This window comes from Pseudopodoces humilis, chromosome 3 (genome assembly GCF_049639895.1).
Source record: "Pseudopodoces humilis isolate 2021_Gansu_Grassland_sample_001 chromosome 3, ASM4963989v1, whole genome shotgun sequence".
NCBI lineage: Eukaryota > Metazoa > Chordata > Aves > Passeriformes > Paridae > Pseudopodoces > Pseudopodoces humilis.
In genome coordinates this window covers 71,240,894-71,364,221 of record NC_142202.1, presented here as the reverse complement: position 1 = coordinate 71,364,221, position 123,328 = coordinate 71,240,894, and the positions used below count along the sequence as shown (strand labels likewise).

The 123,328-nt window shown below is 40.4% G+C and overlaps 1 protein-coding gene and 1 long non-coding RNA gene across 3 annotated transcripts; one reads left to right on the top strand and one right to left on the bottom strand.

Moving 5' to 3' along the window:
• The first annotated feature begins 22,935 nt into the window (after nucleotides 1-22,935).
• LIN28B (lin-28 RNA binding posttranscriptional regulator B) lies at nucleotides 22,936-120,158 on the top strand. The gene is made up of 5 exons (XM_088052549.1): nucleotides 22,936-23,046; nucleotides 32,993-33,041; nucleotides 40,549-40,736; nucleotides 80,329-80,513; nucleotides 117,249-120,158. The coding sequence occupies exons 2-5, from the start codon at nucleotides 33,008-33,010 to the stop codon at nucleotides 117,616-117,618; spliced, it is 777 nt and encodes a 258-aa protein (XP_087908675.1). The 5' UTR covers nucleotides 22,936-23,046; nucleotides 32,993-33,007; the 3' UTR covers nucleotides 117,619-120,158.
• Nucleotides 64,477-67,218, bottom strand: LOC148184675 (uncharacterized). Of its 2 annotated transcripts, none has more exons than XR_015772209.1 (2): nucleotides 67,162-67,218; nucleotides 64,477-66,510 (listed from the first exon to the last, which is right to left on the bottom strand). It is a non-coding gene; the product is annotated as an uncharacterized LOC148184675 (long non-coding RNA). The 2 variants fall into 2 exon arrangements; XR_015772208.1 differs by lacking the exon at nucleotides 67,162-67,218 and adding an exon at nucleotides 66,743-66,943.
• Nucleotides 120,159-123,328: the final 3,170 nt, after the last annotated feature.

Sequence of the window (123,328 nt, the reverse complement as noted above, 5' to 3'; positions counted from 1 at the left end):
TTGATGACTCGTGTTCTGCTGAGATCTGTTCTGAGATTTTTAAAATGAATGGGCTATAGTAGGATGTTTCAAAATTTAGGAGGGAAAATGTTTGGGGATGTTAAAGGTTTTTCCTTATGCATAATTTATTATAACAGTATCCTTTACTTATAATAATCCTTCGCAAATATTAAAAGTAAGAAGGTAAAGGATGAAAACCTGTTTTTTTTTTCTTGTTTCTCTCAACTTCTGTCTGTAATTTGCCTGGAATCTTGTTTGGTTTTTGGTACATAATCGGATCATTACTGTGTACTTTCTGTTCTGGAAAGCAACTAGACATATTGGCCACTAACACAGTCACAAGGGATGCAGAATCATAGACTCAGGAGATAACTTGCATTGATTTAGTGCTCATCAATTATTTTATAATGAGTACCACTGGAGCGATGCAAAATGTCAACATGACAATGAAATTCCAGAACTTATCTAAAAATATATCCAACATAGATAATTTCTGCAGAAAGTCCAATGCTTCCAACAGAAAATAATCAATTTTCAGATCAGTCAGATAACAATATTTATATTTTTTCAACACCTATAAACACAATCTATTAGAATTTTCCATTTAAAGATCTTGTTCAAGTCACAAGACTAAGTAGTGTAGCACCCCAGCTCTTACACTAGAAGCTCATGAAGCACTTGGTTTCATAGGTATCCTTATATTAGTCAGTACAACCCAAGCTCAAGTTTCATTGAAGACAGCTAATAGAGTTACTGTATTCCATTAAAAGAGTTTTCTTTCCTTGCCTGATGCTTAATCGCTTCTTAAATGTTATCCTCTTGTTCTCAGTATGTGCTTTTCTAGTTTTACAGTTTTAAGACAAAGTTATTGTGCTGGTTCCAACTGGGGCAGAGTTAATTTTTTTCACTGTGGCTCTTATGGGGCTGTGTTTTGGATTTGTGCTAAACACAGAACAATACAGAAATGTTCCTGTAATTGCTGAGCAGGGCTTGCACAGAGCCAAGACATTTTCTGCTTTCCATACTGCCACGCTAGAAAGGAAGTTGGGGATGCATGGGAGACTGGGAGGAGACACAGCCAGGACAGGTGACCCAAAGGCAGACCATACTGACATCATGCTTAGTATACTAAAGTGGAAGGAAGAAGGAGGAAGGGGAAATTTGAAGTGATGGCATTTGTCTTCCCAAGTCACTGTTAGGTGAGATGGGGCCCTGTTCTTCTGGAAATGGCTGAACATACCTGCCCATGGGAAGCAGTAAATTAGTTCTTTGTTTTTCTTTGCTTGTGTGCTTGCCTTTTGCTTTCCCTATTAAATTTTCTTTATCTCAACCCATGAGTTCTCTGGCTTTCACCCTTCAATTTCTCTCCCTGATCTCTCTGGTGGGGGAGTGAGCAAGTGCCTGTGTGGGGCTTGATTGCTGGCTGGGGTTAAACCATGTCTGTCATGCAAATCATTTTGGCACCCAATGCGGGGTTCAAAGAGTTTGAGATAATGATAGATTTGATTTGGATGTGGCAGACTGAATTTACATCTGATAGCGCTGTTTAGCAGTAATGGGCAGTCTTCTTTGCTTCCATGGGGCTTGTCTGCTTGACTGTATTGTGCTCATTATTGGCTGCTTTTCATTTGTGCTGCTGCTGTACTGCTTATCACCTCACTCTGTTGTGCCTGGGAACATTTTGATAACAGCCATGGCGATGCGCCTGGGCTGGCGGGTGGCCAGGCATTGCTGCTGTGTTCTGTGCTGCTGTACTGGGCAGGCTAGAACTCCAGTGTGAACTTGAGTTGAAGGGTCTGTGATGGGTGAGTGAGTCCGCAAGAGAGCGGGGATACACAAGTAGTCCATGGAGGACCCCATGCTGGAGCAGGTGGATGGATGCCTGTAGGAGGATGTGACGAGACCCTGTGAGAAGCCCATGCTGTAGCAGGTTTGCTGGTGGGACTTGTGACCCCACCGAGGACCAGGGGTTGAGATTGTAATGTGATGTGCCTTTAAACTATTGTAAACTATGATTTGAGCTGTGTGTTTCAGGAATTACTGTAACTGGAACCACCCAACCTAAGCCCTACAAGGGAAGAAGGAGGAGAAGCCTTACAAGGAGAAGCCTTACAAGAGGCAGTTGCAGTGCAGCAGTGACCTGACCTGAGTTGGCTTTGGTGCCCACTAACTCCCCACATACACCACCTCTCCTATCCTGAGTGACCATAACAGATGGAGCCCAAAGTCATGGACTACATAAATTCAACAGATGTTTTGTGGACATTGTGTGGACAGGGGTAGTCCATAGGCTAAGGGAACAATATCTTTATGTTATATAAAAGACTCAGAAGGGGAGTGGTGGTTAATGAGGTTGTATTGAATAGTGTGGGACTTGAGCATGATGTAAATGGTATGGAATATGCTGGTTTCAGCACCAGTAGAGTTAAATTTCTTCATAGTGGCTGGTATGGGGCTGTGTTTTGGATTTCTGCTGAACACAGGTTTATAATATAGATGTTTTTGTTATTGCTGGGCATGGTTTGAATAGAACCAAGGCCTTTTCTGCTTTTCATGCTGCCACACTGGAAAGGAAGTTGTGGGGTGTATTGAAGACTGGGAGCAGACACAGCCAGGACAGGTGACCATAGCTGACCAAAGGGATATTCCAGACCCTATGACATCATGATCAATACATAAAGTGTAAGGAAGAAAGGGGAAGTGAGGGAGGACGTTTGGCATGGTGGCATTTTTATATTCGTAAGTCACCGTTACACATGATGGGGCCTTGTTCTTCTGGAAATCTGCCTGCCCATGAGTAGCAATTAATTAGTTCCTTGCTTTTCTTCGTATGCTTGGCTTTTGCTTTCCCTATTAAACTGTCTTCATCTCAACCCACGAGTTCTCTGGCTTTCACCCTTCCAATTCTCTTCCCAGTCACACAGGTGGGGGAGTGAGCAAGCGGCTGCGTGAGGCTTGATTGCTGACTGGGGTTACACCACGACAGTCATAGATTGATGTTTCTTTCAACATCAGTTTTAACCATTGACAGTGATGATGATAGATGATATATACCTTTCCCCATGGAAAGACACAAATTCACAATGCATTTCCTGCCCTGCATTCCTAAGATTGCCCATCACATCCCCTATCATCTATTCTGCCACTTTTATTTTAAAAACTTGCCCACCCATAACCACTACCGTCATCCACCTACTCTGCGTCAGCTTCAACTATCTCTTGGGACCTCCCAAACACACACACGCAGGAAACAAACCAACGCAGACCTGATGAGTATTACCAATCTTCTGTCTCATTTTTCTCATTGCAGTAGAGCATTTTCCAGAGGGCAGGATGGGGCTAGGGAGCATGCCTGAAGAGCCAGAAAAGCAAATGGGAATGTTGTATACGTTAAGATAAGGTGTCTTTTTAAAATCTTGTGGCAAGGGTACGGAAGGATAGGATTGAGGGTGTTATCCTGGGTTTAGCTTCCAAAAAAAATATTAAAAAGATGATTTTCCAGATTTCTTTTTTGTGCGTGTGTTTTCCTGTACTCCATGAAACTCGTATTTGGATTTTGAAATTTTCATACGTCTCAGCATCTTTGCTGCTCACCTTTTTTCCTCCTGAATTTGGACATATGGCAAGGTTCCTGTGCAACAAGGGACCTGCTGAGGGGCAAAACTATAGCTGAGGAGTCTGTTTTACAGCACGTACCTCTGGGTGCTCCTGAACCTTGTGGCCTCCCATGTCCTCCCTGCTGCATGGAACTGATCACTTGGGTTTGCAGCTGCACCTGGCCTGAGGGATTCTGGATCCAGAAAACAGATGCAGTTTAGTTTGGGAATGTATCTTGTAGGTAGCCCTTTGTTTGGTACCATGGCTTGGGAACATGGGCCAGGAGATAGTTAAACAAACGTCAGTTCTGAAGGGTGATTTGACATATGAACATTTGTGAGAGAAATGTGCATATGTCAAATATGCACATTTCCTGCTCTGTTACTTTCAAAACACCTGACAAACTCTGAGCACACTAGAACACAAGTATATAGTGATAATAAATAACAACACTATTACTTTTTCTTATAATAGTATTTTTTTCTTTCTTATAATATTTATTATTTTTCACAAAGTTTGTCATTGGTTTGTGCCTGTTGCCAAAGAATTCAGCTCTATAATTGAGAGCAATTTTGTAAGTGAAGAGTTAATAATCTAAAGAAAATATACAGTTGGGAAAAATAACTGCACAGAATACCCAGCCTTGTCACACTTGCTTATATCATCATCTGCATAATTTCCTTGGAGCAAGAAGGGGGTGTGAAGCCTGGGATATGCAGGACAAGAAGCAGAATGGTTTACATCACTCTGAGCTATTATCTTAGGCTGTTACTCACTTCCCTCCCTGAGCTCTTTGGGGCCACCCCAAAGAAATAAGTGAGATGAATTGTCTGTTTTGTATGCTTTGGACAAACCCTCCATAATTATAGCTCAGCTTTTCTGAAGACAATGTATGAATAAAAACATTAACTTATGGAAAATGAAGCCATGATAAAAACAGCTATTACAAAGTGTTAGAAAAAATAGCCATATGTGGCACGCAGCCACTGACTGTTGGGTGAAGTTTACTCGTACGTTGGTTCTTTGTAACTTGAGTTACAGAAGGGAGGAAAGTGACACCCTCCAGCACTCTGATGCCTGTAACATGCCTGGGGTGCCAGAGAGGGCAACTGTCAGCACAGAGCAAAGGCACCATACTCATGGTGTTGGTGGCCATGTGGGACAAGCAGACAGAAATGCACAGGCAACAGCAGCAGCAGAAGGCTGCAGGGAGATGGGTACTACAGAGGAGTTTCATTTATTGCCAGCATCTTCCAGGGGCTGGAATGAGTTTCCCATGAACAAGACTCAACTAGCAGAGCCCCATGTTCAGGCTGCCCATCCTGGATTAATTGTAGGGCTGCATGGAGCACCAAGATGATGCACTGTGGAGCTCACCCAGGTATACAAAGCAGAAACCTAGAGTTTTAAAATTTTTGTGTTTATATGCAAGGTTGTTTAGGCCATGAGGTCAAGAGACTTCTGAGCTGTCACAAAGAAGTTGTTAAGACAGCCTAGCACCCACAGACTGTGCTTGGCTTCTATCTCCCTTGGCAAGTTTCACAGCTGACACAACTTAAATTAGGGTGTTCTAGAATAAGACATGCCAGATCTCACATTAACGATATACTCTATTACCTACACATAAAAATATAGAATATGACAGACCACTGGGATGTTTCCAGTTCTTGCAATGACCTAGTTTCTGAATCTTCACAAAAGCAGACAATAGCTATTTTAACCTGAAACTTTGATTTTTGTACTGTATCTAAATAATTAATCAAGGAACAAAATCATTATCTAAACATATTAATCTACAAAATTACACTCAGCTATATATATATACAAGAGAAATATAATATTTTTATCTCTGTCTTTTAAAAAAATATCATCAAAAAGACTGGAACAGGGGTTGAATAACATTTTTGGCCAGTTTTCTATATATAGATAGGGCATCAGATTCTCTGTGAATATGAGAATCAAAATCCAACCATAAAGGAATTAATATTGATCTACTTACATACTAATTATACCCTTATGTAATATTTAAATAAAGTTTTGGGGAGTTATCTATCCCCATGCAAGGCCTGATTTATATATGTGTATGTATGTTAAAAATTATTTAACCTGTTATTAAGCAAATCAGTTTCTGGATATGCTAACTCTGCAGAACTTGTGTTCTCCAAAGGTTTAATGTCCGTATCTAATCCTGATTATTCCTAATCTTAAATAAGAGAAAATCCTCTATTCCCCTCTGCAACACCTGATCTCGATTCCTGGATTATGTTATAAATACTTAATTGCTTATTAACATGAATCATCTCCTTTTTTAAATGCATATTTTACATAAGTAGGACCTCAGCACTGCTCATTCTTAAGCATCACTCTCTTACGCTGTTATGTCTCTTAAGTATTCTAGGTATAGTGCAGAAGAAAAGAGCTGGACTCATCTAATTTTTGAATGCTTTTCTTCTGCTCCAAATACAGCACAAATGCACGGGGAAGCAACGTCAGAGATTTGAGAGGACTTGCACCCACTCAGCACGTACACCACAGTGCTGATCCTATCCACCCCGTGCTTCTCTCTCTACAAGTGAACCTGTGCCTAGGACTGCGGTTGGACTGTTGTTGTGCCTAGGACTGGAACTGAAGTGTCTGTTCTGCTAAATTGTTAAAGGAGTCCCTGGAAAAGTCTCACCCAGGCATATCTCTCCCAAGCAATTCCTAGTCATAGCTAAGGAGCTGTCTGAGGCCAGGAACCATTTCCAATAGGGCATGCATATGACCACTCTCATTTAGAAACAAGGGCCATTACTGGCTGTTGTGTCAGTTTACTAGTTTGTTAATTAATTGACTCATAAGCCAATTCCTTAATGGATTAAATGTGAGTTCATTTTATTTTGAAGAGCTGGTGATGGCTCCTAGCAGATGTTCCATGCTAGGTATGGTAGCAGGAATGTCAAGCCTCCCACAGGGTGTTATCTCCATGCAGGCATCATCTCTTTCATGGTATTCACACAGAAGAATGATCCATCTTTCTTGGTAAATCAGTGGAGGAGAAAGAACAAATAGAAAATGCCATTGCACCACTGAATACTGTAGGCAGTTCTTTCTCCTCACCCAGCCCAGAAAAAGTGAAAAAGTATGTCAGAGAAAGTCAAAGTTATGAAACTACTCCTGAGGAGTTTCTAAACATCCAAAGACCGAGCTGGGAGTGAAGAAGATTGTATAATAGATCTCTGCAAAGTCAGGGATAGCACAGAAAAGGTGCACACCAAGTGATTAGAAGCATCAGTGAAATTTTCAATATGAACAAAAGGAAGGATTACTACAGACAGCATAAAGGAAATCAGAATCAGAGACACAGCACACTGTAGTATCCCAAAGTATAAATGAGTTAGAAGAGCAGCTTAACAAGTTCCTAGGAAAAAAAGTTCACCAAAGGCTGTTAAACACCAAGTCCTGGATACAACTTTGTCTCTAAAATGCCAGTAGACCAGGAGAATATACCATGTGTCACTCTATGTTTTACATTTGCTTTTGCAAATCACATTGATCATTGCTTGAGACTGGGATGCTGGGCTTTGCATTCAAATTACTAAAATCTTTCTTATTTTTGTCCAGTCTATAATATAATCATCCTAGTAAATTAGTGTTCATTAACTAGAGTTTAAGCATTTATGAAAACCCAAACTGGTCGTATCTAAAAAAACACTTTGGTTTGTATCTTTGACCTATTTAAAGTGAAATAACTTTGAGGAAGAATGATAACCACTGCTCAGATACTGGCCTGCCAGGTATCCAAGATGTGCAATTGAACATGTGCTTAAGGATAGTTTTAAAAGAACGTTTCCATACCTGTTGTTAAACGGATATAATATCATTACTGTAGCTCAGAGCCGGATTAACTTTAGATATACAAGAATAGCTTCAGCAGCTATGCAAGGTGAGTTTTGACTCTGGAGATTAGTGTCTCACAGGAAGAAGAGGTACACTAATAAATTCTCTACTCACAACCATGTCTCAGAAATTAATGAAGTCAGGCCAACTAAGCTCATGATTCTCTTCAGCAGCAACACTGAAAAAGGTTGACATTATGTAGCTCTGGACCAAATTTCTGCTAAATGAGACCCTTAATAAGTGAATTATGGAAAAATGGGCATCAATATAGCAAGTTCTAGCTACATGAAGTCACACAAATTTTACTTAATATCCTGACAGATTTTTAAGCTGAGCTGTGAGGAAATAAAATTGCCTGTTTTGTTCCATCTGTTCATCATCTTCTTTTTTCTTCATATTTTTCCTTCCCTCCTTCAAATTCTGCCAAAGTAGATATGTTTTTGGGCCTGACCAAAAAAAAACACTACACAATGAATAGCTATACATGTGAAAGGTGTGATTTTAGCTTCTTAACCTCCTAAGAATATGGCAAATGAGCTTGTGCAGATCTGTATTTTTTACATATCTTTGTAGGATATAAGTTTAAATTAATATTGCTGTCAGCACAACCTTAGACTTAGTTAAAGGTCTACACCAGCTCTTGGCCAGCTAGGATTTATGGCTTCAACTTTCTTTTGAAAAAATAAGTACAATTACTGATCCCTCAGCCCACAATGGGGCATCCTGGTATACTGCATTAGAATGTATACTAGTAAAAGATACCTTGATGGAAAAAGTAATCTTGTTAAAGGGAAAAAGAGCATCTCAAGTATACTCCTATGAAATTTTGATTTCCAAATATCACGTTAAACCTGTCCTTAGAAGGCTGGAAGCTAGTCCTGCAGTTTATTCCATCCTTGAGCTCATTTATATATTTATACCTTAAATAATCATATTAGAAATTTATGTGTGTGCCAAATTATGTGTGTGCTGATGCTGAGGACAATGCAATTTACCATCAGTGAGATGGGAATGCTGGCTGATTCAGAGATCAGTGGAAAACAATGCAACAGTATTCACTGCCTGAGAGGAAAACTAAGAGAGATCCAAAAGGGCAGCAAGATGAGCACTGTCTTGCAAATGTGCAGACTTCTGAGCATATTGCCTTGACATCCTAAAAACCTTGAATTTTCTGTTTCTTTGCATCTCCCCTGAGCACATGCTGTTTCCTCCTCCATTCATCATAAATCAGTAGCCATCACTACAGGCTTGTGATGAACTCAACAACACAGCTGAATCCTCCCAAACATACAGTCAGGAAACAGCTGTCTTTGAATAGTTTTTCATGTTCTTTTTGTACCTCAAAGACCGAGGTAAGAAGCTTTCCAAGTGGTGCCTTGTAGATATATGAGTTTATTGGAGGGGGATTGAGGTGAGACACAATTCAGCTGAGGAGGAAAACACATCCTATTCTTGGTATATAAGACGTGTTTTTCATCATTTCCCTATGTAAGTCCAGCTAATTGATAGGTTTAAGTACAGAGATAATAACACGGGTCAATTTATTTTTTTTTGTCTGATCTTTTTTAACTTGCTTTTCATCCAGTTCCATTAACAAAAGTTTAACTGACCTACTTCACAAGCCTAGTTTCTGATGCAATGCAGGGAAAGATGCAAGCAAAAAAACTAGAAGTTTTAATGGTGTGAATTTGAAAGTGACATTCCACACCAAATGAAAAAAAATTAATAAATTTCACCAAATCTCCAACCTTCTCTTCTAAAGTTCAAAAAAAATTAGGGGAGGGTTTTTTTTTGGTTTTTTATGCTTTTTATGAAGGGGAGCTGATGACCAGTTCCAAGAGTATGCAAAAATGTTGTGCTGTAGAAAGGACAAGAAAGCAATTTCACAGTTAGGAAACAGATTGTGTATCACCAATTCCTTTCCTGTTGACGTTGACAATTTGGTAGTTGTAAAACCTAATTCTTGTAGTATTTTATGGAAAGGTGAAACAGTTATTAGGCAACAGCAGGACCAAAAAATTCTTTAACACCCCTTTTGAAGAAAAAATCATTTAAGTTCACTTTGATCAGTGTAATAAATGGAATGTGGTCTTTAGAGAGAAGGGCTGATGGCATTTTATACTCCCAATCATCCTCTTTTCTGGATGCCTGCTCTGTCTCTGTCTTTCTTTGACAGAGAAAGTGGAGTCCCCAGCCCTTCCTTAGTTCAGCCAGAGTGCTGAGTTGTCCAAGGGTTGAGCTCTAGTGGTACTCTAAAGGTCAGGACATAATCTGCAATGTAGGTCACATTCGCCACATGAAGTCAGCAGAGCTTTGCTCCATGAAAGTTTGCCTCTAACTACTTTGTTGTCTTTCATGCACACAGTAAAGATGTATGTCCCAAGTTTCATTTACTTCATGCTTTATTACAATTTTGTTTGAGGTTGCAAAAGGTCAGAAGGATTTGTCTGCTGCTAGATCTCTCCTGCTTAGATAAAATTTTTTTTGGACGGAATTAATTTATTAGTAGCCTCTATGTAGTTTGCATATTGCATAGTGGCCTGATGGTTTTTCAAAGAACAGACTTATTTGCTTATTACCAGTGAAAGTTGGTAGGAGTGTCCAAGTTCATTTAAAACAAAATATAAGTAGGAAAGGGATAAAAGAGTATTTAATTTCTTCAAAGTATATTGAAGGATGGCTCGTCACTTGCCTTGCTGAGTCCTGAGGCAGACATATTGGAATGTGGAGAGAATAGCAGCATTGTTCAATGGAGTCTCTCAAGAGAAGGGACAATGAGCTTTATACAAAATTTGGATGATGTCAGGAGTGCCTTGGAATGGGGGAGCAAAGGGAAACTAAAGAGCAGCTTCATTTACAGGAATTTTATTTGCTACCAGTCTACTTTCTTCTGTGTCAACAGGGATTCAGCAGGAGCATTCATGCAGGAGACAGCAGGTGACAGGACAGCCAGCTCTGGGAGGGGGCAATGCTGCCACATCTCTGACTGACATTCCACATACCGCTTCCCTGAACTCAATTTGTGGTGATGAAGTCATTTGTTAGCAAGATGTCAGTTCCTGTCTCACATCGGTCTATTTGTTAAAATCATTAAAACGAAACCAAACCACAACTTTGTGATTCTTCCTGTGCTGTTCCTTGCACTTATTAAAAGCTCTCAACTGCCAGGGTATTTCATTATCCTTTTTCTAGTAGGTTCTTTATATTTCTTCCATAATGCCTGCAGAAAATATGACAACAGTTAGATTACTGGTATGCTGTAGCTACTGTTAAGTCATTGACCTGTGATACTTTATCAATCTTCATTCTTATTTTGAATTGCAAGCTCTTTACTGAAGACTTTTTTCCTCTATATTTGCATAAATCCTTAAAAAAAAATACATGTCAGGTAAGGAAAAATGCAAGAAAGAAGAAGAATTCACCCCACATGATCTAATTCACCTATTCTCTGCTTGCTTTGCTCACTTTTTAAATTCTAGGTCCCTTTCAATAAACAAAAGTTGTATACTTGCAGGGCTAAGGGTCAGCTTTCACAGACAGAATCTAGAGGGTGAATCAGTGCACGATGACGCAGGTTCAGTTGAAATTCCCTTCTGTTTTTAACAGTCTCTTTTTTTTCTGACCATAGAGATAATGAAGGGGTAAATGCCTTATCTCCTCCTTTCCTCATTCTTGCTATTTACCCTCTCAAAGTTGCTGACTGATTATTTAAACAAAAATATTTTTAAAAAAAAAAAAAAAAAGAAGAAACTTTTTTACTTCACACTTCCAGCTGTGTTAGCATATCACTTTATTTACATGTTCCCAGGTCTGGATAAGCACAATAGGATGGTTCCACAGAGCTGAGTGAGGCTTGTCTCCCCTTATTAAGTGTCAGTTTATAGTTGAATGGCACAGGGATTTTCAAGGAGAATTAGTTATCCAAACCCAGAAAAGGCTATAATGAAGGCTATAAGGAAGTGTTCTGAATCTATATGTATACTTATATCTATATCTGTATCTATAATAAAGAGTTACAGAAAACTCCGTGTTGCAGTTTGATTTCCATTTAACTCTCCTCTGAGGGTTCCACTATTAACTTTTAAGTAACATATGTAACACGTCACTAAACTGAAGTGCATGAACCTCATGGCATACTGAAGGAAACAGTTGTGTAGGCTTTCTGACTCTTCCTCAGACTAGTAGTTATTTTTTTTTAGAAAGGCAGCGAGAGTTGTGGTTAATAAATTTTGTGAAAAATTCTTTTCTCTACAGTCTTTAATTAAGAGATATTTTCATTCTTGTGCTGTAAAAAGGGAAAGTGAGAGAATCTTATTCCCATCAGAGAAAGAATTTTTAGCAAGCAGATTAGATTTCCCAAATTCCTTTGTACAATTTAGTCTTAATTTCAGTATCCTTAGAGTGAGGTTAAGATATTTTTAAGTACCAAAAATAACTCAGTGGAAGTATGCTAAGTGACAAGTAGCACTGATACATTGTGTAACGTGTACAATTAGGAGAGCACTGATTTTACCTGATTATAATCTTCGACCAGAAACCAATAAATAGAAAAAAACTTCGAAGCCATCAAAAGATTTTTCAGTCATTCAAAGACTCTTGAATTATTGTCATGAAACACTCCAAATGAACACTTATTTGAGATGAACTTAGGGTAATGAATGTACTTAATTTTAGTAAGAATTATATATAACTAAGTATATATAATTAGTATTTTAGTAGTATTATATTACACCTAATCTATAACTTTGGAATACCTTCCTTTTTTCAAACATTTTACTTCAAAACTGGTTGAATATTTGCCCAAATTTCCTTCATGTAGGATATTTATTTCATGTAACTATGGTGGTGTTCATTCCTGTTCTAGTAAGATATTTTGTGTTTGATATATTTAAGCTTAGTGCATTGTAAATTTTACAATCCTTTTAAATTTATATTGTGCTGTTAGGGGGATTTACCTCAAATCAGATTATAATCTGAGAATATCTCAAATAGCTATTGTATGTTGATGTAGTAAATCAGTGGCGTAGAAGTTACAACAAAATATGTAAACATATGTACACTTTTTTTTTTTTTAACTGAAATGTGATGAAAGCTGCAGAAACTTGTGCTTATTTTTTCAGGTCATATCTGTGATTCCCTTTGACTTAATGCAAAGCTGAACACTTCTTTAAATGTAAAATTCTACACATGACATTCTCAGACGTTTTCTCAGAGAAGCTTTCAAAGTTGATGTTTTATTTACTCAGATCTCTATGATCTATAGTAAATCTTTAAAAGTTCAGTTGTTTCAGCTTCACTGATGGCCTAATTAACCTCTGTGTTTGTATAATCTAATTCAATTTACTTAAATTTTTAAGGTTTTACTTTATAAGAAAAATAATCTAATGAATAGGCTACTAAGCTGAAATTGAAGTGATAGAAGCTCGCTTTTCAACTCAATCATATAGCCATCAGCAATAACAAGGAAATAAATTATTTTAGTCTAAGTCGCCTATCTGTAAAATTAGGAGAACGCTTCTATTTCTTTCATGGTTGTCATAAGAAATAAAATGGCTATGAGGCTTTCAGATACTGGGAGGAAAAACGTACAGATGCACATACAGTAGTAAACTAAACAGTGACAGAAGATGAGTCTGAACACAGGAATTTACTTATCCGCATAAACACTGAACCAATAAGGTTCTTTTCTCAGCAATGTAAGGCACAACTCACAAGTTAGAAAGAGAAGGCACCATTTCCAATTATGAGGTTGTACCTGGCCACTATTTATAATTTAGAGAGTGTAATAATACAGACCTTGGCTACCCCAACTCAACTGGCCAAGAGGCAGAGAAAGACATGGAGCCAATTAGTCCTTAGATGCACTTTCTCTGTGCCCTTTGCTGATGAGTACATTTCCTGGTGATAAAATCAGATCTGCATGCCCCAATATACAGTTCATTACTGTTTTATGTGAGCAGATTTGAGGAAAGAAACATTTCCCATTTCACAACAATCACTTTTTGGAAACTCTCTGGTCTGCACATTGCAGATGCTCAGAAAACAAAGGGTTTTCCAATTTTGCTTTATTTTTTTAACTGAGAGACAGAGAACAAGATGACACACTAGTTGCATCTGCTTCCAAAAATACATTTAAGAGACCTGTCTGAAACCATTGTCTGGATTCAGCAGGCAATTCATTTTTAGTTGAGCAGCTCCACTTTGCACAATGCAATTATCATATCATATTGCACTGTAGCAAACTCTGCTTGGAATTACCCAAGTATTTGACCAGTTGAGTTTGTGTCCTAAGTTAAAAGTTAGAGTTTTTTTGATTTCCTTAATTTTGACATGGTCTTACCTGAGCACTGATCTTGCAAGCTGCTCCATACAAGTGAGCCCATGCAGCTCTGTACAGCTCCAGGTGAATTGAAGATACAGGTTTCACCTAGGTTAGCATTTTTTACCATAACTAATGTGATATCTTTTACATGGCTTGCCTTATTTCATAGGTCACAGAATCAAAGAGTCATTGAGAAAGAAACCTCTGGAGATCATCTAATCCTGCTTTGCTCAAAATAAGGTCACCTACAGCAGGGTGTTCAAGGCTGGTTCCTAAAAATTTAGTCAAAGTTTAATTATCTTTAAGCATGGAACTTCCACAACCTCTCTGGAAAACCAATGTGAGCATTTCATCATCTTCAAAGTGTATTTAAATGGGATTTCCAGTATTTCTGCTTGTGTTCATTGCCTCTTGTGTTTTTGCTTAGCATCATGAAGAGAACTTGGCTCTGTCTTCTCTCCTTCTCCCCATTAGATATTTGTTATACTCATAGATCAGGTTCCCCCTGAGCCTTCTTCAGGCTAAACAGTTCCAGCTCTCTCAGCCTCTTCTCACATGGCAGATGCTCTAAGATGCTCCTTTAGTCATCTATGTGGCCCATTGCAGGACTCACTGCAGCATATCTTTCCTGTTCAGTTTGATGACAACCAGAACCTCCATCTCATGTACTGCCATGATGCTTTCCAGCTAGGCAGCCTCCAACTTTTGCTGGTGCATGGAGTTATTCTTTCCTAGGTGCAAAACTTGTTTCTTCTCCTGGATGAACTTAGAGGATGTCTCTCAATCCATTGCTCCAGTCCATCCAGGTCCCACTGAAGGGCACCGTGACTATGTGATCTATCGATCACTCCTTTTGCACTTGAGTAGAAAAAACACTTTTATAACTCATTTATGAAATTCACCTTTAAAAAGCCTCTTATTTCTCTAAGACACTTGTTAGTCTTTGTGCAGGTTCTTTCTGGGTTTTGTCTCATAGAAAGTGTGGACCAACTCAACTCTCTCCCTGCAAAGATCCACATCAAAGCTACTGTGACTTTTAAAGAGAAAAGGGATATTTTTGTTGGGTTTTTTCCTTATGTCTGTCCTTTTTTGTAGAATTCATCTCAAGTTTACAATTCATGTCAGTCCTATAACATGCTCCAAGAATGGACTGTTCTTCAAACAAGATTGTTGCAAGCAATAAATCTGCCTCCAAGGGTCTTTCATTGCCCAGGAAAGCTAACTGATGCAAGGAAATAAGATCTTTGTCTTAGTAAATCCCCTTTCAAAAGTAAAGCTGAATCTTTATTTAAAGTCCTGCAGGTTCAAAGGAACTTGGAAGAGACCAATACTTTGGAAGAGGTATTTGCAGTTTTTTTTTTAGTTTTTTTCTAGAAACAATCGGTATTTGAAAAGAAGCTAGAAAAGGCAAAATCCTTAATTTCTATATATGGTAGGTTCTGAAGCAATGAAGGACATAGTATGTTTGCAAGGGTAAGAAGGGCACTGCAAGCTCTAAACCAGGTCACATATTTTAAATATGCAGTTAGACCAGAAGAGTGTCACTTAATTTCAGAGGATTGTCTGTTTATAATCTTTCATAAACCAAAACAAGTACAAACCATGTGTATGCCAGCAAATATCTTCTGCTTTTTCCAAGAATGTCTTACCTTGCTTGCTTTGTATGCTGCCACTGAAGAGTGTTTCTCTCTCATGAATGCTTTACCCCTTTACTTTTTTTCAGGCTTGTTTGTTAGCTTTTCCTCTTTCTTCTGACGAAAGCAAGCTTGATAGGTTTTGCTAATGATCATGCCCTCTACTATATGCCCACTAACTATAAAACATGTATAATTAACGATGGAAGCAAAAGGTTAAGCAAACGAAAGGTCATGACAATTGAGGCTGATTTCATTAGACAGCATTGGTATGTTATTGTTCCCAATGCAGAAAACTAGGTTTAAAGATAATGCATTCATTAAACTGGGCCACAGGAAATGATCATTCTTCTATTTCTGTTGGGTCACCTGCAACTCTTCCTTTAATTAGGGTCACAAGAAGACACTGCTAACAAATAACCTGAAAATTATATATGAATGTGCTTTCATCAAAATGACTCACATTTTGATTTGTCCGCATTTACTCAATGGGTAAAATTTCCCAGTATGAAAAATCAATTGTATATGTAAGGGTGGAAAATTCTCCCCACTGATTTGTGTTGCTTCCATATTTATCTCTTTGTAATAAGACAGGAACGGTACACTTGGGTCAATGTGTTTTGAAGAAATTACTAGGATTAGGAAAGGGATACTTTATCACATGAAAACTGAAGCATGGTACTTAAAGAAACACACAAAAATGGCAACTTTCAACTCCCTACACTAAGGCTATGTTGCTGAAGTATAGATAAACTACTTGGGAAAAGGATAGTATTTAAAACTAAAGATACATGCTTGGCAAGTTAATTACATATTGGTCTATAAATTGTAGCACTGGAGGTCCAGAATAATTTCTTTGATACCTCCAGTGCCTGCGGTGGAGTTTTTCTACCAATGGATTTAGCCAATATCACTGAGCCTAATAACTTCAGAGTCTCAGTCAGCTTATGCCAGTGTTTTATTCCTGAGAGAGAAAAATGTCAGACACCTATACGTTTTTAATATATTCACAGTTCATCACTGAAGTTTTCAGCTGCTGAGTGTCATTCCTGCCTTCCTTCCTCCCTCATGTCCACCTCGCTCTGGCATGGAGTCTTCTGTTCAGTGGCTTCATTAACCAGCCAAATATTACTGCTACTCACATAGTTAGTCCTTCAGTGACTGTCAAATTTTTGACGCTCCAGTTTCTCTGCCCTCCTTTTCATCATCAGTATTTCTTCCTTGATTGCATGGAGAATCTTTGCCTCTGCCACCATTCTGCAGCTAACCAATTTATTCCCTTTATTTTGAGCCTCAGACATGCCTTTGTTATTTATACTGGAGAATCTGTTGGGAAAAGCTGTGAAATCTTTCTATTTCCACAGAAAGCTGATTCTCCACTTCCTAGCTCAGCTTTTACTTTGGCCAAGGAGCCCTTCTTTTCCCCTTTCATTCTGAAATTTTTATTTTTGTCTGTTATCTATCACCTTTTTTTTTTTTTTCCATGTCTTGCTTTTCTACAAGAATTAATAAATAGGATTTGTGAGGATCTCCCTTCAATGCTTCCTTCCTCACTCACATTTTAACTTAGACTCTGCCTAACTGAAATTTTCCAGATTTCATCTGAGAGCAAGTACAATGGGACTTAAATTATACTGACTTTTAGTCAGAAAAATACCTCAAAATCCATTAAAAATCCATGCTTTTATTTCCATTGTATTTATTTATTTATTTTAAAGGGTATGGGAAATATGAAGGAAGAGTCTTCTGTATCAAAGCAGTCTCCATTTGAATCAGCGTCACTTTCAATCAGTTCACCCTTTAGCAATGTGGTTTATTTCTGCAATTAACCTATGGGTGAATTCTGATTGACTGAAACTGAAGTGGCAGAGGTAAGCCAGGAGTGAAACAAAATCTTTTGAGACAATATTTTTGAGCAGTTTAAGCCTTGCTTTTCAATTAATGTTTCATTCTTAAAATTCACGAGTAACAATAAGAGTGATGCTGCAAATGAAGGCTTGGACATTATTATTCTAGTTGCATATTATTCTAGTCCAGTGGAAATGCAGAGAAGCTCTTTCTAAATCACGTTAACTTCTCTGCTTGGTTTTTCAATATTCAATAGAATAGGGAAATGCTGACCTAACTGACTGTAATTAGTTCTTGTGATTGGAGCAATGTTAGAAGAAGAAACAAAGTAAATGTATAAGCCAACTGTGGCTTTCCACCCACAGATGCATGAGGCAGGCACTTTCTCACTCTACGCCCCCAACTCCAAGTAATCATTTCCTTTCTTCACCACTGTACACTTTGAAAAATGTCCTGTAATTTTTTTCTACCAGCTAACAATTCAATTTTTTGAGCCTGCAGTTCCCAAAGGAAACTAGTTCAAACCCGTTAAATCAAGCTGCTATAAGGAGTCAGACAGTTTCAGCTGATGAAAACCACATCCAGTGTAATGCAATAAAACCCACAGACCAGTCTCAGTCATAACGTAAAATTTATTCCTAATGTTAAGCTAACATTTTCTTATGGTCGTTACTCTTAAAGGCTACACATATTGATTTAAAAAGCATTAAATATTAATGGTTAACCAAGAGCATGTCCCTGAATTCCTAAAACAGTATTTGAACATGACCGTCATCATTTTGAAGCAATTGTTTATGTGCGAAGATCTTGTGCACTAATTCAGCTTCACCATAAATCCCTCCTCCTGCCTCAGACTCTTTGCTGCTGCTGTTGATGAGCACTATATGAAAAGCTCCATATTACTTCTCCTTTTTAAAAAGTGCTATAACCTCCACTCTGTTAATTTTTCTGAAGAGGAGCATGCTGAAACCTTTCTATTTGAACTGAACCTGAATCCTGGGATCAGAAACAGAACAAACATTTAAAAACTACCACTTTGGGTAAGCAGCTGGACACAAGGAGACCCGAGTCCTTATTTACTCCCTATTAACGTTTTCTTTAATGGTGGTATAATGAAAAATCTGTAAAATACAGAAGAAATTCAGAGCAGAAACCACTCAATTATTAGTCTCATTTTTAAAGCTGGCTCTTAAAAAGGGAGGCCTCACAGTGAACACTCCCCTGCTCCCCTCCTTCTCCACTTCCCCTCCCCCCACCAAACCCATTGTGGGGTCAAGGCCATGTCTCTACCAACGAATAAAAAAGTCCAGGGCTCATTTTCTACTACCCTGTGGGTAACTAGCCTGGTGCATCTCACAACCATACAAGAGTTTTAACCAGTTTCTCCTAAAACAGGCCAATAGGAATCTGAACATTAGCTCAGATTGAATTTCTCCTATGCTAGTTCCTCAGCCACAGCCTGTCACCTTTTGTTTGGGTGAAGCATGGCTGGCAGTAAACCACTTAATGGACTATGCACAACCAGTGCTCTGGCATTTGCCCTGCCCCTGTTCATTTTGCGAATTCAGATGTGGCCAGAGAGTTTCCATATTCTTGAGCAAGCAAACCACAGCGAGGACCTGGGCACAGGATTTTCCATCTGTGAAAAAAAACATGATAGGGGGAACAGATAAACTGAGAACAGTAGTCCCTTATACTTGGTTTGGCAGGGGCAAAGTATTTGTCTCATTCCTTGATATAAAACCAATACCTATGTGACACATGCATGACACACTCTTTTTTAGGCCTTGGCCAAAAAAGCAGAAAGCAGAATCTGCATTCACTGCGGGGGTTTGCAGCTTCCTCTTTGGTCTTCCTGTTGATTCGGTCTCCAGCTGATGACATGGCAAGTTTCTGGGTGAACACAGCTTAATTTCTGTACCAGTTTAAACAAGAAGCATAACATTAGCTTTCAAATTAGTGTATCTGAGGCCCTGAACATGGACAGAAATTATTGAACATTTGAAGAAGGCCTTCAAATGCTCAATCAAATTCAAATCTACTGGCTTGGAATTAAGTGCAGACTTGTAAAGGTGGTAAATACCAGCTTAGAAAAGGTGTGGAGAAGTAACAGTTAAGGCTTGGCTTGGCAGCGCACTCTGGGTGTGCATGTGTCATAAACTGACTTTACTGCAACTAAATAAATGCCTAAAAAGCCATTTTTGATAAAATAATTTTCTCTGATTACCATATTGAATGTTCATGTGCTTAGATATCTGCCTAGGTTTGCAAATGGAACATTCTTGAGAATCTCACATTAAAATTTAAAGCTTCATAAAATGCTGCATAATTTTCACAAGGCCACAAAATAAAGCAGAACAGCATATTTTGGAACAGCTTTTTCAAACAAACTTCTAAAGAAATCACTTCCTTTCTTTGGCCCCACTGGCAAATGCAAATAAAATAGGAGACAGACACATGGAAAATAGGAAACTCCTCTGTTAGTAACATTTTCATTGGATCATGAAAAAAATTAAAACAAACCTGAAGGCAAAGATGGAGACTGATGGCTAAAAAGAGGAGACAGATAGTTCTGTAACTGCAATCAGTTATCGACAGCTAAGAAACAATTTGGACCATGAGCATTTTCGGGGGGAAAGAAAAGAAGACCCTCACCAACGTCCTTCTATAGCACATTTCATACCATTTTTACTGCCAGCATGCAGGGAACGTTTAGCTTTAAAGCTGCAGTAATTTCTTTTGGTTGTGTTTTATAGTAGACTTCATGTTGTTTTAAAAAATAGATCTGTTAGTCACACAGGGAAAAGACAAATGCAAGACCAGAATGAGAAAAAAAAACATAGATTAAAAAAGAGTCTTCTGTGATCAGAGCTGTTCCAAGGGGCAAAAAACTAAGACTGGAAACTGGGGAGCAGAGGCAGAAACTCACTGCCAAGAGCATTGTAGTCATATCAGTGTGTCCATTGGCCAGCATATCTTAGTCCACAATACATGAAAATGAGTAAATGAAGATTAGCACTACTGTTGGCTGGAAGAGCTGTCATACATGTCTTCAGGAAGCAGCAGCATCTCTCCTATTAGTTGTGAGGGGCAAGGACAGGAGAGGCTGATTAGAAAACCATGAGGAAAGCATGGGAAGTTAGTGGGAAAATAGGATAGGCTAAAAGAAGGAAAAGGGTCTAGGAATGCAGTGGAGGAGGAAAAAAAATATTTAGAAGCATGTCTGAAAATGTGGATTGGGATGGCAATTAACAGGTCACCTTAGGAAGAAATGCCATGGCTCATGAAAATGCTTAGGACTGCTTAATTTGCATAGGAAGAAACAAATTTTTCATCAAGTTCTCAGGGGAAACTCTATGAACAAGACCAGTGGAAAAAAACTGAAAAAAAGAGAAAGTAATAGGAAAAAAAAAAAAAAGTGCAGTGTTTTCACAGCCTGTTTGCTGTAATTTATGGAAAGAGTTCAATTCTGTTTATGTTCCATATATAATTTGTTTTATAAAAACTTGCTATAAAATTAGGTTACATCATATTCCGAGGGCACAGCAAAACAAAGCATGTGGAGAAGTTTCTTTTTCTGTAAAAACAAGTACCTCAGCAGAAATAGTGGGTACCAGGAAGGAACTCTTCCCCATCTATAAGAAATAAATAAAAAATAAGTGAAAAACCAACTTCTTACCATGATTTGGTTTTGTTTATTTGTTTTTCAGAAGAGATCACGTAATCTCAAACTATTAGCTAAATACAACTAAAGTTGTGTTAAGGTAATATAGCTCTGTGCTGGGCTAGGTTTATATATATACACACAGAGTGTGCACAAAATTTTAGGTAATAGAGTCAAATATAAGGACTCTAGATAAAAGCAGGTACTTAAAATCTCATCTGTGAAACATGAAGCAGCTTTCTATGGCTGTGCCTAGAAAAGTCAAAGTGAAACAGTTTGGTCATTTGGTCACTGGAAGACTCCTTCCTGAGCCTTGGAAATACCTCTCTGTTCCATGCAAAACCTTTCTGAGCTATGTAAGGCACAGTATTTGAAGGCTAGAGATGTTCCACAGCTGCTTTAATCACAGGCTAAGATCACAGAGCAAAATTCTGTGTAAAGCTTTTTCTGTTGAAAGGAAGTTATAAAGCCATGTACGATAAGTATTTATTTTTATTTAGCTGACTTTGTGCTTACTTACACCAAAAAATGCTAATAAATTCTTAAAAGCCTTACTGTACCCTTAAAAAATTAAATCTACAAGGGAAAGTCCAAGAGTGGGAAGTTCAAGGCAAGCATACTAAATGCTTAATGATGGAAAATACATGTGAACTGGGCTGACTACAGACTGTGTTTTTATCTTGTTCTCTTAAGGAAATGGAATTGCATTTACTATCCATCTCTTTGTTCTCGGGCAAATTTTGAACACTTTTTGCAGTTTCAGCTCAATTCAACATAAAGGACCCATAAATACTACGTGTCATGACGAAAACCAGCAGTCAGGAAAATGAGACTGCTAATGGGTATCCTCTCCAGATGATAGACGGTCATATAGATAGATATGATAGAAGTCACTGCTGTGACTTCACCAGTTGCCTACAGTTTGACTCACCAGTTGGCTAACCCTCAGCACATGTGCCTGGTTAGGAACCACACCGCTGAGAACCATCTCCATTTTAGTAGTGCATGTGGAAAGTGGTGACTGCTGGAGCCTTCGTAGAGTGGATTGGTAGGAAAAGGATGTGCAGCATTGGTCCATAGGCAGCCAAACTTTGTTAACCTTTCTATTTTTACAACAATGAACAACATACCCTTGGGTAAAGTTGATGCTGGCCGTATGACAGCATGTAAACTACCATTGAGGTATTCCACGAGTAAGTCAGGAGAAACTAGAAAAACAAAACTTTGGCATTTATAGAGTCTCACATGCTAGTAAAGGAAACCAATCATAGTGCAAGACTACTGGGAACGGACAAGTTCCAGAGAAGCCAGTTGTACAGTGGGAATCCTGCCTGCTATGTGGATGTGGACCAGCAGACCCCTCACCTGCAGGTCGTGGCTGTAGCTGTTCAAAGCGCTGTTAAGACGTTCAAGATCGTCTACACAGGAGCGATGCTCCACACGTGCCAGCGGCAGATTTGGGGGAGAGCAGCAGTACAGGAGGACACCGCAGTTGGAGAGTCCAGTCCTCGGGGCGACGGTGGACGCAACCACAGGTGCCAAATGGCCTCCATGATGTGCTGCAAAGGAGGCGCCCGGGAGAGAGGGTCGTTGTCTGGATGGGGCGAGCGGGGCCCTCCAGGCCGGCCCCGAGAGAAAGAGGCCCTGGACCTCGGCGAGTGTGGGCTCCGGCGGGGCCGTCGGGCGGCTCCCGGGGGCGCGGGCGGGCCCGCCCCCCCCCCCGGCTCCCCCTGCCCTGGAGCGCCCCCGCGCGCAGCCGCCGGTGCCGCCCGTCCGCCCGCGGGGAGGGCGGCGGGGCAGGTGCGCGGCGGCTGCGGCGGCGTGAGCCAGCGCCGGGGCCGTGTCCGCCCGCCGCCCCCGCCCCCCCTCGCTGGCTGCTACTGCCGCCGCCTTCCCGCCGGGAGCACCGGTTCCCTCTGCCGCCGCAGCTCGCTTTCTCCTCCTCCTCCTCCGTTCCGTCCTCCCAGTGGCTCGGGAAGGCAAAGCCCCCCGCCGGGGGCGTCCGTCGGTGGGTGCGTGCCCCCCAGCCCCCGCGCTCGCCTCGCCACCGCGGCAGCCGCCGGCACAGCCCCGCTCAGCCCGGCCACCATGGCGTGCGGGAGGTAAGCGAGCTCCCTTCACCTCTCCCTTCGCGGGTCTCGCCCTCCCGCCGGGGCGCTGGTGGGCGGCCGCGGGGAGGGGACGGCCGGCGGGGTTCTCCAGTGCCGGAGGAAAAAGTTGCGCTGGGCGGGGGCGGAGCGGCGCCGCATTGTTGTGTGTGCGGGCGCGGGTGTTCCCTGCGGGCGGCGGCGGGGCGGGTGTACTTCCGGGTTCGCACCTTTCTCCCTTCGCCGCCGCGCCCCCTCCTCCGCCGGCCGCCGCTGCCCCCGAGCCCGCCCGCTCCGGCCCCGGCTGTCCGCGCCCGAGCCGCCGGGACGGGGAAAGGGGGTGCCGGGCCGCGCCGCCCGTCAAACGCCAACGACGACGACAGCCGCGGTAGAGGAAAGGGTGAAGGGACGAAGCCGCCCCCCGAGCCGAACGGGGCGCGGGGCGCAGCGCCCCGCCGAGAGCCGGCGGCGGCCGGGGCCGAGGGACCGGCCGCGGGGGCGGGGCGGCGGGCCGACGCCAGGGGGCGGCCCGCGCCCCGCCGACAGCCGCCGCCGGATGGCGGTGCCCGCCCGGCGAGCGGCCGCGGCCGGGCGGGGCGGGGCGGGCAAGGACCGGCGTGGGGCGCCCGCGGCCCGGCGGAAGGGAAGGCCAGGGGAGGAGAGCGGATTGGCGGCGGGGCGGGCCCCGCCGGGGGACGCCCCCGCCCCGAGGCGGCCGGGGAGCGGAGGATGGGGCGGAGGCGGCGCGCCCCGAAGGGCGCGGGGCTCGGCCGCCCTGCGGTAACCACCGGCGGGGCGGGCGGGGACCGCGTGTCACGCGCGGCGCCGTGTGCGCGGTGCGGGGGGTTTAACGCGAGTGGCGGCGGGGCCGCCATCTTGGATAGCTCCCGCCGCGGCGCGGGGTCGCGGCCGGGCGCTGCACGCCCCCGGGGGGCTGCGGGGACAGCGCCGGGCCCGCGGCGCGCCCGGGCCCGGAGCGCGCCCCCCCCGGAGAGGGGACGGGCGAGCTCTCCAGGGCACCGTGACTCGTAGCCCCGCGGCTGGCTCTGAGGTGCCAGCCGGGCGCGGTGCGGGACGCGGTGCGGGGGAGAACAAATAAAGTGCCGAAATGCCTCCAACGCGACTCGCTCCTCCTTGTCCGGTTGCGCGCCCGCGGGCAGCGGCGGCGGGTCCGCGTGGCCGCTGGCTCCGCGGTGAGGGTACGGCCGCGGCATCTCCGAGCTCCGCGGGCAGCGACCGTGTGTGAGCGCCGGCAGCTCCACTCGGCTGTTGTGTTATTGTAGCACACCATACAGCGGGTCAGATAGCCAGCTATCGAATGAGAACGTTAGTCTAGAAATAAATAAACAGCAGCAATACATGCATCTTATCCACGCTATAATAAAATATGCAGTTGGCGTATCTAAATAAACTTGAAAACTCTAAGTTAATTTTAAGTGTATTTTAGCTTTAACGTGAGGGAATTACCCATTTTAATGTGCTAAACATTTTACCTAAGGAGATTTGATTCATTTACTTGTTTCTCTCTTACCAGTCGTTAGCTTGTTGGTGATGGTGAGTAAATGATGTACGATGGTCTTGCAGTGATGGGACAAAACAGTAGTGCACACTACACCTATTTGTTTACAGACTTGACTCCTTTTCCTTATGTAACTGGTCTTGCTGTTCTTTTTCAATAGGCCGTGTACAGGGCTGTGGGTTTTTTCCCACCTGTTTTGGAATTTCCCATCTTGCATAGAAATTGCAAGTATGCAGAAGTGTGCTGTCATGGACAAGTCATCAGATACTAAGAAAATAGTTACAGCTAAATTTGGACAATGTTAATTTTAATGTAGTTGTGTATACTTTTTTGTGGTATCTGGATATAACATTGTACAATAGTGTATGTTTATTCTTAGATTGATACCTGTATACTTTGCTTTGTAAAACTACAAGTCATTTATTTTTTAAAACACACTACTGAAAAACAAAACCAAGAAAACCCTCCAAAAAACTCCCTTAAAGCTTCAGAGGAGATAATAGTGACAAACTTGTTTGGAAAATTATTTGTAAGATGTGCAACTAAGTCATAATTCTACAAAGGATGATTTCTTTTCTCCTTTGCATCAGAGTAGTAAGAATCAATGTTGAATTAAATTATGACCTAAATTATTAATACATCAGGAAGTCAAGTTTCCTTTGCTGTAGTCAAATGAATCATGTGTGTAATGGCAAAGGTAGTGATTGTATCTGATGTTTGTCCCTTGCAGGAGTTACAAAAATGCAGCTGTACTAAAAACTCTGGCTGTGTGTGTATGGCAAAAGTAACTATCTTCTATTCTGATCATTTTAAAATATATTTTGTAAAGGACATGTGCTGTCTCACTTTTATTGAAACTTTTTTTTTTTTTTTAATTTTAATTAATCTGAAAAATATATTAGCTGGCATGTACTGAGAATTTCATGAGAGGGAAGACTGTGATGCGTAAATGAAGAAGGAAACCCCACATGCTCTCCCTCCTAGGCCTGAACAGCTGCAGTCTAGGCCGTGTGTAGGATGCAGTGGTAGGTCACACGCAGTGTTTCATATTGCATCACCTAGCACAGAAGTGAATTTTAAAGCCCAAGCGGTTTAAGCCATTGGTTCCTCCTCTTTTTCTGCTTTGTAGCCCCTTGGCAGCGTTTTGTTTGAGCGGCAGCTGAAGCCCGCGGCGCGCAGCGCGATCCTCGGGCGGAGAGACGAGGCACCGCGCGTCGCTCCGAGCAGGTCTCTGGGCCGGCAGGCGCCTTCCGAAGGAGCCGCTTTCCCCTGGGCGGGGAGCCGCGCATCCCCCGTGGCCGGCGGCCCGGCCGTGCCGCCCTGGGGCGGCGGGGCAGCAGCGCGGTGACCCGGCGGGCGCGCCCGGGGCCGGCGGCGGGCGCGGCCCCTCCTCCGTGGGCGCGGCGCTGTCCGCGGTGCTGAAGCTCGCGGCCATGTTCTTGCCTCCCGTCCCGTCCCGGGCCGGGCAGAGCCGCGGGCGAGCCGCCCCGTGCGCCTCTGGGGCGCTTCAGCGCAGGGGTCACGGCACGGGAGTGCTCTCACCCACGGCCTTTATGTAATACACTGTATCGCGCCGGTGTCTGATGCTGACAGCAAAATCAGTGGCAAATACTACAGCGCTTTCTCCTTCGGAACAAGAGCTCTGTCAGCAACGCAGATTTTTTTTGTAGCCAGATTGGGAAGCTTAACGTTACCTGTATGAAATGGAAGCGTGAGGATGAAACCAGCAAGTAAACAAGAACTTGGTATTCGCTATTTTTAACCACAGGTTCAGTTTATGAAAGGGCATTCTAAAAGTGAATATCGAAACAGTGTGTCGTAAGTGAGAACAAAATAACCGCTCATGGCACAGGAAAGGTTCAGGAAAAGCAGGTATCCATTAGCAGCAATGCAAACACAGCCACGGGGCTTTCTCCTTTTTACCTCTATTTTAAAAAGACAAATTTAGAAAGGTGTGCTGTCTAGCAGATCGTTTTTCCAAATTCACTTTAATGTGCTGAGACATCTCTACTACATGAAAAAAATTAGAAGCTTTTTTTCATTGCAGAGACAAGCATTCATTTTCTGTAATTGCACATTGGTACAAATACAGTTGCACAATAAAAAGCAAATACGCTCCTCTGGTGTGATATGTAGAGGCTGAAAAACAAAAAAGACAAAACTATCATGATGTGTTTCATATGGGAAGATAATTTATAAAATATACATTCTGCTTCTAAAAATAGAATTAATTGATATGCAGAATGAATTGACCTTCAAATTAAAGGTCAGGGGTGACAAACCAGGACAAAGGTCATGCAGCTCATTTTCAAGCAATCAGTTTCTATTTTTTTCATAGTTGAACAAAAGCTTAATTATACAGAAGAGTAAGGACTGTAATATTTAACCACTCAATTCTAAGAGAGAAACATATGTAGTTTTACACATTTCCCTGGTTCTTTATGAATGTTTTTCTATTAGGGAATTGTTTGTGCTGTTACTAATGCATATATGAGTCTGTCTTAAATTAAAATATTTAAATAATTTTTTTAAGTTAACATTTAATAATTCACCATCTGTTTTAGAGATAAGAGGGTTGTGTAGCCATTTTCTGCTTTTTCAGTAATTTTAGAAAAAAAAAAATCCTGCTCATGCTATTGTTTCAGTAAGGTTAGATTGCAGGTCCATTAATTTAGGCATTCATGCACAAAATTATTGTGCATGATTTTTAGCAAACCACTTCCCCAGAATACTACTTCCAGTCTACAGCATTCTGTATGTCCATATGTCCAATCAGACAGTCCTAACCCCTGACTGTTTAGCTAGTATGTGTATGTGATTATCCTTTTATTATATGCACTAAGATTCAGTGTTCTAACAAATTGAAGGTATTGGTTCAGTGTTTATATCAATAATAATGTATTTAGACTAAACTAAGCTTTCATAAATATTCTGAAGGTATTTAATAAATATTCCATAGGCTGACCATATATAGTAATGCAACTCCTAACGATAACTACTAGAAATTCAACTGTTAAAATTTGTACACTAATAATTTTGTATCACATATTAGGTGGTTGCTTTTCTTACAGATACTTTATGCCCTGTACCTACTTCAGCTACTGATATATACATTGTTTTTAAAGTTTCAATCTTTTCTTTCAGAGATTGTGACTTTTTTAGTTATATATCACTGATGTTCTTGTTTACTGGTTTGGGGGGTTTTTTCCTGGTTTGAATTAATGACCTATCTCTATTTAAGTTTATAAAAAGTGACCATTGCATTACTTTATTTGTTCAGTTGTTTTAAACAATAACTCATTCAGAAGCCATTGACATACAGAACTGATGCCCACGTCGCTTGAAATGGGAATGATGTGCCCTGTACTAGCTAGTTCTTCTAGGAAAGTGAATATTTGTGTTTAAAATACAGACACTCATCTGTTCTTTAACTTCTACAATGTTTGATTATTTTAATGGACAATATACATATCAGTATTTCATAAGCATGTTACAAAATACAAATTACGATAAAATCCATCATTAGTAGTGCTCTCAAGTAATAATACAGTGATTTTAAAAAATCAACAAAAATGAAGAAAGAAGATTCTGTGGTTTGTAAATAAATAGCTCATGCAAATAAGACAAAAGTTCTGTGTAAAGGAAAAGATATATGAAGGGTGTGTAAATTCCATCAAAACAAGTGTTAATGTAGAACATCTCAGAAAGGAGGTCTGAAGAAACCATAAAAACATTGTTATAAAAAAAAATATTAGTTTTTAAAAATAAAACTTGTAGTGCCATCACTTTTGATGGGATGATATTAAAATCCTACTTGACTGCAGTATTTTTATAACCTAAGTGAAAGTTGTAAGTAATGCAAATACTGAATTCAGTTTGACATAATATTCATTCTTAATTTGACCTTTACCAGGTATTTTTTTCAGTACTTCATTTGGCATTGTTTTGTTTGCAAATAGTTATCAAGTGGGAAAATGAAATCTTACTCCCTATATGGAATTTCTCACAGAAATAAGTAAATAAATCAGTTATCAAGCTCTGAAAAATGTTACCTACATATGATTTGAGCATTAGGGCTTTTAAAGTTATTTTCCTTACAAAGTGCTGATATGAAGTAATTTAGGAACTACAAAGAAAAATCCATCTGAAAACATATCATGAAGATCACAGGCTAGTTTTCTCGTTGTTTCATTTGCTGTATAGCAAATCCATGTGTGGCAATTACAAATGCCCTTGTTAACAGTAAACTGGGAACAAAATAATTCAAATATGTAGGAAGTAGAACAGTAGTGAACCAATTTTAAATTGTGTTTAAAAAAAATCATCTTAGAGTCACAAAATATTGTTTGAAATGTACCTGGTTTACATTGCTTTTTAATTAAATAATTATGGTCATTGTTTAGTATGTATATTCAAATGCAGACCATAAGAAACTACGGATCTTACTAAATCAAATACACTACATATGAGAATTGTATACAAGTAGTTTCAATCCTTTAAACAAAAATGACCTTGTTCAGCATATTCCTTTGTTATGTATTATTTATGTTTTAAACTAAAAAAAAGTGCTAAATAGTTTTTGTTGCTAAAACAATTGTCAGTACAGTAGTAGCATTTAATTTTGAGGAGAAATTCTGATGCTAGAGTTGTCAGGCTTTCCTTGGCTCCTATTCTGATATTGTGGAGTTCATTACCCTTTTTATTGCCCAAAAGAATTGTTTTCCTGACAATGATGGAATCACATTTTACCTTTCTTTGTTCCAGTTCTCACTGAAGTCAAATGGCATTCTTACACATAATTAAAAGGTGTATAACTGGATGTTTGATCTTCAAAAACTTCATTTCCTAAAAACTGAGATGTACTTAACCTCTTTTATATCAGGAAAAAAGCATATCTGGGCTATTGCCCAGCTGTGTTATTTACGTGAAGCTGTAGTTACCCTCCTTCAGATCAGTGACAAAAGTGAGTGAAATTAGCAAAGAAATACTAAGTTTTAATTTCCTAGTTGTTCAGTTAATTTTCTTAAATCTGCATTGTAAAAATATTTTTAAATATCTCACACATGCTTGCTTTCATCTTCACATGCTGGAAAAATGCTGTAGTGGTGTATAAACAGAAATATGGAAGAACAGCAAAGAAAATTATGGTTAAATAAAAAATAAAATTGTGAGAGCTTTCAACTTTATCCATCTTGTAATTACATAAGGATATTAACACTTGAGTTTACCTTTTCAGGAAATCTTAATTTTTCTTATTTATGCATTTCAAAGTAACTATATCAAACTGAATTAAATGAAAATGAAAAAAAAAAAAAGTTTAAACAATGAGAACATCTCAGGAGGAAATCCATTATTTAGAACTGTGAATTGAGGTATCTGTGTAAAACAAGTAAATTCAGAGTGTCAGACAACACTCATTTGTGATGTTTGAAATCAAAATACTGTGTGCATAATGCTTCTATCAGCAGTCAAGAACAGTAAATAAGATTAATTTTTACTGACTGGTTCAAGTGACAGCAAAGTTTGTTAATATATCTGACTGGTGTGTGTGTGTTTGTGTATATAGGTATATTTTAAAAGCTCATGTTTTATGCTCTTACTATGCTTGAGTTCTGTCCACAGAGTTAAAATTTTGTGTATACTTTGCAGCATTCATCCACTTAAGTCTTCACTCCTGATGAGTTAACTAAAAGAAGATCCTTTCAACACTGGAATGTGTTCCCCTATTCCTTTGCATCACTATTTTCTTTGTTTGTTATAAAAATAAAGGATTGGTGGGTTTTGTTTTCTAGTTCTTCTACTCTCTAATCATACTTACAGTACCCAGCATTCTTCAAAAAAATACTGCTGGCATTACTCCGTAAGAAAGCAGTCCCCTGGCTACCACTGTGAAAGAAACAGGTTTAACATATTAATTTTTCTTTTCAACTTACTTCTGGAGGAAAGGTATAGCTTACTTGAGTGAAGTAACTATTTATGTCTGCTTTACTTTCTTCCAAACAAATTATGTTTCTAAATCCTTTGGCAACAAACCTGCTTAAGGTAATAAATTCAAAACAATCCATATCTCAGAGAATTCCTTTTAAAAATATATAAATTTGCTATTATTTTTTACTGATTGATAAGTTGTCAAGAAAATAGACTACATAGACTGTTAAGTCAGTTGAATTACAGAATGTGCTACTTGTAAGGAAAAGTGGATTACCTTTGTTGGGTGTCTGTCAGTGTGCCTACTGCACTTTTCATTGTATTTTTTATCCAGCAGTAATTCCAGATGGTGCTCTCTTGCATTATTTTTCATGCTTGCTGTTACAGTATCCTTTCACATGCTGTGAATGCTTAGTTAAAATAAGGATTGCTTTCAAAGCTAGTGACATTTTCTCTGAAAACATCTTGCTGTCTAGTACACAATTCCTCAACAACATTTATTTACTTACCTGCAGTTACAAAGTTCATGTAAATACCAAGATAGTTTCAGAAGTAAAATACCAAAATACTTTTTTGGTTTGTACAGCATAAGCAGGCACAGGAGAGTTCACCATGAGCCATTTCAGAGCCCAAACCTGCTTCCATTTAAATCAAGAGATTTTGTATGTCTTTCAATAGGATACAGTAAAATACATGCCATTTAAACTGTATAAATGAGTTCATAGAATTGGAGTGCCCAGGCTCTTCTATAATAATACATCTCATACCAAGCTTTAGGTATTAGAAAGCTTTTTGTAATAACTATAAAAAAATTAGATATCCATTTTTCTGCTCAATAATCTATTATGTGACTCTCTACAATATTTGATGCTTAAAAATGTGTTACAAAATGACAGTACTGGAAACAAGAACTTGTGCTGTTTTCTGCTACAGTTTTTAAGAACTGTACTTTCCTCCTTTGAATCCCAACACCACTCCCCCAAACAGTTATTTTTAATCCCTTCATAAACTGAAGCAGGCTACGTTCCAAAGTCAAGAACGGATCCTTTACTCTATGCTTGCATATTTCATTATGTTGCATAAATAATGCAAGTAAATCTGAAAGACACAAAAGCCTCATAGCCACAGGTTGGCAGAACAAAGAAGCAGATAAAAGAGATAGGACTTCAGTGCTTGAAGGTGTAAAAGCAGAGTTAGGTTTAATCGTAGACAAAAGTCCATACAATTCCAGTGGAAAACTTAGTTACTACAAAAGAAGAGGAACTGAATCAGCTTGCCAGTGTTGTTGCGCTGAAAAGAAAGATTGTACCACCCCCTTTACCAATTTCTGGCGTTGGAAAGGGAAAAGAATTTAGAGAAAATTGGTTCTCGTTTGTCTTTGTTCATTCTTCTTCTGACTTTGCTCACTCCTAGTAGGAGATCCAATTTTTTTATTTTTTTATTTTTTTTAGTAAGAGAGCAGGATAGCTGTCCAGATGTTCTCATAAATTGGAAAAAAAGACAAAACTCGAATTTCTGTAAAACAGAACTAGGCTTATATCTAAACAGGTAGATACTGCAATTCCTTTTTTCCTTTTGATGGGTATTAGTTAACGTAGATTATTCAAAAAGACAGTAGAGGGTGACAAGAGGACAGGCTTGTGGCAGGTGAGTTTGTGCATGCTCCTATCTATTCATCCTTCATTTGTTAAGCAAACTGGACAACCTAAATAACAAGAATACTCCAAAACCAAGATATTTTCCTTACGCCATCTGCAGCGTTTTTTTTTCTGTGTGATATTTTTGTTGGCATTCTACAAAACAAGCCAGGCCTTTTTCAACTAGAGCAAAATTACATGTTTCATGAAGTTTCAGTCAATACACATCTGTATTTGTGTGACTGATGAATTTTGTTAAGACTGAGACCTAGAATTTAATATCACCATATATTATGCTCTGGCATAACTTAAACAGTCACAACTAAACAGTCATAACTAAAAGCATTTTTCTGATGATATCCATAAGTTGTCATTAAGTTACTATTTTGACCATAAAAGAATCGTGGAGAATTATTTTTATCGGCTTTTCTTAAATCATACACAAGGTATGACTTGATTGTTTAATAAGTACAATTTAAGCATAGTAAAAACAACTCACTAGTTCTTAGGTTACCTCCTGCAATTAAATATTGATAAAGGAAAAAACCACCTTCCAGTATTCTGCAAATCTGTGTATTTTCCCTCTGTTGTCATCAACTGTGTAGCTTTCATAAGAGACTAATGAAAGGGGCAATGCTTTTACTGGTGCTGGGGAGCAGGGAGAAAGCAGCACTTCATTTTTTCTCTTGTGCTTTGTTTATCTCGTTGTTCTGATGAGCTAGGTAAGTCTCAAACAGTAGGTTTACAGGTCACTTCATAGAGTCAGTGCCCTGGCATTTTATGGCCTCCTAATGAGCCGTTAAACTGGAGATGAGGTAATTAAATACGGTACTCTGGGACAGTGTACTCGGTACTGACTCCAGCTCTCTGATTTTAGGTTCCTCAGAAGACGATGAGGTCATTCAAGAAGGTCTCCTCAGGCTCAGGTCAGTCTTCTCTACAGCGTCTTACGTGGCTGTGTATCTGTAAAACTGAGGTACTTCAGCACTTCTGTCCCGCTGACTCATGAACGTAATCATGGGGTTGGATGGGGAAAGATCGCTAATTTTGTGCACAGGCTTCAGAGTTCCTGTTGGATGCAGTCTTGAGTGTTCTGCTTCTGTAAAAAAATAAACAATTACATAAGGAAAGTTTATTCACAATAACCCCATGTCACACACCTGTCGCAAAGGGTGGGAGCCCACGGGTTTGTATGAGCGCTGCGGGACCGCCAGCCCGGCAGACGCGCAGGTGGACGAACATTCCTCTATCGCTAAAATGTATACTCGTGGAGTTATTTCCGTGCCGCTGTCACGCTACCGCCACGCACCTCCTCCGATCGCGACACCTCAGCAGTGCCGTCTGTCCAGTCCCCAAGCCCGCCAGTCCAGCTCCCGCCTGCCCGTCCGGCCCCTCTGTCCGCCCGCCCGTCCAGCCTCCATGTTCAGCCGTCTTGCCCCTCAGCCCGCCCGTCCTGCCTCTCTGTCCGCCCGTCCAGCCCCCCAGTCCAGCCCCTCAGCCCGCCCGTCCTGCCTCTCTGTCCGCCCGTCCAGCCCCCCAGTCCAGCCCCTCAGCCCGCCGGGCCGGGCCCGCGCATGCGCGGTTCGGGGCGCGGAGCTCCCCGCGGAGCGGCGCTGCGCCCCCGAGGGGGGGGCGCGCGTCCCGGGGACACCCGTGAGCCGGCCGCACCGCGGGACGCGCTCCCTGCAGCGGTGGACGGCCTGGGGCGGGCGATGGCGGCCGCCGGGTGTTGCCTGTGTGCTGGGCCGGGAGGAGCTGTCCGTGTCACTGCCGGGCTGCCGCAGGCCAGAGCGCCTGGGCACTTGCCCGTCGGGGAGGATGCGCTCCCCGCTGGGACACGCGCATAAGCCGCGGTGCGGCTGTCCCGCCTGAGGAGACGGAGCGAGAGCGCCCGAGGCGCGGACCCGCCCGTTCATCGTCCTGCGGGTGCCGAGCGGGAGGCGAAGCGGGGGTGCCGAGCGGGAGGCGAAGCGGTGACACCGGGCAGTGCGGCCGGTCCCTCCGCGAGGGCCGGTCTTCCCCGCCGGGCGTTAGCCACACGGTCTCCCGCGACGGCTTCCAGATCCTCCTTAAATCCCTCGGGGAAGCGGCCGCTATCGGTTGCAAATCCGCAGCTGAGAGACGGTTAATGTACGTGAGACCACATCCTGCATCCGAGCTCTCCGGGTGCCTCCCGCGTCCTCCTGCCCGCGGATCCCACGGGGGATCACAATAATTGACAGCACTTTTAGGAGCCCCCCGCAAGCCGCCGGCACGGCCAACAGATGCACGGACGGCAGGGCGGGCCCGCGCCGCACCCACGGCCGCCGCTTCTCTTTTCAACAGAAAGTGTTCCTAAAGCTCACGCTTGAAACCGCTCTCCGGTCCCAGTCAGAGCAGCGGCGCCTACGAACTTCGCCGAGGGTTGCCCCGTCCCCATGAGGGACAGACAAGGGGCGGGCTCCGGCCATCCGAGAGCGCCCGCCTTGGGTGTGACGGCTGAGGAACGCCCGGGAAGCTAAAAAGCGGAGCTCCCGCGGCGGGCGGGAGTGAAGGGAGAGAGGCGTTTTCTGCGCCCTGAAGCTGCATTTCCCGATAAGAGCCGCGGTGCGGGACGGGAGCGGTGCGAGGCGCCTTTATAAAGCCTGTAACTTCATACCCTGCAGTCGCACGTCGGGCAAATCCAGTCCCTGCTCAACCCGAGCCGTGGCAACGCACAGTTGGGCCGGCGTTGTGTTTTGTTTAAAAAACAAAAATTACAAATTGCCTATTTTCTACTATTAATGCGACTAATTAATGCTCGCCATCTGAAGCGAGGGTAATAAGCCCGGCTAGGAGAGCTGGCGGTGTCCGGAGCGCGTCCGACCCTGCCATCCCAAAGGCGCGGGAAGGCACGCCGCCACGTCCCCATTGGGAAGGAGCCGCATTTTCTGGGAAGAGTTAAAGAAAAGCCCGGGGGCAAAGCCCGGCTTTAGGGCAGGGTTGCGGAAACTGCCCCACCGCCTCCCGGGCCCTGACGGAGCGCGGCCCCTGGACGCCCGGCTCTCACCCTGCCCTGCTGCCGCGCAGCGCTGGGAGCGGGGCCCGCCGGGCCCGTGGCCACCCTCGCCCTCGACCCGTGCGCTGCGCGGCGGCGAAAAGGGAAAGAGGCTTTGGCGCCCAAAATGTAGGTGAGAGGGTTTTGGCGGGAACAGCTCCGCACCGGCACAGGCTCCCGGCCGTAGGAGCGGCGGGAAAGGCCCCCCTCGGACCACACATCTAGGAAGAGCCCGTTTCGGTAGAGACCGTGTAGAAAAAAACCACGACGGGCATCTCATTCGGTGCAACATGAGCGGGGCGGCGCCGAGCAGCCCAGCCCGGGCAGAGAAGGAGAGGGGGCAGGGGCGCCGCGGCGCCGTCCCTGCCCCTCCTGCCTGCCCGTCGGCGAGGAGCGCTGGCTGTGCTTTGAAATGGGAAGTGGTAGCAGCACCCCGAGCTCTGCTTTCAAGTGTAAAACACGCGTTTTGTTTCAAATGCAGGCGGCTCCCTCGTTTGTTTGGATTTTTGTGGTTTGCTGGGTTGTCTTTTTTTCTCCATTTTCTTTTGGGTTAGGAGGCTTTTTTCTTTTTTTTTTGAGGTGGGGGTCTTTTTTGAGAGGGAGAGTAGTGTATTTGGGGGGGGGGGGGTGTGCGGTTTTTGTCTTGTTTTGGTTTTGTTTAGGGAAATAGAAGAACCGAAGTTAAAACTTTAAAAGCTTTAGGAAGGTGGCAAATAGGAAATCCAACACCACTGGTTTTGGTTACATAGTTTCAAGCGAGCTCTTGCTGTGAATGTGTGAAGATAATGATTCCAGCTTCCTATAATTGTCTTTACCAATATTAGCATCTGTTTAGCGAAATAAGGATAGAAATAGATTTTTTTTTTTTAATATGTAAATTGTTACCATTAAACTAGTTTTTCCGCGAACTGGCTTGTTCGGTAGGGTGTTTTTACCTCTTCCCCTCTCCTATCAGAATGAATTTTGTAAGGGTGTTGGTTGGGGTTCCTTTTTTTTTTTTAATTTTTAATTTTTTTTTTTCTTTTACCCGGAGAGTTCCCAGCTGGCAACAGCTCTCTACCTTCCACAAAACTTGAAAGGCTGATGTCCCTTGCAGGAAATGAATGAGTCGATAACATCTGACACCAGTGACCAGTCCAGTGACCCCAACCTTAATTCCACTAATACTGGAGGCCTGAAAATCTCAGTAAAGACACACTGCAAATCCTACCCCCCTCCATTTTACAAAATCTGGACTTATTTTGCAACCTAAAAAACCCTTTGCAACCAATATATATACATTCATTTATTTACGTGGTTTTGTAGTCTTTTATTTATTCATCGAAGAACATATAGTGAATTTTCACTGAAATTTGCTAACAAGACATTCTGTCCATTTAATGAACTCAATCAGCTCGTTTGTGTCTGTTTAGCCAATATTCTAGCCTCTAAGGATTTTTTTAATATATATATACCGAATATCGGTAAAATAAATCAATCTTTTAAAGTAAAGATTTTCAAAACTTGATTTAAAGGGTATTTTCTGTCTTTTCGAGGGGAGGGGCAGAGGGATCTTGTACTTTTATTAATGTGCCATTCTGCGGCAAGATATCTAGTCTTGGGCAGTTCAAGTAAGAGGTGTGAGGATTGTTTTCTTCCGGTAACCTTAATTTCTTTTTCATAACTGAGGTTTCACGTGTATTAAAATCTTGTACATTTATTAGTTATTATATATCTTCCGGGTCATAAGATCCAGGCATATAACATTACTGGAGATTTAATATTGTAAAATAATCGCTATTGTAAGGGAGAAAAGGAGGTTACGAGCCAATAGCAGTGGTATGTTGCACGAATGCGTAAGGCAGGTCAGTGTAGGAAGTCGACCTCACTGTTGAAATAACCTATAGGAAATTTACGGTTGAAGACTGCAAAGGAATTTCAGGATTTAAAGCTTCTGCTCCACTTGCCAGGGTGCTTGTATTTGTACACTCTTGCCCACCCTCGCCTCTCTCTTGCAAACGCTCACACAGAGCCTCCACCTTGGTGTTTCACACAGAAATGAGGCGCTAGCAGGGGAATTGACGCTTTCCTGAAAGGCAACAAAAGGAGTAAACAGGCCCATGGGGGCAAAGGCGTTCCCCTTAATTGGGCAGACTGATCGACGCCACTTCCCAAACAACAGCAAGTGCTTTGCAAATGCATAAGCCCCGTGCATTCAGGTTCTGCACGGATCAGTTTGTTGCCTTGGCTTTTGTTTGTGTGTCCTTGGGATAAGAGAGGATGCTGGGGGGAGGAGGGGGGAGGAGGGGGGAGGTTAAAAAGAAAGTCAGAGTCCAGGTTTTTACAAGGTATCGGCAACGTTTAAAGTGCGGACGCACACACACACACACACACACACACACACACACATATATATGTATATATATATACACATACGTACACTGCAAGGAAAGACAGGTTAATGCGAGTAGGTGGTGTTGAGGACAGAATACTTTCATCTGTACCTTTACACTAAAGGATATGGGCAGATGGAAAATAAAACTAATTCTCCCCTAATTGTTTGTTTTTCACGTCTATAAAATATTATTTTAAAAGCGTTTGGCCGTACAGCAGCGGGAAGGGCTGGAGGGCAGGGCCATAGCTGTGTACCTGTGAGCGCGGAAGGGGAGTGCCTTTCCAAAGGGGCTGTTACCGAGCCCGTTACACACCACACATTTCTTCTCCGAATTGGATCCCCTCCTCCCGCTGGCAGTGAAGACTTAAAACAGCACTCCCCGGTCACTGTTATTTCTCCCCTCTTTGTCCTCTTCCCCCGAGGCTTTTTTTTTTTTTTCTTTTTCTTTTTCTCTTTTTTTTTATTTTTTTTTTTTATTATTTTTTCCGCCCTCATCTCCAGTAAATCCCTCTCTCTGTCAGTCCTCTCCCAACTGCTGATTGAGGTTCACTCCAATTCTCGGCTTGAAAACTGGGCTCTTATTTAGGAAGTCATTAATCACATCCCCTCCCCCGGAAAGAGATGGCGGAGAAACCTGTGAAGTACAATTCCTCGCCCCATCCCCCCTCCAGAAATGTTGTGAAACGCTAGATCTCCGCACATTCTGGGGCATATTAAGGTGATACCGCGTTTCCGGCGCGCTTTTAATTTGAATGCGAAATTAGTAACGATCCAGTAGCGCATCTGCCCGCATTGTGCGCGGAGGGTGCCACAGATGCCTCCCGGCGCTCGCCGTCCGCGTCTGCACACACGTGTGTGCCCTGTCTGTGTCTGCACACACACGTGTGTCCCCTGTCCGTGTGTCCGTGTCTGCACACACACGTGTGTCCCCTGTCCGTGTGTCCGTGTCTGCACACACACGTGTGTGCCCTGTCTGTGTCTGCACACACACGTGTGTCCCCTGTCCGTGTGTCCGTGTCTGCACACACACGTGTGTGCCCTGTCCGTGTCTGCACACACACGTGTGTCCCCTGTCCGTGTGTCCGTGTCTGCACACACACGTGTGTGCCCTGTCCGTGTGTCCGTGTCCGCACACACACGTGTGTGCCCTGTCCGTGTCCGCACACACACGTGTGTGCCCTGTCCGTGTCTGCACACACACGTGTCCCCTGTCCGTGTGTCCGTGTCTGCACACACACGTGTGTGCCCTGTCCGTGTGTCCGTGTCTGCACACACACGTGTGTGCCCTGTCCGTGTCTGCACACACGTGTGCCCTGTCCCTTTCTGCACACACACGTGTGTGCCCTGTCCGTGTGTCCGTGTCCGCACACACACGTGTGTGCCCTGTCCGTGTGTCCGTGTCCGCACACACACGTGTGTGCCCTGTCCGTGTGTCCGTGTCCGCACACACACGTGTGTCCCCTGTCCAGGCGCATGTCGCCTTCGTGCGCGTACGCGGAGCCCGCCTGTGGTGGGCATAGATAGCCCCATAATCTCCTCCGCACGGCCGCCCCTGCGTGCAGCTGTTGTTCAGTGGGCTGTATCTAGAAACACACGGATGTTCCGACGGATTTCTGCATGCACGGGAGGGCAGAAACCCCAGAATAATACGTCATCTCGATTTCCCGTAAAGAAGCGTGCAGATTAGCTGTCCGAAAAGGAAAGGGGGGGGGGGGAAGCGCTGTGTTGGAAATTTCTTGTTCATTCATAAATTATTTTGGTGTGTCAGGCTACTTGAAATGGCGATTGGCTGCTCCTGCCTCCTGCCAACCCCTTAAGGATCCGATGCGAAATTAGTAGCGAGAAAGCATGTAATTGACCGAGTCACGTGTGCGCAGGGGGCCAGAAACGGAGCGAGAGAGACGGGGAAAAATCAAAAGAGGGAAAGCACATTAGACCATGCGAGCTAAATTTGCGATCGTTCAAAATCAGGATGTTAGATTAATGCAGAAGACCACTTCGATCCACAGGGAAAGTTTTCATCTCACGAGTTTGGAGCAGAGGGCCCGTGGGGCAACATGGCCGAAGGTTAATTTTCTTTTTCTATTGTTTTACTATGATTATCGCTCGCTCGCTCGCTCTCTCCCCCCTCTCCCCCCTCCCCCCACCCCTTTTTAACCCAACTATGCATTACCCTTCTTTAGCAGCTCGCGCAAGGGGGCTTTCTCCAAACCCATTGTTACCCAGCTCAGAAACTGTTCCGTACCGCCCACACCGATTCACAACTTGAAAAGCTTTCAGGGGGCTATTGTTTGAATTGTTCCTGTTTGATTAAGCACAGTTGCAGTGGTGGGATGAGAAAACGGCCGTACACCTGTCCCAACTTTAATCGAAAGTTTATTCCAAGGAGGGATGGATACACGTTGGAAAATAGTGGTTTCGGCGCTGCATGTGCAATAACCAGTTGTGCAATCTACCCAATTTTGCTTATTCTCTCTCCTCCACCCCTCCTCGGTCGGCCTCCCCCCTCGCCCCCCCGGTCCTGCGCCTTGTGAGGAGAGACTAATTGGGCTGAGAATTTCTGTTGAGAAATGGGATCGGTCTTAAACCAGCAATATTCAAGTAAAGTATCGCGTTCTGTGCTGTAATGTGGCTGAAAGATGGAGTTAAATGGAAAAATACACGTATGTACAGAAACGTGGGCTGCCCTGGGCTCAGAGAGAGGGAGAGCCTCCGTGCGCAGTGTTTCCTCTCTGTAACCTCCGGTGATTTTATTTTTTTACGTATTTTTGGGAGAAGACTGTTTATTTTAGGATTTAGGAAAAATACGCACTTTTCACTGTTTGCTTTTTGATTTTGTTTTGTTCGCCCCTTTTTTTTTTTTTCTTTTTTTTTTTTTTTTTTTTTCTTTTCCCCTGTTCCGTTTGTAGTAACTCCTTTATACAGCGGCAAAAGGATGATACCAGAATTTAACTCTGCTTTGCATCTTGTCCCTCTCTTCCTTCTTTTTCTCCCCCCTTCCCCCCCACACCCCCCACACCCCCCGCCTTTCCCTCTTCCTCAGCAGGGGCGAGTAAAGGTGGAGACGAACCCGGGAAGTTGCCGGAGCAGGAAGAAGAAGAGGAATCCCAGGTTTTGCACGGAACCGGCCATTGCAAATGGTTCAATGTGAGAATGGGATTCGGGTTCATCTCCATGAGCAACCGAGAGGGAAGCCCCTTGGAGTCTCCAGTTGATGTCTTTGTACACCAAGTAAGACCCGTTTTTGTCTTCCATCTCAGCCTGCCACATTTGGTTGAGCTCAGTGGGACTCCGGTTTTATGTGAAGAGAAGTAACCTATTTTTTCTAGGTATTTAAGTACATCTGTACTTAAAGAGTTGCCTTAGGTAGTGGTTTTGTTGGCAGTGTACAATTTGAGTAAATAAGGTCGTTAGATTGTGCTTAGTCTCTGTGGCTGGTGATTTGTGCAAAGGTATAATGTCTCTTCGTGTCTTCCTCCTTGCTTAGAAAAGTCTCCTGTGGTTTTTATTTATTTTCAAATGTCACACATTTTAACAAGGTTTATCATTTGTCACCAGACTGATCAGGAGCAGATATGCCTCTCCTTGAAGACTGTTTAAAATTAAGCTGGGAAAAGGATAAATAAATGTCCGGCTTCATTCAGATAGCATTTGAGTACAGTTCTAAACAGTTTACTTGTAAACCTCGAATTACTTTTTAAAAGCTCATCTGAGATTAGTTAGTGAAATTAAGACATAATTATAGTGTTATTTTGCAGTAATTTAGACCTGAGAGTGTCCCTGTGGTGATACTCTGAAGTGTGTATGTGGTTTGGTTGGTTGATTTTTAATTATTCCTTTCTAGGGAGGAAAAAAAAAAAACCAAAAAGGCAATGATTAAGTATTCAGACCAAAAGCAGTGTCTCTGTAAGGCTGTTGGGGAGACAAGGGGTATATGGTCCATGGTTTTAATTTTAAGCACAGCAGCATGGATGGTTTTGTGTTTTGAACATGAAAACGGGTATGAATGCCTTCATGTAAAAGAGTTACAGATGCAAAATAGGTACAAAATAATACGGGAACTTTTTTTGAGATCTGTACTGTGGTTTGTGAAGAAGACCTTCCTGGTCCTTCTGTAAGTCTCCAATCACAACAATGCTATTTTGAATTTCACCCATCTCCTCTGATGAGATCTTCCTCAGAGAAGAAAAAGAAGAGAGGTATCAATCAGGTAAAGAGACCATTTTGGGGTTGGTTAGGTCCATGTTAGGGAGGCAAAAAGCATCTTTTTTACGTGCTTGTCCGTTTTCTATGACGTTTGCAATGACGGTGAAGGGGGTGTTCCATGATCATATAGTGACTCCCTTTTAATGTTGCGTTTGGTGGCCCGGCTTTATTCTTGCAGTAACTTTATCAGGCTTTTTTAAGGCATACACCTTTGATTAGGTCAGTAAAAAGGTGGCTGAAACTTCTAAAGAAACTGCTGCTGTGGCCTGTGCTTTGCAGTGCAGGGTGGGGTGGATTTCTGGTCTGGCTGCCTTACATGTGCCCTTGCACCTAAGGGCCTGCATTTCAGTATAGCTGCTTGCATTTGAAATTATGTACAAAGAGTATAAGCCAGTAGTGAACTCACTAAATTCCTACACTTCCTGCTTTGTGCTGGCATATAAGCTGCCCCCTCTTTGCTGCTGCTTTTTTCTCATTAGAATTGAATGAATGAAACACTTATCAAAGAAGGAGCAGTCTTCCTCCTTTTCCCATTTTCTTCCCTTCTTTGTATCTTAAGTCACAAAGTTGGTCTTTACAGTTTTATTTACTTTACTTTACTTTACAGTTTAATTTACTTTAAAGATAAAACCCCCTCTTTCTTAATGTAATTTTGTGTTAATGCATGTAATTTTTTTGCTTCTTGAATAGTAGAAGACAAATATTTGAAACGTAGCAGTGCTGTAATAAAAAACACATTTGGAAACAAAGATATTCTTAGAGCTGTGGAAATAGAGAAGTATTGAACTGCATGATAACCTGATACATTTTAGTAATACTAGACAAGGTTTTCAGTTTCATAATGGAAAGTAGTCATAGAAAATAATAAAGTAGTAGTAAATTTGGGGGTCTCTATTGGGTTGTGTCCCCTAAAGGAGAGGAAGAGAAGGAAATGTTAGACAAGTTTGTTTATTACATTTTAATAATCTACAACTTATCCATACCCTTGGGTTTCTAAGACAATCACAATGTAAAATGCAGTGAAAAATACCATGTTTCATTGCATGGTAACTGTGTGCCTCAGTTATTTTGAGTTTACTTTGAGAAACATCTTATTTAGTGAAGTTGTTGGTATTCTGCAATGAATTGCTCTTGCAGCAAAGAAAGTATGTTTTTCATAATTTTCATTCTGATGAAATCTAAGGTGTATGTATATAAATTTCACGGTGACGTGAATCTTCTTTCCATCGGTTTCTGTGTAACAGGGAGAACTACTAACTATTGTGTTTCAGAGTACATTTTAGATAATTGATATTTCTATATACAAAACTTTGTTAGCTAACTAGGTGACCAGTACTAGCAGTAGCAGCCAGAGCATAAAAATGTCTTTAAATCTTTAAATGTTATTTAACACTGCTGCTTGTACAACAGAGTCTGTTGCGTGAGCGGTGATTGGACCCTATTCCTATTAGTTTCATTAATTTGAAAAAAAATGTCACGTGAAGGGTCCTTTTCAAGGCAAAGATGTTTATTAATCTGTTGAAACAAAATACTACTGTTCAAAACTGGTTTGAGAACACTTTGTCATTTAAGTGTGTCCAGGTAGTGTTGCATGCTCATTCTGCAGTGTTTGTAACTACTAGTATAATTTTATAGAATTAGACAGTCTGATCAGGGGAGAGAAGCTTCTAGTTTACTTAGTCAAAGTCCAGTCAAAATTAGCTTGAGCCCCGCAACAGTATTTTTACTTTCTTTTCTTACCCTTTTTTGGTGAGGCTATGCCCAGTTTATGAGATCTTGCTATGAGCAAAAATTTACTGTATGTCAAGACAAAATTCCTGTAATAGTTTAAGCTCATTATAGCTGGACTTTTGAGCTTGCAGTAAAAAATTTTGCTTTCTTCTTGGAGTTCCCCCTTAGCTATGTGTGGATTATAGTTACATTTTACTAAAGTCAGTGCTTTGCTAATTGTATATATTGATATATTTTTAGAGGACCGTGCTTTTGTTTGGACTTTTCTTCCCCTTCACCCAATGGAAGTCCTGTTCACAAAACAGCTGCAGTATTGAGTTTTTAACCCTGCCTTTTAAGTCCCTCCTTTGGTGTTAATCATTTTGATTGATCTTCTCTGAACTACCTTCAGACTGTTGTTACCCTTCTAGTAATGAGGTACCTAGAGCTGGATGCATTATTTAAGGTAGAAACACGTCAGCCATTATATATGTGCATCTGTGTGTCGACAGTGTAATTTGGTACACTTACACACGTCCACAGTCTTCTCCTTTTTTGCTCTATTCTGATATAGCTTATATCTTTAAGTCATGTGTTTGAGTCATTCAGGGTCATATAAAAATTATGGGTCCTAAAAACAGTTTGATTTTTTTGAACAGAAGCCATGCTCAGTGCAACAATGTACCAAGTCAATGCTTGTTTCTTCTGGAAAAAAAAATAAAAATGGAAGAGTAGCAATGATAGTACTTTGTAACATTTTTAAATCCAAGGAATGTGCACCTTACTGAATTTAGCTCAATATTGTCATATGTACTCTTTATAAGTTACCATGGAATGAGTAATACAGCTTGTTTCTCTTTTGTGATGTGAATTCTGGACCTAGTTATGTGTGAGTGGCTCTTATTAAATTTTAGAGAAGATCTACTTGTCAAAGGGTAAAGCAGACTGGAGAGGTGAAGTGAGGGAAACCTTTTGTGGTACACATGAATAAAGGTCTTTAGTGCAAAGAACTCAGAAGAACTGAAGTTCTCATAGAATCAGAGAAGGATGATTTTTGTTAAAGGATTTTTGCACATTCAGAATTAGACACAACTTCAATATGTACTGCTTCTTTTGGATGCTGACAGTAAGGCAAAAATTCTGTATATTCTTTTTCGCACACACTTTTGTACAGACTAGGAACAAGTCTATTTTCCTTTGCTTAGTGTGAAGAGCAGATGTTAAAGATGATAATGAGCTATAGGGTGCTGAATGTAAACAGATGCAATTAAATGTGTGTTTGTGAGTATGGAGGATTAAAAATTTATGTCTGTTTCTCAATAACGTGTTTTTTCAGGATGGGATGGATTGTTCAGTTTAGATGGAGTTTGTTGGAACCTTGTTGGCTCTGTAATCCAAAATTCTTACCACAATAAGGGATTGATAAAAGATTTCTGAACTGGGACCTTGAACACAATCACTCTTTGGGATCCTCTTTTATGAGAGGGGGAGAGGAAGGAAGGGAGGAGCAGCATGTAGGAGCTGGTGTATTTTGTCTTCTCATTAAAAGGAGTATAGTTGGCTTGAAATTTTTCGCTTTCATCTGAACTTTCTTACTGTAACTACAAAGTTTGATAAAAATGGAAAACACCCTTTTTTCTTGCATTGAGTCCTTTTGCACTGCACTATCATTTGTGTATTATAAAGATTGTTCTTACTGTTTTAAGTACCTATAACAAAAGAAGGAGGAAAAATTACTGAAACTATTTTGACTGCAAACAGAAGAATAAATGGAAAATGAGACATACAGGCAGCATCTGAACAGTCTTTTCCCTTAATGTGACCAATTGTCCTTTTCAGTGATGAATCAGATGCCTGTTCTTTGAATTCCTAGTTTTTAGGCACAGTTGAACTACATTTCTGTGACAAAGTAGGGCATGGCATGATACACTCAATGCAGACTGTCATACTGTGAGGACACATTATCCTGTGCTTTTTCAAGGATGCATTCATTCTTTCACCTAGCATACCTTTTTCATTTTTGTTTTATTGGGAGCCTTTAAAAATGACTTAATTGCTCAGGATAACTGGAAGTCCTGGGCAAGCAAATGGGATCAGTATTTCATTGTTCCTTATGTTTAATATGACATAGGAATGCCTTTTTGGAGTACAGAAGTCCCCGTGCAGAGAATGCTGTTACAGACTTGTCGTTTTTGACTTCTGCTGGGGGCCAGGCAAACCCAGTCCTAATCAAAACAAAAGTGGCTAGCAGGATTTAGGGAGGGAGGCTGAGGAAGGAAGCCAACAGGGAGTAAATGTGTGTCTGCAGTGAGCATGTGTGTGGAAGATCCGGCAGGGATCAGACTCGGGTGTCAAAGTCTGCTCAGCAACCTCGGCGCGTGTAGCATCCGTAATGGGCTGGAGCGGCCGGAGACCCGGAGCCAAGCTTTGGCACTCACCAGCTGTGCTGCAGCATGCAGAGAAATGATGGGGACCACTGATTGTGGTGTGGAGTGCTACAGCATTGGGTTTTTTTTTTTGTTGTTTTTTTTTGCTTTTTTATTTTACTTTAAAAAAATTTGTTTTCACTACTAATTAGTGTATTAAGTTAGCATAGTGTATGGACACATAGATAGCAAAATACTTCACTGACAGCTTGATGGTTTAAGATGGTTGTCTGACTTGTAATTTGGTTATTTGCATTATGCAGCCACCATCTTCTTAACCTTCCATATTTCATGTATTCATATGTAACACCAGTGCTGTAGTAAATTCTTACTAGTAAACCTATATAGTATTTAAGTGAATGGTAGCACCATTAAGCTTACGTGGTGTTTGCTCAGATCAGACTTCACTGAAGAGTTTTAAACCTTGCATGTTGACGAGTAGAAATCACAAGTGGCCCAAAGGCAGAGGGCTTGCACTGGGACAGCTTTGTCTTAAGAGGTACTTCTCTCTTTGGCAGAGCAGTAAGTGCACCCTTTCCCAAGCATGCTATCCTCCTTTTCTCCAAGACTGAGGAAGTTGTGCACAGGGGTTGGGATACTGGAAGGAAGAGGATATTTTGTCTGGGGCACAAACATAAGATATCAAAGCAGATATATGAACCAAAGCTAAAAGGAAATGAATTGTCAAATTGGGAAAAATGTTGTTATTGTTGCTTGTTCTGGTTTGTAACTACATTTCCGAGGTAGTAGGTACATTTAGAACCAATCCAGAGTTTTGTTTCACGAAGTATACTCCGGTGTAAATACTGTTTAATTCATCTTCCTTAAGTAACCCATTGCAGTAAAGGACTGCCATATTTCCCTGCTAATTATCAACAGAAGCAAAATTAGGCCCACCAGTTTCTACAAAGGTGTGTGAAAGTGACTGTAGAAGTGTCATTTAAGAATGAAACTAGAAACTAGAGAGTAAAGAACTAAATTTATGATGCTTTTAAAAACCAACACAAATAAATAAGGACATACTGGTTAAATTTTTAATTTCCTATACGTAGGAGTGCTTTTTTTGGCTTTTTTAAAATCAGCTGAAGGTAACCAGGACTGCTAGAGAGGTATTATGTGATGCTTGGATCTTTTTAAAGGACAGCTCTTCAGGACAGATTTGAACTGGCTTTAGCCTGATGGATATCACCAGTGAAAGCAGTGAATCCTTAAAATGCTTTTACATCAGCAGAGTATCACTAAACACCTCTTCATGGAAGGTGGGGAAGTGCTTCTGATTGCTTAAGCCTATTCAGTTGAAAAACTGGTATCCATGCTTTTCCTCAGATTAGTCTGGCTGGTTCTGATTTAAAATGGAGGGGGGGCTACCTACTTGGGAGATGACTAAAGAAAATTCCAGATCCTCACTGGAGAGAGGGCTTGGCTGCTTGTGGAGCAGCTGTGCACCTTGCTGCAAGCTTCACAGTTTGCTGTATGACGGAAAACTGGCACCAAATTTGATTTTTTCCGAACATGCAAAACTGTAACATGCAGCAGTTCAGCAGCTGCTCTGCATACAGCCAAATAAGGCCTTGCAGTAGCAGTGTGGGGTGAATAAGTTGAGGTTTAAACTCCTACAGCCACCCTTCTTGGTGGGACTCCTATGGAGATGACTTGACTTTTACATTTGGCAGCAGTGCTGCTGCCTCAGAAAGTTTCAAGAGCTTCTGTCACACTCTTCGCGTTGGGCTAGGATAAGTGCTTGTGAGGCTGCATTGCAAACTCAGCTGGGGAAGTGTTCGGGTTTGTATTGGATTTTTGTATCATTTTTCATAGCAGGGAATCCCTCTGATCCCCAGAAATAAGGGTGGGCAGCGTTGGCACAATGGAAGGGTGGCCAAGGGTGCAAGCAGGCAGCAGCCAGGGTGTGGTGAAGGTATTGGAAGAAAGAGCTGGAAGCTAATGTCACAGAAATGTGATGAATGAAACTTCAGTCTCATGGTGCAAAGTAGCAGAGTTCTCCTGTTGCTACCTTCAGCTGGGGATGGAGAGACAACAAAAGTGAAAATGACTTTTCAAGGAAAAGGGCATTTGAGGGTATTTGAGTACAAGCATCTCAGCTCTCTTTGGAAGTGAAATGTTTCAGGAATCTTTGTGTCACACTTCAGTCTTCCAGTTTCTTTTTCTTGTTTAGTGATTCAAGTTCAGTGGTGGCACTGTAATGTGTTGATTGCAGTTATCAAAAAGCGCTATTTATAAGGCAGACAAAAAATAGGGAAATTTTGATTAATATAAATAATATGTGGTCCTTTTTTCTACAGAACAGAAATAAGTGTATTTACAGGGCATGTTCATAATAATTTGGATAGATCTTTTTAGCAGATAGGTGAGGTCTTTGTGAAGTTAGTCGATAATCTGGAAAGTACAGCCCCTTAATTATTCCATATGTATGGAATTTCAACTTTGAAAATTAAATGCATCAAACCGTTTGAGATTATTTATATGAGAGTTTGTAGAATATTCTTATTCTATTATCAGTGCAGGAGCCAAGAAAATAACACAGCTTCTATTCCAAAATTCTGATCTGGTGCTAGAATTGCATTTTTTGGAAGGAGGAAGGCTGAAAAGTTTGGATTCATTTTTTACCACCATAAGTTAATATTTTCACTGGTTAAAATTGTTTAACACAATCAAGTAAAATCAGAGTAAAGGCATATGTAATTAATTTTGAGTGTATCAATTTATCTACAAAATCAAAGTAATATTTCATGTCTATAACAGATCTTGTGCACATCAGAAAACACTAATGTTGTTATTACATTCATAAATGTGTAATTTATCTGTAATCCTCATCAATTTAACTGATAGTGGCTTTCCCATCAAAGATAATCTGTTCCCAGAGAGGCCTTCTTTTAATTAGTCATGCTAATTTATAGGTATGCAGTGCTGAGAGAATTTCTTTTTCTTGACTGTTTTTATTATAGTGCCACGTGAGGCTACTTTAACGTTTGTGTTACAACTTTCTGTTTATGGTCATATAAATACATGGACCAAAATAAACCCTGGTCTGAAACTAAGAGTAAAAGTGATAGCCATTGTGTACTTTAAGGAGACCAGAATAAGCATAATTTTGTATTTTTTTTCAAAGTACAGGTGTCTTTAAAATCCCTTAATTGTGCACATCTGCTATAATTTAAAAAATATTTTATTTCATTTTACAACTGTGTTTTGAAAGGTAGTAATCAAAATCTTGGTTAGTTTTATGAGCCATTTGTAATAATACAATCTTAGGGGAAATAAGGGGGTTTAAAAAGCCTCTGCTGACCATGTGTAGTAATTTCTAATATTCTTAGACTCATTGTGCTAGAAATACTGGAAATATATAAAAGTAGTAGTATCAAACATACCTAATAGACCCAAGCTGACTTCTCTAGATGCTGGATTACACCCCTAACTCCATCCTGTATTTAAAATACTTATTTTAAATATACCTAGTTTAATTACCTGGTCTAAGACATGCAGACTATACATTCTGAGAATCAGCTATTTTTGGCACTAAAGTGGAGTAAGATCCAAAAATTATTCATGAACTTGTTTGCTGCCCTCTTCCCCAGATATTAAACACAACTGTACATCAAGTGAATGGAAATTTGAGAACTGTTTCAACAGCGAATAAAACCTCTCCCTTAATGCAATAAAACGACATCCCTTCCCTTCCTATTGATTACAGACCTGGTGGGCCAAATTCTGCTCAGCATTCTCACAGGAAGTGGTCCTACTGACCTGTGAAACTTAGAAATGGATGTTAAGACTCTTCCATGAATGTTTTTACTGAAACTATGTAGTTCACAGGCTTTAATTTCATAGGCTATAAGTGTGCATTTTGTGCTCAAAAACAATCTGAGCTGTTCCCTGTACAGCACCTAAGATGTAGGGTAGTAAAAAGGGTTTGGGTCACTGTTGCTTAATTAAAAGTTGACTAAAAGCGATGCAACTTGTCAAGTTCGTGCATACATACTATGTTATATACATAATTTGTATATACTTTTCACAGTATTTTACTTTTTTTCCTACTGTTGGAGATGAATGTAGTTCCCCCTTGCAGTGGAAGTGCCTTTGGGGTGTTGAGCAGTTACCGAGCCCTGTGCAGGGCCTTTCATTTCTTGCAGGGCTGATGGGATGCAGTAGGTGTTGGGAAGTTTTTTTACAAACCTTGTAACTTGCAGTATTGCATGTCTGTGTTGACGAGGGGGAGGATGGGAGTCCTACTGGCTGGATCCTTCAGGATCTCTCTTCTTCCCAGGCCCTGGTGTTAGAGATGGAGAGATACTGCTCAGAGACCAGGGAGAGCACTGGCTGCTGGGGAGGAGGACGTAGCTGAACCTTGTGCTCAGACGGGAGCAGGTGGACAGTTCACAGATCTGTAGGCATATAGTGGACAGTCCTCAAATATTCCTAAATGCAGTTAGTCAAACAGTTTCCATTGCACCACCATGCTCAACGAGTCTCCACTGCTGTGCATACATTCTCATTTGGCTGCACCAAATCTGCTTTGTTTGCCTGCTTTGTTGTTTGATTTTGGAGGTTTGTGTGCCTCTGTGTGTGTTAATTAAAGAAAGCACATTACATTTGTAATAAATGTTTTACATGAGTCAAAATCACATTTGTTCAGTATTTTCATGTAGCATCTTTTGCAGAAACTGTTTTTTGGGAAATTTAGGGTAGAAGTGAACCCTGTAAGGAATGCATGGTTTCTTGTGTAGAGGGTCTGTGTGGCTCTAAAACACAGGCTGATCTTAGGACATCCTGTTTGTTGTGTGTGATTCTGGTTTAGAAACTACTGCAACCTGGGAAAAAAAAAAAAAAAAAAAAAAGATAAAATAATTTTCATAAGTGTGTTTAATTGGCTTCAGGAATTAGTGATAATTGTTAAAGACAGACATTACTTGAGGGTGATTGATCTGGATGTGAAGCAGATGCATTAATAAACAAAGAAACCCTTCATTTCTGATACTGTAGAGAACTTTACATGTCACCATTGACTTTATATCACTTGTCACAAAGAGAGGACTGTGGGATTGAACTGTAGAGGATAAGAGAGCAAAAGATTTTAGAGGTGCATTGTTAAGATGAAAACGATATTCAAGATTTTTAGGCAGAAATATAGTACATCTGAAGATAAAATTTTTGCTTAGACTTGCAGGAATAGGATTTTGTTAGTGTTAGTTCCTGCTTTTTCAAACACTTAATGGAGCAGTAATTACCACATCTTTCACTAAGGAGTGTTTAATTATCCTGGACTATAGTCTATTATCTACACTAAGAAAGTAGGTTATCAGATTCTCCTCCTAGTAATGCCTTCTCTTCCTCAAGAATTAAAAAAAAGAAGTTTACAATATTCCAAAATACAATCTGTTAGATTTGAAAATGTTCAAAATGATATAAATTCAAGACACTGATTGGGAAGATTCCTTTAAATTTGATCTGTGCCTACATTGTCTTTAATAGAAATTACTAAAGACTTTTATAAAAAATAAAAATGCAAATTCCATTTTATATGTATTTACATTTAGTAACAACATTTTTCAAGAACGCAGATGCTTTTTAAATTAATCTAAAGTCTGCTTTGAGCAACATCTCTTTATGTTTAATAATGTAATTGGTAGATCCAGATTCCCTGAAGAATTTTCACATTAATCTTCATTAATTTATTTTAATTAAGCAATTACATATTTATTTTTTTTTAAATGGCAGATTAATTTATTTTTGTAGTATAGTTTCTTTTTGACTGACAATAATCATCAGTAGTTTATTGGGAAATGATAGCCCATTCCATGCTTGTGTGGGTTTATTGTTAATCTTCACACAGTACTTCTTCCTTGGATGATCATTCTTTAACTGGTGACAGTTGTAAATGGACTAAGATTAGGCTGCTGAAGTGGCTACAGTTGGAGCATTTGGTGAAAAATGAATTATTTTTAGTGTTCATTATTAGCTAGTATAATCAATGTTTAAGGTTTTCTGTGTTCCACATATTACTATCTTTTTAATGGGAATCAATATATTTTTTTAAATTATATATAAAACACTACTATGTTTTCATACTTTTAATTTTATTTCCTTTTATCTGAATGTGTATTACAAGGGAACTAAGCCAGCATTGACCACCATAGGTGTCATGAAATGCAGCTATAGTATATTATAGAGTGAGTTAATGGCATAAAACAGTTGATTTTGTTGCAGTATTTCTGTTTTTAGGATGATAAATATAATCTATTTGTTAAATTCTTAAAAACTGGTGAACTTTGGCTTAGTTTTTGCTTTCTCCCTCCTGATGTGCATTTTGAAAGTACAGGATGTTTTATCTACATTTCAAGGACCAAATGTTACTAAGAAATGAAACGTTGTGCCAGGTGAAGTCAGTGAAATAGTTGTCAAGGAATTTCAGTGTATATGCACAGTTTGTCTCAAGGATTTTTTTTTCTCATGGTTTCATTTGGGAGCTTAGACACTTAAACCAGAAAAGCTTGATTAAATAAATGAATTTGTGTGTATAAATTATCATTCAGTGGACTTGTTTTTTACTGTCTTTGTGACAGCTTTTCAATCTATAAAATGCCCCCAAAACTAATTATAAAACAGTATTATTTGTATGAACTTACCATACACGAATGTTCATCTGAATTTCTTGCAGCACATTCAGCAGGATCTTCATTAATTTAAGTGTAGCTGTGCCACTTTGTGGATAAGTTTGAAATCCCTGGCATTTCAGGTCTGAAGGAGGACTTGGCAGATAATTATTTCTTTAGAGTATGTAAGAAAATAAAAATGTGTACTGATGTACGATTTTCTCCACTGAAGTGAACATGTGGAAAATTTAGGACAGGTTTTTTTGTTACTGTTTAATTCCAGCAATTTAACAAAGTTAATCTGAATTTATATGTCTTATGAGCACATTGTTCTGGGCACACTAACATCTCACTGCCAAATTTTTAAAGATGATGGAAAAAATGGTAAATTGCTTCTTTTTATTAAATCTGTATGGAAGTAAATTATCAAACAATAAGGGACATGCTAAATATAGAGGAAAGAATTTAATCCTTTCTTCCTTTAATAATTGGTTTATTGAAAAATACTGATTACATTATTGTAATGTAATTTTTACACGTTTACTAAACAAAATACTTCTGTGTCAAAAGCAGCTGTTAAGATTTTGAAATGTCAAGTTTCCATTAATTTGACAAATTTTACCAAAAGCTTTCTGGTAGCAATGTTGCTGTTAAAACTGTTTCTATTAAAAAGCTGCATTCAAGCATTAAGGAATGAAATCAGAAAAATTCATTTAGAAATTATGCAAAAAAAACCCACAATGAAATATTCATTATTAGTAGATGCTAATACAGGAAATACAAGATCCCCGAGATATCTACATACAAGCCTTGTTTTCATCTTCTGCAGCATTCCTGCGTGTTTCAGGAAGCAGGTTTAACAATGTAGGTCAGTTTGGATTCTGCTGCGCGGAGGAATGGCAGAGAGCGATGCACACTTTAACCGCGGGTTTTATATTTGCCGGCTCCCTTCTGGAGCAGCGCAGCGGCGTCTGAAAAGGGGCCAAAGGAAAAGATTCTGGGCCTTAATTTTTCTGCTGGCTGGCAAGATTTGCCAGTCAGCTGTTGACTTCTCCGCTGCGCCGCAGCTGGCGCGGGTGGCCGAGACCCTGCGGTGTGTCGAGGGACGAAACTGCTTTTTCCCTCTGGCATGGATGCGGTATTTATCGTGCGGGTTGGTAACGCTGCAGGCGGGGCAGGGTGCTTCTGCTGCTGCAGGAGCTTTCTGGGGCTGCTCTGGCCGCGGAGGCACTGTGGGATGGAGCTGAGAGTTTGGGTGGGCAGGGGGTGCTCGGGTGCCACGGCGGCGCCGAGGAGGGGCCGGGGCCTCCTTTGCGGCGCCCCCCGCTCCCCTCCCCGGCCCGGCTGCGGCGGGAGCGGCAGGAATTTGCCCCCTCCCGGCTCAGGTTGCAAGCCCCGACCGAACCGGGGAAGCGAGGGTCAGGGCTATTCATTGCCTATCGCTTCCTCGGGCCATTTATAACCTGGTCCTCCCCGGGCAGCTGACTGTGGTCCAAGGAAGTGATTGATATGAGAGATTCAAAGATTTTATTACTCTCGAAATACGGTTTAAATGTTTTATTTAAAACCTTTGTTTGTTTTATTAAAAAACCCTAAAAATGCAAAACTAATTTGGCGGGCGATGCAGAGCTGGAAATGCTGGTTAATATCTTTGAGGATGGAAATAATGATAGACCAAAACCGTGTGAAGGGCAGCACTGCTGGAACTAATGGGTTTAGTGCTGCGTGCCCAGGAATAATACACAGCCATGCCCTCCACTGGAGTGCTGGCATGGGGCAAGCAGGGACAATCACAGCTCCCCGTGCCGAAGGACCAGAATCACAGAAGAGTCTGAGTTGGAAGGGATCCACAAGGATTGAGTCCAACTTTTAGCGTGGCACAGGACATCCCCCAGAGTCATGCCATGTGCCCGAGAGCCTTGTTCAAACACTTCCTGAGCTGTGCCAGGCTTGGTACCATGACCACTGTCCTGGGGAGCCTGTTCCAGTGCCCAACCACCCTCTGGGGGAAGAACCTTTTTCTAATACCCAACCTAAATCTCCCCTGCCATAACTTCAGGCCATTCCATCAAGTCCTGTCCCTGATTGCCAGAGGGAAGAGATCAGTGCCACCGATCTCTGGATCAGGGATGGGTAATATTACATCAGCCATGGCCAGTCTGCCATCAGCCACGGGGCACGCCGATACACAGGCAATGTGAATAAAAGCACCGTGAAACAAACACTTTTCCCTGGAGCTTTGCCAGCCTTTGTGGCAGCACTGTCCCTCCCGGGGTGTGGAAGAAGCTGAGCTGGGGTTCAGTGAGCCCCCACACCCTGCACTGCTCTGCCCGGCCCACAGGAGGTGCTGCACACCAAGAGGGCAGCAGGGCCGACAGCAAGAACAACTTTAAAAAGAAATGCGGCCTCCCTTTAAGGTACCGATTGTTTGCTTCATTGGTGCTCGGAGGAAGAATTAAACTCGGGTAGGCACAGAATCACAGAGTATTCTGAGCCAGAAGGGACACACAGGTGTCGAGTCCAGCTCTTCGGTGAATGGCCCATACAGGGATCAAACCTACAGCCTTTGGTTTTATCATCACCCTGCTCTGGTCAACGCCGCAAATTTGATAAAAAATTGGGCACATCTCAATTTTCCATGACTTCTCGGGTTTGCCCTCCTAATGATCTAGCAAATCATACTACTAAATAGCACACCACCTTGAAGCGGTCATATTTACAGAAGTATTTGAAAGGGAATACATTTTTAATAACAAATTGCTCTTCTTAAATTGTTAGAACTTTTCAGTGGTGTTTTACCTCATACCTTACAATTTCTTTTTAACTTCTGAGTGCTGTAATGTGACAACACAGAACTTTTGAGAACTATTCAGGAGAATTATCTCCTTTTGTTTATTTGGAAGGACAGCAAAGACCTTCATGCTATAAAGTCTTTCAACAAGATTAATGGTTGCTGGATTCCAGTCTTGCAAACACTTTTTCTTTAAAGTAAGACCTGTTCATATAAATAAAGGTTTCAACAATAGGACCTTAAATATGCTAGCTTTTATAATGAAGTGGTCTTCTGCTTTAATCTGTCCTTGGGTGAAGTTCCATATGGATTTGATGGGGTATTTTTTCCTTGTGTTATGACTATAGCTTAAATACTTTTTAAAAAAAAATAAATTGATTGTCTATAGAATTTTTTTTTCTTATAAAAAACTCAAAAAGTAGTGCATATACATACTTAATATACTACAGATAAAATATATTTCTTCACAACAATAATTTTGCTCTAATGGGAATAAAGTTAAGCAGTCTTTCCCAATGCAGGTCACAATATGTTGGTTTTTCAGTCTCTGTGGGTGAGTTGTGCAATGCTTTTACAAGTTTTCTGGCTGTAGTTTATATCAGCATAATTAAAACCAGTATTTTTTTACATTCCTAAATATAAAATATACTTCCAGGCTGTCAGCAGTGTTTAATGATTCACCCCTCTGGGACAGTCTCTCCTAGGGGATGAGTTTGGTGTAATGATACACTCGACTATGATACATTTACTGTGTATTGACTATGATACATTTGTGTCAGTTGCTCCTTCCTCCCCATCAGCATCCCGCTTGCTGGAATCTCATGTTTTTTTCTGATAACGTTTTTTACTTGCAAACGATTTTTTTAGATGTGTGTGTGTTATGAAAGGAGTTTTTACAGACAACCCTAAGCTTGCTTTGGTTGTTTCAAAATAGTACAGGGATTAAAGGCTGCTTTACTTTTATTGCTGCCATCAAATAGGTGGCAAATGCTTTTTGAAAGTGTTTTTCAAGCAGAAGTATTTAATGTTTCCAGTAAAAAGTATGTTTGTTTTCTGTAGTTTTAATCAATCCATGTGTGCCTTATATTTACATTTTTCAGCTAAACATCGGGTTGTTTTACAAAATGTACAGTTTTTTAAATATACATGCTCGATCATTGCAATATTGAAGTCATGTTTTGTATGAAGCTAGCTACTTATTTTAACCTTTCGATGTCAAATTCTTTGTCTGTTTTTTAACGTTAATGTTACATATTGCATTTACAATGCTAAATGGGAGAAATGCTTTTCACAAATCTCAAATCTTGGAGAGCCCAGTAACTGTCATTCCATACACCAGTGCATAATTACATTTGGTTGATAGACATTAAACTATTCACTGCCATTGCTGTGAGCTCCTGAATTATTCTGCATGGTTATTTTTAAATTAAGTAAGCATCTCTATTAATCTTGAAGAAGAAATTGTTTGCTGAGGATATGATCCATGATCCATGCTTTTGCGATTGTTTAGTTAAACTTCTTTTTTTGTTGTTGTTTTTGTGCTGGCTTGTTTGGTTTGGGTTTTGTTTTTTGTTTTTTCTTCTCTTGGGTGAAATCCTTGCTTGTTACAACCCTGCAGTTTCATTACTGCCTTAAGCCTCGTAACTGTAGACTTCTGCTAGAAGAGGCAATCCTTCCCACCACCCCTTCCTCCACCCTGGCCTCATGTTCCCACCCGGACTCCCATGTCAATTCCACTGCTTTTTAGATGCAGGAGTTACAGTACTTGCTCCTTAAGCTGAAAAATAGTAATTTATTTTCTGTGTTTTGCTTTCATTAGTATCATGAAACTCACAGGACTTTGGCTTTGCTGCATGAAAAATTGAGCTAACTTGAGGAAAGCAGCAGAGGCATGCGGTCTGAGGAAATGCAGAATACACCATTCCATTTGGTATCAGCGCAGTGGTGGAGTGTAATTTTTGAGGAACTGAGCCAAAAGAAAATGGGAGGTCTTGTTCCCCAAACTTTTTGATGCTCTCATTGATTTAACATGCTAGCTAGGAGAAAATTGGCAGAGCAAGACTTTGCACAGCTGTATCTCATGGAGCTGCCACTTCTGTTGGCGTGTGCTCACCATGCCTGCACTTTGCATTGGTGCCAGGCTTGGGCTGGCATTTGTTTCCTCAGAAAGAGATGTTGAGAGTCCAGTCCTGCAAATAGTGGATGTGTCTGTAACTTCTGAAAAAATAGGGTGAGTTTCCTGTTGGCAACGTTTAATTTGTGACTGCCTTTCTGGTGTGTAACTAGCAGGTATAACTGAGCTGTCTGCTTTACTTTTCCTTAAGAGTATAGGAGGATCACGTTAAGTTCCTTGGAAGTGTCTCCATGATTTGAACTTTCTTAGTAGACTCAATGTAATGTTTATTAACTGATCTCAGTGGCTATTTCAGCTAAGGTTCAGCCATCAGTAGCTTCTCTCCTGATATCCAAACTGCTTCAAAGCAAGCTGTAGCAGTAATTTTCATTTTTCTTGTAAGGACATTTTAAAAATATTTTCACTGAAATAAACCACTGAATTGTCCTGAACGACATTAAAAATGTTTTGAAAGAAATACTCCTCGTGTGCATGCACGTGTTTGCCATTCATGGTGTAAGTTCAGCACTGCAAAGCACTGTGCCACACTTACAAGGGCACTTGGATTTCACTGGATTTGGCTGCTGATGAGTGAAGTCTGGAACTGAGCTCTGTGCAGGACTCCCTTGTGTGACAAGTTGCAGGATGGCTCCTCAATTTGTCTGAGAGCAAGTGGGACTGAGTTCTGTCTGTACAGGGACACGAAAATTATGCTGGGTGCTGCATACACATAATGTGTGCAAATTTAGTAGATACTTTAAAATACGGAGTTCTGCTTGCTGCTAATTTAACATGAAATCAGAAGGATGTTGTATTTAACAAAAAGCAAGAATGGTTGTCTTGAGATTGTTTATTGGTGCAAGTTGTGCTGTGACCGGCTAAGGTCCACTGTATTACAGATAGAGCGTAGTTCTACTTGCTGTACATTAGTGTTCACCCCTGTCCCCAAGGAGACTGGTGAGCAGGCAATACAGATGTAAATAAAGTGAAGGAGCCTTTATTTAGGTACATATATTCTCTATTATATGTGTGCGTTTTATATATATATATATATATATATATATATATATATATATGTAATTTCTGTCAAAGTGAGTGGCCTCAGGCAGCTGGGATGGGCAGCGTAGGAGCTGTTTTTAATTGAGAAAAATGAATGTCCTGACATTTTGGGAAATATTTCTCTTATACAGAGAGAGATTGCCACTGATGAATGGAGTCTGTCCAGTAGCAAATCTCTGTGTAATCGCATTTGATCAGGATGCTGACAATGAGGTTGTCTTTCATCTATAAAATTTCAGATGGTTTGAATTTGTAGCTGCTTTTCTTTTAACTGCATCTGGGTATTTATTTTAGAAAGAAAAAGTGCTAAACTAAAAAAATTCTGTTCAAGTGCAGCATGTAACTGAGAAGATCATTACACTTTTCAGTCACCTTCATTTATTGCGTGGATTAACGGTTGATTAAAGTAATTTGGCACTTTCTCTTGCAGACAATCATCTGTGCTTTGTGCACTGATATTACATGTGCCATCTAAGCTGATCACAAGTTGCCTTAATATAAGACTGACAAAAGTAGGTATAGACGTTTCTGGTGCACAGATAAGAATCAGGAGAATGTCAATATTGAGCATATTGTAACAAATTAAATTATTTGGCAAATGATTCTAGCGAAGAGTGAGCTAAGTGAACAAAATACCATTTATCTTTATTTTTGTAGGTTGTTCTTTGAATCATTATTGATTTCCAAATTTCAGATAGTTATAATAAGTTGCAACACTGACATGAAAAGTAAGCTTTTTTTTTTTTTTTCCCCAGGGCTTGGGGGAGGGTATGTTGCAAACAAATGGAAAATTTAATGTAAGAAAAAATTAGCTGTGCAGGAGAAAACATTTATAGGAGGAGAATCAGTTGGGAATGTAATAGTTGAAAAAATGCTATGAAATGTAAAATTATTTTCCATTTAAAAGCATTTGCATAGCACAGAATTTTTTTATTTAACAAAACGAAACAATGTCTACCTTTTCTGAGCAAACATAAAGAAATCACTAATTGCAAAAGGAAGTTGTATAAACTTATTTTCTGTCCCATCAGCTTAGTATTTGTAAGTCAGCCTTTTACAATAAAATGTAGATTTCTTTACAAATAGGATATAATCCACAAAAAATAAATAACTTCCAAACTGTTGCTGGAAATTTGTGTAGGTTGGCCAAGGAAGAGCTTTTCTTCAATACCTTTTTTTTTTTAAGTTCTCAGTAATGATAAGGACATGGTATTTCATGAGGGCTAAGACAAATGCTGTTGTATGCTGTAGGCATTTTTGCTGGCTTTCCTTCATGTCCTGCGGGTGCCCCTCCTCCATTTTGTTTTCCTTTTTCACAAGTTTTCTGGTTGTGCTCTCTCTTGACCTCACTGTGTGAGCTTGTAGCCACACAGGACACTGGCAAGATAAGAAAACACTACTGTTGGATTAAAACAAGAGCGCACAAGTCAGGAAAGAGCCTGCAAATGCAGCAAGAGGAAAGTGGAGGTCTGCAGATTTTTTCTATTAAACAATGCAGTAGTCTTAGAACAGGGCTTGAGTTTTGTACAGATTGTTTGACATTTAATTTTGGAAGATAGCACAGCTATTTGTGAAAAATCCCTAAATAGATTTCGTTAAGGACTGTTTTTTCTCTTGTGACTTGTTATTACAATTCAGAAAAGACGAGAGAAATAAGAATAAGTACTCTCAGTCTAAAAAGACAAGCAAGCATCAAATAGAAGGATTATTTTCTTTATAGTTTTTTGCATTGCAAACAAGTTTCCCCAAGATAAACCTTTGAAAACCCTGTGACACAATTTAAATATTATTTTTTCCTTGCAAAATAATGCTTTTTATTTATTCCTAAGATATGACATCTCTGATCTGTGTATAAATATGCTTTTTTAGTCAGAAGTTGACCTTAACTTAGTGTTTTGTAATAATGATATTTTAGAACCTTATGTTAATATATTTAACCTATTTCTTGGCATTAGTAGTCTAGGTTCCATGTTTTGTAGAATAGTCTGTCCAAATATAGAATGTAAGCAGAATGTACTTTTGTGGTAAAGTGTGCTTATTCCTGCCTAGTGAGTACATGACAAAACTCTTCAAAAGTGTTTTAGAAAGTACTTCTTGAGACAAGCATAAGAAACTTCCATTCCTCTTGTCCTTATGTCTCCAAAGTCATACCCATCTTTAGTTTGATTTACATCTTCCCTTTGACAAGATTTTAACGCTACCATTTGTTAACCTTGTCATACACCTGGACACCAGGGAATGTGTTCTGCAGTTGGTATTTCATTTCCATGTTTATCAGTCATGGTTCTCTACACACAGTGAGGAGAGGCATTCACAAGTTTTGTGAATATCTGATAACAGGATTTCCTTAATACTGTGTTCAGCGGCTTCGGGCAAGTCTTTCAAGAGAAAGGACATGTTGCTTTATTTTGCTGTTCTTGTGTGTCTGATTCTTACATGTCTGACTATGGATTCAGTTTCTTGGCAACTGATTGTCAGCTATATTAAAAAGTAGTGCAGAGATGTCTCTCAGGATCCAGAGATGAACAAGGAGCACTGCTGATCTGTCCTGATCTGAGCAGGGTACCAGTTCTTGCTTAAATTAAGGCATGGACCAGCAATATGTAATTTCTGCAAGCACGTGCCTGACCAGTAAGAGAAACCCTCCCAGTTAACAAACCAGTACTGCTCACTCTGTAGGCTTCAAGACTGCATCTAGTCATAAATAACCACGGGTCAGGAGCAGGCTGAGGCGGGTGAGGGCGATCCTCCATCATGCGAGAGGTGGCATGTTGTTCCCTGTGTTGGTTTTTTCCCCTCCCCACAGCAACTGCTGCTGCATTTAGCACGCAGAGGAGGGCATTGTCTGGTCAGCAGGCAGAGCACAGCCACCCTCTCTTTTGGGAATGGGGCAGAAGTGGAGAAAGAAAGGGTATTGCCAGATAAATGTTAAATTACGTTGTGCCACCCTGCTTCAGAACCAGGGAATGATGCCTAAGCTGTTAATTAGAGGCATGTGTGTAGCCTGAGACCGCAGAGACTCGAGATGGGTGCACATGTGTCTGCCAGCAGATGCTGGCAGGAGCCAGTGAATCAACGTGTTTGTGGTAATGGTAGCATCTCTGTAACTCGCACAGGTTCATTGATTTGTTAAAATTTATCACTGTTAATGTTCTCCTTACCTTTAAGTGTCATAATGATTGCGAAGATGGGTCTTTTTGTCCCCTTTCCAAAAGGAGTAGGACATAGTAAATTTTAGAAGATGAAAGGTACTGCCGTGGGTTGGTGAACCCACACAGGGGTTAGTCTGTACCTGGTTGAGGGCAGCTGTGCAATAGGTCTCCCCCTGTACAGGTGGGATAGAGGCATTTGACAGGAGAGTGGTGGCTTGAACTGCAGGTGAAAGTGTCCTGAGCTGTCCTGTTTAATGTGATTGAGCAAAGTTCTTGTGCCATGTGGGAGGTAACAGCAATTTGCTCAGCACACGTGCAAATGCCATGTGTGGATGCACTGACTCATGTTAATGTAATTACCTCACTGTAATTGAGTTAAGTACAATTGATTTAACAGTAGTGAAGATGAGCCCACAGTTACAGTCTAAAATGTGAGTACACATTTGATTGTCAGGTTTACTGTTTCTTGCAGGAGGTTGAAGTTTTTCTTCATAGTACAGTGAATGAAGAATATGCTTAACTTTAGCCCCATCCAGTCTGAGTGGAACTTAGGATGGTAGTTTTTGTTTTCTTGCATGTGTTTTCCAAATACTGTTTGAGCTATCAGTAATACACCTTTTGCAGAGCAGGAGGAATCAGCACAGTGTGCTCAGCACCTTTCTGTAGGCTGGGTTCTGATGCTAAAGTAGAATGTCTTTTCTTGTCACTTAATTGCTTTTTGCGGGATCTCATGGCAATAATTTTTAAAGCCCTGTGGTTCACTGCTCCACAAACTTGATCTTTTCTCAGAAATGTTTTTCATTCTTGCTTTATATTAGCTCCTAGCTGCTAAGAAGCTCAACTATTTACTCAGACTTAATCCAACAGTACTTGCCATCTCTAGTTCAGTATGTCAGCACTTACTAATCCATGATTTTAGAGGCAATAGAAGTGTGAAGATGACATGAGAAAGGGGTTGAAAAAAAATTAGTGTCTTGATTGGCTCATCAGTTACTGAGCTTACCAGATCTTAATTGTATACATTTGGTATATATGTTAGTACAAATTTACTTCCCAGTGAAGTACAAAGTAAACTTTGAATTTTATTTTTTTTAGAGGTCATTAACTGGTCGTTGTAATTATTGATAGAAATGCTTTGTGACAAATTCCAAATTTTTCATGAAGAGTTCATCTGTGTCACTCTGAGTTCTGACCACAGTGTTCTGAAACTGCTTTTAATTGCTAAACTTTATTTATCTTTTAAAGCTAAATTTAACTGATGCTCTTAGGGTCTGATTTGACATAGTTTAGCACATTTAGATTTGGTGCATCAGAAGGAGCAGTCTTACTTTCTTTGCTCTTTCTGTGCTAGCCCAGGCTCCAGCATCAAGCAGTTCAGCAAGCTAAACCTGTTTTAAAAACCAAACATACACAAACCCACTCTTTTTTATTTTTACTTTTTTTAATTAAATTTGTGTGGACACTGCTCCCTAAATTAGTGATGACTCAGATGATTGCCAAACCTGGTACAGAGGGTGGAGGAAAGAATCTGCATCTCCAGCAGGGAAGAGCAGAAGGGAGCTTCTTTTTCCTGACAAGGTCATTGTTTAAATTTAAAATTATGTTAATGAGTTTATATCATTTTAGTTGTGTTGTCACTTCAGAAATAGTTTCTGAAAACAGGATATTCTGGAAACAGGATACTCTATGTATCTACACATTGATACCCATATCCCTGTCTTTGTCTACACCTACTGACGGATTTTCTAAGATATTATAGATTCAGGCTGCTGTTTAAAGAGCCAACTATTTTTATTTTATGATCAGTTCATTTGCAATGGGTTGGTTGGTTTGTTTTTAAGAACCAAAATGTCATATTTGGCAAAAAAAAAACTTGCCTGGATAGCTTCTTGTATTAACTGTAATGGAGCAGAAAAATATCAGGGACAAACCCACAATATTCCATTCAGTTGTGATTACAGGTTGTTACAGCATAAAATACAGTTAATATATCTTATAAATCTAAGCACATTATTAAGCATACTACTGTTTCTTTATTAGAAATTCCAGTAAAGCCCTGAAGTTGAAGCATGTTAAGGAAGCTAAAAATTGTCTTGGTGTTTAGATGTTTGAGTCAGAAGGTTTCTAAGACTTGGGAGTAAACTGTATCAGAAATGATGCAGTGCTACTATTTGATGTAGAAAAAAACAGAGTAGGTGCAGCAATATTGGGTCATTAATAACACATTCTGGTTGGTGAGAGTTTTTCAGATTTCAGAAAAACACCATTGATGGCCATCTAGTTTACAGAATAGTTTGCATTCTGAGATTTGGTGAGTGAAGCTCCTGTTGGCTCTTCAGAGTTTTATCCTGGTTTGGAGCATGGAGCCATTTTGACCAGCCAAAAAAGATACCTTTTTCTATTAATTTAAGGACTCAGATAGTTGTTCAAACACCATTAACTGGAATTGAGATTAAGCCCTGTGTGAATCTCTGTGTAAACCAATGTTTCTGTCTTTACGTCCTACTGGGGCATGAAGGCAGAAAACCAAAGGCACCAGTGCAAGGAGAGGGACTCTGTTGAAATAAACTAGTGACATTTGAAGTGCAAGCAATCCAGACCTCCAGCAGGCAAGCTTTGGGCTCTGTATTTACAGAAACTTTTAACAATACTTTAAAGCCTGTCCCTTCAACAAAATTTTTGCTCCCTAAACAGGGAAGCATCATGTGTTAGCGAGCACTGAGGCAGGCTGCATTGGTAATCTGGTCACCCTCTCCCAGGCTGAATCCATGACCCAGCTGCTTCCTGGCCCCGAATCCTGTCTCTTGTAAGAGGATCCTGTGATGTTTCTGCTCAGCAAGTGCAACTGGGCTCATAACTGCCATTTTTCCCTTAAGAACAGTGATGTGTTAATCAGTGACCAGAAATGACCTTCAAACAGAAGTATATTTTTAATAGAACTAAAAGCAACAGAGGGAAAAGCATCTTAAAATCACAAGCCACAGAGCATGTGACTTGGCAGGGCAGTGCTCTGTAATTTCCTGGGCTAAGTAACACCCATTTTCTCTAGCTGGCTGCAATGGAACCTCGTTGGGTCAGTCCATCTTTCTAGTTTCTGAGCAGGGACCCTGTCCTATCATTTGAGAATGACCGTTCTCCTTCTTCAGTGTTAGTTTTTACTTTTTCCAACTACAAGATCCATGTTACTTTATTCAGGATCCTAGGATTTATCCCAGTTGTTGCATGTTGCTTTGCTAGGCTGTTCTTAGGAGAACACTGCTGGAGAGCTCTGTCACTGTCCTGGCCATGTGCTTAATTGACTGATCATACATACATAGCCAGTTCTGTGTCCTTTTCACCAGACAACAAATGGCTTTGCTACTGGTTTTGATTTTATATGTGATAAGCCTTCATTCTCTATCGTATCAGGCAATGAGAAATGGATAGGATAAGAGTGTTATTTCCCAGGAGAGATACCTGTGTTTTAACTATCTGTCAGTACATTCACAGTATGTTTTCTTTGACAAGAAAGAAAAGTTTTTAGATGCTCGTTTTCCTTCTGTGCCCTCTGGAAAACAGGTCAGCAAGATTTTTAGTTTTTGAAAGCTGCATCGATGGGAAAGCAGTCAATCCCCATATTTACTCTCTAAGAAGGCTTCTCTTTCACATTAGGTTATGTGTCATTTGAGAAAAAATTCCTGGTCTTAAAGCTGTGCTGTGATATCACTTTGATTTTTACTTCTTAAATTCTCTTCTAAACAGCTGAATTGAAAATACAAATATTTTACTGATATGGGACTAATTCTTGTATCTTCAGGTATTCCTAGTTTTAGTTGCTTACTAGAGAGAAACCTGAGGTCCTGAGTCTGTGAGAATCATGTGTCTTCCAGCTCTACATCAGTTTTTACAGTCTCTTCTCTATGTATTTAAGCGTCTTAACTGCCAGGACCTGCCCTTCTCTCACTTTAAAGTTTCCTATATTTGTTGTTAGCTTCAGGGGCTTATTTCTCGGAAAATACTTGAGTATTCAGTTAAAGTATTCAGTTTAATTTTTTGTAGTCTCGACTTTATGTTTTCTTATAAACTTTTTTTATTTTTCAATTTCTTATCTCAATAATATCTTGCCTGACTATATAACAGACGTTTATGCACCGGGATACTCTGAAAAATATTCCCATGTTTACAGAACAAAGCCAGCCATAAGAAATGCCAGGTGCTATACAAACTGCAGAAACCTGACAGGTGACTAATCATGAACATAATCTTATGATTTCCTTGCTTTCTTAAAATAACTATTCACATGAAATAGCAGTCAATCACACCTAAGTGGTCAGGGATGTGCAAAAGTACCATGTAGCTATGAAGAACAAAAGCTGGTTTGCTAATTTGTTCTTAAAATATGTTGACTTGAACTGTTTAGGAAAGTGAGATAAATTATGTCAGATTGGTTTCAAAATTAGTCACTATCCTAAGTTTTGTGTTGTTTTGCTTGTTTGGTTTGGGTTGTTCCTCCTCTGTCTCTGTCCATGAGGACATTTTGCTCATGAGTAGAGTGGCTTATGAAGCCTACACAGTCCTGTAGCCCATGATACTTACTGTTCTTGGAGGAGGTGGTTGTTGGTCTGTGTGTGGCTCCTTTTCTGTTTTCTGCTAGTTTTTTTTTTGTCAGGGTGTGGAAACATATTCTAAGTACACTTCATGCCCATGGTGTCCTGACCAGCTGTGCTGTGTCACAGGTGCCTGTGGGTACTGCACAGCCTGCCAGCTCTTCACGCGGTACTTCATGCAGCCTTGCATCCACTCTTGGAGAATCACTCTGTTCTCTGACACGGAAGAGGTGTAGTACACTGCTCTGTCATCTTCTTCCTGCTGTGTAAGGTGGTTGTCAGCTTCTGGAATTAATGCAGTACTTCTTTGTGGATACAGACATTAGTAATGTATTTTTTCAGCCTTCAAAACACCTAAAAAGCAGATTTATCAGGTTAAATTTGTCAGCATAGTGAACAGAATTGCAGTATGTTATCATTTACTAATTAATTAATTTTTGCAACAGCTGTATCACAGAATATTTTCTTAGACTGTGCCTGTCTAATTAGATACATTTATTATATTATCCAGACTTGCTGAAACATTTTTCCAGAGGAGATCATAGCATTACATTGATATCTTGTTTTTGGTTAATTAAATTCTTACCTGCTTATCTGTTTATACCTTTTGTCCTTTATGAGTTCTATTAGAGAAAAGGAGACTATGTTGTTCATGTTCCCATCTGGCCAAGGCAGGCAGGTCTGCTCACCAGCTTATTCCTTTGCACCTCTCTACAACCCCGTGGCTCTCAGGCCTCCTGTCCCACTGCAGGGGGGACCTACAGTCAGAATCTGTATTTCCTCCCTCTTACTGCATGGAGCCTGGATGAGCCAACAACTGTTGGATCCCGATCATCCCCATTCTTACCTGTAGCAGCTTTGAGTTCCCCCCCTCCCCCCCCTCCAAAGGTGGAGATAGCATTTAACTGATGGGCAAAATCTGACTGGGGTTAAAATCTGTGTTCTTCAGCTAGCCACACCTGGTGGATATAGAGCACAGCTATTTCACATAACATTTTCACCTACCATCCTTTACCAAAGCCTGAGTCATTCCCACACACAGGTGATTGTGCCTGATTTACTTCCCTGCATCTTCACAGCTATTTATATCTGAGAGTCAAAGGCTGCACAAATGGATGTTGGCCCATGCTCAGGTGAATCTACTGGTAATCATTAGAGTTAATTTAACGAGTGCTTGCACACTTGGTCAGAAGTCTTCCTTCTCCTGTAGCTTTCATCCTGATCCTCCTTGCTTCCTTTCCCAATGGATACCTCTGTGGGAGCTGCTGCTGTAAGAACTGCTGGGCACGTGCACAGGTATAGGATCTGCCTGGATTTTAAAAAAGCCTTTGTGGTTCAGTACTGCAACAATGCTGTTCTGCCACAGCGTAGTATGCACAAGAGACATCTACAGAACTCAAGTTACTGACAAGTCATGTTTTCTGCCAGCAGGAACTTCCTAGCTAACATTTATTATACTTTGTAATGGACACTTTGTGTGGCCTAGTGTTTAATTTCATTGCTGTTTGATTGATGTTCTATTTGATGAATCTAGGCTATGCAGTTGGCTTTAAATGACATGTGTGTTTTCACATGCTCATACACATGTATCTGAGCTGTGATAATGGACTACTGAGTTTGTACAATCAAGGAGGAACACATAGATGATACTGAAGCTGAAGTCACACACCTAACAAGTCTAACTCTTGTTTATTTCTCTGACTTTAATTTGTACTCACTTGATTTTTATGGTCACCACTACCTGCCCCCTTCCATTCCATCATGTGTTGTGCTTTCCAGCTACAAATGGCTACATCTTACATAGTGGCTAGAAAATAAATGTTATGTGGTCATATGTCACTGAAAGGAGTCTAGAAAAAGAAACAATACACAGAATTTATTGTTTCCCACAACTCAGCTGGGTTTCTTTCATTATAGTTACTGTGAGATGTAGCTCTGATTTTAGCCTTTGGAACTTTTTTCTTTCAGTCTAAGAAAAAATGAAGCCTGGAATTTGTTTACTTCCAGTATTAAAAGTAAGCAGGTCAGGGGGCAGGCCACTTTTATTGGACCTGTAAAGGATTAATTTAAATGATAGAGATTTCAGGCTGCATTTTTCTTATTAAGGATTTCAGTTTTTTGGGGGTAGTGAGCTGTTGGTGTAGGTAGGAAAGGGGAGCGCTGGAAGCTTTCATTGATGTTGTGGCTGTCTGTGAGAGCGGACCATCGCACTAATGCTGCAAAAAGACTGAATGGAAACATAAATATGTTGTAGTGAAAAATATTCAATTTGTATAGTTCTAGTTTTTATCACATATGGAATGTAATGTTATCAGGGAAAAAAGTCTTCAGCCAGCACTAGGAGGAATAATGTAATTATGACTGATTAAATCTTGCCACAGATGGGTACAATAATTCCTTAGAAATGAAGAAAATGTAAATACTGCAAAGCCTGGTCTCGTGATCCCTTGGCCTGGAAAGGATATCTGGAAGAGAATATACTCAATCATTGTTTGTGCTCCCTTTATCAGCTAGGATCTGTGCCTCTGACAGGCAGGGGAAACCGGAGTGTGCCATGCATGCCACCAGTGCCCTGTGAAACAACAGGCTTCTAGTATTGAAAGAAGAACAGATGTTGGAAGGATGTTACTAGGTGAGGTAGACAAACCATAAATGTGTGTTTGGAAGGATTTCTCTTATGGATTGCTTGCCTTACAACTGCATCAGAACTAGTCATCTGACTGGGTTTCATAATGAGATGCGTCTGGCGTGTCTGAGGTGTAATCAACCCACAAGGCAAACACATTCAGAATTAGCAGGCTGATACTTCTGGGTCTGCTCTCCTCCATGAGTGTTGATGGGAGCTGTGTCAGCACATTGCAAGAGGAAGATCTTGTCCTTAAGGAACCCCTTTGTGTCTTCCTGCTGCAGCTGGTCTGAGCCTCTTTCAGGATGCCTTGGAAAACATTTACATTCTTTGCCCCAGAGCATGCTAAAGTTAGGTCATAAAAATGACAGATTCAATAATGGAGTCTTAAATAATATTTAAGTAGTCTCGTAGTCTCTGCAATCTGAGCCGAAGCAAACATTATTGTAATTTGATTGATGCAGTTGTATGCATGATGTTCCAATTACTTCCTACCTAAATAAACATAATCATAACTATAGCAACGAAACAGTATTTTAAAAGTAAAGTTTTTCAAGCATTTCTTAGTACCTCTCCAATACCTGTGCTAGCATTAAACAATTTATCTTTTAGAACTCAAATCCTTAGTCCTGTTCCATAAAAGTCTCTTTAATCTGCCTTCCATTTACTTGAGAAGGATTTTGCCTTAAATGCTGTTTTCTCATTTTTATCACTGTAAATTCAGAGGTGTTTCATTGAAACACAGACTGTTTTTTGTTACAGAATATAGGTTTGATAACAGCAGTGGCTCCAAACCAACAATTTCTGTCAGTTTTTAAAATGCAGCTGTTTAGGGAGCTAGATCACAGTAAAGTTAAAAATTAAATAAATATTCTCCCAAATACTAAGTTAAAAGTGCTGCTAAGTTCACGTTACTTTTTTGAATCCTCAATGCTATCTCCTCCCACTCCTGTGTATTTCTAAAAAATAGTTTAAGTCAGCCACTCATTTCCTGTTACATCCAGTTAGACATTTATTACTAGTTTCACTGCGATCTAGTACCTTGATTGTCATCTATTTAGATCATCTGCCACTCCCTTCCCTTAAAAAAATGTGATTAATGTTTGAAGTATAAAATAACCTTGTACTTGTTCTTCATCCAAACCAAAAGGGTTCTTTTGTTCAGGTAGCTGAATACCTAATAGTTATCTGTAGTTCTGATAAAATTGTATCAAACGAAAATATAGCTGCCTATAAGTTGGTAGAACTGATGTCACACTGGATTATTTACTTTAAAAAAAACTAAAAATTGAGTAAATGTGTGTAATCTGCTGTACAAGAACAGCTAAGGAAGCCATAATTAAGGAGTCATAGAAGTATTAGGGACCTTGAATCATAAGTGAGGAATTGTTAATACAGTATAAATATTGTTAATTTTGCTTTTATTGTAAAGGGAAAGGGGTTTTCATTTTACAGTACAGAAAATGTTGTGAAAAGAACTAAATATCCCCAATAAAAATTACAGCCTATTTATTGCTTGTTTTATAAGCAACAACATTTGAACGCCACCAGTCTTGTCAGATATTCTTGTTTTATTCTTGTGTGCGTGGTGACTTTGACTTTAGTAAATAAGTATTCTATGCAGTATTTTGTGTGTTTTGCTTGTATACTGGCATATTAAGTAAATGGAACTAAAAAATACTTGGTAAATACAGGTTCTGACCTCTAAATGGTTTAGCAGCATTGAGATATTGCCTGTGGATGGTGTCTTTTGTGTAGGATCTTGCACAGTGCAACGTGAGTCCTTGGTGGAAAGCAAGGACACCTGTACCATAAAAGTAAAAACTATATTTGCCCAAAAGCTGATGAATAGTTCAAGAGAGGTGTCTGTTTACAAGAGGATGGATTTTTATCTTGCAATTGTTTCGGGCATGGTTACTCTCAGTTGGCTAAAATACCATGCATGTTCACTTTCTCACTCCCGGGCTATAAGGAGCTTTTAAGCAGACAGCATTTTTGTCTGAAGAATTAGAAGAGTCATTGAAGCATAGAGGAGCTTTGCACTAAAGCAGCTGATGGTAGTTTTCAGAAAACATTCTTTGCAGCATGATCTCAGGTTTCTGAGGTGAAGTTGCAGTCACGGTGCTGTGATGGGCTGGCAGTTCTCAGACCAGGGCCTGGGGAGGGTGGAAGTGATATGAGGACAGTTTTTCAGGCTTCAGCCCATAGGTAGCTGGGGAGGAGGAGAAAAAAAGGAGGTAGGGGCAGGGGTGGACTGCCAGCATGGCCCAAGTCAGAACTGGCCTGTAAACATTCATTCTGCTCCCAGTACTTGACTGGGAGGAGAGGACAGTTGGTTTGTCTGAGGCTTTGAGAACCTGTAGATTCTGTAACTATCCACCACTTCTTTTTCACAGCTTTGTTTTGGGTTCAGTCCTCAGCCAGACCATTGCCCTAGCCCATTCCTTGTAAGATACAAGCCTTGTTTTTTTGGCATTACCCAGCCCTTCTACCATCCTGTCCCTGGCCTGTTGAGAAAGTCCAGTTGCTACATTCCATGAGGATCCAACAACCATCCACTCTTACCTCCATCCTTACCACCCTAGAGTCCTACCTCAGTTTACTGCTCACAAGTAAGATTCTTTTTGTCCTGGTTATTGGCCTGTATCTACAAACATAACCCTGCTACCCTTGCCCTAATCTGTTTATCTTTTGGACTGCAGGGTTATTGGTGGCTACCTGCTATGCTACGCTTCAGGAAGAAGGAGGCAGGACAGGATAATTGGGATATGTTTTGCCATGAGAATAGGGTGAGATGAACAGGTTCAGGTCTCTGTATGTATGCCAGTTTGCTGATTCATTTATTTAAAATGCAGGGGTTTTTTAGGGTCAACCTGTGGCTCCTGTAGCTGCCCACAGTGTTAGCCATTCTTCTGTTTTCCAGTGAAGTGTGAACCACTTAATTTTCACATCTGAGGGATTACAAAAACGTGGACCAACCTTTTTGAATTCTCAAAACCTCAGAATTTCCTGGTACTATGTTGCAGCTTTATGGTTTAAAAGTAAAGAATGGCTTTCTCAGAGATGGATGTTCAGGGTCTATGGGAAGAAAACATGACTCTCAGGCCACTTTTGTGCAGGGAAGGGAAAGGTGCATGTGCAGAAAGACATCCTGCTACATCTGAATTAGCAGATCACAATCTGGGCCTAATTTATTTTTAATTATATGCAGTGTCTTGAGATGGTGGGAGGTGGTGAGGGAGGTGGATTAGAAACCTTTATATAGCTTAAACATCTCTTGACACAGGGGCTTGTCATTCTCGTGCGTGGGGGTGTAGAGAGGAGCACAGAAATGAAGCTCACAGACATCGTAGGGCAGGCATGGAAAACAGAGGTGCTGCAGTTGTTTCTGAAAACATGGTTAACGACACCAGAGAGGTGTAGTATATCTGGAGGAAACTGTGGTTTAGGTGACATAACTCTACCATTGAGTCTCTGCTTTGTACCAGAGTACATTTTCAGTGCTGGAAAAATGCAGCAGACTGTGAGGTGTACATTGCGCCTTCCTGTGCTTTTGATTTCCTCCTCTGTGGAATGATGTACGTTGAAGCTGGCAAATTTTTAGATCTGCTAGAAGATAATTGTCTTTCAGTATATCCAGCATGCTTTTTAAAATGAGTGAAGCATAGCCATGCTGCGTTCTGTCCTTACCATTAAACTTACAGGAACGATACCTGACAGGAGACAGCTTAGCCAAATCCATCTTGCAGGTTTCACTGCAGTTGTATCCATTCTGAAAGAAATGAGAGAAGAGGACTTGGTGGAATTTATGGATTTTTCGGTGGCCCACTCTGTTTTTGTCGGGGGTTTTTTTGTGGTTTTTTTTGTTTGTTTGTTTTTTTGGTTTTTTTTTTACCCCCAGAAGAGAACAAGAAAAGGTCTAGGATTCTGTATGATACCTCCTTCCTTCATGTAATAGATGAGCTACAGGAGTGGCTTGTTTTGACCTCTGCCTTGTGCTTTTAGTAGAGAGGAAGTTTGAAAAACACTATGCCTAGGTGAACACTACAAACGTATGCAGCTCATGAATTTTTCAGTTTATTGCACATTGTCAGGGGAAGAGGTGCACCAAACAGTCTGATGATGATTTTCTTCCCTCTTGGGAAGTTTTCCACTTGGAAGTATCACTAAAATGGATTGAATGTCAGGATGCCTTGAAGAGTCTGGTCAGCTGGACATCAGGGCCTTGTATCCTGGAAGAATAAAAAATTGGAGGGGGGGGTGGGGGGTGGGAGCAAGAGCCTTATCCTAATGAAAATAGAGAGAGGATAATCAGCCCTGTTTATTGATTGCATAAAAGGTCATGTTTGTTTGTTCCTAATCTTTGTAGAAAAGAGCCTTTGGGTTTCTGCAAAACTTCGTTACAGCAGAGTATTTGGAGCAGAGAATGAGGTGGTTTCAGCTGCACGAAGGGACTGCACTTGCCTGAGGGTGGGGTGGCTCAGTGGTGAGTGAAGGAAGGAAAGGGCCCCCATTCTGGGGTGTCTGTGGGGCTCCCAAAAGCGGTACAGTCGGCTGGTAGCAAGGGAACACTTGTGGGGATGGAGCTTGGAGGTGTTTGACCATCATGACACCATCAAGAGAAGAAGATGCTTCTTCTGATGAGGGTCTGGGATTAATTGAAATTAAACTAGGGTCTGGGATTAATTTAAATTAAACTATCTGAGATTAATAGTGTAGTTTCAGGAGATCACTGAGGCAATGCAAGTGTTGGCAAGGTGCTGCACAGGACAGCCTTACCTGCCATGGCTGCATATTCACGAGGCTTCTTTTGAGGTTTACTGGTGGGTTTTTTGACTGCATAGAACTGATTCAGGGAGCAGAAACAAAGCAGAAATCTGGCATTGCCAAGAAGAGCAAAACCCTTTTTTTCCTGAGTCTATGTGAGGCTTTGGTGGGAAAAGAGGAACTTCCCTTTAGAAACTGACTGAAGTGAGTCAGTTCTCTCTTGTGACTGTGTGACTGATGAGAAAATACTTAAACTAAGAAATGAGAGAAGAGACTGGTTTGATTTTTATGCCTTGTGTTAAAGCACAGAACAAGGAAAACTGGGTAAATGAGAATTGCATATGCAGTAAATGGTCTGTGCAAAGGAGAAAAGGGTGTAAATTACTAGCAGAACACTCATTGTGTAGGTGCTACATGAACAAAGAATATACTAACTATAGCAAGAAAAGAGGGCTATGTTAGGGAGGAAAAGCAAGAGATATGTTTAGTATCCAGGTTCTTATTTCTGTTACACAAAATCGAACAGCCACTGCTGAATGCTGAACCAGATACAGAGACAGTGAGAACATGGTCAAATAGCATTCATGGCCTGAACACAAATACTTAAAATTATGCAGAAAACTGATAAGGTTTTGTCAGTGAAGTTGGCACCTTGGAAACAAGGGGTAGCATGGACACAGTAGAATCTATTTGGCCAGAATCACTTTGTGAAGGAGTTATGAGAGATTCATTGTAGATCTCTAGCTTAGACTTATATACAGACAACATGTCTAATACTACGATATAGTGATGTGTTTTTCCTGTAAACAACTGTCAATAGTTTTCTTACCAAAAGAGTAATTCAGAATAGAAGTTGTGTTATTTTGGGCTTGAAAGGAATTGCTGACCTTTAAACAGAAAACATGATTGTTTAAAAAAATGAAGATAAAACATGAACTGTGTTTACTTGGTTTAAGTTAAATGAGGTGACAAAAAGTTGGGTTTTTTTTTTTTTAAGATGAACATATGCTAAATTTAAGAGAACTGTTTAGTAAAGATAGATGAGCTGAAATACTGGAGACTTAAATAGAGAAAAGGTTTAACTTGAATCCCAAGTAAAGGAAAAGGAGAATTATGGCAAATTACCTCATCATGATAGCAGAGACCCTTTTCTTGGGAGGGATATTGGGTTGAGAAGAGGTAATGCAAAAAAGGAATAGAATATCGAAAGATATCACTTCTTGGAAGTTGCAATGGAACAAGAACTGAAAGTATTAAGCTGAGTTAGAATTAATTTAAAATTCTTTAAAGTTAAAGCAGTTAATAGAAGTTTCTTTAGATACATAAACTGAGAAGGAAGAAATCCTTCTGTTGTATGGGGTGGGAGGTTTTGAATTAGAGAGAGCCTTTTGTTCAAAAGTTAAATAAATACCTTTGTACACTTCTCAGTAAGAAAAATAACAGTGTGGGGACAGCGACAGGATGATGAATGGAAACGAGGTTATGAACATGACTACGGTCATGGTGGAAATTCAAGACAGAAACAAATTCCAAGTAAATAAAGGTGTGAAATTGCAGTGTACCAGCTGCATGTGGTTACTGCCTATGTACCAGTTCTTTCCCTACTGTAAAGTTACTTGCACTAGCTTTCTCATAAATGTTTTATACATGTGATGTACATGGCTCTCTTAGAGCTGAAGTGCAAATCTTTGAGAAATGGTGTTTTGTATCTTTTTTAAAGTTACTTTATATTATGTTAAGCTTTAAAAAAAAATCCCTGTAATGTTGTAGAGTTTGCTTTTTTACATAAAATATTAAGGAGAACATTCTCATCTCAAGAAGTTGCTGTTTCCACTGTGTATGGCCTGGAGCTCGTTGAACTTTTCTGTGAATAGATTTAGCTCACTGGAAAAACAAAAATCTATCTCTGTTTCCTCTTCCTCTCATCCTCCCCCCTTCTTTTTAAACTGAGTTTGTTTCCTGTCAGATTAGAGAGTTAAATTGGCTTATGCAGAGGACCAAAAGAAGTGCCAGATTGGGTGCAAGATAAGCGTCTAGGAGCAGGAACAAACCCCTTGAGGGTCAGCAGGAGCAGTGTTGAGGTGTTTTGCAAGTGCCTAGTGTCTTCAAATCCTGTGTTAGTGCAGCAGAGCTGCACATTGCCCTTGGAGGGGCTGTTGTTCAGGGTAGTGAATTTTTTGTTTGCTTTAGTATTCTGCCTGCAAAAATACATCGTCTTCACAAACCTCCTATAATGAACTTTTAGTCAACAGCAAAAGTCCTTATAGCAGGACTTGTATCATGCAACTGATACTAATCTGCATGGGTTTTGACCTAATGCAGGGAAGAGCACTACTATGCATCCAGTGTAAGTTGTTTTACTTCTGGGTCCTCTCACCGAGTACCCTTGCTTTACTCAATGGTTGATGGCTCTTGATGAAACTGTACGAGGTTTTGAAGAGATTTTCTTACAATCTTTATTATGGTTGAGCTTTAGAAAATGCTTTCCTTCATGCCTGGATTTAATTGTAGAGAATTTTGGAGGAAAAACAGTTTTCTTACTTTGGGAAACTCGCCATACTGGTGGCGTCTGGTCATTGTACTAAGCAATCAATCAATCACTAGATAAAAAGGGGCAGAAATGAGAGATACAGAAAATAAATGAGGTAAGCAGAATGCCACCAAATAACTTTTCCCCCTTGTCCCTCTAAAGTATTTAATGTCTGCAACAGCAGTTGTTCACAGCCCTGACTAGAAATGGCAAAGTTGTGACGAGGCACTTCCCACACTTATTAAAAGCAATGCACACATATCTGAGGCAATCGGGCCCCTGTAATGATCCTTAATTCCAAACTTCCTTTCTTTTGTAGAGCCTGGTGAAAGCTGTAAGCACTCCCTGACACTGCCCAGGAATTGGTGCATTTCTTTGGGGACCATTTTGCTAATACAGTTTATACTTGTTGAGTTTTGATTTTGGTTTTGCAGTAGGAAATGCTTTTCACAAACTTGTGATCATGAAGTTTTCTATTCATACTTGTTGTTGCCAACATTACTACAAGATTGACAGCATTTTGGACCAAGCCGTTGCTTGTAACAGAGATGTGTGAGATTTTACATTAGGATATCTATTTTAAAAAAAAACCAAAAACAAAACAAAAATAAACAAATAACCAAAAAACCCAAACACAAGAAACCCACCATAAGTGGTCCTGTCAAATTAAAAAAGAGAAAAAAAAACAAACTGCACTCTGAAACCACTGTAGTGACTGCTGTTAAAAATAACAGTAAAGTCTCTGACAGCTGAAAGAGAGAAAGGAGGAAAAGCATGTTGCTTTTAAGTTTTTCTCTTTGTTTGTTGGCAGTGTGCCCATACACCCCATTCAGGGCTCTAGAAATGGTTCAGTGACTTGAAACTCTGGCTGCTTTTAATTGTGTCAGTTTTATTTGTTTAAGTAATGTGAGGAAAATACTGAACTAAGTCTCTTAACATTAAATTATCAACTTTACAGACATTTTTTGTCCAACTCTTTAGACAAGTTAAGAGGGATTCAGGTTTTAGATTTGTTTTGCTGGTTTCCAAATGCCATTTTTCCACAATGGCTTTGAATTGTTGCTGCACCCTCAGAGAATCTCACCATGAGCTGTACATTTGCACAGTAAGTCAGCACCAAATCCATCTTAACATTGAAAAGCTGTTGAGATCTATTCAAGGAGAGAACTGTGCAAGTCATTTGAAGTGGGAATTTTTTGACATTTTTTGTTGTTAAAAGTGCTCAAAAAAAACATGCAAAAAATGTACACCTGCATAACGTGATTAATGAAAGCATGATTGTTGCTGCACTTAGGCTTTTAAATATGTTTAAAAATCTCTTGTAAATAGGGTGCTTTGTTTAGAAACCAAGTTCTGTTGTTAACAGTGAAATGAGAGAAATAAAAGCATTCTGGAATACTAATAATGCCCTGCTTTAAGTTATGTTTTAAGCAAGTATTTATTTTGAGGTAAAGTAGAAGACAATGTTATATATATCAACATTTTTTAGCATTTTTTAATAATGATGAAACTCAGGAAAAAATGCATAGCTCTTACTGAAACTTAACTGTATCTTCATTAAGTTGTGATTAAACAAGTAGACAAGCATCCATGCTGTGTTCAGTATTGCAGGAAAAAAGGGCTTATGCCTTTGAGGTTCCCTGGTTATTAGCACCCATCTGTGTTGTACTGATTGTCTAGTTTTGGAACATTCAACTGTGTGCTCATTTTGAGACAGAATACACCTTATTCAGTTCTTTCATCAAGATTTCCCTGGTGGCCACTGAATACTGAAGAGATGTGGATGGACCTAGAGAAGGACTCATGCCACAGACAGTGTCTGTTGTTTCCTTTGAGGGGTGGCAGAGTCTTCTTTTGGTGTATTCTGAACTTGGATGTTTCATCATTGTGACAAAGATCCCCTTATTGCTATGCAGGCTTTTCAAAGTGGAGGGCTTGCTTGAAATTATACTGCCTTCCTGAGTGGTTTGTTTCATTGGTTTGTGTACAATTACTGTCCTCCAGTTGCATTAGTAACAATATTTGCATATTTATTTTTTCATGCCTTAAATTTTCAATTTTTAAAAAAATCCAAGGTTATGATTTAGGGAACAGATATTATATATTTCTTCTTTCCTTTGTTACACAGTCCTCCCATGCTATTCCCCCCACCTTTTAAATATTGCTCAACCTTCAGCCTATAAAATCAGCAATTTGTCTCCTGTTTCACACTTACATTTGTGTGGGAGAGCCAAGCCTACTAGAACTGCACAACTGGATAAGCAAAGCCAGCCTTTGTCCTAATGAGTGAAGATGTGTTCTTGGTTACTTTTGGCTGCTGGAAAAATTCTAAGCACCTGAGCCACTCAGAGCAGCAGTGGTAGTGTCTTGTGTTGGGTACACTGAGAACTTGGGGGTTCAGGAAGCTGAGGCATATATGCTTTCACATCATTTCCTTGAAATAAATATTCCAAATTATTTTATAATTTAGTCTATTAGTGCTGTGAAAAATAGACTTTACAGTGTCATCCCTCTTCAGAAAATCACGGAGAAGTTAAGTGACACGGGTCCCCCAAGGTAGCTCTGCTGCAGAACCAGGAGCTGTAATCCTGTTCTCCAGTCTCACCAGCACTGGGTTAGGATATCAGAATCACAGGAAAGCCTAGGTTGGAAAGCTCCTCTTGATTTCATCTGGTTGAACATCTCACTGAAGCAGAGCCTTGGATTGGGTTATTTATTCAGTGCCCTGGTAAGATGAATCTTAACTATTTCCAGCAAAGAGAACAATTACTTTGGGCTTCTCTGTTTAATTTTTTATATAGTGAGCAGTTTTTCCTTGTGCCTGAAACTAGTTTGTTCTGTAGCAACTCAGGGGGAACTGTTCCTGCCCTTGGTCCTGTTCTCTGTGCATCCTTGTGAAGAAATCGGTTCCCTGTCTGTGAGCTGACTATGAACTGTGTAGGTGTCAGTTCTTGTGCTCTGCTAAAACAGGGTCTTGGTGCTGCAGACCTCCCATGAATGGTTGCAGGGAGCCCATGTCAGGGATTGCCATCTGATTTCTACATGTTCCTAGTTGCACTTGTTGAGTAACAGATGTGAGTTGTGTGTCACTTGGCCTTCTTTGACACGTGACTGATTTGGGATGGCACCTGCAGTAAAGATTTCCTTCTTGAATCTTTGGTTCTGCCAAGTGAATGCTAGAGAATGGATTAAGAATTAGTCAGGATACACTTTTTTCTCTTTCCTCTGAGGAATCCATGAGCAAAAGGAGAAAATTTGTGTTGTAACTCTCCTGAAAGACCTCTAAATGTGTGTAAATTGAGGTATTTTGTAATATTCTCTGTGAGTCCAACTGATCTCATTCATCTACCATGTAATTTCTAAAATGAAAGTATACTGCAGCCACTTTATCTCCACCACCCCCAAAAGCCTCCCTGTCATTTAACTCAATGATCATTTTATTTAAGAGTTTGATTAATCTGATTTGTTCTGGAATGCTTACTTAATTTTACATCATATGTTTGGAATCTTGATGAAAATTTTCATTGTATCAGAATCAGTGGTAAGCTCCTGTTGACTTCAGCTTGTCCAAGATTTTTCTACTGCAGTGTAATACTAAAAAAATTATCACTATTTATTTCACTTGCTCTGATGATGAAAATTTCCTTTTCTGTGAATGAAAATACATACATAAATCATGCTAAGTAGATACAGTTTTGGTGTACACAACAGAAATTCAGCAGCTCACTAGGGATATTTGAATTGCCCATGTCAGCAGACTTTGTTCAGAGTTGCCTTCCTTGTACTTCTCATGCTTGCTGTATCTTTGATTCATTTTCAGAGCAGCAGACCCAGATACAGAGAATGCAAATTATTATAACTTTGATCATAAATTAATTTGCTCTGAAGTGAACATTTGCTCTCTTTTCAGAGATTTTCACTTCCTGAGACTTGTTAAGAATTTTTAAAGCTTTTAAGAATATAGCATTTATTCTGCTTCATCTATAGCTTTCATCATGGAAAAGGAAAATGTTATTTCAGTTTTGCTGATACTGAAAATAGGTTCTTTTTATTTGTTTAGTGTTGAATGTGGTTTTCGGTGTATCCAGGACTATAATTTGTAGTATCACCTGCTGCAGCTCACGCAGAGGAAACTGTTACTCAATGTGTGTGTTGTAGGATGGTAGATGGGGTAATTTGTCCTGTTGATTATAAATGTAAATGCTGTTTTTAAGGCAATGGTAACCAAGAATATTTTTCCTATTTACAGAGCAAGCTTTACATGGAAGGATTTAGAAGCCTAAAAGAAGGAGAACCTGTGGAATTTACTTTTAAGAAATCTTCCAAAGGCCTTGAATCAATACGGGTAACAGGCCCTGGTGGGAGCCCCTGTTTAGGAAGTGAAAGACGACCCAAAGGGAAGACAGTACAAAAAAGAAAACCAAAGGGAGATAGGTAATTACCTTACTTTGCTATTCTCCCCTTTTTTTCTTTGCAAGTTTTTCTTGAAATTATGTTTTCAGCATTTATTTGTTTGTGAAAGGAAACCCTTCTATGCAAATTTGGCTTTTACATGTAGCTTAGTAATTTAATTAAAGCTGTATCTATACAACTACATCAATCACCCACTGATTAGTTTTACTTGAGAAGGTTTTATTAAATTAGAGGGAGCCTGCAGAGGAATATAATATAATTTTGAAGATACTGCTATTAGACTGGAGAGAGAGGTCAGTCTGAATACAGGTGGAATAATGTGATGTTTAGGTGAGAACTGTGCGTGCTAAACAGACTATCATGTGCAGTGGGATTTTAAACTGCATCAGTAGTTTAATATAAAAAAATGTAGGTGCTGCAGTAAGGGTTGAGATGTATATCATTTGATTAATTATATTTTACTTACTGAACAGAGTATAAGCTGTTTCCAAAGGTTCTAATTCCTGATGGTCTGAGGAACTGTTGTAATAATACTTTACAAATTTCAGGTTAATTTTGATTGCTGCATTTCTCTCTACACGTGTGCAGCATGAGTCCTCTTCACTACAAAGCTACCTGCACCTATTTCAGCAAGAACAGCCTTCTTGCTTGAAAGCTTATTCATTTATTTAGGTGAATTCACCCTTTTTTCCTCATGCTATTGCCCAGCCCAGTAGCTATAGTGACCGAGGCCAAGGGGAATACATACTTTATGAGGATTCTAGTAAAGAGCATCTAAACAGCCAGGTTTTGCTGGCAGTATTTAACGTATGGGATGACTGAGAGGTGATGGCTCTCTTCCATTGCACATTCTGAAGCAAAGAATAGCTTAGGAAAGGTAGGGTCACCTGGAAAGGAGACGTAGCCCAGGTTTGAGATATTTGGGATCAGAAACCTTTACTAGCTACAGGTGAGCTCCACTTGTCCTGTGTTAAAAGGCTCTTTATTTTTGTCCCTCACACCTTTTTCTTTTTTAATTTTTTTTTTTAGTTAAGGACTGGAGACATGATATTTGTCCCTCTTTCACCTTCTTTGTAAAAGCTAAAGGCTGTAAACAAAATTTATTGCTGCTGTAACAGATCAGAGTCTATAACCACAACAAGGAGAGATTTTGTAAGCTGGACAAAGCTTTCTTTTCGATTGCTCTCCATATCTGGCCTTGCAGAGTCATGTTGCAAGCAATAGCTGGTTTTGGTTTTTTTTTGTTGGTTGGTTGGTTTTTGGTTTTTTTTTTGCCATAGCCTTTCAGTATTATTCTGATTTAAATTATTGTTTTTTCCATGAATTGTAATTGCTAATCTGTTTAGGGTGTTAGCATTACCACTGTTCTTGATGTCTCATACTTTGGCAGCAAATAAAGGCCACAGTCATGCTGGTGTGATCCTGTTGACCTATTTGTTGCACGTGTATATGAAGGAAGACAGTCCTTGCTTCAAAAACCTTGAAATTTAAATGATCTGGTTGTAAGCAGTCAGGGAAGACTGCATATTGAAAGAGGCAGGGATTTGAACAATCTGTAGTGCACAGGGTAGGAGATGCAGGGGGAAGCAGTACTTTCCAAGTGGATTTCATCTCATCCTAGGGAAGCATTTAAAATGTTGGGGTTGAATCTTGCCTTACTCCTCTTCAGGGACTACAAAGGGATCCTAGCTCCAATCCTGTAGATGCTTCCCTTGTAAGTCTCTAAAATGAACTCTGCTTTCAGTCATGTTTTTTCATAGCTGAAGCATAGAAAAAATTGAATAGCTATACCCTGAAAAACAGTGCGGGGGGGGGCTGATCTATGAGACAGTGTACTCTCTAATGTTCACTTGCCTTTAAAAAAAGGGGAAATTCAAAATTAATTTGAATTAATTTGAATGTGAAAATGTGGGCAAAAACATCTACCCACTTCTGTCTCAGAATTCTTACACTTAAGTCATAAGACACCAAAAAAGGCTGTAATTTGAAATGTTTGAAGTAGCATTGACATTATCACTCAGTGAGAAGCAGTGCCTTTGCTTGAAGAAAAATTAGTTTTGAACGCCTAGTCAATAAAAAAGGTGCACCTCCAACATGTCTAGTGAAAAGTTTCTTGAAGATTGCTGTACTGTGAGAACTGCCTCCATTTATGAAAGCTAATTCCAACTTCTCATGTTCATCTCTTTTTATATTACCAGTATAAGAGTGTGAGAGCCCAGCCTCAGTGAATCTTTTTGTCTGGATCCCATTTGAATAGATTCTGTTACTCTAATTACTGAGAGGAGTTAGAGATAGCAAAGATGGGGAGAAGAAAAGGGAAAAGAGCAATATGTGCAATAGGAAGGAAAAAGAAGTCATGACCCTGAAGTTACCAATATTGGTGAATTTTGTGAGGCTTCCATGGTAGACTCAGGGTCCCTGTAATTTGCAGTACTGTTGCTGTGTGGACCTTGCTAGATAATATTTCCCCTTTGGCATTACTGTGGGCCACACTGGTATTCTAACATTAGTGGGAATTCTGTAATTGTCACCAGTGTCCACTTGGTCATTCTGTCTCACTGTGTTGGCACATTGACATGTGAGGAGGGGAATATTTGGGGTCTATGTGGAATGAAGCTGTGGCTCTGAGCATCCTGCAGGCTTCAGGTTCTCTGACCTTAATCTATTGCATGTATGTACTTTTTCACAGTATTTAGAGAAACCTGGGCTAGAGGAGAGGTTTCTAAATGAAGCTCAGGTGTGATTTTCATCTGACAAGTTCTGAGTTCAGAAGTGGTGTTTTATGGCAGAGATGCACAGTGGAGGGGCTGGTCTCTTCCTACCTGGCTAAACCAGGGGATGAATTTGTGTGGAGATGCATTGTCACCAGCTGCAGCTTGCTTTGTAGGAGCTCTTAACACATGCCAAACACAGTGTGCTTTGCTCAATTTTGGCAGTGAGCTGCCACAAAAGTATGCTAGGCTGCTCTCTAGGAATGACCGTGGGGATCTGATGGGGAAAAGACAAAGTGCTCTGAAATCACACTTAATCAAGTACTTAGTAACTTGTAGACAAGTCTGTGATTTAGAGTAGAACAAATGAAATCAGAACCTAACCCACCATCTCAGAGTAAAGTTGAGGGAAAAGGGAGGAAGGGAAAAATTACGCTGCTTCCTTTCTATGTTTTTGAACAGGCCCTCCCAGTATTTCTATGTTGCCTAAAATGAAACCAGGTAAAGGACTATTTTATGAGTTGTAATTATTTATATAAATGGGAGAATATTCTTTAGTGTAGTGTACATTTAAATTATTTAACCAACAGACCTTTGAGAATGTATTAATAAAGGCACATGATGCTCACAGGACTAGAAGCTAGAGTTATCTTTGGGACCTAAAAGTATTACCCAGTATCTGTAAAGATTCCTGCTAGGAGCTCAAACTTGGACACATTTTCAGCAGTGTCTGTTACTCTTGTATTTGCTTAGCTTGGCACTTGCTTCATCTGGAGTGTTTTGGGGGAGATGGGGCGGTTGGCACCTTTTTCTTTTTTTTTTTTTTTTTCCTTTTTTGGTTTTGAAATCTTCATACCAAAATGGAAGCAATAAAATAAAGCAAGAAGAAAGGAACAAGGAAGAAATAAGAGTACAACTCCATCTCCCAGTTCTAATTTATTTCATTTCAGTCTTGTGATACCTTCCGCGAACATCACACTTGTGGCTGGGGAACTTTCTAGTACAGGTGACCTATGTCAGGAGGCTTAGATTTAAACATGTAATAAATAAGCACTACATTGTGAGATTGGAGTCTGACATGGACCATTTCACTGTCTTGGTTTATAATGCAGCCAGCCCTGCAAGTAAACAATGAGGGAGGGATTTGGGAGCTGCTTAAAATGCTGGAGCTCAACAAGCCATTGCCGCTGGATAAATGGTGATGCTGAATTACACCCTGGGATATGACTGGTGAAACAACCATGTATTTGTAGCTCAGTTGGCTAAACAGTGATGAGCACTGCAGCATGGATATAACACTTTGAAGACTTGATTTCCAGGGTAGATAAATATGATAGAGGAACAATTAGAAAATAAGTAGTTTTGTGTTAAGATGTTATAAATGGTGTTCACCAGTAACTCTTGAAAGTGACCAAAACCATAACCTTCAGATGAAGAAAAACATAGTTCTAAACCACCCACGGGGTGGAAATACAGCCACTTAGGGAAGGGGGGATTATAATTAAATAATATAATTCTCCCCTGATGAACTGTCACTTAAAACTTCATTGTGTCTGAGTCAGACAGAAAATGGTTTTAATATCTGAAGACATTCTGTGGATGATCTGAAGTCAGACTATATTAAGAAAATCTTAAAGGTCTTTAAAGGCTCGTGATCTGCACAAACAGCCACTAAGCTGGTAGGATGCAAGAAGGGATGACATATGGTGGCATGCCATGGAGGACATTTAAATTAAAATTACTGGACTAGGAGAGCTAGTTTGGGACAGCAAAGTTACATGATACTAAGTTACTTCAAACTTGGTATTATATCAATTCCATCTCTACTGATTGAATCACACTCAAGGGTATAATCTAGCTTTCATAGAAAAGCCTCCTACAGCTTGAACGAGCAGATTTTTGTGAAGGAGATATGAATAATGGGAGTGGTATGGGCTGGGAGGAGAGCCCTGAGCTAGTACCAAATGTGGCAGAATCACATAAAACCCATGCTTAGCAGACAGGTGGGGAAAGCCTGTCAGTCCCTTCTCCTGAGGGTAAGCAAGGCCAGGCTGTTTGTCACCATGCACAGCTACAACGAAGGGGATACATCCGCTTTGGGCAGGTCCTGAACAGCACTGGGGTGAAACGGGGAACAGGCAAAGTCAGTCATCCAGCCAGGGAAATGGATGGCAAGTTCAGAGAGTTGTAGCCTTTGGCACAAAATGGTGTCAGCATGTTACTGTCAAACAGTGACATTTTCCTACTCCTCTTCAATGCAGACTGCATTCACAGTTCTGCCATTTTCTGAAGAGGAAGCTGACACACAAGAAATGAAAAAATTGCATGGTTTACACCAGTTTCTTATAAGTACAGCCTTGCAAAAGTTGAGGGTGGTGTTTCAGCAATTAGACCATGAACACCTCTTCCCTGACACTCTTTCACCTGGTATTAGATGGCAAGAATCTCTTCATTCCAATTTTCATTCTTGCTTTTCCCATTTTTCCGGCACAGGGCATTTTCTTGACTGTTTGCTCTTTCCCTGCATCATAATGATTTTGTTGGGTGTTATGTTGCTTTTTTCCAGTGATGTCTGAGACAACCTTTTAAACTTGGAATGGAAAGATAACCATCATTTTGTTCTCTTATGTGAAAATTGCCATGTGAAATGATGTCCCTCTGGCCTACTATCATCTTCCCAACAAGGGCACATATTTAAGGAGCGACTGTAAAAAATAGGGAGGTATAGCTTTCTATCTCTGGCAGTAGTGGTTTAAGCATTCCTTCAGTATCAACAGCTAATCTGCAAAAGACAATTAGATGAAGTGTTAAGTACCCGATTTTGCTGGATGCAACTTGATTTTGGATCCTCAAGCAAAGCTTGATATTATTTGTTCAGAGTTTTATAGAGATAACAATTTGCATGTTTAGACAATAGGCTAGAATGGGGATAAACACCACTGAGTTATGCTTCCTTACATAATTTTAGGATTGATATTTGCTGACAGTGCCATAATAAGCCACTAAACTGGCGTGAACTGCTTGTAACAGGAAGAGGGTAACTTTAAAAAAATAGCTGCTGCTTGTTGTGGATTGGAGGCTTGAAGGCTGGCTTGGAGATGGATCTGTAGGGCAGGAGGTTAATCTTTGCTCATCTTTGTGCAGACCCATCCAAGTCTCAAGTCAGAAGCCTCTGAAAAGTGTTACTGCATATATTCATTAGACAGCCCTTGTTAAAATCTACATCATCTATCTGTGTTTGAAGGGAGCTCAGCAGTCACAGCCTTCGTGCATAACAAACACACAGTGTGCTTCCAGGATTTGGTCTGTCCAGTCTGATAAGAACAGAACCAGATCTTCAAGAACAAGTATTTTTGGCATGAAAAAATAAAAAGAAAGTGGCTTAAGGGAGAAAAGAGAAAACAACTGCCACTGCCTGGTGTGTATAGCTCCCAATACCTATGGATCACACACTGTGTGTCATGATTTCTTCTCTGGCACAGGTAATCATTCTCTACACCAGTGCTCCTGAAATGTAGAACTCGTGTAGAACTATGGGAAAGTGTTCCAGAGTGAGAGTAGAAGCAGGAAAACCTCTGGTCTTGGAAGACAGCACACCATGGCTAGGCTAGCTTCTACCCCCAGATCCAGTATACAGCACTGGGAGCTGCCTTTCTCAAAAGATACTGGATTTCTCATCCATAATTCTGTAGCTCATACAGTCAGGAACCAGGATGCAGAGCTGAAAGATCAGTGCTTGCATGTTGGAACAAAGTGTAGAAATGCTTACAGTTGTGCATAACAGCATGTATAATATTTGAATATAAGGTTTTGTCTTTCAGAAGACATGGAAGAAATCCCATTCAAAATTTTAAATGGAGAGAACATGGTTAGATTTGCAAAGCCAAGTGGCCATAGTTGATGCAGGTTACAAAGCTTAATTTGATCCAAGGTCAGTTAGGTATTTTGGGATACCCTGGCACACTGTAATGTGCTGGGTGGTTATACAAGCAATTCCTTATTCATTGGATAGGCCATTTTCTGGTTTCAGACAATTTAACTACCAGATTCATCATAAGACCCCTTAAAGTGAGATCTCTTCAGATCCTCCATTGCTGGTGAACTTACATGACCGTGCAGTGTTTCTACCTGCTCACTTGGGTGCAAGCAGCAATTGGGCTTTGCACTTAGGTCTACAAGTCATCAAAACATGCAAAAATACGTGCTGCATTTCCATCATGTGTCTTCTGGTGGGGCTTTTCATGTGCTTCAAGTAACCGCAAATATCTGTGCCAAGGGAAGAGCCGGGAACACGGTAGCCATGATACCACTAAGCAATAGCCAAGCGTGATTTTCATCATTGCAAGCTTGTTTTAAGAACAGAGTAGAGCTTGGAAAAAGTTTTTTGGTATCTGTTTGTATGCATGTACAGTTAAGAAGAGAGAGGCCCCAAATTTTTCACAGTATTTATAATAAGAAATCCAAATTTGATGCTAAAGTAAGTAGATTCAATTCTGAAAATGTACCAGGAACAGATGAAGTGAGTAGGAAGGTGTCGTTTTTATGCAGCCTCATGTAGAGTAAAGCTGTCCCTGCACAGCAGATGGGTTTCTTAAGTACATACACTGTTTTTGGAATGCAGAATATTTTCTTTAATCGGATGTCTTCTCTAGGCCTCATGTTTTCTGACTATTCATCAAGGGGTGAGCTCTCTCTCACTTACAGTAAATTCTCAGCATATATTCAGGCCTTTGCCTGCACTGATATACCTAATGATCCCACTGCATTCTTACCTGTACTAATGACTGCACATATCAGAAGGAATTTGGAAGCACAAAGCAATTGAGAACGTTGCTCAATTTAGACATTATGCATAAAGCCAATAAAGTAATATGTTAAAAGTATCTCAGTAAATAATTATCAAAAAATCATTCTGCTTCTAAAAAATCTTCCCGATATAACTGGAATCTGCCTCTTTAATTCAAATTTGTTTCTCAGTGTTTAATTTCTTACTACTATACTATTTTCAAGTACACAAAAATAAACAAAAAAGTGCATACATTTTCAGGGGCCAAATCAGTAAATACTTAATCTCGTGCTTTGAAAATAACAGGGAACAGAGCATTACTTGAAGATATTTTCCTGATTGCAAAAATTTCTGTTTTAAGTTGATAGTGATCCTGTCTACAGACTGTGCTGCTTTCTGCTCACGTGACATGCTATGGCTGTCAATGGACATGGAACAGACCTGCTCTCAGGATAAGCTACCTTCTAAAAAGGTGCAGTCGGCCTGTGCTGTATTTTGTGACAAAAATATTCAGTGTAATTAAATAATGAAACCCATAATCTCCTATTTTAGGACAACAATTGCATTTTCTTGCTTTTTTTTTTTTTTTTTTAATATATGTTGAACTCCAGCATCACCTAGCAAGTATACTCAAAACATGTAATAAATATACAACACTGAGGACAGATTCCAAATTATGGAAATAATTGTCATATAGTTTGACCTGTTGAAAAAGATACCAAAAACTTGAAAGCTGGAGAAAAATTAATGTATCTGCTAAATCAGACACCCCCAAAACATTGCCTCTGATTTACCACTGTGGATGAATCTGACGTTCCTTAGAAGGAATAAAAGTTCTGGAGCGCTTTAACTTCAAATTAATAAGGACGGTGCAGTAATGTAATTCCAAATCGCTACAGCGGTTTCTTTTATTAGCTGTGGCTTCATGTTTCTGTCCTTGACACTTAAAGATCAAACCTACTTAAATATGAATAATTTAAAATGTGAATTTACTTCAATATCTTATTTTGCCAAGAAGCTCAGCAGCTCATTATATAAGAGGAATGTGTCACAGAGGTAGTCATCTCCATCGTAGTGGTGGTGCAGGCACGATGCTGCTCTTCCCACTGTGCATCCCCCACCCCCAAAAGTGCACCTGTGCTGGAGCATTTATTGAGCAGGTAATGACACACAGGCTGTGTCCTGGAAGAAGGCATGGGTCTGTAAGGCCATGTCTACACAAGGAAAGGCAGTCTTATTTCAGGAAAAACATACCATTTGAAGCCACCCCTGCACAGCAGTGTGGCATTCTCCATCCAGAAGTAGCAGGACTGAGTGGGACTTTGCAGTTGCTTCTTCTGGTTATGACAAGCTGCTCAGTGAAGAGACAGTGGAGCTCAAATAGAAATGCTCATGGGGTGTCCACAGTCCCTCAGAGAGGGTCATAGGAAGATATTTCAAGGATAAAAGGTAGGGTGAAGATCAGGAAGAAGCAGGAATAGGAAAACAAACACAGGGAAGATGAGGAAGGAGGGGTATGAGAAAGGACTTAAGGAAGGGAGAACAGACCCTTGAAAATAGTGTCAATGTGAGAAGCCCAAATCTTTTCCAGGCTCCAAATGATTACCTCAGTGCTGGTGGTTCTGCTCCTCTTTGGGGGACTACAGAAAAACCTGAATCTCTCCACAGGCACAATCATGGATTCAGCTGAATTTTCTTCCATTTTGAAAGATTGCTGCAAGTCAAGAGCTGAATCACAGGGGGCTGAAGTACAGGCGGTATGCAAGCTCCTGCTCTGCAGCCTTGCAACAACGATGGTGATTCCAGTGGATCTGGGAGGGTTGACCTGAAATGGGACTTTCTGCAGTATTCTGCTTGTTGTGTGTTCCTTGTTTACCAGGTGGCAAACGTAGCACATCTGGAGTTTGTTTTGCAGAACCACCAAATGCAGCCCTCACAGTTGCTCAGTTTGAGCTTTGTCTTAAATGCATCAGGTGCTATAAAACAGTAAGTGCTCCATCATGGACACTGATATTTCAGATTGGGCACTTAGAATAATAATGCTCCTCTGGAAATATATTTTGGCTTTTTTCTTCTTGTGCTTCAGAATCCTGTGCATTTCTGTGAGACCAAATAAACCACACAATCGTAGAGACATTGCAAAGTAATTAATGTTTGTAGTGCATGAAGACATTTCAGTGAGAGCCCCAAAATCAGTATTTTTGGTGTTTGTGATTTAGTTGGACTTAGTGGTGAGTTCAAGCATTGAATTCAGTAGGCTAAGGAAGAAGAATACAATGACTTGTATTTCCTGCAGCAAACGAGAAAAGGCCGTATAGGAGAACTCACATATGGGTTCACAGGCTGTTACTGCAGTGTAAATAGTTCCCTTCTCTTTTGAGTGTGGAATTGGTGTTTGGGATTTGTAGAAGTTAGCCTGCATACTCCTCTCACTAATTGGGGGATTTGGACTAGTTTTTGTTCACACTGTAGGACAAGGATGAAGAGGGTTTCAGGGAGGAAATAGAACACTGCGCAAGAGAGAGCAAAGGTGCTGTGGCCAAGCTGGAGGAACAGCAAGCTAAGTTAGGCATTATTTATTGGGAAGAGGGAGCTGGGTTTGCTCAGTAACAGTGGAATGGTTAAGGAGGAAAGAGTTGTGAAAGTTCACTATGAAATATGGGACTGAGCAAAACAATTTATTTTCTTTGATCTCTGTTAATTTATAATCTTATGATGTTGAGTCTCCTGGCATTAGAGCTTTTACAATGAATAGCTGAAAGTACCAAAATTTATTTAAATTGTACTGGTCTTGTGTTGAATGGCTGCTTCTACTCCAGAAGTCACTTGGAGTTTTAGCTGCTGGACAGTTTAAATGCTAAACATTTAATTTACTTTAGACAGCTCTGCAAACAACAGCAAACTACAGACTGCTCAATTAATGTTGCAATCGCCTTTGCCTCAAAGTTTAACTGAAATGCTTTGATTTCTTTTAATGATAAATGAATATATTCTCACCAGTATAAAAAGCTGAAATAGTTCAGTGTTTCAAATTCAGTTGGTGATTTGCTAGTGTTTAAAATTAGTATCTTTGCCTTTTATTATGCTAAACTAATACTGTAAAACAAAACAATAGAGTGTGTGTGACAGTGTGTGTCTGCCTGAGATGAGATGCACTACAGAATTATTCAGTGTTATTTCTTCCATCAATGAGAAGGAACCATCAATAATTGAAATAGGATTAGAAGTTGTATGTAGCTCAGATGTAAGCCTATTAATTTGCCTTTTACAGGTTTAATTTACAATCTTTTTCCCTACTTTTTATAAATCACTTATTTCTAGTAAGCAAATGAAAAATGTTTCCTTTCCTGTTTATCAGACTAATTTTTTCAAGTTCTTGTGGTTTTTTATTGTTTGGTTTGTTTTTTTTTTAAGAATTGTGATTAGCTGGTCAACTAATAATTGTTAGAAATATGTGCCTATACCTCCTTTTAATAATTACTTAAAATGTTAAGCACTTTCATTTTGTAAGTCAAAAAATAATCCTCAGAGTGGATTTAATTTACTTGGTAAATAATTCAGTGAGATTTTATGTTATTAAATGTGGGAATATCATTACTTACTTCACTAGTCAAATTCTAGAATTTTTGTCCTTATGTTCGTTGTGTAGCATACAGATTTTACTTGGATGCCAGAAATAATTTTATTAAATGGTTCTTTCTTATTATCTCTATATTTCTAACTCCCTGGAGCTTCCTGAAGCTATCTTTCTCCTTTACAATTTTATACATTTCTCTTATACATAGAAAAGAAACATCTGGCATTTTTTAATGAGAGCTGTACGCTCATTGACCAAACAAACAGCAAGGAATCTGTTGTACGGTTGATTATTGCAAGAAAATGAGCTAGTAGTCTCACTAATAATCACTAAAATTTGTATTAACTGGTGCTGTTTCATTTTCTGAGTTGGCTAATCTCATGCTTTTGCCCTTAGAAAAAACCAAATTGTGTTTAAAAATGCCTGGTGTGGAAAAATGGTACTTTCAAATGCAGTGATTAGAAGCATTTAAAACATACATATCTGTGGTTAAAGATGCCGACTCTTAATTCTCCCCTGTCTAGAGCTTTCCATTTTTATCTTTGAAGTTCAGTCATTATTCCATGTCTATGCCATTGGTTTATTTTTTGTCTCCTACAGAAATTAATTCAGACTGTTTAGATCCAATCTTTTTAGAATATTTATGAATGCAACTTATCAACAAGTTTACATTTTTATGCAGCCTGTGGAGTTGGATTTTGGAGTTTGCTTTTTTAGTAGTTCTTTTGTGGAAGAGAAATCTTTCAGGCATGAATTGATAGTCCAGATCTTTTGAGGTCTGTCTGTGCTAACCTATGACCTCTGTTCTTAGGAGGTCAACATCTGAGGGCAGGAGATTAAGGCAGTTAAAAGATTGGAATGGGAACTGGAATGGAAAAATTAGCCAGCACATTTTGGGTGGAAAACATCAAAGTCATCAAACAATTTGCTTATTTTAAACTCAGTTTAAGGGTAACAAGCTAATTGTACTGTGTTTGTTGATGCAAGCAATTTATATTATTTGAGAACATTAACACTGAAGAATTTTTTTTTTTATTGGAGAAACATAATGCCTCTTCAGTATAAGTGCACTACGTGTTTTGTATTCTAAATGCTTTTGTGCAACGTTTTTAGATAATAATTCAGGATCTGCTGATATAGTGTGTGTGCATTTAATTAGTTGTATTGCTTACAAACAGCAATAGTAAGTGTTGTGGAACCCAAAACTTGCTTGTAGTCTGCTGAAGACCCCTTGCTGTTGTGGAGAATACAGGTGCTCTGAATACAGGGGAAAAATTATACCCATATTAAAATTTTATAACTCCAATGTGTAAAATCATTTGTAAGCATCTCTTCTTGTTTCAGTTTTTGAAATGTGAATTCCATTCCCATACAAATTTGTGACCAAGACTTGTTCTTTTATAGATCATAAATTGACTTACAAGAAAAGACACCATTGTTTCTTTGTTCTTGTCTGACATAGTTCAAAATTCATTAGTGTGTGTTTTTAGAAGAGTGACAACTTCATCTTTCATCTGCGCATTGATTTCAAAAATGTCATTATCTGGAAGACACCTTCCCACATCTGAACAATTATGCAAGTTCAAGAATTTGTGTAAGCAATCACATTTTCTTCTTGCTTGTTTAAAGTGCAAGTGAAAGTAGTTTCAGTATCTGTTGTAGGCAAAAGCCAGACTACTGTTTCAGCATGTAAACCCACCTAGCAGGAAAGAAAACGAAGGTTCCAGGTACCTCTCAGCTCAGGCTCTGACTAACACTGTATGGATTATGGTACTTCTTCTGTAGGTATGGATGCTAATTTAATTAAAGTACTATAATACAGTTAAACTCAAGCATACAGCCATCTGTAAACCTCGGTGTAACCTCCACATGTTTTTATTGTTTTTTGGATAGTGAAGGATATGAGATTTAAACCCCTTTGCAAGCTTAGAACTTTACAAACTCTTTCCTGTAACTGTGAAACCCTTCTTTTTGCAGCTTTTAGCTCTGATTTGCAGCTGAGGGGAAATTGAACAAATTATCACCATAATTTCTGGTTCTTTCTTGGAGGGAAAAGAAGGGAAAGCAGGAGGAGCTGTTGTGGACTGCAGCAGCCCGTGGTTCCCTCCCAGGGACACAGGCACTGCTTTGTTTCCTTCCTGCTGTTTCACTGGGTTGGCTGGAGAAGCTCTGCCAGCTGCAGGGGTGGCCACAGCTGGCTGTGCTCCGTGATGCTGGAGGCACTGCCATTCCTGGAAGTGTCCTGTACCCTCACTGCTGCTGCCACAACTGGCATCCCTAGGAGTGCCACAGGCATTGCGAATCAGAGAGCGTTTGAAGGGCCAAAACTAACCCTGAAGGTTATTGTATCTTGGAGACCTCTTCCCTGTTTAAATTCTTGGGATAAAATGGGGTGGCTTCTGATCAGCCATTTTGGGATTCTTGCTCTCTGTGCACTCTCTGTGGTTAAATAATCAATGGCTAGAGAGCTAATTCCGTTTTACAGAATGGTTTTGGTTACCCACTTGTGAGAACTCGTGAATCCTTTTGAAGGAACAGAGGATTTGTTAATTAGTAAAGAAAAATACAAAGATGGTGTGACTGACATGACTTAAGATAATGTTCTTGTTTGCCTGAGCCATTTCTATACCTTCCTTCTGTTCTGTATGTTTACCAGTAAACTCTTCAATCCTTCTTAGTCCATATAAATTAAAATCACTGTAGTTTTTTATAACAATAGTAATTGTGATTCTTGGCTATTTGAATTATTAGCAAGCACTGATAGACACATTTTTTGATCCAGAAGGCCTGCTCCTCAGGATTTTTGCTGGATTTGTGTAGCCTCTTGTTTCCTGAGGGTTGGTGATTCAAGCACCCTGTCCACCAGCCTGCTTTTCTTAATATCTTTTGCCCACTCTTTGAAAGTAATTTGTAGATACCTGAGATCTGCAGATCAAAAACTTACTCTAGTGTACACTCTCAAGGTCTGGAGGTTTTTCATCCCTTGGCAATTGTGGCATTAGTTCTAAATGTGCTAAGACCTGCCTCCGAGTTTTATGTGCAATAGCTTGTGGGGCAGAGTAGACTGCTTGCTGAGTTTGTGGAAGGGTATTTCAAAACTCAAAGAAGTTATAATGCAATTTTTGAATTACTTATAAATTAATTTGACTTACTTATGACGAAACCCTGCTTTGTTTTTACTTGGTCTTTTTGAGAAATAACTAAGAGAATATATCCTCAGTTCCCTCACATCTACTTCTCACAACAAAATAATTGTTGTAGAGATAGACAAGACTGTTTAGAATTACTGCAAATAGTATTTTTTAGGCTTATGTGTTTGTGAAGGTTGAAATTTCTGGCAGTGCAGCTGTGCCAGATTCCTAACTGCAGACCCTGGTGCTCTTGGAATCAGTGTCTCTGTAATTTTCCTCAGCTGAGTCACTTCCTTACCATGAACTGCCATAAAGAGATTATTATTTCTGCTTTGCTTTCTAGGGTTTAGCCTGCACTGCCCCCCTCCTTTTCAAAATAAGAACTCATCAGAAAACACCTTTTGTAGAAATGCAGTTCAGTTCAGAGGATTTCAGAAAACTGGATTATTTGTGGCCTTTTTTTGAAAAAGAGGTTTGTGTTCCTTATCTGTTTCTAGGTGCTGATTTAAATGAGAAGCCAGCAAAAAAAGCATGTTGGTTTTGTGTCTAAGTAGTGCTTGAAGGTGTTTCCAACTGCCAGGAGGACGTGAATGTTGAGATGCTATGAGATACTTTGGGTGACAGTTACACATAAAATCTTTGGAAGTATATGGTAATAAATCTAAGATGTTATATTTAAATTTTCTTCATGATCCACATTTCTTGCTGAATTCTTGCATAAAATTAGTCAAATCTGAAAGCATTTGACTTTGTCAGAATAAGTTTTTACACCAGTGTAATGTTAAGATGCATTTTATAGAAGATTGTCTTTAATTGTCAAGAGGAAAAAAAATAAATCTGCTGTCTACGTGTGTTGTACACACCTATATAGCATATACAATAGATTTATGAAAGCTTGCCTCAGTTGCATTGAAGGAAGTGGGTGCCAAAAGAAAGATGACTTAATAATAAGTTATAAGGTATTAGACAAAATGAAGCTGTAATAATGTAGCTGTGTAATCTTGCTCTCATTAGGCCAGGTAACAACAGAAGTGAAAATGTCACCCTGCCCTTTTTATCATCTACAATCTTGCCTATCCAAGAAGGTTGCGAGTTTCTAAAAACCTGCAAAAAATTATTGAATTACAGATTCTGGTTGAGACAGTAAGTGAAAAACTATATGAAGGTGGCATTAGTACTGGAAATTAATTGTGACACTGTATGCACACTAACCACTGTAGTGAAACATCCAGCTGCAATAATGAGATGCTGTGTTGTGAGCAGGATTCCAGCATGTTCCCTTGCTATGGTAGCAGGTGGTAAATTTGCTTAAGCTTGCATATTTTGTTACATTGTAGAGTACTACAGTTTGTTGTTGGCATATAAATCCATTTTTACTTAGCTTGGAAATGTTTTCTTCAAGCCGATTCTCATTTATTAAAAAAAAAAAAAATTCACAGAGGTTTATGTTCATTAATATTATTGTTATTAATTAATCAAAACAAATCTGTTTAAAAAAAAAAAGTACTGGTTTGTTAAATGATAGTTCAAGTTTGTCAGTTTAAAAAAACGTTATTTCCTTTGAAGTAGCCAGCCATGACCTCTGAAATGGTTCATTCCAATCAGTTTGTAAAGGGTAAATCAGTATGTAAAAGCTAAATATGCCTGTTAGGAGCAGAATCAGGATGGAAGTGAAGGTGGGGGTGTGAAGAACTGGAGATGGGAAGGAAATGTGGCAAAAGGAATTACTGGATATGAGCTAGGTAGTTTGTGTGACTGGGGCTGACTGAATAGAGAAGTGGTGGGTGGGCAGTGTTCACCCCTTCATGACAGATGGAGACAGGGCTGCTTCTGATACATTCTGTGGTCTGATGACTTCCAGTGCTTGTAGACAGGTCTTCAGCGTGCTTCTGCCCCAAACCAGGCCATCTGTAGGGTCACTCTCCTTTTACCCCCATTACCCCCACAGAAATCTATAGGTGCTTCTTGAAAGTGCATATTTTGTGCGATTCAGGGGAAAGGGAGTACCAAACATGGGTCAGCTGCAAGCTGATCAAGACAGAAAACAGCACAGGTTGTAGCTGAGTGCTTTGCACTCGTGGTCTGGGGTGCATGGCTGGCCAGGACTCTGCTTGGCTGGGGTGCAGCTCTTTGCTGGGGCAGGCTCACCCCCTTGTAGGCACGCAGCAGCCCCAGAGGCTCTGTGCATGGGGCTGTACAGTATCTGTGAAAGCCAGCACAAATGAAAGTGTGTGGCCCAGCTGTGGCCACACTGAAATCTGGCGAGGTGATGGTTTGGTGCCAGGAACCAGGCTCCCTGTCAGTGTGCTGTGACCAGAGCCCCAGGGGCTCCCTCCAGGATGGGCTGCACCGGGCTCTCTGTGACAGGCACTTGGAAAATTTCCCCCCTTGGTTTTCAGACAGACAGTACTCGTGACACTGCCAAACACAAGCTGATACTGCTGAGATGGTCAAGCAGTGTGGCCAAGAGAGTTCTCCTGAGGATGCTGTAATAGACACAGCCCTAGAGACCTGTTTGGCAGAATGTGCCAGTATGATAATTGTGCATATACCACAGTCTCTTTCCACGAGGGAAAAGAGCCTCTCTGAAAGAGCGATGAAAAAGGGGAAGCTACACAGGTGGCCTTGGCCCACCCCTAGGCTATACCCTTCCTCAGAGGTATTCAAGACAGATTCCTTCAGATTTGGGAGTTAACTTCAAATTTCTTGCATCAATAAGTGTTTTAAATGCTTTAAACCAGTTTTAAAATGTAAGTTGAGTTCATCTAGGTTATTGTCAATGTAGGCATTGAACATCCTGAGGATTTTTTTTTCTTTATATGTACCTGTAAATCATATATATGGAATATCCAGATTTTTCACCCACTGGTTCTGTATCTCATACCTGTGTCCATTAATACATACGTTTTGGGACTCTTCTCATCACATGTTGACATTCCTTGGGGACACACGGCTGGTGTTTAATTATGTCTGATCTAAGCTTGCCAAAACTCTCCCCAAAAATTGCAGCAAAATTCTTCAGCCAGGGCTACTGGAGAGGCACCATTAAGTTGAAAATAATGTAAATTTCAGAAAGCAATGCTTCTTTAAGTATAAAACATACGAGGTTTTTTTAGCTGTTGATTTTTCTGCAGTGTGCCGTAGAAGCTGAAGTCACGGGAATCTCCAAGGTTCTGGACTGTGTTAACAGATTGAATCCCTATTTATTATTTTTTCCTGAAGGGGAGCTGTGACTTTAAAGGAAAGGGATGCTGCCCCTGTCTCTGAAGCCAGGTCTCTGCCAGGCTGCAGTTTCAAATGACTGTGGCTGGGCAGCTGCCGTGGCCCCCCTGCACCCACAGCCCTCTGCCTCTGCACCTCACTGGGCTCCTCTGCCTGCAGGGTCACCGGTGCCGGTCTCATTCCTCAGAGAGCCAGTTCAGGGAGCCTAACTGAGAAAAAACTCATCCTGCAAAAATAAAAGGTACCGAGCAGCAAAGGGATGGAGAGGTGACGGAGTAGGGGACGCCTCTCGGTGACAGCTCCGCGTTCGGTGGGTTTATCTGGAGTGAGAAACCCTACGGGCAGCTCGGCATGAAGCGTGTCGTGCTCTCTCTGCTCGATGTGGCGGAGACATTCCCTGCTGGCGGCAGCTTTTTGGCCTCTCTCGTAGGAGCGATAGGAAGTCTGCCCTCACTGGTGGCAGGTGGTGATTTAAGAGCCAGCGGGGTTCAGGGGAGGAAAGTGTCAGGAACACAAAACCCAGCAGGGAGTTGGGTTTGGCCTCCAAAAGGCCAGAGGTATAATTAGGCATCAGCAAGACCTCGCAGAGGGTTTGGGGAGTGTCCCAGGCAAGGTCTTTTCTATTTGAGCTTCCTCTGTCAGACTGCCAGCAGATCCCTGTGCACACAGCTCTCCACGGGAGCGATGCTCTGTGCTTTTCAGCAGGGCTGCAGCTTGTGGTTTTCCTGGCCAGGGAATGAAACCAGGATGCGAAAAGCAATCCTACCTGTTTGAGATGCTTTGGTGCCACCACACCATTAAGTTGTCTCTGAAACTGTGCAGTACCAGGAAGTTGGCAGCTGGCTGGGAAGGTAAGCAGCGTTCATCAGCACTGTGCCTGACATCCCCGTGGGGCTGGAGAGCAGCCTTGAGAAGCCCCAGTGCTCGGGCTTAATTCACTGTTAACTTCTAGTTTTGGTAGGTATGCAGTGGTCATTTCTCAGTTCCCTTCCTGCCTTTCAGCAGCTGCTCCTCAAAACTTGCAAAATGCAAGCAGTAGGCTTGGAGGAGTCCGCGTGTGGTGTCATCACGGCTCTTCCTTCCCTGCCAGCTTCCGCTAAACAATCTGTTTAATTTTCTTTTCCTGCTTCTGTTGCATTAGTTTGAAGTGCTGTGAACAATGTGAAGAGAATTGGAGATATGTACTAAAACCAGCATTTCCAGTTGTACTGTTCTGCTATTTCACATCAATCATATTATCTGAAAGGTGTTACAGTTTCAGGGTTTCACTTGGAAACTTAAATGTACTAAAATTATAGCTTGCCTTCTTCATGACAAGGGAAAAAATAACATAAATTTTACATGCAGTAACAAAAACCATATTCTTTCCATCTGATATTACCACATGCACCAATTACAGAATGTTTACATGTCACACAGAAGAAGTTAATGTTTCAGGTTTCTTAATGACAGATCTTCAAAGGGAGTTTTCTCACCAAATGAGAAGGATTATATAGAATCAGCACTTAAAATTACTAACACTGTGATACTGACAGGCAGACCTGAGTGTCAGTAACTTTGTGGAACTCGGTCACTCAGTGTTGTGTTTTCCAGGCTTCCAAAAAAAGGGAAATATATATTCACTGGTATTTCCAGATACGCGTATTTTCCTAGTCTTTGCTGGGAATCAGTGAGTTTTCAAAGGATTCATAAATGCTGCTCAAGTATAAAAGTAAGTTATGAAATGCTATTTTGCGATGTTGAGATAGTAAAGTAGCATTATTGTCAATCTTTCCGTCAACCTCGCTTACTAAGAAAGTTGAACAGGTGTCTTAAAAAACACCAGCCAACCAGTTCATTTAAAAAAAAATACTTTATGGTAAAGCTCTAGGGTGATATTAATGTTACTCAGAGTTCCTTTTGTACAAAGAGTGTGGTACTAGCAACTGAAGTCCTGATTTATTGATGACTTCCCTTTCTATAGGAAAGCTTATGGTTTTCTTCTTGTCATCATCATCAACAGAGGAAAGTTACCAGCTGAACTAATTAATTCTGCAAGACTTCATAGGAAAAATAATTTTGCAGCTATTTTTCCTAACTGATAGGCATGAGATTTAAGCTCTGGTGGCAAGAGACAGGGTAAGATATGGAAATGCAGACAGCTGCATCTGAAAGAAACAAAGCTTCAAGGAAGCTTAACATGCTGAAATCAAGGGGGGCACATAATCTCCATCCTAGGGTGCTAAAGTACTGAGCATCACATCAGTCCAAGGTTATTAACAGCTTTGGCTTTGAGATATGGACTTAGGACTAAAGAATGTTCATGAAACAAGGACTTAAGAACTTCAGGTAATGAATGGCAATCAGTCCTGTCCAGTCTCAAAATATTTATGACAGCTTTGCATCATGCTAATAGAGAACACATGGGAAAATCAGAAAAAATGGATGAAGTGCGATGTTAGTTTATCAGTTCCAAATTGTGCCTTATTATTTACTTTATATAGTGTCTGTATTCTGCTAACTAGATAATTATCTTAGGCAATGGAAATGTACTAAAGGTAGTCTGACCTTCAAAAATTATCTATTACAATGTGCAGAAAAAAATCATTAGTTAAAAGTCCAATACATGAACTCTGAAATGGGTGAAAAATAGTTTACTGAGGTTTACTTGGTTTTGAACCTCCCATGCTCCCCTGTAGTTTATTATTTAGAATTATAAATGGTTTTAACAACACAGTGAATATAAAAGTTCTGTGCCTTGTGCATTATCTCCCACTGATGCCAGCACTACCATATAGATAGCCTTTAAGGACAACCATGTTAAAGAAATATGCAAGTTAAAAATAACTCTCCTAAGCTGCACCCTACTATTTATTTAAAAGATAAAGGACAGAATTTAAACTTGACATTTGTGAGGGAAGGCAGAAGTTACCATGTCCTGCCTTTCCTGCTGGTGTGTCTCCTGTGGTTGCCCTTGGTCATTGGGGAACATTGGGGTAGGCTGGTCTTTCCCTTTGCCTGCCAGCCATGGTTGCCCCAAAGTTTTTGTGTCAGGTTACAGGAACCCTAGGAAAGAGTTTGGCTGGAATTTTGCTGTTTTTAGGGAGCCTGTGGAACAGTAGAAGCGGCTCCTTTGACAACATCTAGAGCAGTTTGGGGAAAGAAGATAAACAATCAGATCCTTGATTCTTTATTCCACTTCATGCCCAGAGCACTGCTGAACTTCAGGTGCTTCCTGACTCTCTTTCCTAAAGGCACACAGACTCATTGGAATGGCAGGGGTATAATATATGTCAATGAATAGTGTGTTTCCTATACCAGATGAGCCTGAGAATTAGGTAATAGGATTTCCTTTCCTTCCTTACTCTGCCAGTGTAGTGCAAAAGCAAGCCACTTCGAACAGATCAGGGAATTTGCTCTAAAGTATTGATTATGGTTTCTCAGCTCTTTTAATAGCCTGAAAAGTCTCAGTGTTGCCAAAGCCTTTGTGTAGTTTCTGTAAGAACAGATAACTATTTGCAGCATCCCTCTAGTGCCATTCACAGGTTGTGCTAACTGCACTGTCGAAGTCCTCTGCAAAGAGGGAGACACATTGTCTAGTGCTCAGTGGCATAATTCAGTAATTCCTGGCTGCTGCCTCTTTTTCCTGAGATGCAGTTTGCTTTCCTGATGGCAGGCCCATTGGGGAGGAAGGGCTGGGGAGACAGCTTTGTGCTTTTCTCATCCTGTGCAGAACAGCACGCATTACAGCTGGAGTAGACTGGGAGAACAGTACTCCCCTCTCCCAAAATTGTTACCTTGCACAGCAACTGGAAACCTACTAGGCAGCCAGCTGTAGTCTTGTGGTTCTCTCTTACCTCTGTTAAGTCATGTGTTGCAGCTTTTCATCAGCAAATGTTTGGCAATTCTGCATCATTGCCCAGGCACTGCAAGGTATCATCTTCTACATCACAAATGCTGTACAAATAGGTCTTGGCATGTAACAATTTACAAGCATCCCGTTATTTCTCAGGCTGAGTCATCTGTTGTGAGCTGTCTTTGCTCAGACTCTTCTTACTTCCTTTTTCATCTTAAAGGCACAAAAGAGGTCAAGACAGGGAAATTTGGCTGAATTTTCAGAAGGCAATGGTCATTAACAGAAATGATGCAGTCACAGGTTACCTGAGTTCGGTAGGAAAGAAATTACAACCTGATTGTTGATGAAGTCAGTGATGATGACTTGTGTGGTTAAGAACTGCTGGGGCAGGGTCTGAGGCTGCAAGGGAGGGAAAATCTGAGACTTTTGATGAATATTTGGGGTAATGACCCTGAGGTAATGTATGATGTGCTATATAGGTCAGAGTTAGGGTTTGGTTTCCCTCAAGAACCGACAGATCAGGATTTTAAGAAGGGCAGAGGAAGAATAGAGGAGTAGAATGGACCTGCTGCTGCTGCTAACAACCATTAAAAAAATACAAAGCCAGCTGCTCTCAGAGCAGAGCTTGATCCTTTCAGTGCCTTTAACAGCACAGTATATATTCAGAGGAGGGGAATTCATGAGGCCCTATGGACCTACACCATGGCGTTACACAAAAATGCAAACCCGAACAATGGGTGGCCTCAGCGGTTCCATCTGGCTCACCATTAACAAGGTTAAAGTAAAGTGGGTTTCCTTGGCTGTGTCACACACAATTTACACTTCAGATGCTTTAACTTTGGAGCCAGACTGAAGGGAACACCACTCTAAACGCACACGGCAAGAGTCGCCTAAGATGTGTGGTAAGCACATTTGGTACTGATGCTCTTTCAAAGATACAGACTGGTAGCATTTAGACAGTTTTTAATTACTATTTCCAAGTGTGGATTTTTTTCCAAAGTAATTTTTTTAAAATTCTGTCAACAAACTAGAACTGCAGTCAAGTATTGTTTGCTCCAAGTAATTTACAGGCACAGTAATATTAGAGGCTGGAGTCAGTAGCAGCAGAAATTACTAGAGCCCTTAGAAATGTTGCTACCAGCATTTCTGGTATGAAAACCTCAAAACTTCAATGCACTTGGAAGCTAAAAGGGATAGTGATGCATATGAGTGTATTCTGTTGTAAAGCATTCTGCTTTCAGAGCCACCAAAGTACTTAGGTAATAGCATAGTTAACCATGGCAGATAGTGACTTTTAAAAAACTTTTGCTCCGAAGAGGCAGTGATATGTCAACAGGCATATTGGCCTGTTAACTTCTATGCCATTGAGTGTAATCAGGCATGGGAATTAGCCCAGAATTTTGCAGAAATCACGCTCTTTGTCACAGCTTTGATGTATTTAAGGGAACCCAAGCGTCTGCTATGGTGTCCTGTTCTTGAATAGAAATCAATTGTTATTGAATGAGTATCAAAGTTGATAATTTAATTTCAAAGCTATTTTATCTGTAAGACAAGCATTTGAGCAGTTAAATCTGTGGTAAAGAGCTAAGGTAATTTGCAGAGGGAGGATAGATCCATTGTTGCTGCAGAGGTGTTCAAGGCATTCTGCAGAATGGAGCAAGTGTTGCCCTGGATGACAAATGAACACACTACAAGAAACCTGGCCATCTTGGCTGCCTTTGACCATGAATTGTGAGAACCTAATAGTGCTCCTGAAGTTAAACAATTAAACTTGCATACCATAAAACCAGCAGACGTCGGTGACTCGCAGTTATCCCAGCAATGTCAGTAGTCTCACGTAGGAAGGTCTTCAGCTCATGCCATACTGAGCTTCCTCCTTGCTGAGCTGTGCAGTATTGCTGTGATGGGACACAATTCCTCTTCAGCATGCTGCTGAAAGGTTGGCATCAGCCTCACCAGGGTTCAACAGTTGCTTTGTGCCTTCCTGGCTTTTCCAGCAGGTGAGACAGTGCCACTGATGACAGCCTCTCATGCCTTTAATGAGGGGCTTTGTGTAGATGACCCTCTTCTTGTTTATCCTTCTTTTCACTCTCTTGTTCAGCTTTCTGACCCACCTTTATGGCCCCTCCGTGCTGCCTTTTCATCTCTCTTGCAAAGACAGGAATATCCTTGAACATGACACTTGCATTTCTGAGTATATGTCTCAGTCCTGTAATCATAGCCATGGTTATTGTAAAATGCAGTAATTTTATCAATTTACAATCCTGTAAATTTGACAGACATGTCAAAGTTGCCAAGCTCCTCTCAAAGGTTTCCTGCCCATTGCATTTGAGGTAACTACAGGAAAAATAAATTGAGCTGGGAAGTCATCTCGTCTAATTGATGACAAACCATTGACATTCCCTTCTCCTCTCCCTTTTTAGCTGCTGGTCTGTCCATGAGCAGCAGCTTTTGACTCAAGCCCTACCTTAACAATAGCCTCAAAAGAAAAGTAGAAAACTATTCTTGCTGAGCTGTGACAGGTGCAGTGCTTCCACAGGAAGCATTGCACTGGTATGAAAATGGAGAAAGAATAACACAGCAAGGTAGAACCTGTGAAGAAGTAGAAGGAAAATAGTCCAGCTGCAAATAAAAGCATATGTCCAGCTGCAACTTGCATAAGCGTGAAGTGGGAAATGCCCCAGCTACACTCTGCATGAGTGGAGGGACAGTTCATTAAAAAAAAAGCATTAGTTAGCCTGAAATAAGGCGGGTTGATTTATGGGGAATATGTAAAAGAGTGGTGTAAAAACCTATTTCCTTAGAGGAGAGCTATTAGGCATCTCTGTGCACTATATTTAGAGTACAATTTAACTCAAAACACACAGCTCAGCTCCTTTTTGTCAGTTAAGTTCTTTTCCAGCTTGTTGTCTCTAACTGAAAGGAAATTCAAGCACAACCACACAAAACTAAGTTGAACATCTGCATCTTCTGCCTGGAGTGTGTGTTTCTTTCATCCGCTCTTCACATACACACACCTACTGGTGGGGATCAGATGGAATATTATGATATTGACAAATTCATTAATCCCGATAGGAATCCAGTATAGATTTGTGTGAAAGCCATGTGTGTGCTGTGACCAGGGGTAAATCCCAGGCAGTGTGCCTGTTCCACATTGTAGTTCCTCTGCAAGAGCATTTGAGGACAATGGGAATTTCATTGCTTAATCTACACTCTCCCACCTCCTGACAGTGTTTATCACACCCACAGTTGTGCCAATGCAGTGATTTATGATTTTGTCTCAAAACTGGAGGTGTGATATGAAGCAAGCTAAATAAATGCTACAAATTGAAAAAAAAAAGAAAGAAAAGTAAGTGAATTAACTGAAATTTTTTTCCTTTGAAAATTGGCTAGCATTTTAGTGACTGCATGGATCATCACAGGGATCATCCTTAGGAGTTTTTGAAAGCAGATCATATGCTTTTGGAAGCATTCTTCTTGGAAAGGGAGCTGTTTACTCAGTAACTATCTTCCACTTATTTTTACATTACCCAAGGAAAAGCTGTGACTGCAATGCAAAGTAGTTGAGCTGGAGTCCTGGTCACTTGCTGATGTTTCTGGATTGTTTGCAGCATTGGAGCAGGATCCCTGGCACTCCCTGCATTCTGCCTGGCCCAGCACACTGTTGCTGGCTTGTTTTGCAGTACAGGGTATGAAAACAGAAGGGCACCCTGGGAACTGCTCCTGATGCTGCCAAGACAGCAAGCAGCGGTGGCACTCGCTGTGCAGAGCTTTGCAGGAAACTGGAATGAAATCTAAGCATGGTGGTTTATTGAGGACATTCTAGCTCTGATGTTTTTCATCATGTAGAAAGTGCACTTTCTTCATCTGATTCTCAAATTTGTGCTGCCTGCCAACAGGGAATGTAAAAGACTTGTGGAGGGCATTTCAGCATTTATGTGAAGTCCAATTAAACTCATGATAGCCCTAATTTTCTGTGTAATGTTTCTGATGTAATTGAAATTACTTCTCACAACTTGTCTATGACTTTTCATGATAATAATTGGACAGTGGTGAAATAGCTGTAACAAAGAGACAGTTTCAAAATCAGGTATGTTATGCCTTGTTCAGGATGTGCTTGATTCCTGTGCTAGGTCATTGAATGGCAATTTGTGGCCTGATCACCATATGGTTGTACTTTGTTGTACCATAACTTTCCTTGGTGTACCAGATATAATCCTGAGGGGCACAGGCTTGGATCTTCTAAGCTATGAGGTCCTTGCTTACCTCTGAAGTCAGTGAGACTTAGACATTTAAATACCCATAAATGTTTGATGGTACCTGACAGTGTCACACAGGCTGCCTGTGACTGAGAAAGGAGGTTCTTTTACCAGCTTCTGAGCCTGGGAAGGGTGAGACTTTTCATGAGGGAATTTTGTGGGCTGTGCTTGAAATCCAGACTTCTGAGTGACAGACGCAGTCTTCATTCATTTTCATTCACTGGTTGTGTGGAATTGTGTATTTCCAGGAATTTTGGATATTTTGAATATAAGGTTTGTAAGGAGGAGAGACAAAGGGGTCTTGATTAGGATCAAAATTTTCTGTCCTTTTAGGTTTTCAGGAGTGAGGTTGGTTTAATAAACAATTGACTTGTTCCTGGAAGTATCCAGGAATATTGTAGGAAGTGACAGATTTCTAAAGGTCTGGTCCCTTGTCTTCTGTGGCTAACACTGTTCAGGTGTGACTATTTCCAACCTCACAAAAGGCATTTGTTTCCTAGATTTGATGTTTAGGTGCTGCCAAGAGACTCAAATGCCAAATTTAACTTGCTGTCTGTGTCTTGTGTCAGCTGGGTTTTTTTAGTGGACAGCAGCAGCTCTGTGCTCTAGCTTTTGCAGCTGAGTCCCTCAAGAATTACCAGGTTGGCTTCTGAGTTCTCTTCACTTGTATGGCCTAAGCCAATGAGCACACTTCTAACCTACTCAAAAGGTCCCCGAAGTTCATCGCATACCATTTCCCATCCTCCTTCCCTGGGGAACCAGGGTCAGTGACCAGTGGCAAGAGCATTATACCCAGTGATGGAAGCAGCACAAGGTATGGGGATGACTGTATCTGATGAGGACAGGCAGTGATGGAGGCTCTGAGATTCCATCAGGTGCAGAGGGTGAAGACTAATGGTGCTGTGATACAGATATCCAACACTGACACCCAGTACAATTTGTTACTGTGCACACTAAGGACTGTGGCACCCATGTGCCACCCCTCAGGAGCAGCTGTGAGAAAGGACACTGCCAGGGGAGGACACTGACTGGATTGGAGGGACCCTGCTCCAGCCTGATGCTGAGAAGCTGTGCTCCCTCACACTGCCTGCCAGTGAACTCCCTCTTCCCTCTAGCACCGAGTGTTTATCCAGAATGAAAAAAAGAATAAATTCAGTTTGCTGTCAGCTGTGAGTTCAAATCCACTGCCTCAGCTGTGATATTTTAAGGTTGTGTGGCAGGAGGATACTCTCAATTTTTCCTCTGGAAGATCTGTCACTGGAATAATTAACTGCTCAATGAATAGTCTCCATAACCTTGTAGCGGTATGGTAAATAATCAGTAAAGCAGGAAGAAACTGAGTTTCAGTCAGGGCTAATGAAGTCCTAGGGATTTGACATGTTATATGTTTCATTCCTAGACCCTGCAGATTGTCTCAATCGCCTTTCTGTGTCTTCTAAGGTGAGGTGCCCCAGAGCCTGGGATCTGAGGAGAGCAGACAGGCTACCAGCATAGCTGAGTAATCCTTTATTTTACTGGAAGTCAGGATTTTCTTTCCAAATTGGAGGTAACCAAACTTGTAACAATCCCTTTATAACCATTTTCCAGTTCAGTTCCTTGCTGCCTGTGCACACTTCACTAGGTGACTGCAAAGGCACACATGCCTTCTTCCACCCCAACCAGTGGTCTGATTTATCACTAGCAACTTGTGAGCTTGCATTAAAACAATTTGCCCTTTCTGCCTCCATGCACTTCCAGTCTTTAAAGTACAGTGTTCCTGCCTTGCACAGTGAGGGCTTACTGGGTAACTGGAGGGCTGTTTGGTTCAGAGTATAAATAAATTGTTAAGACCAGACGTGATGCTGGCATTAAGAATTCTTCTGGTTTGTGACTGCTTTCAAAATTGTAAATTCAGGGCTTCCATAATTGAAGTTGTGGCTTGAATATTAATTTCTGATCAAAACTACAGGAAGTTGGTTGTGCTGTGTTCAGTGAGAGTATATATTGTGTTTTCCTGTGGCAGGTTTACTCAATGTACAGCTTGTAATCTGTTCTTCCCCTGCCATGATCACAACTGGGATGCTCTTATCTGAATTGTTCTTCGCTTTCAAACTTTTATTTAAGTGTAGGGTTCCTTTTTATCAAATGTCTTAATTTAGACTTCATCAGTTCTGCCAGAAAAACTGATCCTTGGCCTATAAACATCCTTAATTTTGAAATCATTCATTCTTTCTTAGGCTGAAAGGCTGAGCACAAATGGGCAGAAGATACATCACTCTACTCTTGCCATAATTCTTTGGTTTTCTTTTTCAAACTTTGTGATTTATGCTGTGTTCTGCTTTCAAATGTTACATCAACCAGCAAACACAGCTTTACAGGTGGAATCAAGAAGCTTCAGCCTACATTGCTCCGTGGCCTCCCAGTTTGTATCAACCCGACCTCTGCAACCAGCCTCTGCTACTGCAGTGCGACTTTTCAGAATTCATACACAGTGGGAAATTTTCTGTGTTACATTATTAAAGATAACAGAAAATAAACTCAGTGAAGTCATCAAAATTGCTCTGATTCTGCACCCTTGTGACTGAGATCAGAACTAGGACCATTAAGATGCTCTGTTTCTGGGAACTAGCAATATTTAAGAAGAATATTTTAACTTCATTGTTATAGTTTTACTGCAGTGATATCACTTAATTTACATAATCCCAACCAAGAGGGATAAACTGATCTAGCTTACCACATATAGGGAAGCTATTTATGTTCCATTATTTTTAACTGTACACAGAATTTAAAAAATTCAGATAAATAAGTATTAAACGTGTGCATGAGATTTGCCATCCTGAGGCCAAACAAGGAAAAAAGGAAACACCAAATTCTGAATTAACAATAATTTTTATATGCATAAATGTGCTTTTGTCTGATGTACACAATTAATAGTGAGAATTAATGATGAGGATAAATCCAGTGGTGATACAGGGCAGAACAGTAGAAAATGACATTATTTCTCTTTTAATGCTCAGGGATCAGGCAGTGTGGGACAACAAGAATACCTGCCTCAGGTGGGAATTAAAAGCTTTAACATATAAGGCTTAATCCTGTTGCAGCTGAAATCCTCTCTTCACACTTTACTGTTGCTTCTGCATTTTAATGTGAAAAGTTGCAAAACAATTTATTTTCTTTAAGATACTGAAAGCCTCTTAAAAATGTGCTACAGAAAATGCTCATCATTTAGCAATAATGTCAATATATGAAGCCAGTCCATTTTAGACATTCTTAAGATGAAAGTTCAGAAAAGGGAATAAAGTGAATGCTTCCTTTCTTAGTCAGTGCAATCAGGGTGATGCAGATTTTCCTTACCATTAAAGTGTGGCTATAGAGCATCTGAATTATTTAGTTGTTCTTGGGGGTTCTGAATGTGTGCACTCACAGGTGCTATTTCCAGCAAAACCAAGCACCATGTTTGATGCCCTTCTGTTCCACATTTGGGATAAGAAGCCCTCCATGTGATTCATGTCAAAGGACATGACTTCCTACATCAGTGCCATGAGCTCTGGAAAGAACCCCCATAGATATAGCTGGCATGGTCTCCTCATAGAAAGTGTGTCAGACAGTAACCATCTCTTTGTTTCTGAAGAACGAAATGAAAATGTGAGCTGCTGCTGGTTAAATGCTGCAATCCTTAACACTCATGAAGCCTGTATTCATGCATGTCATCTAATTTGGTGTATGTAATAGAAGAATCCATTTCAAGGCTAGGATCTAAGTCAGTCCATACTCCTGTCACCAGATATTCTGAAACTTTGTGCATGATACTGATTTATATGAAGTACCTAAAGTCATACCACTCTAAACTGGTATTTGGGGAGGAAGAATAGGTTATGAACTTCCAGAGCAACCTTCTTCCTCCCCTTTCTCTACTGCAGTCTGTTTCAGTGCTCCAGCCTACTGCCAGGATGCCATTTGCTGTTTCCTGCTGTTGTGTGAGTTGGCGTCACTTGTATTTGCTGAATTTGTTATATTTGCTGCTAATGTTAGCGATGAAATAAGGAACAAAATGGAAAAGGCAGTTTTTAACAACTGATTCCCAGTCACCCACTGCCTTTTTATCTCATCTGTGGATTAACTGATCAGTGGATGTGGAAACCCTGGAACCAGCTCTGCTGAGAGGCAGATAAGGTCAGGCATGCCTCTTAGCTCATGACCAGCACCTCACTGACCCAGAAAGAGTTGAGCCGGTTTTATGCAGCGTGCATCCTTATCCACATGGCCAGGAGGCTCAAGCCACCCCTGTGAAAGGCTTCTAGTGTTACCGAGCTAGGCTTCTGTAAGCAGGGGCACGGAGCAGTGCTTTCAGACACAGGCAGCCGAGGAGTGCTCTGCTCTGGCCACCCCCGCGCCCACCCAGGGCAGAGCCCAGGCAGCCTTTCCACCAGCATCAACTGTGGAAAATACTTACTTTTAAAAAAATTACTGCATACAGAGCTGTTCTTGTTGAAAAACTGATTCCTTTTATTATTCACACAGAAATTAAAGCTTACAAGGGGAATTTGTGTTTGGGAGTATTTGCGTGTGTGGTTTCATAGTGCAAAAAGATTAACAGTAGTCGACTTACTTGAAATCATGGTATAACATTTCATGTTTGAAATGTGTGATATATGACTGTTTAGAACATGCCTTCCTTAAACCATAGCTGATTTTGTATCTGCTTTATCTGGATGGGTTAAAGCCATTAAAATACATTCTTTCCATGCTATATTGATACTGTAGGAGCAAAACCATCTTTCATGTTATTTAGAAAAAAAAGACTTCACTTTGTAAATTGTTATTTCAGGACTTTTTAGCTCTTAATATAAAGAAAACCCTTTTGTTGTAATACATGAAAATGCATTCAAATCGTTCCTCTATGAGGATGCATTTCCTAAGGATTTTTTGTGTGATTGTGTGAAAAACAATTTTCCTCCATGCCTGTGAAGGGAGTGGAGATAAGGTTTTGTGGAAAGGAAGAATGGAAATGACATCGTTGAAGTTATTTTTTAAGATCTGCGGTCTCTGTAGTCCTTTCCATTTTTGTGGAGAAAAAGCTGCATTTTGTGCATTTTGAGCCACCTTTCTGTTTCATTGTTGTTCTTGGTTCTGAAAAAACAAAGCAAACCCCATCACCTTCCAGTAAAATTGTATTAACAGATTGTAAACAATTTTATTTCCTCATGAACTTAAGCTAAATTCTATCCTGACAGGCCTGATTTATCAGGCAAATGCCCCATGTTGTTTGTCAGCTTCTTTGTTGGGGGGAAGGGGGAGGGGAAACCCGAGCAACAAAAGACCGTAACCTATTGATATTACTTCTGTGATACACTGGGGAAAATAGATTGATTTAGAACTAACCACAGAAAACTAGTCGATCTGATGAGTTTACAACAGAGCATTTTTATTTATTTATTTGTAACAAGAGTAAACATCATCAATATTCCACCCTGCGTTATTGGAAGCCCGGCAGACAGTGTGGGTTTGTGTCAGCGTGCTGGGGCTATCTGTAAAATGAAAGAAGGCAAGCTTAAAAAAAAAATGGAGGGACCTGGTTTTTCTTACAAAATTTAAAGTCTCGGATCTCTGGTACATTATCATGAGTTGTAGGATTCACAGGACAAATAGATGGGTGAGCTTTTTTAATTGTGTTTCCTCTTTTTTCTCTTTAAGAGGTTATTTTTTATTTTTTTTTTCTAATTACATTTCTGTTATATTTCTCAAAAAGCTAGTAGACCACAGGAAATTTTCTAACTGAATTTCACCGAAGAATGCCAGCCTGCAATTAACTTTCCCAGCATGTCACCTCTGCACAGCGTTTTGCATGAACGAGGAGTTTAGGGTAGCAAATACTCACAGGACCAACATAAACCTAAATGTGGCACCAGTGTGCCATTTTCTGCATTGATAATATGCTGTTTTACAACATTCTTGATTAAAAATACTTAGTTTTAAAATTAAACTGGGTTTTTTTTCCCATGGATTGGTAAATTGGGGTGCTGGTGAGGTTTTCTGCCTCATTGTAAGCCTGCTTGATGGACAAGCCATAAATAATCTGATGAAGATGGTAAATATTCCTTTCTCTATTTTATTTAACAAGATAATTTCACTTGGCTTTAATTATTATTTCAGTAGTATTTCCGTATTCACTGCTTTGAGTTCTAATACGTTTCTAGAGTGTTTTCAAAGTTAGCTGTATTCTCTCCTGCATTCAGCTAACATCTTAAGAATTAAAGGCTGATAACTAGAACGGTGTAAACCCCAGCAACGCACGTGTGAGCAGAAATATTCCATCCGTTTCCCTGTCAGAGGGCAAGAGCAGAGTGTCTTGTTAGCTCACCAAAATGCTTTGGGTTGAAAGGAACCTTAAAGACCATCTAGTTCCAACCTGCCCTGCCATGGGCAGGGACACCTTCCACTAGACCAGAGCCCCATCCAACTTGGCTTTTCAAGCTGCAACAAAGACAACTTGATAGTAGCATATCCTTGATAGTCCAGAAGATCCTTTCAGCCCTGCTGAGGTGTGGGAGGACTTTCTCACTTGTCCCAGGTGGTGCCTGAGCAAGAATGCTCCACCCTGTGCTTTTGTAAGTGTAAGCCACATCCAGGTGAAAATCTTAGTTATGTCTAAGACGCATTTTTCTATTAAATCATGGATAGTTTAACTTCTCTTTACAGCCATTTACGAAATAGAATAGTTGAAGTGATCTGCTGCCTGTTCCGTTTGCCTTTCTTTAGGTATGTTGTGAAAGTAGTGGCTGAAAAGGACAGCACATTTAGGTAGCATTTTAAACATTTCCTTTATGCTTTAACTGCACAGTTGCATTCAGTGTATTGTAACAGCATCTCACATGCACATGCTGCTAGAATTCCATGCTGGTTTTCAAGGCATTAACATTGCAAGATGGAGTATTGTTAGCCAAGAATCTCTTTTTGTAGTCTGATAGCATTCAGAAAGGAAGAACAAAAGAGGAATTGGTGTGGGGTATATCCTGGTGAATTATTTTAGTCTTCCTCTGACTGTACCCCCTTCTCTCCCTTTCCTATCCCTGTTAGATGTTAACCCCTTATTCCCTGCTCCCCCTCCCCCAAGTCAGTCACTAGGGTAATTTTACAGTATTTTTCTCTCAACAGAGGAGTCTAGGGTTGCACATATTATTCTCTACTTGTCATATGTATTGGAATATCATCTAAATTATATTATAAAACAGCTCAAAGAAGCAAGCAGTTGTGTTTACCTAGTGCTGCTTAAGGCACCTGAGTTGTTACTGTGGAAAACGTATTTGCAAGGCAAGGATATTGTTGTTTTAAAAAGTTTAGGGCTGGGGTGTGCTTCCTGAGTAGGAGTATCTGATTGCTGGATCAAGGAAAAAAAGCTAAAGACTAGATGGTATTATTTGGTTGTGAAATTGAGTACTTCTAATCAATATCAGTCATCAGCTTCTTGCAATTAATACAGCATAGTTTATGTTCAAATCTGTACACTTCTGCTTCTTCATGTTTCCTTTAATATGTATTGTTTTATGCAATCATAAATCCATAGTAAAGGAGAATTTAGGAGGTTTTCTTAACCTTGCTATATGCTCTCTTCTTTCTTCATTAGTAGGTATTAATGTTACAGTTCTTACGAGAGTATTGAAATATAATGCTAGACAAGTTTCTCAAGATGTTCCTCTATTAAGATGTTCATCTTTTTTATATTAAAAAATCACCCTGATTCACCTTCCTGTCAGTGCTGTAGAGAAGAAAGGATTTCCCGTTAGGATAATTGCCATCTCTTTGTATTTTTGAGCCTGAAGCTAGCTAGCAAATCATGGAAGCCTACTGTGAGAAAGACAATCCTATTTTAACAAATCCTTCTTACTTTTGTTCTTTGTAAGTGCTGATTCTATTATAATTGCACATTTAAGGGCTTTTTGTGTTTTATTCATCTCATGATAGAATTTACATATAAACTTGTATTTAAGCTAACATACATTCTTTCCGTGGTGCTTCGGAAGTGAGGAGATACTTGCTTTGGTTGCACTAACCTAGAGTTTCTGAGAGCAGAATGTGAGTTGTTTGGTTTGCATGGCAGGAGCCAGCTTGTGTGTTGCTCTGTGCATGCAGGTACGTAGAGATGTGGAAGTGTAAGCTCCCACGTGCACATTGTCAGCTTTCATGGTGTTGTGGCATGGGTAGATGCAGCAGAGAGGAGCAAAGGGCTGAAGCGCTCAGGACGAAAGGGTTAATGCCATACCATAATGCCTGGGGATGATGCTGTGCATTATTTGTGAGCTCTGAGGTGGCTGACCGCTTCCATTTTGGGATAAATCTCTTGGAAAGGGAAGGCATTTCAGAGCGAGGTGTGCTCTGGTCTCCTGATAAGAGTGATTGACAAGGAATGAATAAATAGTTAAAAGAACTGAATAATTATCACCCTCCTCTGTAGGTCCAGGCACACCCTGGCTGGCCCATATATATTCTAATGTGACACTTTACTCAGATGCTTCAATTGATTGGTAACAAAAAACATCCCCAAAAAGACAAATCAGAGTTTAATCACAATTGCTTCCGATAGAGTTTTTCTTTTGCAGTAACATTTCAGTGACAATTTAAATAAATGCAAGGAATTAGAATATTTTGCAAATAGGATATATTGATGGAGTATATGTGCAAAGGGTGACAGAGGCTGCTTGAGTGGAAGCAGGGTCCCGGACAGCAGGTTCTTTGCTGGTTGGTGAGGTGAAACAGTCCACTGAATTGGATAACACAGAGCATACCATAGTGACTGATTAAATTGATTTGTCCGTGGTTACTGACTACCCTGCTACTGAGGCCCTTTGCCCTATTTTCAAACTTTTTTTTCTTTTTTTCATCATTCTAAATAGATGTGATGTTAAGGGAGAAATGTGCTGGCGCACTCACAGCCATAACATTCCATATTCTGAATTAAGATAAAAAACTCAATTTCCAGAATGTCTGCACACTCCTATGCTATACGGTGTTATAATGCATTTATCCCAGGAATAAGTACAATGCTAGAAACCAATGACAAAGGCAATAATAAACATTCTCTACTATAACCTAAATTACAATCAGTACCACATCTGTGAATTCTTAGGTGTAGTTATTGGAAGGGGAGAAAGTAAAACACTTAAAGATTTTTACTTGTTGCTGTTGTTTCATTTCTCTAATTGCAAGGCTTATTTTCTCATTACTTTTTCCAGAAGGTGTTTAGAAAGCTTGTGATGGAAACACAGCGAAGTGCCAGTTAGGAAATGCTGAACATACTGTCAAGTGGGGGTCACTAATTTGAAAATACCTTCAATGATTTGGCAAAAAGTAGTCAGAGGAATACTGTTTAATAGCTTGATATATTTTTTTTTTTTTTTAACTTTAGGAGAAAAAAGCTTGATATTTTGGTTTTACATCAGGATGTTTGGATTTTACAATGTACTTAGTATGTCATTTCCCTTCCTGTGCTAGGGAAATCAATACTAAGTGATAATGGGCTGGTACATGTTATTTTCTTTGTGATTCAAGGGAAGCTTTATTAGACTGTGTGTCTCTTCATGGGTTAGCCTGTAGTATATGCAGACAGAGTAGTGTAATCATAGTCTTCAAATTCCACTGAAAAATCACATTTCAGCGCAGTGGTGACATCAAAATGGAACCAGTTCACCTAAAATATGTTACTAGAGTTGTAGAAGTGCAGAGTTCATTGTACTGGGCTTGGTTTCTTCTTACTTGTTTTTAGGTAAGATACAACAATAAATCACAATAATTTCTGAAAGGATAATGAAGTTATGTTCATTATTTAACTTCATTAAATTGTTGGCGAGTCTTGTAGGACATGATGGAATGCAGCATGCCATGAGCAACTTGTGCTGTTTTTTCATTTGTCTGTGGACATGAAGATATGGTTGGTATCTTGCTACTAGTGATAAAGAGACGTGAAATGGAGGGTGCCAGGGATTGTTTCTTGGAGTGGAATTACAAATGTTGATATTTGCAATCTTTTAAAACAATTACACAAGTTTTATCAATAGCATTTCTTTGCAAGGTAAAGCAAATTCAATACCTAAGCTGTACATAAGCTTTGCATGGACTAAACTTCTTGATATTGTATAAACTACTAAATACTGGGTGAAATAGTCAAACGGTATTTTGTTACTTTCCAGGAATCTGGAAACCTAAAATATCTTTATGTGGGCTTGATCCAGAGCACTTTGCAGTATTTTGTACATATAGTTACAGTCTTTTTTTTAATCCTTAAATTGACCCAACAGACCTAAGTGAAGTATATTCTTTTAATTAGTTGGTGGTTAAGGGAAAGAAAAAAACCCAAATAAAACTGGTTTAATTATTTAATATATTTATTAATATAACATGTTATATTATTATAAATGAAATGTCTATGCATTCAGTGCAGGTTTTATAAAACAAAGAAACAGAAACCATACAAAAGCAGCTAAAATAGAAAACTCAGTGGTGCACATAAAGTCACCATGCCAAGGGCGGGTCATTATTTCTTTGTATCGTATGTTAGAATAACGTAATCCAATAACTGGTGTTCCTGGTGTGGGTTACAAAGGATTCAGTAAGGAATTGCTGGAGAGTTCTTCAGGACTCCCCTGGCTGGCAAGGTTAAATAGAAGAGGTTTTGTGGGCTTCGGCCGTTCCTGAGAAGCGTGGCAAGAGCCCTGTCCGTGCGGCTGGAGGGGCTCCCGGCAGCGCATCCCATGGGAAGCGCCACCCCGGCCACACCACGTGGAGAGGAAACAAACAGATTCATGACTCTTCCCGAGGCTTTACTGAGGTTATTTTGAATCGAACCCCTAAATGCCATTAGAGACCCCGTGTCCCCACTGTGAAGGGTTGGCCCGGAGCCTTGGGCAGCCGTGCCTGGGCTGAGCTGGAGGAGCCGAGGTGCCGGCCCCTGGGACGGAGCCGGGCCCTGGGACAGAGCCAGTCCTGGACCGTGGCGGGCACCGCATCCCTCCTGGGGCTTGTGTTTCCCTGGCAGCGAGCCCCGCGTCCCTCGGGAGCTGGTTGGGGAGCGGCCGAGCCGGGGCATCCCCGCTCGGTCGGGGCTGGCACCGCGGGACGCGAGTCCCGGGGCGAGCGGGGACACCGGGGCGGGGATGGCTGGAGATCTGGTGCCCTCTAGTGGGGCCGGGCCCGGGCCCGCAGGAAACCTTCCCGCTGGACGCCGCATTGCATAACTCCTTCTCTGTCTCTGTTTGGTTTTAGATGCTACAACTGTGGTGGCCTCGACCACCACGCTAAGGAATGTAGTCTACCTCCGCAGCCAAAGAAGTGCCATTACTGTCAGAGCATCATGCACATGGTGGCTAACTGCCCCCATAAAACTGTCTCGCAGCAGCCCGCTAGTTCTCAGGGAAGACACGAAGCCGAACCACAGCCTTCCACTTCTGCCTTCCTGAGAGAAGGGGGAGGAACGCACGGCTTCTCGTCTCCACCGTACTCTCAGGAAGGCAGGTCGGAGATCTCGGAGCGCTCGGGAAGGTCACCACAGGAAGCTTCGTCGAGTAAGTTGTCTGCGTCGCCTGAAGAACCGAACAGAAAGGGGCCTTCTGTTCAGAAAAGGAAAAAAACTTAATGCAGTTGTCATAATGTTCCGTTTTCTTTACCCTCTTGGGATGTCTACCTCATGCAAGTACAGGGGAAATAATTCATTATCAGTAGCTGACCTGGAATTTTAACTACTGTTGAGGAACTGTGAATGTTTTTTCTGTTGCTTTTTTTTTTTTTTTCTTTGATAGACAAATCACTCCAAACAAAATACATTTGAGCAGGGTGCATTATGTTTTACCTTCTGTGTGTATGTATGAGTGTGCATGTGCGTGTGTGTATGTGTACATATCTATAAATATATATTTTTCCATCAGACCATTCTCCAGATTCCACCAGACATTACTGTGAAGCAAAAGTCACAGTACCCATTGTTCCTGAACTCATTCCTAGAACCTGTTTCCAAACATGCTCAAAAAGCAAACAAGAAATCCCAATTTTCTGAAATTTCACTCAGAAGCAAACCAAACCTGATAAACCACACAAAGAACTGACATCAAGACTGTTACTTCTCTTCTCAACCAAAGGATACTTTCAACTTTTAAAGCTGCCATATGGTACTAAAGATACTAAGACATCCCCCACATACCATCAATTTGAATTACTTCCTTTTTCTTCTCCACAAAGTATCAAAACCTCTCCCCTCCCCATGCTGGTGCAGGGCAGTTTCATGACTCAAGACGACTCTCATTGCCACCACCCTTTGCTGGTGAGGAGTTTAAAGCTCCAGAAAAGACAATGAATGTGTAGTTTCCGTGATGATTTCTCAAAACGTCTTGTTAAATTAATATGATTGTAAGTGTAATTTAGATGTCTGTTGTGTAGGGGAGAATGTATAAACGTTGTTACCAAACAGACCCTTTTGAGTGGTGTCAGGATGCCATCCTGGCTAACCATTTGTATACTGTGAACACTTAGGGTACCTTGGTGGCGGTAGTAGCCTCAGCAGCAGCAGTTTCTCTTGGTCCCAAGTAGCAAGTCCCTCAATTTGAAGGGTCTTCCCCCTTATTTCCCGTTGAAATACCATGGAGAGAACTCCCTTTTATTGTTGTTGTTGTCTGTTTGGGTTTTAAAGAAAACAAAATGCAAAGCCAGTGAGATCCTGGGCTAAGTAGTTTCTTAAGACTAAAGGTTAATGGGGTTGCTCAGCTAGCCTCCCTAGATGATGATACGGCATGGGTGCAGACCAGCCTGAGTGGAGGGACCTGCAAATCTACTAGAAGCCCTGGGCATCATCTGTTTCTTGTGAACTGGGGGCTGCAGCTGACCAGCCTTGGTCCAGAGTGCCCTAGGACCACACACTTGTGTGTGAAAGAGGAGAAAGATTGGTGGCCTCAGAGTGAGACTCCCTGGGCTGCAGGCCTTGCTCAGGGTTAATAGAGTTGGAGCCTATCAAAACTTCAAGTCGCTTTCCATTTGTAACTTTTGAATTACCAAGTCATACGTAAGATAACATACTCTGACAAATCCCATTGTGGATGTAAGTTAATTAGAGAAACCTGTATAATCCTTAACATTGGCAATAAACACAGGCTGTTAAAGCTTGAAAGTGTCGGGTAGGTTTAAGCTCGGATAATCAAACTAAAGAAACAGCCTGCATGAAAGGCTACGGCGAGCCAAAGTCTTACCGTGGTAACTCCGATGGTTGCAACAGGTATGCAGCTGGCTCGGTGCCTGGCCTTCCCCTTCCCACTTGTCCTGCCAGATGAGACTTTTACTGGTGCTGCTGCTGCTTCAGTGAACAGGTAGTCATCAAACTCCTCAGTGAAGGGCACAATTTCGAGAGAATTATTTTGTGTGAATTCCTTGCCAGTGTTTGCAAGAATCTCAAGGTTTGTACTGAAGTTCTCAGTGTGCTAATGCAAAGCTTACCTTTGACGATATTGAATGTGATATATCTATAGAGAACGTCCTTGCCTTACGTAAGGATAGTAAACTTATTTAAATTATGTAGACAAATCAAAGTGGCATTGCTTAACCTTCTAGTCGGTGTAAAAACCAGGTTAAACAGCAAAGATGCAAAACTTAGGTCACTTTGAAAATTTAAACCAAAGTTCCTTATAGAAATAGGCAACTGTGGATTTGAAAACTGGTCATTCCCTGTTTATATGTAAGAAGTTCAGAGCTGAGATAAGATGTTTTCAACATGTGGATTTTTATTGGCGCTGTTTGCCATCACTGTGCGCACCAAAGTCAGACTGAACTGCTAAGAGCACATACCAAACCCTATCTTATTGTTGAAAGCTTAAGGTTTTATTTTTATATATTAGAATGTTATCACTGTTACATAACATACTCAGGACAAAGAACTTTGCTCAGGGAATATACCATGTAATGTTTTTTTCTTTACAGAATAGTCTACAGACCTGCTTACTCAGAACAAACCAAATAGTCTTAGACCTTTTTATCTCTATACAAGTGTTATGTACTGATATTAGTAACTACCTCTGAGTTGAAGTAGACCTACGTTTCTGATAATCAGATCTCAGCATTTTGTATTATGAGTTCCTGTGAAACGATGGAGTGGTATTCTGTACTGGTTGCTTATGTGAGCATTTGTGTCTTTACATTCACAGGGTCTGAGTTTTCAGAGATGCTGGGCAACCACAGCTCCCGCTGTAACTTCTAGTCGGAGTTACTGGTGCTTAGCTTCTAGGAGGGGAGGGATGGGCGGGGGGGCGGAGAGGGAAGAATAAAAACACAAAAGCATCAAGCCCACTTTGTTTACATAGGTGACAATAAAATTATTATTCTGTTTACAGCAAAAGGCTACCTCATATCTACTGCATGAACACACCTTTGTGCTGCTGTGGCCTTAAAGGTGGCTGTTGATCTATGGTACATACTTTTTATCTGTACTAAATATGTAACTGTTAGTTTACCACTGCAGACATTATGGTAAATACTTGTTTAAGGTGAAGCATCCATTTGAAATTGAGACCTTTCCAAACATTTCTTTGAAATTTTTTATTTTTCTGTCCAAAGGATTATGGGCACTGTTCACGGGAATAAATACAGCTCCAGAAGAGACAAAAACGTACATGCCTAAGTTAAACATGTAGCAGCATAAGCTGCAGCAGGGAACTACTTGGCACTGGGCTGCAGTAGGAAAAAAAAAATCTAGTTATACTCCTTCAATTGGCTGCTCCAAATAAGCAAATAACCTTTTAAAGGAGGAGGCACAGACTGAGTTTGGGATTCTTCCTTCATGTCTAAGGACAAAATTAATATTTGGAAATGTGTGCTCAGGCTAGATTTCCCCCTATTCACCAGCCTGTCCTTGCCAGAGCGCTCCACAATAAAACTCATTTGAGTAGAAGTAGTTCAAATACCTGCTCAGACAGATGTATTTTCCCCTAACAATAGTGGAGATAAGGTTAAACCTGAAGCAAGAATCTCTCTCTCCCCTTCCCGCACCCCAGAATATTCAATGTGATTTAATTGTAAGGGACATTGTGAGATATTTCTTACTCTTCCCCAAGGGGAGGTCACGATATTTAATTACGTGCTACAAAAGATTGGCCATAAGGAAGATTTGTATTTGGAGGAAGAGCCAAATAACTTTTTGCTGCAGTTAATGGTAGATCTGGCATTGTAATACCATTTGCAATATTTTGCCTTTAGCCAGCTTTCAGGGAGTGCCAAACACCACATTTGGATTCTACCTCTTCTCATCATAGGCCACCTTTTTCAGCCATTATTATTCTGCACCAGTGTTATCTTGGAGTTCCTGCTTGGTTCCTGCTTAGTTTTGTTAATAGAACCCCATTAAAAAAAAGTGCATATAGATCTTGTACCATTCTTTGTAAGAAGAAGTATAAAAGAACATGGGAAATGGCATCGAGTCTTAAATTTAATTTAATTAATTTATCTGTAAGAAATGTTTATCATAAAAAATATATATGTATTCCCCTGTGCTAGATATAAAAGTAATTGGGAAGATATGTACATGTGCAGATGCACTGATTTTAATGTCCTAGAAGTCTTAATGAGATTTGAGTATTGTTTTAGAAACAAGCAGAGCCTTGTTAAATGCATCGATCTTATTTTGGTTAGTTTATCAACAGCCTCTTTAAGATCCAGTGGTTGTGTTACCCCTGTTACATCTGTTGACTGATAACAAGAGGTTAATCTATGAACACAAGCTTTTTTTTTTTTTATGTAAACCAGAGCTGTGTGTCAGCAGCTGTGGCAGTATTTTTCTGAGAATGTTGAGAAGTAGCAACGTATTTGCTACCATTGTCATTGAACCAAATGTATGAACATCCTTACAAAGGACAGTGGTTTTGACTACCTCTTGGATTACTAAGTTAAGCAACAACTGTCTGACAAACATCACCAGACTGGCTTTAACTAGTATGTGTTGCTTGTGATAATAATAACAATAACCATACTAGAGACCAAAGTGAACACTGATTTCTATATGTCTTTAATACTGTGTCTGATCTAGTGTTTTTAAATTATCTTCTGTAGTATAGAATACCTCATTGTCCATTTTGACTTGTATGTTGTTTACAAGGTGAAATAAAAGAAAAATCACTTGAATTTTATGTTGTAAGAAAAAAGCCTTGAGTTGAAGTTTTGAAGGTCATTTCACCTGTTTACTGTCTTGAGGGACTAAAGCACTGATTGCCTTTCTACATATCATGTATTTTATATTCTCATTTCATGCCTAATGTCTTTTTTTTTCCTGTCAGTCATGGATATTGTGAGGTTTAAAAGAATTACTTGTTTAAAAATAAAACATATAACATTGGCATTTACGGTGAGCCTTTGAGATTTGCTTTATTTGTGCAGTAAAAACACACTGCATACCACTGGGAAGTTTTCCTTGGCACCTATCTATGCTCACTTAGTTTTGGGATGTTACCTTCAGAAAAAAATAATTTTAGTTATATAAGCAGTTGTTGGGGGGAGGGAGGGAGGGAGAAATAAATGACTAATTCATACCTGAGTCATACTTGCAGTGCTGCAGAAATTGTACCCCAAAACCTATTCAGCTATTGAAATTAAACTGCAAGATTATAGCTTTTGGTACTTACTCTCTGTGAGAATACACTGGACATTAAAGCTATTAGACATTTAGATTATTCTCTGGGCTGAAAAGCTTTTGGTATTTAAGCCTCATCCCACCTTTATTACTTCTTCTGTAATCTAAGCTTGTATATATCTATTTCATGCTAATTTGAACTGAACCAAAGAGGGATTTCTTTTTAGAAAGGAAAGTGCTGTCATTTTTCATTACTTGGAAATTCTTTCTCTGTATTACATGAAGTTTTATAAGTGACTTGGATAGCATTAGCTCATCATTTTGCATTAAAATATTTGAGGATTTGTATATGCCAGCTCCAGTGCCTCTGTTTCAACACAGGGCTCTCCATGCAGGTGATTAATAGCAGAATTTAAAAACCTCTGCTAATACAAGGCAGAAAATATTTTTTTTCTATTTGTACAAATACCTGCATGAAAGGGTGATTAGCTACTACTCTTCTAGTCACAAAAAACTTCCATTTACTTCCCCTCACCTCACCCCTCTAATACATGTCCTGAAAAAAGAGTGAGCTATGGAGATGTGTCCCAATCACATGTCCAGTCACAGCCAGTCAGTTCCCCACCTCACTCCCACCCTGTAGCCAAATGGTTTCATTGCTCTCCTGAGATTTGCAAGAGGTGACTCTCAATGCCCTTGGCTAGGATCCCACACGTGTCCCAATTCTGGTGTCAGTCATGAGGAGAGA

Coding starts and splice junctions, on each gene's coding strand:
- LIN28B (XM_088052549.1), top strand. CDS start 33,008: ATGAGGTCATTCAAGAAGGTCTCCTCAGGCTCAG. Junction 33,042..40,548: donor GAAGGTCTCCTCAGGCTCAG/GTCAGTCTTCTC, acceptor CCTCTTCCTCAG/CAGGGGCGAGTAAAGGTGGA. Junction 40,737..80,328: donor TTGATGTCTTTGTACACCAA/GTAAGACCCGTT, acceptor TCCTATTTACAG/AGCAAGCTTTACATGGAAGG.